The sequence below is a fragment of the Podarcis cretensis genome (genome assembly GCF_951804945.1).
Source record: "Podarcis cretensis genome assembly, chromosome: 7".
In the NCBI taxonomy this organism is placed as follows: Eukaryota; Metazoa; Chordata; class Lepidosauria; order Squamata; family Lacertidae; genus Podarcis; species Podarcis cretensis.
The window spans coordinates 69,298,062-69,433,043 of record NC_137176.1 but is presented as its reverse complement, the minus strand read 5'-3'; the positions used below and the strand labels follow the sequence as shown (position 1 = coordinate 69,433,043).

The following is a 134,982-nucleotide window of genomic DNA, read 5'->3' as shown; positions in this document are numbered from 1 at the left end:
ATAAACATGACTAACTTAGGTCCATTAATTTCAATGGGTCTGCTTGGAGCAAAACATAGCTGGCTATAACCCACGCTTAGTGCTCTGAATAAAGCATGCAACAGGAATCCAAGAACCTGCTTGTATTCCTCTGCCTACGGTGCACATGTGCATAAAAGAGGGGGGAAACTGCATGTGCAGCTCACACTAGATGAAGAGCATCACTCAGAAAGCCCAGCCCACATGGCTCTTGCAACTGATCCCAGGGCTGCATTCACACAGTCCTAGCAGAAAATCGGCAATAGCACCAAGCAGCTGCTTAGGAATGAGAGCAGGTGGGTGAGGTTTGGTCCCTGGTCCTAAGAAATATTTTTTTCAGAACATCAAAGGCACTTTTGTTAGTCTTTAAGGTGCCACAGGACTCTTTGCTGTTTTTAATGTAATGCGTCCAGGATTACATTGCAAATCATTTGAATTAGCAGAACGGCAATATCATGACTAAAATGCTTACTTTGACCGAATTCCCAGCAGACTTTTTCTCCGCTGTCCAGCTTCGCATGTGTTCCTTGAGAAGCCTACAGCGATTTGCTCTGCGATTGGGATGACTCATTTGCTAATAGCTATTTTGCGACCAAAACCTCTTCCAGTGAACCAGGGTTACTGCTCTTTTCCACACATAACATGAAAAATATCCTTCCACCAAGCAGAGTGAGCTCTAGCACATCTGCTGGAACTTGGCTCTCGTTCACTTAAGCATTACACATGCCCTTTGGTAAAGCAAACCACCTGTTGCCTGCGCACAATTTAGCCCCAAGCGCTCTAAATGTTTCTCTGAGGAGGAAATCCATCCAAACCACTGATGGGGAGTGACAACCTTGGCATTCTTTTCTACTCCATTTGCTGGTGTGCCATTTATTGTACTCTCCAAAGAGCCCTGCGGTCTTTAGCCTAGTTTTTGCCCCTGTAACGAAAACAAAATGGGTTCACACAATGCCAAAAGCAAACAGATTCTGCATTTCCCATTTATTAAGTCCTCTCATTTCCCAAGTGGGAGCAAAATTCCCTCTTTCCCCCCATGTCACCATTCCAGAGCCTAAGAACGTACGTGGTAAATAAGGTTGGGGGGAGGGAGGGTTAACATCCTACACTTTGCAACGTGATATGGTTAAATAAGCTGCTATGCTAATCTAGCCTGTATTTTGTTTCTGGTGCGAGGCCAAAAATTTACTCGTACTTAAATATTTTATTTTTAGAAACATAAGCTAATCAGTAAGAGTGTGCCAGAAGTCCGTTTCAGGCCAGATCGTTTGAGGAATAAAGTTACTAGAATGTATTTTTGCTGACATTTTGTGAGGTTGCTGGTGTTTCCTTTCACTTAGACCCCTGTGTGGTGAGAGATCTGAAGATGACCATGTCGAAGCATAACTGCGAGACAGGTTGAGCTTCTACTGGCTGTGGTAAATCATTGTTCTCAGCACAAGGAAGGGGGATGCTGGAGAAATGTTTGCCAGATGAAAGTGAAGGTCGCCTTTTCTGTTGAACTTCCGTCGAAAACAAACATTTAGAATCCACGCTTGGATTCCTTGAAAGCTGTGTGTATCCCAAAATCAGGCCCATGCACTCACTAAAGTTGACAAGAGTTTTTTGAGACAGGGGAATATGAGTAACTGCTTCCCTCAACCACCTAAAGAACATTGAGCATGATGCCCATGACCACCCAAGCACACTGTTTGTCCAATTCTCCTGGGGCTCTTGAGAGTATGTACCTGAAGCAATTTCAGCACTGTGGGAAAATCTTATGGCAGTTGTGTGCACTTGAAGAAGAAGAAGAAGAAGAAGAAGAAGAAGAAGAAGAAGAGAAGAGTTTGGATTTGATATCCTGCTTTATCACTACCCGAAGGAGTCTCAAAGCGGCTAACATTCTCCTTTCCCTTCCTCCCCCACAACAAATATTCTGTGAGGTGAGTGGGGCTGAGAGACTTCAAAGAAGTGTGACTAGCCCAAGGTCTCTCAACAGCTGCTTGTGGAGACGCGAACCCCATTCACCAGATTATGAGTCTACTGCTCTTAACCACTACACCACACTGGCAAATCTTGTCAAGCTCAAGTGCCATGTTTAGGAACTGGCTTTAAGAATAGTGTCATGTGAGTTTCCACGGACTTGTAGGGACTCCAGCAATGTTTGCATCCAGGCTGCTGAAAATCCCAAACGAAGAACTCCAAGCATGTGTAGGACTCTCCACCATCCTTAGAACAGGGAACAGGGGACAGCTGGTAGAATACGTATAACCTTCACTGCTTATAAAAGCTCTTAGCTGCATTTCATTGCCTCATTTCCAAAACAGATCTATCTACATATGCTAAAATTGCCCTCCTCCAGAGTCCTGAGGCACAACTGGGACAAGCAAGTATTTTAATGCTCTTGCTTTAAAATTTATGGCTGAGGCTACAGCGCAGCTTTTTTCCCTGGCTGCTCCAGCTAATAAAAGTGGCTCTGATGTGATCTGTTTGTCTGTTTGCTCCATCTACAATATTATTCCAACAATGTCACCACAGGCAGTAATGATACATTCTGTTAGTAATAATAAAAAAGGAACCAAATGGAGATATTTTTACAAGATAAAATATAGCACACAATTAAAATTCCCCTTCGAAATAAAAAAAACAACAACAAACATCTGTTTTCCTAATAGCAAGGTTGTATCAAATCTATCTTGTAAAAAGAAGGCATTCCTGACCTTTGGGAATTTAAAAATCCACACATTTTTAAAGCCTTCTGCAGCCATAAATAAGTAATTTGCATATTCCCCAGCAGACATAGACAAACCATCTGCACTGGGAAGCAACAGCCTCCAAAACTTGTAGATTCCTCAATGGATGCCAAGATGCGAGAATCTGCATGTAGACGTCTTTGAGCAATGGGTTTCCATGGGTGACTTCTAAGTAAGAGGGGCCCACGTCTTGGCAAAGGAATATGTGGCTCACTTTCTTTCTGCTTTGGATCTCACTATGCAATTGGGGGGACGGGCATGGTTATGTTCAGTGCCATTTTTCTAGAAAAAGAGGTGCCAGAACTCACCACGAACACCTCCCATGTTGTGTTATCATGGCAATGGCGCCCACCTAGTGGCATAGTGGTGGTTGCCACTAGGGTGAGTGCATGTCAGGCAGGGTGTGCCAGCCCAGCCCTTGCTGCCACTGTCAGAGAGACCCCACTCCCACTGGAGCAGGGGGGGGGAGCCTGGCCGGCTGACATGGCCCCTGGCAGGTGGGTAGGGCCACATTGGGGCCACCTGTGTGGGCGTGCCTGGTTCACCCCCCCTTAAAAACTGTGCACCTGGAGCAATGCCTCTCCCCCAGCACCCCCTATGTTGTGCCCCTGTGCCCACCTGAGAGGTGCCGAAACAGTTCTGGTGAGTTCCAGCTGGGGGGAAAAACCCTTGTTATGTTAATTCGGTTCACTCATTTATCCGACTTTTGTAAAGCCCTGTTCTGCATGTGGGATGGCTTTGCCCAGTGGCCCATGGCCTGGAAAGAGGTGGAGAGGCAGAGTTCTTTTTTTAAAAGAAGAAGATGGTAAGATAAGAAGAGCCCTGCTTGTTCAGACCACTCTGAGCCTTTGAGTTCACATCCAATGCTATGAACGAGAAATATCTATTATAATTATTTATATCCCGCCCCTTAAGGAGACAAATCCTTCCAATGTGAGTTGCAAGCAAAATCAAATTACCTTGATAGAATCACAACGAAGCATTATCAAAGCATCTGCAGATGTTAGTCTGTGGGCAGAAAACTGCAGCGAACAGGAAGCCACGAGCTCTTATGCTTCCTGTCCCCACACCCCCGTGCCCCATTATGCCCCCAAATCACTATGAACACATATAATTTATAAAGAAAATTCAGCTCTACAGACTCTGCATTCATTTGACAATTGATCTTAACTCCCACTGGATGACGGGCAAACAGGAACTCAAGACACATGGCACTTAAAGGTTGCTTAGTTACAATCAACATGCTTTCTGTGGGATTAAAAGTAGATTTTTGAAAATCTGATTACAGAGCGTATTTAAGTCCTTCCCTGCACTCGTCCTGATGTTCCTATGCATCTCTTCATCTGCTTTCCTTTGGAAAGATCTGGTTATAGTTCTTAGCTAATTTGATACATTTTTGTGATATAATTTGGAGTCCCTTGATATATTTGCCAACTAACTTACAAGAACTATTGCACCGCGAAAGTATTCGGGAAGCCTGGATGCAATTAATATGCTGACAAAATGGCTTGCAGAAAGCAGTTCTGGTTTCGTTAACTCTTTAAACTTGGCAACAGACTAAAACACCTCAACCAAAGTGTCCGCATTACCGCAGCAAGTTGGTCACGTCTTTCGAAAGCCACATTGCATTGGGGAATACTAATCTAGGGGGAGTCTCTAGGTGTGTGGACCACATGTGCTGTTTTGCATATGACAGTCTGCTGTGTGGGCCTGGTCTTATGTGCGAGGCAGCGCTGCCAAGCATAGCAATAATCAGCCCAGATCAGACAAACTACTGGTGGTCATTTCTAGTAGACTTCTTTATTAAGCATTTGTCCTGATTTGTTTGCACAAAGCTTGTGGGGAGGTTATACGATGTTGGCTGCTTATGGAACATCCGTGCCAATTTGTTTGTGGGGAGGCTGCACAATCCTATGCCAAGCAATTGTTATCCCACGATTTTCAGTTTGCTTTCCTTCCCACAAAAAGTCCAGCTTCTGGATTTTGGAAGCAGTGTCATTGGGCAATTGTACAACCTGATCTTGCCCCTATTTGACAGAATCACACCTGCACAATAGTGACATTTTGGAAACATCCTTGGTCAAGTTGGGACCAAATCTAACAAAACTATGCAACTTGAGAGGAGGGGAAACACCTGATGTAACACTGAGCCCTTGTGTGTAGCTGTTGACACTTAGCACAGAGGTCTCAGCTCAGCATTAAGATCCTGTCCTGGCACCATTGCTTTTTTCACTGTTATGGGCCATAGGCAACCATAAAGAAGTCACGGAGATAAATCTTCCAGTTTTTAAAAATGGCTCTTTCAAGTCTCAGACATCAACTGTGTCACTAGTGGAAAACAAGTTAGGAATCAAGGGGCTTATTATGACCGCAGCATAATTAGGGGTATTTTATTAAACTCCGTATAGACAAAGGAAGCTGCCTTCTACCAGACTATTTGTCTGTATAACCAAACAGTGTCTACTCTGAACCTGCAAAGTCACTGACAGACAGGCAAGATCTCTTAAATTACCTTAATCCTTTTAACTGAAGACGCCAGAGCCCTAACTCACCAGCAGAACACATGCAGAAGGATCCAAAGCCCACTTCTCAGCACCTCAGGTGGAAAGATCATTGTCTGAAGCCTTAGGGAACTGACACTCATTATCTACGTGTGCTTCACATGTTTTTATTATTTATTTAATTTATATACCACCGTATACCCAGAGGTCTCAATTCCCATCAGAACCAGATAGCAAGGCCTGATGGGAGTTGTAGTCAAACAACAACTACTAATTATTGTTATCAATAATCAATAACCATTCATTGTTATCAATAATAACTCATTTAAAACAACCTACAATCACCAAAATATGGTGAGCACTTTACTCAAAAGATTCATCTCAGGCAATTGCCTCTCTCCATAAATACTATCGCTATTTAAACATTCAGAAATGGTTTTTTCGGTCACCTGTTTCTAAATTCACACTTTTTGCTAAAATATCAACACAGAAAAAATACAGGTGTGAAGGAATCCTCATATTCCATGTAATTCTACCCAAATAGCCATTAAGTGTTTGTTTAAAAAGAAAAGAAAAAAACACCAACCACTCACAGAAAGCTACATTTTCAACATTGCCTCAGGCAACAAGAATCCACTGAAGAGGCCTACTACCTCAAGCAATTCAGAGCTAGAAAAATACCCTAAAAGTGGGCAGCAGTGAATCTGTGGTCAGAAGGGGTGAATTGTCCAAGACCTTATTTAAAACTTTTATACAGACACAACAGGCAGTGACTCAGATGAGTCGTGGGTCTTTTTCAAGAGTGAGTTTCCAGATGAGACAGGCATTTGGTACTTATCAGTAAAAAAGACAACAGGTAGGATTTGAAATTCTATGTCAAAGAAAGAGTGCCGGGAAAAATGGTTCACCAAATATTGTAAAGTTCTTTGTTGATCCCTGGCACTTATCTGAGAGTTATGAGGCAAGATAGTCTCCATTTAGCAGTCATGAAGCTCTTTGGGCTTTGACATTCATTCTAGGAAAAGGGACCCCTTTGCCATCTCAGGTACTGAGCAACTCTTTGTATGGATGCTAATATTGTAAGAAGGGATGGGGGAAGCTGTGACCCTCCAGCTGTTCTTAGACTACAATTCCCATCACCCCATGACCATTGCATGCTGGTAGGAACTAATGGGACCTGGAGCCCAACAATTTCTGGGTGGCCACAAATTCCCCCATCCCTTATCTTTGCAGTAGCTTTGGCAAAGATTCCCCTTGCATCCTTTGCTGTGGTCAAGCTGACTTTGCACCAGACCAATTAACCTCAGATATGACACTCTTCTTGATCATCCATGTTCACTACAACAGAAAAAACTTACCTTTTAGTGTCCCTCACCAGAGGGGGAGGGGGGGGGAGAAGGCCGTTGATGGATTTCCCTGGGAAGGCTGACTGTGAAACCGCTCTGGAAATTGTAGCTCTGAGAGGGGAAAAGGGGTCTCCCGACAACTCTTTAAGAAATTACACTGATTCCCATGATTCTTTGGGGGAAACCATGGCTGCTTAAAGAGGTATGATACTGCTTTAAATGTATAGTGCAGGTGGTAAAGGGCCATAAATGGCAACTCTTTAACAATGGGAAACAGCAATGCGTAAGCAGAAATGCTTGTGATATATATTCAGAGTGGGATATATATCACATAGCATTTCAGCTTATTCTGGCAACCAGATGGAGAGGACAACTCAGCGCAGTCTTCTGATTGTTCTAGAGTGGACTCAATTTCTTGTCAAAAACCACCCCCATATAAAAATATTTTTGCTCGGCTTTAGATTTATAGGCTGAAATGCCCTTCCTGCTCCATGTCAACGTGGCTGTGCAGTGTCAAATACCTAAATAAGGATTTCATCAATACTCCTAACTCGAAGTCACCAAGTTAGCACGTACACCCCATGTTCAAAATAATAACTGGGAAACTGGCCAGCAAAGGGAATCAAATATGTAAGTGGATTTAAAAGAAATCAGGATATATTAGCAAAGTTTGCAAAACCGAAGCTTGTATTTCCCCCAAGAGCCAAAGTGTTAATTGTGGAGAATGCTTCCTCCTTACCAAACTATTTGACCCCAAGGCCTGCACCATCTCTATGGCATCTAAATAACTGGTTAAATGTATTTCCTGGGTTTCTAAGTACAGGTTGAGCAGCTCCCTGAGATGAAATGGGGTGGGGGGAGTCATGCAACATACAGAGTGTGAAAAAATATGGTAAATTAACATATCAAAATCCACACCAGATTACTGTATAAAATTAACTTGGATCCAAATGACAATGGTTTGCTGGAAACCTAGATGCACTCTTGATACACCAGAATGCAAGCACTGCAAAATTTAAGACTGAAACAGTCATCTTATTCTAGGCTTCCTATACCACATTTAAATCTAGATAACAATGTTATTTGTTGTTGTTTAGTCATTTAGTCGTGTCCGACTCTTCGTGACCCCATGGACCAGAGCACGCCAGGCACTTCTGTCTTCCACTACCTCCCAGAGTTTGGTCAAACTCATGCTGGTAGCTTTGAGAACACTGTCCAACCATCTTGTCCTCCGTCTCCTTGTGCCCTCAATCTTTCCCAACATCAGGGTCTTTTCCAGGGAGTCTTCTCTTCTCATGAGGTGGCCAAAGTATTAGAGCCACAGCTTCAGGATCTGTCCTTCCAGTGAGCACTCAGGGCTGATTTCCTTAAGAATGGATAGGTTTGAGCTTCTTGCAGTCCATGGGACTCTCAAGAGTCTCCTCCAGCACCATAATTCAAAAGCATCAATTCTTCGGTGATCAGCTTTCTTTATGGTCCAGCTCTCACATCTCAAGCTCTCACTTCCATACATCACTACTGGGAAAACCATAGCTTTAACTATACGGACCTTTGTTGGCACGGTGATGTCTCACAATGTTATAATGACTAGCAAATCTGGACTGTCAACCAAAGAACAGTGGAAAACAGACTATCAGGACTTCCTCAATTGCCAAATCAATGAAGTGCTAGAAGCAATCAGTTGCTGGAAACCACAGATTGGGAGAGTGCTCTTGAGGTTGAGGCATCTGGTTGGCCACTGTGAGAAGATGGACTAAATGGGCCATTGGCCTGATGCAGCAGGCTCTTCTTATGTTCACTCCAGGCTTTACTTATTGCAATTAGTCAAAAGTGCAGCTAGAGAAACAAATGCTACATATGGACAGGACAGGCAGAAGTCAAGGAAGCGTGGTCCCAGCTCTGCAACTCCCATCATCCCCGACCACTGGCCATGCTGGCTGTGGCTGATGGGAGCTGGAGGTCAACAATATTTGGCAGCCACTAAGTTGTGCAGTGCTGCCCATCATGAGCCAAATATAGGAGGCTATGTGCTAAGGCAGGGCTGGGGAACCTGTGGGCCTACAAACGTCATTCCCTATCGCCCTTGACCGCTGGGGCTGATGGGAGATGGAGTCCAACAGCATTCAGGGGGGCACAGGTTCCCATCCCTGGCTTAAGGGATAGACAGGGCAACAGGAAATCCTTCCGTTCTTTTTTAGGGAATCAAGAAGCAAGGTGTAATTAGCTTCACCACTGGCAATTGTTAATGACTTATCTCACTGTGTTCTGTAGACCAAAGCCCATGCTAGTAAGCCAATAAAAACTGTTGGCTTTAAAAAGGAAGAATGAAAAAGAGGTAGTTCAAAACAAACATGATAAAGAGCTTTGGAACTGTCTTTGAATGGGAAACAATTCAAAAGGTTGACTGAAATCCATCATTGCTGACCTGAGAAAAACACGCTCAGCCTATTTAAAGGTTTTTATTATTTGCACATGGTTATAGGACACGTTAGATTCAAAACCAGCCATTGTTTTTCCTATGGGGACATCTTGTGGCCATTTTCAATGTTGACAGCACTGTTACTTGAAACAAGACTATTGCTGTGGCTTCTGGAAATAAGAAAAACCCAAGAACCAGACACCACCACAAAATAACCAGTTGTAAGCTCCTTAAGCTGCCGCAACCTGCTTCCTGTCTAGCAAGCAGGTGCACCGTGTCAGGCTTAGCACAGGAATGACAAATGTCCCTTAATGGGCTACATGGAAGCGCCAGTGACCCAGCACACAACAAAGAGTCTTTTCTGCAAAGCAGCTAATTAGGAGGACATCTAGCTGGAACTAAGGAGTCTACAAAGCATGGCAAATGCAGCCTTTGAGAAACCCCACCAGCAACTAATCCATCCAGAGCACATCAGTATCTGAATTATTTAACTCCAAGACAAATAGCATTAACCCATGTTTCTCCTCTGTCCACAGCAGCCACTTAGAGAACTTAAGCACCTTAAAGCCGTTGAAAACATGCCAAAGCAAAACCTTCAGTTTCTACAGTTAAAAGCTTTTTGATGTTAAGCAAGCCTGAAATACAAGCTGCCCTGGACTTCTTTTGGAGGAAGTCAGTTAGATCAAGCCCTTCCTTTTATTATTATGCTAAAAGGTTGTGTATTTTATATACTGGATTTTTGAATGGTGTTTATTGTGTCAACCTAAGCCAAACCTTAGCTTAGTGCAAGTTCAGATGCTCACAGCTGCAATCCTTTTTGTTACTGTACAATGCTAAGATAAGCCAAGACTTGGTTTAGACTTGAGCATCATCTCAACCACGGCTTGCAGTTAAGCTTGTATTACAGTGGTACCTTGGGTTACATACGCTTCAGGTTACAGACGCTTCAGGTTACAGACTCCACTAACCCAGAAATAGTACCTCGGGTTAAGAACTTTGCTTCAGGATGAGAACAGAAATCATGCTCCGGCGGCGCGGCAGCAGGAGGCCCCATTAGCTAAAGTGGTGCTTCAGGTTAAGTACAGTTTCAGGTTAAGAACGGACCTCCGGAACGAATTAAGTACTTAACCCGAGGTACGACTGTATTAGGTATTTTGTGTTCTCATTATGTATTTTTGTGTTATGAACTGTCCTGTGATCGTCAGATGAATGGCAATATGTGAATTAAATAATTAAATAAACAAATTCTCACCATGGTTTGGCTTAATGTGGTGTGGAAACTGTGTCTCTGTGCTGAGTTGCCAGAAGCCATTATTCCTTATTTTGTCCAGGCAAAGCCCAACTCAGTCATGAAACTCATTGGTTGACCTTGAGCCAATCACAATTTCTCAAGCACAACCTATCTCAAAGGCTTGGGGGGGGGGGGAGAGAATCATGTATCGTAAGCTAACCTGAGCTCCTTGGAGGAAGAAAATGATGGTGATGATGTCAGTTAAAAGCACGCCGCACATATAGTTTAAACTAGTCACATTATCTTATACTCCAATATGGAAGATGCCGTTACTCAACACTGGTCCTCTTTGACACTGTTGCTCCAGCAGCGCCATCAGTAAAAAGGGGATATATGAAGACTGAAATCAACCCAGGCTGGAAAATATACAATATTTAGGATAGTTCCACACTTGGAATAACAGTTGACTTTCAATACAGTGGTACCTCAGGTTAAGAACTTAATTCATTTTGGAGGTCCGTTCTTAACCTGAAAATGTTCTTAACCTGAGGTACCACTTTAGCTAATGGGGCCTCCTGCTGCCACCGCGTGATTTCTGTTCTCATTCTGAAGCAAAGTTCTTAACAAGAGGTATTATTTCTGGGTTTGCGGAGTCTGTAACCTGAAGCGTCTGTAACCCGAGGTACCACTGTATTCATATAGTGATACCTTGGTTCTCAAACAGCTTAGTTGTCGATCAAATTGGCTCCTGAATGCCGCAAACCTGGAAGTGTTCTGGTTTGCAAATGTTTTTCGGAAGTCGAACATCCGATGCAGTTTCTGCTTGAGTGCAGGAAGCTCCTGCAGCCAATCGGAAGCCGTGCCTTGGTTTTTTAACGGTTTCGAGAGTAGAACGGAGTCCCAGAATGGACTAAGTTCGAGAACCAAGGTACCACTGTGTGGTGGGATAATGAGCTGCTTGTGCGTTGAAGCTGGATCCCTCAGAGCTCACTCAGTGTAGTGAAGCCCTGCCTTGAGCGGAGCCCTTCAGCATGGCTCCGTCAGTCGCTGGTAGAATCTGACAGTGGGCGTTTGCGGAAACGTTTCCAACATAAAAGCTGTTTCACGGACATGCGCCTCCTGGATTCCCTGCGTGACAGTTTCCGGCGGGGGGTGGGGGTCCTTAAAGGCTGTCCTGATACCTCCTCACTGTTCTCACTGGAAGTATCCCAGAGCCTCCCCTCCGACTCCCTTTCCTTTGGAGCTCCCGCACTCCCCCTACTGGTTCCCTCTTCTGCTGAAGAAGTGTCTCTCCTATTCTCCTGAAGCCTTCTCACCACCTGTCCTTCCGATGGCAGTTCCCTGACATCCACCTCCCCCCCAGGGCCCCCTTCACCCCCTCCCGCCTCTTCTCTTACTGGCGGCGAGGACGGAAATCCCTGGAAGGAACTCCCCTCATCCTCCGAGGATTCAAACACTTCTAACCACGGCCTTCCGTCTCTTTCCCCCTCTTCCTCTCCTTCGTCGGAATCTGTTTCCACCTCCACTCCCGACTCTGGGAACCCTTCAAACTCCCCTTCCTCATCTGTAGTCCCGAAGTGTTCCCTCCTAAATCTTGCCACTGGTTGTGGTTTCCTTGGGAAACGCCGATGAAACGTTTCTATTAAAATCTCGTCTTTGACTTCCTCTGCCGGTACCCATGTGTTTTCTGACTCTTCCTCCCCCTCCCATTCTACCAAGTATTCCACCTGATTCCCCTTCCACCTGGAATCAATGATCCCTGCCACATCCATGTTGCGTTCTCTCTCTTCTATGACGGGTGTCCGGGTGACCTCCCTCTCATGTTCCCCCCACTCACATCCCTCTCTGTATGGCGACAGTAATGACCTGTGAAATACTGGGTGCAATTTCATGTGACTGGGCAATCGGAGTTTGAATGCTACTGGGTTGACCTGCTGTATGACCTCAAAGGGTCCCAACCGTTTGGGTCTCAATTTCTTACACCCTCCCTTGAACGGCAGTCCTTGGGTGGATAGCCACACCCGGTTACCCACCCTTATGGTTTCGCCTTCCCTCCTATTTCTGTCTGCTTGCTTCTTATATTCTTCTTTGGCTTTCTCTAAGTTGAGTTGGAGCTGACGGTGGATCGCTTCCATCTCTTCAACAAAATTTTCCGCTGCAGGTACACTCCACCTTCCCCCGCCCTCTCCTGGAAACGCCCGAGGATGACACCCATAATTGGCTAGAAAGGGACTCATCCCTGTGGACACGTTCTCCGCGTTGTTGTAGGCAAATTCTGCCAGAGGTAACCAGTCTACCCAATCAGTTTCTCTGTCCTTTACATAACACCTCAGATATTGTTGCAAAACCCCGTTTGCCCTTTCTGCTTGCCCATTTGTTTCTGGGTCCCTGGCGGTGGAAAAACTTACCTCCACATGCAACATGCTCATTAGTTTCCTCCAGAACCTAGAAGTAAATTGTTTTCCTCTGTCGCTCAAAACCCTCAAGGGGGCGCCATGCAACCTAAAAATGTGCTCCACAAACAACCTTGCGGTTTCTTCCGCTGTCACTGCATGTGAACAAGCTATAAAGTGGCCCATCTTAGTTAGTAGATCTACCACCACCATGACCGCGGTTTTCCCTTTGGATCTCGGTAGATCGGTCATGAAGTCTATGGATACCATCTCCCATGGCCTTTCTGGGGTGGGTAAGGGTTCTAATAACCCTGCTGGCGCCAACCTCTCTCCCTTTGCTCTTTGGCACCTGTCGCATCCCCTGACATACTCCCGCACGTCTTCCCGCACCTTGGGCCACCAAAACTCCCTGGTAACCAACCACATGGTCTTGTGCTGCCCGAAGTGCCCCGCCGTGGGGCTGTCATGCAACTGTTTAAGCACCCGCCCTCTTAGCTCCCCACCTGGTATGTAGAGCGCCCCTTTGTAATATAGTTTTCCTTTCTTTTCCTCAAACCCCCCTGCGTTCTCACCTGTCTCCCTGAGTTCCCTAAGTTTTTCTTGGGCATATTCATCGTTTTCAATACCCTCTACCAGTTCTCTTTGCCCCACCAATGCCGCCCCACAAACCCAGTGGTCCTCTGAGATGATATGTCTTTCTTCCGCCCCTCCTTCCCCCTCCAAGTACTCAGGTTTTCTGGAGAGAGCGTCCGCCCTGACATTCTCAGCCCCTGGCACGTAGCGAATTTCAAAATTGAACTTGGAGAACTCTTGCGCCCATCTTACTTGTCTCTGGTTCAATACTCGGGCTGTTCTCCAGTATTCTAGATTTTTGTGGTCTGTCCGCACTTGAACCTTGTGTTGCGCCCCAATCAACAGGTGTCTCCATCTCTTGAACGCTTCGTGGACGGCGAGTAATTCTCTGTCGTACACTGTATAATTCCTCTCAGACTTGTTCAATTTCCTCGGGAAGAAGGCACACGGTCTCCATTCCGACGTATTCGCTCCTGGCTGCAGGAGCACGGCGCCCACCGCTCTGTCAGACGTGTCGGTTTCCACCCTCATCGGCTGCTGCAGATCCACGTGTAAGAGTTGTTCTTCCGAAGCAAACGCCCTCTTTAAACTTTCGAAAGCTCGCTGCGCTTCTTCCGTCCAGACAAATTTCTTCTTACTGCTGAGACAATCCGTGATGGGGGCTGTTAAATGGGCGAAGTTCTTGATGAACTTCCGATAGAAGTTTCCGAACCCCAAAAACCTCTGCACATCTTTCTTAGTTTTCGGTGGCCTCCATTCCAGCACCGCTTGCACCTTGCTAGGATCCATGGCCAGCCCCTTGTCCGACAACCGGTACCCAAGGAATTCCACCTCCCTGGTGTGAAACTGACACTTCTCCAGTTTCACCCACAGCTGGTTTTCTTGCAGTTTGCTCAGTACCTCTCGTACATCTCGCACATGCTGCTCTTCATCCTCTGAGTACACCAGTACATCGTCCAAGAACGCAGCGCAGTTCTTGTACAGCAATGGTCCTAGTACGTGATTCATGAATGATTGAAATACTGCTGATCCCGCCTGGAGGCCGAAAGGCATAACGCAGTACTCAAATGCCCCCAAGGGGGTGAACATAGTGGTTTTCCACTCATCTCCCTTTCTCATACGTATCAGGTTATACGCCCCCCTCAGGTCCAGCTTGGTAAAAATCTTCCCTTTTCTCACCCGGGTCAGAATGTCATCGATTCTGGGCATAGGGAAAGTCACGGGTTCGGACACTGCGTTTAGGGCCCTGAAATCCACAATTAATCTCGGTTTGTCCGAGTTTTTTTTGTCCACAAAGAACACTGGGCTACCCCCCACCGCTCGTGACTCCCTGATGAACCCACGCTTGAGGTTTTTGTCAATAAACTCCCTTAGCTCCTGCATCTCCCTGTCAGACATTGCATACACCTTGCCCACTGGCAATTGCGCTCCTGGGAGTAAGTTGATTTGGCAGTCAAAGGGTCTGTGCGGGGGTAGTTTATCTGCTTCCCTTTCGCTGAAGACGTCGGCAAAATCTGCATATTGTCGTGGTACCCTACCTTGATCCATTGCTTCTATCTTTGCTAACGTGGCCTGAGTGCCTACTTGGCCCCCTTTTTCTGTGCAGTGTCCCATACAATGTGCTGACCCAAAGGAAACCACTCTCTGATGCCATCCCACAAGCGGATCATGCAGCGCTAGCCAGCTCATCCCCAAAATGATGGGCGCTCCTCCCAACGTGGCTATATTAAACGCTATCCGTTCCGTGTGTCTTGCCACCCTCATTGTCATGGGGACAGTCTGCTGGTCTACTTCTCCCCCCAACAGCGCCCTCCCATCAATCGTGGTCACCTGCAGGGGATTTTTTAAAGGAATGGTCTGTATCTGATGTGCGGCTGCAAACTCCTTACTCATAAAGTTGCAGGAGCTGCCTGAGTCTAATAGCGCCTTCACTTTTAGTGGGTGTCCGTTTGCCAGCTCCAGCAATACCTCTATTACAAGAGCTGGTCTTGGGGGTTCTGGCGTGGGCACATTTACTGTTCCTTGGCCTGGCTGCTGTGCCCCGTCGGTGGCAGCCAGGCGTTGGCTTTTACTTGCTCTTTAGCTCCTTCTCCCTCCTCCCCAACAGCTCCCGCCATTCCTTGCCATTCCTTTCTTTGCGGACAAACTCTGGCAAAATGACCTGGCTGTTGGCAGAGAAAACATTTCTTGGCGCCTTTTCCCTCCTTCTTCCGCCCTTCACTGGGGTTTGAAATTGCGCGCGCGCGCGCGCTGTTCCGATTTCCATCGGCTCTGCTGGCAGAGAAGGCTGCTCTGGCATCTCTGGAATGCGGAAATCCCTCCAACGCTCCCCTTTCCCTTCCCGCTTCTCCAAGGCTCTGGCCTCCTGGCGTGATCCTATGGCCAGCGCTGATTTAGTCAGATGGTCCATAGACTCCGCCCTGGGCCCCCGGGAAAGTTCGTCTTTCACTGCCGAAGATAGTCCTTCTTCGAACAGCATTTGTATCGGTTCCGCTGACAAATCCCAACCTAATTTATGGATCAACATGGTGAACTCAGTCCAGTACTCACGGACAGATCGGTTCCCTTGTTTACACGCCATTAACTGCCTGCGCGCCACTCCCTGCTCAATCTCGCTGGAAAACATCAGATCCATGGCGCGAAAAAACTTCCTTGTGTCCCTTAGGGCTTCATTATTGGCTGCCATTAGTGGCCTCACCCAATCTTTTGCCCCGCCTTCGAGATGCCCAATCACATAAGCAACCCTCGAATCCTCATCAGGAAAATCATCAAACTGCAGATTGAGGGCATATTGCATCTCTGTCCTGAAGGCTTGATAATTCCTGGGATCACCCCCAAACTTCTGCACCAGTCCAGGCACTTTCCTCGAGAGCTGGGCGGCTTTCCCCTTTTCTGCATCATGAGCCCTCCTCTCCTCCAGCCTCGCCGTTTGCAGAGCTAACTGTACCTCCAACATCCTGTACCTTTCTTCCAGGCTAGGACCGGCTGCAGCTGCTCCCCCATCTCCGGCTCCAGCTGGGTTGCTCATGATGCCTCTCTTTGCACAAGCTGCTTTCAGGGTCTGTCAGATTGCTGTGGTGGGATAATGAGCTGCTTGTGCGTTGAAGCTGGATCCCTCAGAGCTCACTCAGTGTAGTGAAGCCCTGCCTTGAGCGGAGCCCTTCAGCATGGCTCCGTCAGTCGCTGGTAGAATCTGACAGTGGGCGTTTGCGGGAACGTTTCCAACATAAAAGCTGTTTCACGGACATGCGCCTCCTGGATTCCCTGCGTGACAGTTTCCGGCGGGGGGTGGGGGTCCTTAAAGGCTGTCCTGATACCTCCTCACTGTTCTCACTGGAAGTATCCCAGAGCCTCCCCTCCGACTCCCTTTCCTTTGGAGCTCCCGCACTCCCCCTACTGGTTCCCTCTTCTGCTGAAGAAGTGTCTCTCCTATTCTCCTGAAGCCTTCTCACCACCTGTCCTTCCGATGGCAGTTCCCTGACACACTGCATTCATTTTGATGAACTGAACTTATCTGTCTCTGCTGTTGCATTTTTGTCAATGAATTATGACCCCACCACAATTTTATAACAAAGAAAGGTTAGCAGACAGGTTACACAACAGATGAAACTGTGCTTTCTCTCTCTCTCTCTCTCTCTTTTTTTTTAAAAAAATATATATATTTCTGATTTGAATTTTGCTTAGTTGTCTCAAGCAGGAATTCTTTGTTGAAATGACATCCCTTTGGCGTTGAAAGTAGTATTTTAAAGTTTGCATTCACCGGATGGTAAAGCAAACTAAAAATTTGGCAACAGGTGCAACAATTATCTACTGGTTTGGAGAATATTAAGTATGTATCCAAAACAAGACACACCATTAGGTTACTATTTAAGGCAGGGGTGGCTAAGATGGGAGCCTTCAGATACAGGTGGGGGCCACAACTTCCATCTGCCCCAACCAGAATGGTCAATACCAAAACTATAGGAAGCTGCTATACACAGTCAGATCTGTCCACACTAACTATCCACACTAACTGGAAGCTGTTCTCCATGATTTCCAACAGGGGGCTCCCAACCTTATCTATCTTTACAGGAGATCAAAACACTACGACAAATATTTTTTATATTGTGAGCAAGTTTATTGCCTTCTATGTGTTTCAGTATACTTACTGATTACAGAATATCACCTCTCGCAGTAAATTCATATTTAAAATGAAGGTAACATGATTCTTCTACTTGATCATAAAAGGCAGTGTGGCTTACAGGGCAAATGAAGCCATCGTCTCTCCGGAATAGTGAAGGACTTTTGTCCAAAGCGGAACACTTGCACAGTGTAATTTGTTCAGAAAAGCTGAGGGAGCCAACCCGTCATGTAATTTCCATGGCTTTATTAACATTATTTCAATTCAACATGGGTAGGGGGGCAGATTTGGGGGGAATTCTTCCAGTATTAACTGAACATGAGGGAATACCGTGGTTCCAGAAAAAGTACCATCTTAAATACCCTAAAATCTTATATGCTAAATGCATGGGCCCCAAAAACCACTGTAAGCCTGAAATGTGCTGCCAAAACCACTATGTTACAAGGGGGGACGGGGGCAGAATTCCTTAGTTGAGGCAAATCTGTATGTAAAGGGGGGTGGGGATAGTATACAACAATGTGGGGAATTGCCCCCCCCCCCCCGTATTGCTGAACTACAACTCCCATCAACCCCATCAAGCATGACTAATTATGGGAGTTATAGAGCAGCAACATTCAGAGAGCCAAAGGTTCCCCATGCTTGGTTTAAACATAAAAAAGCAATTAGCATTTGTTGTTAAGTACAGATGTTCAGTGTGTGTGCCTCTAAGCAATGGAAGAGATATTTGGTACTGAACACAATACAGAATAGTTTTAAAGTCTATTTCATGTCACATATGCATAAAGGTAAGGTATATTTTTGGAAGCTCCGACTCAAAATTAAGATGCCTGTACATGTTCAAGAGAAAAATGTCTTTGGTACTTTTGAATGCCAATGAGTTCAAACCCAAGTTAGACTTCAACCGTAAGCCTAGCAAATCTGTATTGTAGGGATGCTGGGTTTCTTAACACCACAAGCCCTTTCTTGTCCACTGGCTGACCCACCAACATTCGCAGCAACCCTGTCAGACTAACAAACCCTAATGCCTCACCACAGCCAGAGGCCAAGGAGAAGTCCCCTTGAGTGACAAATCCCAAGAGCACTCTGGAACAGTGTGCTGCAAGATCTGGCAAAGGGTTCGGCCATAAGCCCAGAACCAGATCTTCATGTTCCATCGGTGCGGCCTTCGTAGTATTCAAGGCACCGCTTTCTGTGGCCTTCCCGACGTCTTGCCTCTTCTTCCTTCCCTTTCGTTTCGACAACTTGCTCTTAAATCTGTCGCTGTGCTTAGGTTCCCGAGGACCACAGTAGTCTTGGTCTTTGCTGAGCTGCAATAAATCTCCTTTTGTTGGAATGCAAATCATTGCGTGTAACTCGGGGCTACCTTTTTTGAGAAGGGACAAGCTGACCCACACCAGTGACCTGGGATAACGTTGAAGGATAGGCAGGAGGGCATCTTCAGTCAGATCCTTCTGATCTGGCCTGGCGACAAGGCGCTGTAGCCTCCGATTTCTCCCAGGTGTTGGCTGGCACCAGACTGATACCTGCCTTAATAATTTTCTGCTCCTATTGAAAAAGATACAACAAGAAGTTATGTTTTCATGCAGTTCAGTACAGAACAAGTGGGCCCTGCAACATAATGTTGCAGTATGGAATGCTCCCATACAGAATTCCCACCCTTTACCAGGGAACAACGTTCCCCTTCCCCTTCCTTGTTTTCCTGTAGTTAGTCAATTGTATGTGGTCACTGAGGTTGCTCAAGTCTCAATAGGCTGTTTATATAGTTTATTTTTATTATTATACGTCTGCCTTCCATTTGGTGCATGGATCCAGACCACATAAGGATCCATACCTGCAGAATGAACTCACTTTAAGTATACAGGATGTTTTGCTATGAAAAAGTACAGTATCTGTAAAGATGTGATTTCTCTCTCTCTCTCTCTCTCTCTCTCTCTCTCTCTCTCTCTCTCTCTTTCTCTCTCTCTGTGGAAGATGAAGAGCTTACTGAGACTGCACAACTTTGTTCAGAGTTTAAATACTGCATTTATTACCTGTTTATCATCTTCTTCAAGGAGCATAGGGGTGGCATACAATGTGCTCCAGTCCACCTTTTAGCTTAACTTTCACCCTGCAAAGTAGGCTAAGAGATAATGACCCAAGGTCACCCAGTACGTTTTGGAGCAGAGTTGGATTTTGAATATAGGGCTCTTGCACTCCTACGCAACTCAGAAAATATAAGCATGGGCATCTGCAGGGCAAGAGACTCCTCTTTAAGAGCTAATTGCTACAGTTCTGGCTTCAGCCTGCTGAAATAACCAGGTGCTAACTGACCACACTCACTTGAAACAAGCCTTTAAAAGCTCCAAAGCGCAGAGGACATTTGTGTACACAGGTAATAAGCAGTTCACAAGTTTGTTAAGACAGCTCATAAGCAGAACAGCTTCTAAAGCTTGTCACATCTGACCAGGGTAAGCCTCAGAAGTTGAAGTACTCAAGGATCTAACTCTTGTTCCAAGGCAACAGCTTGCACACTCAAAATCCCTATGCATGGATTCAGATGAGTCGCAAGTTGATTTCCCACTATGGTCAATGGGGGAATTGATTTGGTGTGCATACCTTAGAACACAGAAGGTCCAACCTGATTCAGCTTCATCTCTCTTACATAGACCCATCATTTTTCTCTCTTCTTCCACCTGCATGTTTGGGGAGCTCATCTCCATTTGCTGTTCTGAATTGACAGCCACAGGTGATTCAGCCGCATGTGTTCCAGAGCTGGGGCCACAAGAAGCCTGTTCCTCAGTTGCACAAGACTCCTGGTCTGATGTGGGTACATGTTTTGCAAAAGCTCTGCTTCTGGCCTCCCAATCTCTGTTCAGCTTATCCCAGGGACAGAGGAATGGTGCCAAGGTCCCATGCTTAACATAATTGGCTCTTTTCGCTGGAGGACGCCTATGATAAAGAAAAAAACCATCTCATTTAGAAGCAGGAAAACATACAGGGAAATACAAAATTATTATTATTAATATATTTATATACCGCCTAATTGCCAAGAATTACATTGGTAAAAAGGATAATTTTTTTAAAAAAACCTTGGCTAGATTAAAAGAAATCCTAAATTATTGGCTGGCGGGAAGTGCTTTCACGTCTTTTGCCATATTGAGTTGTGACCTAAAATGTCACATTCCCATTGCCTTCGGAAAGGTAATTTTTCTGAAGATTTAATCTGAATATATACCACATGTACTGGCTGAGGTAAGGGGGGAAGCTCCCAGGTGCATCTTAGATACCTACCTCTTAAACTTTTCAAGAAGATTTCTCTCCAATGTTTTGGCAAACTGCATGGCAGCAGGAGAGTCTGGGTAATCGTGCGGGATATGCGGTGTTCTCTTATACAGAGAATGTTTCAGAGCCTCCTGCAATCCCCCAACACGTGCACCTCGATATAGCTACAAAACAAATGTGTAAGATTGACTTTTATTTATTTATCAGTTACGAATTGCCTTTTAGGTAAGCCTCAAGGAGATTTAGAGACAGGCCATAAAAGCAGTTAAAAAGTACAAACAACAACTGAAGGTAGACTTAGAAACAAAACAAAATGAACACCTAAGGAAGGACCTTTCCATCGAGGTGGGAAAGTTTGCTGGAACAAAAACTTCTTCATTGTTTTTCAGAAGATACAGATATCAGGCGCCTATTGTATCTCAGTGCAGGCTTGGAAGCTTCAAATTGTAAGAAAAGCTAATATTGACAAGGTTCTTAGAAACTGCCCAGCTCAGTCCAAATAATCTACTTTCGGTTTCATTATGAAGAGGATCTTTTTTTAATAATCCACAGCAGTTGCAACTTTTGGTTTGCATTTTGTAGCCTTAGGATCTAGGCATAGGGACGGCAGTGCGATATAAAAACTCCTTCTGCAACTATTTATAGCATTGACAGTTAAGAGAATGCAAGAACAAGAGGAAAGGTCCGTAAACTAAAGTTACCGCTGCTTTTCTGGATTGCATGAAAACATGGCTACAGATTTGCCTGCAATGAATCCTCCTTTTGAACACCTAAGGCTGGTGTTTAGGAAAAGTGAATCTCGTGTGGATGCTCAGCTTGCATTGTCTTTGGGGCTCTGTTTCTCCAATAGAATGGAAGGAACATTCTAAGTGGTATCAATATAAAAGCATAAAACCACCATGGGATACTTCGTAGAAAACATGGAGTTAATTTCATCATGAGCTGTCAGGGTGCGTGCATTTTTAAAAAGGTTTTACTCATCCTGAATAGCAAAGGTATGTTAGTCAGCAATTATAGTTCATTGCCCACGGTTTTACAATCTGAAATGTAACTTACAAAAGGTAGCCAAAAAGCCATGCCCCAACCTTTGGGCAAGCAAATATCCCAGCCACTTCCCCATCCTGGTCGATCTTCTCCAGCCATTTTTCCAGGCTGCTGAACCAGGAGAATAGGAATCTTGGATTCTCGGGGGCCTAAGTCAAGATGTGACCCAGGCACCAAGAGTTTACTTCTCAGATGATTCAAGTCCTGGGATGAGAGGGGACAAAGCACACAAAGGTTTGCTTAAAAAAGAAAAAAGAGATACCAGAAGAAGAAGAAAATATTATTATTATTCTGCATTGTAAGCACTTAAGCTTATCTTTACCTTAAAATAATTTAATAAGCCATAAGTAAATGCTTCACTGAAAGCTATTCCTGGAACACAACAATTTTTCTTTAATGCAGTATGTTTCCTGTGTGTTAGTAGAGGAATATGGCAGCTTACAGGCCTGATCTGAATTTCTTTCTGTCAATGGCTCTGTAGTTTAGTAACTCTTTATAAATCACTGTTGAAAGGAGAGATAGAGACTGACATGTCCCCCATCTATATCAAACAAAACTGTGTCTGCTATGGTGCCATTTCCATGTTTACAGATTTCGGGACACAGGATCCAGCCACCTTGCTGAAACCAAGCATGTCTAGGTCTGGTCTGCATCCTGATGGGAGATCACCTAGGAACCTCACATATACTTTTTGAGAGCCTGATGGAAGAAAGGCAGGATATAAAATGTACTCAGCAGATTGTCTGTGGGCAGTATCCAACTAAACACTTCTGCAAGAACAAAGACTTCTGGCTGTGCAACGAAACTTCCCCTCCCTCTCCTCTCCCCATGTGCCCCCTAAGTCTGTGGTGGGGGTTCCCCCCTCCAACACTCCAGAGCAGACACAGAGGGAGAGGGGAAGGAGGGGAAGGTCCATTTCGTCAGCTGTAAGTCCTTACACCAGCAGAATGGTTTAGCTGGATATTGCCCTATGTAAGTGCAAATTATGTAACTAGAGATGCAAAGTAAATGAGGAGGTAACATTTTCAAATTAGAAAACCAAGCCTACTCTGGTACACTTCGCCAGCTGGAAAGAAATGGGCAGGATTTTGAAACAGACATTTCAAGTCTCAAAGTAATTGGGCTGAACAGAAATGCACTGAGCGGCTGACATATCCAACTGCTTCATTGTTATTTCTGATGTAAAGGTTACCTGTTCTGGTATTTTATTTTCTGTGACGTTCTTGCGGACGTTCTGGTCCCAAAGAAAGCTCTGTGCACACTCTGCTGGAACCCCTGCCAAGATCAGCTGCTTGACTTTTTCATCCTCTACAGCAAAGGAAAAAAGAGGGACCTGTTGTCACTAAAAGGTTAAGAGCATACAAAGGGGAATGCAGAACAGCAAGTTTTGGAAAGATCATTAAAGCTTCTAACCTTACTAATTTCAGTTCATATTCCAAGAGAAACTAGCTGAATGTTTTATCTTAGGAGAATAGCAACCCTTGCTACTTCATTTAAAGGGGTATTTTGTACAAAGAGCAAACACACATTTAACAGCACAGAGAGAAATGAACCTTGAGTTCTACTCTAACAGAAGTCAAAGCCTTCTAGGAGTTTGTGGAGCTGTAGGTAATAGTCCTAATTTTACTGAGGTCTAAAGTGAGGGAGCAACATTTTATAACGGTCTCACTTTAAAACAGCCTTTCTCAGCCTGTGGGTCCCCAGATGTTGTTGAACTACAACTCCCATCACTCCTAGCTAGCAAGGCCAGAGCTCAAGGATGATGGGAGTTGTAGTCCAACAACATCTGGGGACCCACAGGTTGAGAACCACTGTTTTAAAAGCATGGGTGGGGAACTTGTGGTCCTCCAGATATTGATGGATTCCAGCTACCATCATCCCTAACCCCTGGCCAAGTTAGCTTGGACTGATGGGAGCAGCAACAACATCTGGAGGGCCACAGGCTCCCCATCCCTGCTTTAAAGGCTGATGTGAAGGTGGTGATTTCGGAGTTCCCCTTGAACTTTACTTTCTGGAACTGCTCTCCTTTTCCTGCCTGAGCATATTGAGATCCAAGAATGATGCACTATTTTCTCACTGCAGAGTCAAGCACCACTCTCTAAGAGAATATTTAAACATCCCTTCACTCCTATCGACAGATCTTCAGGAACTGTGTGCACTCATATGCCATGCAGATAGTTGGCATTAGGTTTTGGGTGAAGGGTGGGGAAATTGTGGTGCCAAAGAATGAATGTGTTTAAGAGAATGGTTCTATTGAAAGGTTGATATGCCTGTGGCCCATTGTCACCCTTCTTATTTTTAGTACAGTGGAACCTCGGTTGTCAAACTCAATCTGTTCCGGAAGACCGTTGGACTTCTGAAATGTTCGACAATCGAGGAGCAATTGCCAGTTGGCAAAATCCATTGAAAAAAATGAAGAAATGTGTATTTGTAAATGGAAACATTTGTAAATGGAAACATTCACTTCCAGGTTGCTGGCGTTCAAAAGTCAAAGTGTTTAACTTCCGAAGCATTCGGCAACCGAGGTTCCACTGTATTAGCTATTCCAGCAAAAGAAAACTTTAGATTGTGACGACATGCTTAGCAAATCAGTATACCCTGCCTAAAGTACCCAACTTCACGTGTGATATTTGGAACACTTTACCCCAAACACACGGTGTAATGAATCTTCAAATGACTACACCTGAAGAAATCCCACTCCACCACGTATTTTAAGGGAGATTACAGAACCTTAATGAATAGAAGAATGCCACCCTAAGAATGTGAAAAGCATGCATGCCAAGTAAGAGAATGAACTACTAAATAACTATAGTGAATAAGGAAGATACAGAAAACCAAATCAATGTTTCCTCCATGACTATGGGTTGTATCCAATGCCAGTCGTACTCAAGAGGAGACCAATTGAAATTAAGGCACATGGCTAACTCATCCCTCTAATTTCAATGGTCCTCCTCTGAGTAACAATTTAAGAGCCCTGCTGGATCAGGACCAGCATCCTGTTGCCAGTGGACAACCATATGCCTATGGAAACCTGAAAACAGGACCTGAGCAGAACAGCGTTCTCCCCAGCTGTGCTTCCCAGCAACAGAAAGAGAACATAATCTGAGTGCTCAATAGCCACTGATAGCCTTTTCCTCCATGAATCCTCTAATCCTCTTTTTAGGTCATCCAAGTTGTTGGCCAACATTACTTTTTTGTGGGCTCTCATTTTCAGCAGGACACAACCCTAAGCTAATGCAGGGGAAGAGCTGTGGAGCACTATCCAAAAGAAGCACCAGCTTTCCTTAAGATTTCTTTCTTAGGTGGCATCTTCCACTCTGCCTGTTTGCAAACACAAGTCTTCAGCCATCCAGGCTCCCATTGCTGGTTCCCCACATACATCCATTTAAGATCTTCTCTTGCTACCCTTTGTTCTTCAGCCATCAGGCTTAGCTTGCATGCACTGCTTATGGGCATGCACTGCCTGCAGAATGCCTCAAAACAGAAAGGGTTATTAAATTCACAAACATATATAGTGAAAGGCTATGGTAGACAGCAGAGTTGCACAGGCTTGGAAGGGCTGGCGTATCCCTCGCTGCCTTGCACAACCCAAAGTTTCTCACAGGGCTATATATATATATATATATGTATGTGCAGAAGATCTAGACGCATTCATGAATCTACACCGAAGCAATCGGGAGTATCAAACCACGGCTACCTGAGTGCATATTTAAGTCTGAAAAGCACTTTATTAGGAAACACCAAACAATGTTGCCCGGGCAAGTGGAGAAGGACCTTATAATGTAGAAGAAAAGAACCAAAGTTTTAAGATTTTCTTATGGTTTGGTCCAGGAGCAGAAGCCACAGCTCAAGATCATGGCACATCATTTGCAAATAGAAAAAATCCAAGCATTAATCCCTGGCATCTTCGGTTGAAGGATCCCAGGACTAAGAGATACACCTTGCATAACAAAATGGAGAGTGGCTTCAAGTCAGAATATACTGTTTGGTTTGATGGGCAAGTTGTCTGTAGCGGTTAAATCCATACCAAAAGAGAGATGTAGATAAGCCTAAGTGAAGCAGATGCCAAATGTAGACAGGTAAAAGAAATGTGTGTTTAGGAGGATTCTCTTTGCCCCAAACCTGCCCCATTATTGAAAAATAATTGTTTGTGTACTAAGAAATGGTGAAAAGTGAAATAATGAATCCAGTGCCGTGGAATTAATTGCCAAACAAGTACAGTGGGACTGAATTGTGGAACTTCTGATTCTTACTCTCACTACAGAAAAATATTTCTAAGGCTAAATTAGCGTGGTAAGCCAAACATTCTGTTGTGATATGTGGAGAACTCTTTAACACTTTTTCAGAAGTATGTTTGTAGGCAATCCGAGCATGTAGAAATGAAGTGTTGCATCTTGAGTTATAGCACCTGTTGGCCTCGCCAGGATTCGAACCTGGATCATCTGTACCATTTAACAGAGGCTTCCATTGAGCACAAGACCAGTTTGGTGCCAAGTCCCTTCCTCACAACTGCCATTATTCTCTACATGGCATTAATATAGGATGTGTGCATCTATTTGGTATGTTTAATGGAACCCTAAAAAGCCATGAGATAAGAGCAACGCTCCCTGGAATATACTGTATGTTTTAGGAAATGGTTTGCCTGTTTGTTCTCTATAGGTTTGGCTACCTCTTGAGATTTCACTGACAAACTCACTACAAAAGTTCCCAAGGTGGGGGAAGTGGCCTTTATCAATGTTTGGGTGTCAGCCATTTTGAATCAAGATGGTGGACTAAAATGTGACTTTGGCATGACTCCGCCCAATTGTTAGCATCATGGGTCCAAACTCACTACACTATCCATTTAAAAATCACAGTAAGTTTTGGTTTCGAAAAATTCCCAGGCAGCCCTAGGCACTCTCTGCTAATGCTTAATAAAGACACATTAACTTAACCTGACATAAAAGTAGATTGATGTACTCTTTACAGTCACATATTAGATGAGATACTTTACCTTGATATCTTTCAGGATTTGGCTTGGCTTTCACTCTCTTTTTAGGCAAATTCACTCGAGGATCCCCCACAGTCAAACCCAGTACAGTACCTGATGGAACGTCTGATGAACTTAACCCTTTAAACACATAAAATGGATGCACCTTTAAACATAAACATTTTACCAACAAGTATTACATTTTGATATTTCAAGATCAAATGTACACCAGCAAGTATATAAAGCATGTAAACAGAAGGCACTACTAGAATGCTACCTTGCAACAATTCAAAGATGGCTTCTTGACGGCGATGAAGAGACACCAGATCAGGATCTCTGCAATTATCTATCCACCAGCTGTTGATTTCGGAATCTGTAGGCTCCACTTCCTAGATAACCAATCACAACACGTAAGGTAAGAGGGGGAAATATATAATTCGCTGCTACAAAGCTCAGTTCCTCCCGTTTTACCTCAAGGGCTGCCAATGGACATATGTGTAACTGTCTCCTAGAGAATCAACTTCTACATGAAAGCTGGTTCTGGTACCACTGCCAAGACCTCCAAGAAGTGGTCAAAGGCTTGGTGACCAAAGTATGGTAATGTATAACTCAAATATATCCAAAACACTCTGGCGTAACCAAGTCAGTTGGTCTTCCTGCTCATACCAAAGAGAGCCACAAACTTCAGCTTCTTTTACCACCATGCACACAAGATTGCCACAGAATTTCTTTTGCAGTTGGAACACAGGAAGCAGCCTGACACTCAGCCAGACCCCTGGTTCACCTAGCTCAGTACTGTCTACACCAGAGCATCCAAAATGGGGCCCTCCAGATGCTGTTAACTACAACTCCCATCATCCCTGACCACTGGCCATGCTGGCTGGGCTGATGGGAGATGAAGTCCACCATGCTGGTTACCACCAGTCTATGCTAATGGCAAGGGCTACCCAAAAGTTTTTCCCAGGAGATGCCAGGAATGGAACCTGGGATCTTTTGCAAGCAAGTGATCTACTACAGTTTTAAAAGGAGGGCTTACTATACAGCTCTATCCATTATACAGCTCAAGGCGTTATCCTGTATTATTTTATAATATGGCGGTTCAGGACACTAAGTCAGTGGTATGACTAACACAAGATGTCCCAAACTTTTCTAGATGAGTTGGGAATCCTATGCTAATGTAGTACAAACATGTGCAGTACCACAATACTAGATTCTAGCAGTTGACTACACAGCAATGCAATAACAGCAATGTGATCTTGAGCACATGACAAAAGCAAGCATGAAAATTGCTGATTAGCTTACAGTATGGACGCAAGCAGCTTTGAGTGCCTCTGTAAGGACGCAGTTTGAGAGGGGACCAATTAACCGATATCTGAGAATCTCCATTGTTAGGTCGCTGGAAGAGACAAAAGCTACATGTCAAAACATGAAGTCAGGAGTGATGAATTAATCCACTTCCAGTTTGTGCCCACTTCCCATGTGTTGATTCATAAATCCGTTCTATCACATTTTGCATTCATCTGTTGTTTTTTAATAATCTGAAACATTATTATTTCAGTGCCTAATTAAAACTGTATAATCTCATGGCTTTCCCACAAAGAATCCTGGGAACTGTAGTTTGTCAAGGGTGCTGAGAATTGTTAGGAGACTCCCATTTCCCTCACAGAGCTACAATTCCTAGAGTTCTTTGGAAGAGGGATTGGCTGTTAAGCTACACTAAATTGTAGCTCTTTGAGGGGAATAGGGGTTTTTATAACAATTCACAGTACCTTTAAAAAACTACAGTTCCCAAGATTCTTTCTGTTTAAAGAGGCTGTTTAAAGTGGTATGACACTGTTTTGAAAATGGGGCCCTAGTTCAGGTGATTAGGCCAATTTGTTTACCAAAGTTCTTCTTCATCCCTTTGTATAATGAGGCAACTTGACTAGACTATAAATGAGAAATGTGTTAAGAGTACCCAAACAAGTACCTTATCACAACTCCAGTAGTTTGTGATGTCCAGCGATAGGACTGGTGGAGATCTCTGGTCCCATCGCCAATAATTTTTTTCACTGGGACAGCCATTTCGCCTCCATTGTCTTTCCTCTTCCTTTTCTGGCCAACTTCCTCAGCAACAACCGACTGGCTTTCTTTGTGAGGCAATATTGCAGCTGGTTCAGGGTTACAGACTTCCATGGGCTCAGAACACCGGAAGGCTGCTTTTAACTCAGCCAAGATCTCCTAATGGAAAGCAGGGAAAAGGGCTCATCAAATGTGAAGGCCACCATCTTTTATGCAGGTTTCAGGCGAGAGATTAACAGCGGTGTCCTTGGAAATAAGCAGCTGAAAGAGAGGGCCGGAAGGTGGACTATTTAGCTCCACATTCTCAGGTTGCCAGCCCTCTAGATGGAGCTTAAGTCTACTCAGTAGCATATCCTGCTGTCAAAAGAATAAAGGGGCTTTTTATACAGTGGTACCTCGGGTTAAGTACTTAATTCGTTCCAGAGGTCCATACTTAACCTGAAACTGTTCTTAACCTGAAGCACCACTTTAGCTAATGGGGCCTCCTGCTGCCGCCGCACCGCCAGAACACAATTTCTGTTCTCATCCTGAAGCAAAGTTCTTAACCTGAAGCACTATTTCTGGGTTAGCGGAGTCTGTAACCTGAAGCGTATGTAACCTGAAGCATATGTAACCCGAGGTACCACTGTATTTTAAAAGATCTCAATGACCCTACAAACGATTTATGTAAGACTCTTTTTTAGAAAGCACTTTATACAAATCAAGACTCTACCTAATGGTCAGGGGTTCCTTTACCTTTTTAACCATGTGAAAGACTTCCACTTCAAGCCTACTTCCCCTTCACAAGAGGTTAGCTTTTTAATAACAGGTATTTTTTTTACTACACTAATTATAAATGTTAAAAAAAGAAATGAAATGGCTTGTACCTGCTTAAAGACAGGGTGGGTCCATATCCACAGCTGTCTGTTTTCGGAAGTACTGCCAGTCCCAGCTCTGGGTTTCCAAAGGAAGGTAACCGGACCAAGTGCACCTGCAGGGTATCGGTCTGCCTGGTACATGGTGAGAGCACCCTGGCGCTTCCCAGATAGACAAGGAATAGCTGCAAATGTTGGCCCTGAGAAGAGACAGGCTAAAAATGCTCAAGAAAATAGTGCCCACTTAGCAAGATATTATAACCTTTTTAACTGGACGACCACATCTAGAAATAGCATTCCGATTTTAAAATTGGTCAGCCGTAATGAATTGATGTAGCAACTACTGCAGTTTTTTCCTTTGTTATTGCTGAATTCTAAATAAAGTATTATTCTTTAAAAAAATAAAAAATAGAAGTAGCATTCCGAAGTCTAAACTGCAGAGTTAAGAGATGGAACATGGGGATGGTGGGGGAAGAATAGCTCCTACAGTAGTTCTTGCTTTAAAGACCTCAGAGCTGGTCACACACCAGGTCCACAATGAAACTTCTTAAGATCATTTCATCCTGCTAAAGTTGTATTGGGAATGGAAAGGAAATGACGGCTTAGTGTTTTTTCTAAGCAAACTTTATGACTAGTCCTGATTAGCTATGACAATAATTTCTTCTAGCTGATCAACTATAGACTTGTTTTGTTTTCCCCCTCACAGACCAACATAACATAAAATGATTAACAGGCTATCTTGAGAATCTTGAACAAGCCATGTATGCATGTGCTTGCTTATACTTCACCCCCTTCTTGATTTAATTCCTTATTTTGCCTTTTGTTCTAAGCAGAGTTTACTGCAACACACAAACTAGCAAACTATGGTTTGAACCATTCCTCCAAACATGTATGGGAGCCATGGTTTGGAGGATTACTTCAGTATGGGAGAACAGCTTTGGAAGACTTATCTGGAAGGCTGCTCTAAACACAACATGGCCGTCACAAGTGACCGCTGCTGCAAAAGTCACAGTATGATTTATTTTACAAACTTACAACGTGCCACACTAATCACAGGCATCTATGCCATAGTGGACCTAAACTATATTCAACAGCAAAATAGATAATTGACTTTCTTGGCATCAGCAAATTAGGTGGGAGGAGTAGGAACAAATAATGGAGTGCAAAGAACTATTAAATATACACCTAGCCCTTCATTATGCTCTTTCCCCTTGCATAATACGCGGTTGTATTTTGCAAAAATACTAGATGAGCATACTTAGTACCACCCAGCCCTAGACAGCAGGCACCCAAGCCCAACCCAACAGTTAGCATTCACAATGTATGCATTTTAAAATAAGGAAATATTACCTGCATCTATGCTACACATTCGAGCAAGTGCTGTAAGCAGCTCTTCCTCTTTTCCAGTCAACTCCAAGCAACAATAATAAGATAAATCCTAATGTAAAAGAAAAGCTATTGAATTTTAAGCTGGGAAAGAGAAACCTGGCATGCTTGAGAGGTCAGAGGAAAATGATGGATTTTGTTTATAAAAAACTGAGTCATTCTTCTAGACTAATTCACATATCAGGAGACTGAGTTTGCAGAAGCGTGGCAAGCATTTAGACAATGTGAATAGAAGCACTACTCAAAATCTATCTCATGTGTTCATGTGTTAATAAGCAACATTCTCCGACTATCTTACGAGGTGCATGAAGACCAAAAGCTATCTCTAGATATGCAGATTATAATATGTTAACAAGGACTCAACAGCCAGTATACTGAAGACACAAGGACAGGGTGGTACACAGAAACAGCCAGATACTGATAAGAAAACTTCATTTTCTTTCTCCACTCAACAGGTGCTTTAGAACAGGAAGGAAAAAGACAGTCTATGGGATTGACTTTCCCAAGAGGACATGCTCTGGTTTTTTAAAAAGCTGAAGTGTTTCTCCTGCCAAGTATGAAGGCATAAAAAGCCACAGTACCTGAAGGAGGCAGTGGCTAGTCATGGCCCGGTAGCAGGCCCTATAGCTCTTGGTTGTGGGCCTGTCTCCTAGGCAGTACCCCCACTTCTTCACCATGTGAAACCGCTTTGCATGCCAGATGTGCGTTTCCAGCCACACATTCTTCTTTTGCCTGCGGTTGAACTCCACCACCAAGTTCGTATGGCGCCGCCTGGCCTTACGGCACTTGCTCTTGGACAGTTCCTTCTTCTGATGTTCAAATTTCTCTGTCTGCGTAGGTAGAACAAGGGAACAATGTTTTCCCCCCGTGAATCTGTTTCCCAAAGGGAAGGCAACCCAATTCAATTCACCCATATGACTTTTAGAAGACATCTGAAGGCGGCGCTGTACAGGGATTTTTTATTTTTTATATGTTTTATTGTGTTTTTAATATTTTGTTGGGAGCTGCCCAGAGTGACTGGGCAACCCAGTCAGATAATTAAATTATTATTATTATTATCTAGGGTGGAGGGCACAGGGACTTGTGGGGTTTATATTGGAGACACCACAAGATAAATAGAAAATTCTTGGAAATAATAAATAGGCTTAGGGGTAGAATAAGAATATGTTAGAGTAAATATTAAGGATTAAAATACTATTAAAGGAGAAGAGGTTAGTAAATGAAAGGATTCAATATTATTAGAAATATGAATTTGGAGAACTGTTATATAGGCGACATAATGAAATTCAGTTAGAGGGGATTTGAGGAAGTCAGTTATCAATGTAATGAGAATTAGGTATTTGAAGAAACAATTTTTTGTGTTTATTGTAGTGTGATGTGTTTTTCCTTGTTGTGTGTTTTATTATGTTATTTTTGTAATAAATGTGGAAAATCAATAATTTTTTTTGAAAAAAAATATATATTGGAGACAGCACAGTGACCTATCACTACCCTCCAAGCCCTCCTGCCAAAGAATACGGAGAAACCGTCTGGCGTGGGGGAAGTCCCACAGAAGCCTGCCATGCGTTGCTGCATTAACACCATCCTACGTGCAACAGCAATTACATTCCCCCACCCTACCCCCCACAAAAGGAAAGGTTATGTACAAGGATGAACTATTACACGGAAGCACCAGCAAGCTAACTGGGAAAACATGCTAAAGACACACCTCTATTCTGGCAAGCTCACGAAGTCGCCTGGGCAGGCGTTTGATATTGTGGCTCATAGCTCGCCTCCTCATGTGTCTCGGTAGAGACTGAAACACTAAGGTGTTGGAAGACTTCTGGGTAACAGCTTTCAGCATAGCTTTTATTTCTGCAGCACGAGCCTGAACAAAAGGAGACACTGAAATAAAAAGAGAATTTGTTTAGCACCTGAAAGAACTAAATGAGGGCAGTTTCCCACTTGGCAGAAATGAGGTTCATAAATTTTATTAAATCTCTTAAACCTATGGGTATGTAACTTAAGGTTCAACATGGAGAATGCTGAAACATTACTGGAAGAAGAACTGTGATTATTAAAAGTCTGGGGTTAATTGAAATTATAAATTAAAATCTCTGAACTCCTCCTCCTTGGCTCTGCAGATGAGTCTCTGTGGCCAGGCTCTGCAGATGAGTCTCTGTGTCCAGGGCAGCTGTTTACCAGCTCCATCTGGTACGTAGGCTGAGACCCTATCTGCCTGCGGACTGTCTCGCCAGAGTGGTGCATGCTCTGGTTATCTCCCGCTTGGACTACTGCAATGCCTACTCTACGTGGGGCTACCTTTGAAGGTGACTCGGAAACTAATCCAGAATGCGGCAGCTAGACTGGTGACTGGGGGCGGCCGCCGAGACCATATAACACCGGTCTTGAAAGACCTACATTGACTCCCAGTACGTTTCCGAGCACAATTCAAAGTGTTGGTGCTGACCTTTAAAACCCTAAACGGCCTCGGTCCAGTATACCTGAAGGAGTGTCTCCACCCCCATCATTCTGCCCGGATGCTGAGGTCCAGCGCCGAGGGCCTTCTGGCGGTTCCCTCATTGCGAGAAGCAAAGCTACAGGGAACCAGGCAGAGGGCCTTCTCGGTAGTGGCGCCCGCCCTATGGAACGCCCTTCCAGCAGATGTCAAAGTGATAAACAACTACCTGACATTCAGAAGACATCTTAAGGCAGCCCTGTTCAGGGAAGTTTTTAACGTATAATATTTTACTTTATTTTTGGTTTCTATGGAAGCCGCCCAGAGTGGCTGGGGAGGCCCAGCCAGATGGGCGGGGTATAAATAATAAATTATTATTATTATTATTATTATTATTATTATTATTATTATTATCTGACTCTCTTGGCTTGTTCTTATTGCATTAAGAAATAGGTTTGTTTGACATCTTAACACAGACATGTTGGGTGATATTCATTGTTCATGTATGCTTACCTGTGACATATTTGGGCATTTCACAGGAAACTTTTTGTTGCAAAAAGCCCTGTTGTGAGGTTTCAGAACGCAGATCTGTTGGCAAGTCAAAGAAGAATTACCGTGTAAATTGACTGAAATCACAAACTAAGAGCATGCTACAGCCTATAGCGATAGCCCTGAAAGAAAATTGATTCTAGAATTTGGCAACAACTCTCCTATCACTTAATTTGATCTGTATAAAAGTTAAATCCTTCCTTTATCTAAACAGCATTTTAAACAAGATTTTTTACACTGAACCACGTGAACATATTGTAAAGAAATTTAGATGAAACTACACTTAGAGATAGTTAACATTTTACAGCAGTGAGCAGTTCTGGAGTTAAGCTGCAGCCTCTTCATAAACACCTAAACACCACACCAAGTGACAATGAAATACATCAGCTGAAGCTTATTGAAGCTTCAGGGTGGTGCATGGTATTCCACTCACAGGGTTTTTTTTGTAGTAACTGTAATACACAATCCTGTAAGATTTTTAATTACATTTCTATAGGCATGCTGCAGACCATTGGTGGTCTGTGGACTGCAGTTTGGGATTCTGTCCTTTATTCCTACGATCACTGTTGGACACTCCAACAATGCCGCTTTTCAAGCAAGGAATGAAACACAACCTCTTCTTTTCCAACTGAAGGTATCTGCTGGCCACCTAAGCTACTACACGCATACAAACTTGGGGACCAATCAGTTCTGCCTCCTTATGTTTGACAAGTGGACCAACTAGCCCAAAAGCAGCACACAAGGGAGCTACTTCTCAACCAATCAGCCAGTCCCCTTCCCACCACAAATTTCTCCAGACAAATCTCCCTTCCTCCCTTTTTCAAACTTATATGACCACACATAGCCCTCCTTTGGACCAGGACAAGGGCTGTGTCATATTTAGCCTTGTTTTTAAAAGACCCCTTCTCTAAGGTTTCATTCTTATCTCCAGATTACCTTTATTTTTTTTAGAGTCAAAGTTTCATGGATAATTCGTACCAAATCAGATGTCTGTACCAGTAAAATGGGGATGGGGAACCTCCAGACGTTTTGGGATTGAATTAATTCCCATCCTCTTTGCCCATTGGCCATACTGGCTGAGGCAGATGGGAGCTGGAAGTTCAACAACATCTGGAGGACCATAGATTCCCTAGACTTGTACTAAGCCACAACAGCTACCTTGTTTCTTGCATTCAGAGGCTCCATCACCGCCATTTTGAAAGTGTATTTCACTGTGGCTTGGCCCACCATCAAAGGTAAAGGTCACATTGGTAGGCTGGTTTTTCATCTTCTTGGCTCTTTTCTTCTCTTTTGCATTTGACATTCCTGTGGTAGCAAAACGGAAGCAACTAAAGATGCAATTCCACCATTACAACCTAGCATTGGAATACAGTAAGCCTGCAAATCATGTGGGAATAATGTTTCAGGGATCATGCCTAAAGCCAAAATCACGTACAGTCAATGCCCTTCAGGTTCAAGGGCAAGTGGAAGTGACAAAGTTATTTTTCCTGGAGGCCTACCTTTCAAGTTTTTTTGTTTTTGTTTTTTTGGCCACTTGCATAAAGCTGAATGTGCACAGATTACATGTGCCTAAGTTCTAGCTCCCGTTGCTTGGTCCCTGCTCCTGCCCACCTAGCAGTTCGAAATCACATCAAAGTGCAAGTAGATAAATAGGTACTGCTATGACGGGAAGAAAACGGCATTTCCGTGCGCTGCTCTGGTTCGCCAGAAGCAGCTGAGTCATGCTGGCCACATGACCCAGAAGCTCCCTCGGCCAGTAAAGCGAGATGAGCGCCGCAATCCCAGAGTCATCCGCGACTGGACCTAATGGTCAGGGGTCCCTTTACCTTTAAAGTTGTGGGGTTAATAGCATAATGGATATATGCAGCGCTTCAGAGCTGACCAAGACCTGCAGCTCTTCAAAAGATTCATTACAAAGAAAACATCCCCCCCCCCCAAAAAAAAGATGGTTGCAGAACTATGATTAACAGTATTGTAAACAAAATCTGCCCTTTTCCCTAATGGGGTATCCAAGTCCTTACGGAGGTTCCCTATTGGTAGGAGAAAATAACAGAGGCCAACCAGAGAATATTGAGAAGCAAAGCAGCTAGTAAGCCTGATCTTTATTGGTCTGTTGCAACAGGGTGCTCCCCTCACAGACAGGAAAGGAGGAGAAACCCAGAACAATGGCGCCAAGGCCTTATATAGACATTTTTAATTCCCTGTCCTGCAGTTCAAGGCCAACCCCCATACATCATACATACCTCAACAGAAAAGGCGGTCTAACACAGAAATTTGAATGTTGTTTTTCTCTTGTTGTTGTTTATCTCGTTTGGCAGGTTACTTGATTGGATACCCTGCTTACTTGATTGGATTGCCTGGGGAGCCTGGCCAGTCTTTTGTAATGATAAATACTTTATTCCAGGGCAAGGTCACAGGCTAATACCCTATTCGTATCTTAAATGTGCCCTTAAGACAGGATTTGTCATGGAAAGGACAATGGGGAGGCTTTTCCACTTTCATTTGACCTTGCAGAGAAAACATTTGCTCAGTTTGGGAATCAAAATGGTTTCAGGTAGGTCTTCCTGTGCTGATCTATGTACGTGCTTGGTTGGGACACTTATGAACATTCAACATATATCTAAGAACTCAAGATTCCTATCAGAACAGCAACATCCCACCAGAAACTGATTTCCACCTGTTTTAGTACACCAACACATATATAATCACGTTTACTTCTGCAATTTATGAAAAAAATATGAATAAAAATGCTATGAAATGAACAATATCAAAGGTATTGTACCAGCAAGTAGTGGACAATGTTGCATTAAGCTTTCCCCTCCCACTTGCCTGCATTTTTGCAGAGTCATCCCATCACTTTCACAGGCAGTGCCCAATACTGAGTCAGCATCTTTCCCTTATCACGGCTGCACTTACATCAGCAGCGTATAATACTGTTTACTCCAGTGCAGAATTACTTTAGGAGCAGTAAATCGAGGGAAACCAGCAGCAATGTGGATAATTAGAAGCGTTCTGGTTAACCACTGCCAATCAGGGCAAAAGAGGTTGGGGAATGAGTCATGGCATCATTTCCACTACCATTTTAATTTGTGCAATGCCACAGCAAACATTTGCACTTATTTTATTTTATAAATACAGCCTGCTATATAATCTTGAGCAACCTAGAACAAAAATGCACGGGCAAGGGAATTGTTTTCATGCGTTTTTCCTCCCGCTGCAAAGCAACTGCAGGCTTCCCAGGGCCTCAAAGTGGCTAGACTAGACAGCCCTAAGTCTGATCTAGCGGGGCTCTAAATGCATTTTTAAGAACATGCGCCGAAAATTAAGCCCCTGGTTTCTCCCCATTCCCAAAGCATGCCCCCTCCCCCTGTCCCCAGGGGGACAAGCCAATGAACAGGCAAGGAGACACCCTCCCCATGCAGCCACAAATGCATTAGGGTGGGACGTCCAGTTGAAGTAGAGAGCAGGATATGTCAGAAACTGCCTTCTTACAAGTCACTTCTGCACCATGAGCACCAGTTCAGCCGGGGGAGCGAGCCTCCTTCCCCGTCCCACGCCCTTTCCCCACAACCCGCTACCTGAAACTGGTCTGGGCTGGGCTGATGAAGAAGGCCTTTAAGGAAAAAGGAGTCAGCCAGGCTCTTCTCCCGGGGATCCGGCGCGCTGCACTTCGCCCAGGCGACCACGTTGCGTCCACTTCCGCCTCGCGGCACTTTCTTTATTCTCCTATCTGCCCCCCTTAACCCTCAAGACTACATGTCCCATAATCCTTCGCGGCAGGAGGCTGTACGGTGGGCGGCGAGGGACCTAAAATACCGTATTTAAAAAAACCCGCGTGGTTTTTAGAGCTGGGGGCGGGGCCTTAAGTTGTTGAGTGGGAGGCGGGGCCGCCGTTGGCTTTGGGGGGGAGGGGGCGGGGCGGAGTGGGAGTCGGTTTAAGTTCAAGCGCAAAGAGCCGCCGGCTTCGTTCATCCAGCGGTCCGTTGAGCGAGGAGCTGCTGCTTGTTGCTGCCATGGCCGCCTTAGTGAAGAAGATCATCAGCACCGCTAAAGCTCCGGCTGCCATGGGCCCTTACAGGTAAGGGCAGCGTCCCTCCTCTGTACGTGGACTGCAGTTCACCTGCGGGACTCGCTGCCACAAGATGGGCAGATGCCAGCGGCTTTAGAAAAGGAAGCGGGGGGGGGGCGGGGGAGGTTTTCAAGGAAATCGCTGGAGGAATCAAGAATGGCCACTAGTCACTATGGCTAATTATTCCAGGAGCAGAGAGAGGCATCATATGTCTCTGAATACAGTGGTTACTTGCTGGGGGGGGGGGTTGCTAGGCTCTGCAAGCGTGTGAAAAATTCAGGAAGTAACGCAAAGAGCTTCAAATCGCCCCAAATCTGGAAAGGGCTGCTGTATGTTGGGAAGAAAGCACTTCTTCACCCAGCTCCTGGTAAAACTATGGAACTCCTTCCTGCAGAGAGGCAGTGATGCCCACCAACTTGGATGAGATAGATTAATGGATAAGGCTTGCCAGTGGCTACTGGCCATGATGGCTATGCTCTGCCTTAATGGCCGAGGGCAGGGTACCAGTTGCTAGAAGGGTCCTGCTTGGATGGTGAATCAGAGGGGCCTTTGATGGTGGAACACTTGCATTGTATGAAGAAGGACCCAGGCTTAATCTCTGCTGCAGATATCAGGTGATGGGAATGACCCGTAGCCGGAAACCCAGAGAGCCACTGTCACTTGGAGTAGTCAGAGAAATAGTCTGTCTTGGTGTTTGGCAATTTCCAGTGTTCTTAAGTGCATTGTTAACTTGCTGTGCCCCAAAATGTGAGGGGAGATGTACTTATTATTGTTGTTGTTAACAACATAATATCTGCATGTGTACAGCCAGATCAATTGCTTGTGTAAAGGAGTAATACTTTAAAAAAACCTCAGTTCAGCCAAAAAAGGAATTGGCTGAAAGTATTATATTCACATATGTGAATACCCCAGATGGGTGGGGTATAAATAATAAATTATTATTATTATTCACTGAGTTCAATACTTCAGTTGTAGTCCTGTGTAGAGTGCCGTCTTTAACTAAAAATATTACTTCCTTTTATCATCCTGTAAAAATGCATGATGATAGCTTTTTCTGGCCTCTGGAAAATTTCCCTCAGGGTGACACCTCAGTTTGGCATTCTTTTCTTTTTTTTAACCACCTCCCTGTTGAGGGATGAGGGAGCTACTAATCCTTTCAACTTTTAATAAGGATGTGAAGAACTTTAATACATTTCAAATTTATTCATAAGGCAACCAGAGGCAGGTTGTCATCAAAACCTGAATATATGTAAAGTTTATTGAACTCCTCAAATGGAAAATGCTGTCCTACGCTAAGCTGTCGTAGTAATCTGTCCATTGAGTAAGAGCTGGTTTGCCATTACTGCACTTTTTAATCATTAACGAAGAAGCTAGCTAGACTAAAAGTTTAATTAGTGTAAAATGAAAAAGGCCAAGGAGTCTCTCTTCAAGGCAAAGTCTGGAGAAAGCTGATATACCTGAAGAAGGCATGTTAATAATCTTTAATGAGACTTCAATATTGCAAAAGATATTTCCTTCCCCAATAATAAGAGCTGCGGTCAGCTTTGGTTTCTTAGTTTGTAGTTTCTGTTCTTCACACACTTCAGCATCTGCAAGTAAAGCTATTCTCTTGCATCAAGCAAGACACCAGTTGTAGAATGTGTCATGTTCATAATGTACATACTCTGAGGTGGTCCTGTTCCTAGGTTGTGGTGTTGTTTAGTTGTTTAGTCGTGTCCGACTCTTCGTGACCCCATGGACAAGAGCACGCCAGGCACTCCTGTCTTCCACTGCCTTCTCCAGTTTGGTCAAACTCATGCTGGTAGCTTCGAGAACACTGTCCAACCATCTCGTCCTCTGTCGTCCCCTTCTCCTTTTGCCCTCCATCTTTCCCAACATCAAGGTCTTTTCCAGGGAGTCTTCTCTTCTCATGAGGTGGCCAAAGTATTGGAGCCTCCGCTTCAGGATCTGTCCTTCCAGTGAGCACTCAGGGCTGATTTCCTTAAGAATGGATAGGTTTGATCTTCTTGCAGTCCATAGGACTCTCAAGAATCTCCTCCAACACCATAATTCAAAAGCATCAATTCTTCGGCGACCAGCCTTCTTTATGGTCCAGCTCTCACTTCCATATATCACTACTGGGAAACCATGGATTTAACTATATGGACCTTTGTTGGCAAGGTGATGTCTCTGCTTTTTAAGATGTTCCTAGGTTGTAGTCTGCCATTAATAATAGTTTTGGGTCCATATCTGAATCCAGACCCAGATGAAGGCCTCCTTCCCCTGTAACACACAGTGGCAATGAGTTTGCATCCGATCTTAAAAATGGAAAGTGTAATGCTGGTGGTTAACAAAAGAGGTTTAAAGACTGTCTCAAGGAAAATCTTTAAAAATGTAGTATAAACTCTGACCACTGGGAAACACTGGCTTGCGAGCACTCTAATTGGAGAACAGCCTTTACCAAAGGGTCATGGGCTTTGAAGACGCTCAAACTCAGGACGCAAGGGAGAAACGTGCTAAGAAGGCGGCACTTTTGGCAAACCCTCATCATGATCAACTCCTGCCTGGAAACCTATGTCCCCACTGTGGAAGGACGTGTGGATCCAGAACTGGCCTCCACGGTCACTTACGGACTCACCGTTAAAACCGTGTTCATGGAAGACAATCTTACTCGGCTACGAGTGATCGTCAAAGAAGGAGGTTGCAAGTGGGTGGGGGGTGCATGTCATGGTCTGGTTGTGGCCTGGATATGGTCAGTGAGCATGGAATGCTGACCTACTGGGGGAAAGCTGTTTGTTGGGAGGGGTGTGGAGAGAAATTGAATGCTCCTTGGAAAATGCTGCAGAACCCTGAATAGGAGCGCTCTACATTTAATGGCGGGGACGCAGGTGGCGCTGTGGGTTAAAGCCTCAGCGCCTAGGACTTGCCGATCGAAAGGTCGGCGGTTCGAATCCCTGCGGCGGGGTGCGCTCCCGCTGCTCGGTCCCAGCGCCTGCCAACCTAGCAGTTCGAAAGCACCTCCGGGTGCAAGTAGATAAATAGGGACCGCTTACCAGCGAGAAGGTAAACGGCGTTTCCGTGTGTGGCTCTGGCTCTGGCTCTGGCTCTGGCCAGAGCAGCGATGTCACGCTGGCCACGTGACCCGGAAGTGTCTCCGGACAGCGCTGGCCCCTGGCCTCTTAAGTGAGATGGGCGCACAACCCCAGAGTCTGTCAAGACTGGCCCGTACGGGCAGGGGTACCTTTACCTTTTTTTACATTTAATGGCTGGTTTCATCTACATATGCTGAACAATGCTGAGCAGCGGTAATGGGTAGAAAGTAGAAGAATAAGGCATAAGGAGGGTGTGACTTCTAAAGTTCTTAGGAAAAAAAGCTCAACCCCATGTACTCATCAACGGAAGGGATTTTTGTGTCATGCACTTGGCTTTGTTTACCAACTTGTAACCATTACAGTAGTCTAATTTTTAATGTTCTGCCCCGAACAGCAGAAAGGTTGGTCCCAGGCTAAGCTTGCATCATTTTAGCTTGTTTGAAGGTGTTCCCATTTATAATTGAGTGTTGCAATCTGCTGTTCCAAATTAGGTGGCTAGCGCACCATGTATTTAGGAGAGGCCAATGTTCACTGAGTTGCATGTTAAGGGAACGTGAAGGGCGGTGTCCTTGAGCATTAAATTTGTGCTGAAACAATACAGTTAAGCGCTTTTTAAAATTTCTTGGGTGTCCATCGTATACTGAAACTTGCAGATAATGTGGTGGTGGTTCATGGATTTCTGTCACTCTGACTGAAAAAGTATGGTGATATGGTTCTCTCAGCCTGAGTGTTCTTAGAATTGGTGTAGGAATTGGAGTGAACAGCAGAGCATTAGATTAGAATATTTGCAACTGCACTGGTTCCACCAAATAAGAAATTTTTAAGCCTTAGAAGGGGAAAAGAAAACTTGAAATCACATTTATAATCTGTGGCAGATTGCTGCTTTCTGCTTGGTTGTTTTCCAGGTAGCAGTGATTATTGGCACCAACTGAACAGGCATGTAACTGCCATAAAGCTGTGTGACCCAGCATACTATAGCAAAACCTACCTTGATGAATCTGTTTATATCTTGTCCAGCATACAATATCTGTACCAATAACAACAGCATTTCATAAAACACAATTGGTCTCGTAAAATACCAATAATGACAGTATGCAATGCAACCTTGAGTAAACTGCAACAATGCTAATGTCCAAAGGCCTGAGTGAACAGCCTTTGTGTTTTAATCTGGCGGCTGACTGTCTGCAGTGTAAGTGCCTGCTGAATCATTATGATTATTAATTAAATATCTTTGTTACTTACCATTAGTTTTTTTGGCTTCCATCCAATACTGTAAGTCTCACTGAATTCAATGGGACTTACTTCTGAGTAAGGTGTGCCTAAGACTGCATCATGAGTTGATTTGGAAAGAGAGCTTTATGGCTGCTTAGTTGTAACCTGCAAGTTTCTAGTACTTCATGTGGATGAAAACTACACGTTATGTGCAGTTGTCTGTAACTGTAGCCTGATTTTTTTAGATTAAATGGGAAGCATTCACAGGGCGCTGTAATCTTGAGCAGAGCATTGGGGGAAGATCCATCTTTCCTCAAACCATTCTCCCACTCAAAATCCCCCTCCCCTTGCTTTTTCTCCCTTTCGATCAGGATTTCTTAGCAGCTGGAAAAAGTTATATTGTATTACATGAGAATTTAGAATACTGTAGCTAACTTCAGGACAGAACGAAGAACAAGATCTTTCTACCACCCAGAAGACCTAGATGTACTGATGCTTAAGTTGAGGATTAAGTCAAGCTAGACTTGTTGGAGACGTCAGGCAAACTAACTAACTAACTAACTAACTAACTAACTAACTAACTAACTAACTAAATAGCAAGCAAGCTAGCTCTTGCCTAAGTTATGAATGGGAAATCTTTGGGAAACCAAAATAAAATACTTTAAGATAGCAAAAAAGTAAATCTCTTTCTTTTTCTTGTTTTCTCTCTTCTCTACTGCTGAACCTTAGCCAAGCAGTGTTGGTAGACAGGACCATGTATATCGCAGGGCAACTAGGCCTGGATCCCTCAAATGGACAATTTGTACCTGGAGGAACAAAGGAACAAGCCAAACAGGTGAAACACCGTTATTATTCTGACAATGAGTTTGATGTCATTATTAATGTAAAGGTAAAGGTAAAGGTACCCCTGCCCGTACGGGCCAGTCTTGACAGACTCTGGGGTTGTGCGCCCATCTCACTTAAGAGGCCAGGGGCCAGCGCTGTCCGGAGACACTTCCGGGTCACGTGGCCAGCGTGACATCGCTGCTCTGGCGAGCCAGAGCCGCACACGGAAACGCCGTTTACCTTCCCGCTGGTAAGCGGTCCCTATTTATCTACTTGCACCCGGAGGTGCTTTCGAACTGCTAGGTTGGCAGGCGCTGGGACCGAGCAGCGGGAGCTCACCCCGCCGCAGGGATTCGAACCGCCGACCTTTCGATTGGCAAGTCCTAGGCGCTGAGGCTTTAACCCACAGCGCCACCTGCGTCCCTCATTATTCATGTAGCATAAATTAAATCTTAAGGGCATGTCTGCAAGGCTCAAAACAGAAGATCAGATGTACTGTTTCAACGTGTCCAGTCCTGGGGGGCTGGGTCCCACTTAACCACATAGCTGCCAGGGACCATTGAAGATTTTGGTGCCCTGCATCGAGGGATACTGGATGAAAGAGTGCCCACGCTTTTCAGGACCCTTTTGGGTTACAGGGCTGAGTAGAAGCACACATTCTGGGCCCCTATTTTGGGAATGGGGAAGGCATTGGAGCCCCTATTTTGGGAATGGGGAAGACTCTCAGTGGTAGAGCATCTGTAAAACATCCTAGAACAATCCCCAGCATCTCTCCGCAGGGCTGGGAGAGGCCCGTCTGATATCCCAGAGAACCACTGCCAGTCAGTGTAGACAGATGGTCTGACATCGGCCCTGTGTGACAACCAGCTGCCAAAAACATTTCTATGTGATTTGCATTATTTTTTTAAAACAGTTGCATTTTATTTATATTGGTGGTTTTGCTATTTTATTATTCTGTCTATTTAACTCGCATGCTGCCTGGAGGCTGATCGCAACAGGTAGTATATATTTATTTATTTGTATAAATAAATAACTGACTAAAATCCCAAGGTTCTTGTGCACATAGTTGCCACTGCAGAGAAAGCTAGTTTTCCTTACATTTCATTGAAATTCATGGAACGTAGGCTGGTTGTGACTTCACTTGTAAGCACATCTCTTTCTGGATGAGGGCCCTGGTGATTTAATACTTTGCTGAATTTTGTTTGTCATTATAAATTGCTGGTTCCCACCCTGTGTTTCATGACGTTTTAAAATGGTGCATATGTTGTAACCGGCTGTGACTCCTAGGGGTGAGGTGTGCAAATCCAAATAAATGACTCAAACCCATTTTGTGTGTTTAGGCCCTTCACAATATTGGAGAAATTCTGAAAGCTGCTGGCTGTGACTATGACAATGGTGAGTAGAAGCTATGCTAAATGAGTTACTTCTGAATTATCTTACCTTGAATCAGAGAGGAAATGGAAGTATCTCTACCTTGTGAGAGACAATGACAGAGGTGGGGCTGCTGTGAATATCTGCAGGATTGGAATCAAGAACATTCCCTCTTCTCATATTTACATGACCTGCCATGTCCCTTTACAAAAAATAATAATTCTGGTTGATACAAACATCTTACTGAGCCCCCATTTTGGTGGGTTTTTGGATTTTGAAAGTTCTTACTATGTCACCTTTATTCTTCATGTGAAATTCTGAATTAACAGGTACCAGCGATCTCAACTATCTCCTGGTTACTATTTAACATTAAGTTGCTATCTGAGCTGCATAGGAAAGAATAGGATTATTGCACCTGGGAAACTAGGTTTTTTTTTTTTTTTTTAAGTATAAAAGGAGAATTCCCAGGTTCCAAGATCCAAGTTTGGGGCAAGTACTCTTTGGTGAAAAAATCCTAGCAGAAATTTAAAATCACAAAATATGCAGCAACAAAGTAAAGCATAGAAATATAGGCTGGAAACATAGACCTTTAAAATCTGCCCTTCCAAAGTTTCCTTCTTCCCCACTTCCAAACTCTTCAAAGGTCAGATTCATGGGCTTTTCAGAAAAAGTTGCACAGGCAGTAAAACTTGGCTTAGTTACAAAGTGGTGAATGTTCCTAAATTATTGGTATAGGAATTCAAGAATGGCTGATAAGAGCCATGTGGTTGAGCTGGAGCAACCAGCTCAAACCATAACACACGCTGAAACATTGTTATTATAGTTTTTTAAAGCTTGATAATTGGGAATGGAGTTTAAAATACCATTTTCTCATGTATAGTGGTGAAGACTACTGTGCTGATGGCTGACATGAAGGACTTTGATGATGTGAATGAAATCTACAAGCAATGTAAATACTGCTACAACTCTAACACTTGTGTACCGCCAGCTGTACAAGCAACAATGTTTTGCCCTGTACAAAACATGAAGTGATGTGGTCTCTACCAAGATGACTTCGGCTGACAAGAGCGACACAGAATGGAATGAGAAAATCAAGATGGGGGGCAGGATTGGAAAGAGAATTATTCTGTTTTGAATGCTCATGCTCTTGTGAGCCCTTTTGTTAAAACAGTCTGTGAGCTGCTTTTTTTGTAATTGGTTATACCCAGTGCTAGGCCCATGGACATAACTTAGTTCCATTAGTTTCTATGTGTCTACTTTGAGTAGGACTTAGTTGGATTCCAGCCAGGCACTATCACTAGAGGACAGCAAAGAGCGGGCCTGGTGAGGAATTATGGCCTAGTGAAAATGTTTATGGGCCTGGAGGCCTGAATTTGACCCCTGGCCTTGACATACCATGACATACAAACAAAGCCTCTCTCAAGGGCAGCTGGATTATACAACCTGTATAAATTATGCAAAATATTTTTATTTTGCTTTAGTTAAGTCAAATGAAGAGCTTTATGGGATTTCAGTGCTCTGCTCCTTGATTACTGAAAATTCCTCTTTCTTGTAAGGCATCACTTGGCATTTCCCACATATCTGTAAGCTTTTTCTTGCCTTAAAGCTTAAAAACTTAATACTGATTCTACTTCCTGTGGTTGCATAGTACAAGAATACAGATAGCCTGCTGTATCATTGGTGAATCTATTTACCTAACTCAGCAAGCTGCTGCAAATGTAAGCAAAACTCTGTATTTCATGTTGTCAATATAATCATGGCAATGTCTTTTCTATTCTACTCAGTCTTCAAGTGCAACTTTCCAGCCCGAGCCGCTTACCAAGTTGCTGCTCTGCCAAAAGTAAGTGCTGTTCTATTTCTACAAAACAGCTTCTATACGATTTCTTGCAGATAGAACTGCTAAAATTATTTAGACACAAGGACTTTAAAAACTTAACTTACCAGTAATTTTGAGAATTTACAGAAAGGAGCAGGATATGACTGAGAAGCAAGCCCCATTGAGTTGAGTGGGTTTACTCCCAAGTAAGGGCATATAGGATTTCAGTTTAAGAGTCTTTTGGCACCTTAAAGACCAATAGACTTATTGCAACATTAGCTTTCATAGACTAGAGCACATGTTTAGAAGACATGAAGTGTAATCCTAAATGGATTGTTTAGAGCCAAACAAGCATGAAACTTAAGAGACTGTGTGTGACAATTCCATGTAAAGCTTAACGTATTCAAGATATGCTTTGTGACCATTTATAATAGCACTATCAGGTGTCGTTGTGAATGGCTGCAGTGCTTGTATACATTTAAGCTTTGCATAGAATTCTCATAGACAACAGCACCTCTCACATTTTTACAGCTTTTACATGGCATGAAGGGCTGCAAATTTTATACATGCCCCCTCCAGCAAGTGGAAGTGCTTTCTATTACACAGAAGCCACCATTGGCATATAGACCCTTGGAGTCTAAGGAGGATTAAATTGGAATGGACACAAAGCTGTGGGGTGCAGAAGACGCCTGCACCGATTTTATAATGCAGTTGTTTGACATCGGCCCAGGACCCACATACCTACGGGACCGTCTCTCCTGGTATGCCCTGCGGAGGACCTTAAGGTCCACAAATGACAACACTTTGGAGGTCCCAAGTAGCAAGGTGGTTAGATTGGTCTCAACTAGGGCCAGGGCCTTTTCAGTACTGGCCCCGACTTGGTGGAACACTCTGTAACAAGAGACTAGGGCCCTGTGGGACTTGACATCTTTCTGCAGGGCCTGCAAGACAGAGCTGTTCTGCCTGGCCTTTGGTTTGGACTCAGTCTGACCCTTATTTCCCTCCCCTAACGATTTTGATCTATGGGCTACATTTAAAATGAGGCTGCATTTTAAATTGCATTTTAACCTGTATTTTAAATTGGTGGGGTTTTTTCTATTATGTTTTTATTGTAATTTTACTGGTGTTAGCCGTCCTGAGCCTGGATCTGCCCGGGGAGGGCGGGGTATAAATAAAATTTATTATTATCTTCCCTACAGGGTGCTCGTGTGGAGATTGAAGCTATTGCCATCACTGGACCTCTGCAAGATGCCCCACCACGACTATAAATTTAGTTGTTCTTGGTATTTCCTTTCCACAGGATCAGGAATGATTTGTGTAGGGAGTTCAGTTCTGACACTGGCTTCATATAATGTAGTCAAATTCAGGACTGGGATCCTACATGAATTCTTCTGGTAAAGATCCTCCTTCCACATCCCCTTTCTACTGTGCCATAAATGCTCTGAGCCCTTGCAGGATTTGGTACACATGAAGCTCATTAAAGATCTGAATACTTGGGTACATCTTGGCCCTTGAGGTAGTATTTTGAGGGAGACTGTGAAATAGTTTATAGAAAAAATTAATGTAGATTCATTCCGTAGTGATTAGAAGCCAAGATAGCATTCTTGCTATGCACTACATTAAGCAACCCTACCCATAAAAATGTTTGACGGAAAGACTATGATGGATTCTTTCAGAATACTGTATTGGAGGTGGATGTTAACTTAAGATTTAGCCACTTTGAAAAACATAGTCTTGGACTTCTGTCCTGACTCCATCTGACTTACTAAACAACCTAATGTTGATGCCAATTTTATACTGAGAGGATCTTTTGAGGTGTTTTGTATTTTTATATAACATTACCTTCAAAAATAGCTAATTTTAATTAACTTTGTGGTTGTGGGGGTGTTACATAATAAACCAGTTGCATAAAGTATCAGATTTAGACTTGTTTCTTCATTCATAAATAAAAGTGTTTGGGTGTTTAAATTGGACCTTCTATTCCTAAAAAATACCACACAGAAATAGGCAGCAGTGAAGGCCAAGTAGGTACCGCTGCATCGCAATTTGGTCATTCACAGTGACAATTCCAAGCCAAATTATATATTTATAGCCTTAAGAATTACGGTACCTCTGTAGGAACCAGTTACACAAACCAAGCATGGAATACAGGTGTGAGAAGAATTTAAGGAGCTTTTTTGAGCACTCCATATTACCTGCACTTAGTATGGGACATGTGCTCTTAATTTGTACATGTGCTGAGGCAAATGCATTAAAAATGGCAATAAACTATTTTCTTCCTGTAATTAACTCTGAAGACTAAATGGGCAGATAGTCCCTTCCATCACAAACATGCAATCCAGCTTTGAAGACTACTTCACCAGACTGAACCCATTTGGAGAGAGGAAAATAATTATGTACCGGTGGCAACAGAAGAGAGTCTTGGTGCTGCCATTATGAAAGTTGTAGGCAAAATATTTTAGTATGTATGTGCCTAGAAGTGTGAGTGGCCTGAATACCCCACACTAAAGTTTTAAAAAGAAGTATTGCCTGAGTAATAAGGATGCGGGTGGTGCTGTGGGTTAAACCACAGAGCCTTGGACTCTCCGATCAGAAGGTCAGCTGATTGAATCCCCGCAATGGGGTGAGCTCCCGTTGCTCGATCCCTGCTCCTGCCAACCTAGCAGTTCGAAAGCACGTCAAAGTGCAAGTAGATAAATAGGTACCGCTCCGGCGGGAAGGTAAATGCCGTTTCCATGCACTGCTCTGGTTCTCCAGAAGCGGCTTAGTCATGCTGGCCACATAACCCGGAAGCTGTACGCCGGCTCCCTCAGCCAATAAAGCGAGATGAGCGCCGCAACCCGAGTTGGCCACGCCCGGACCTAATGGTCAGGGGTCCCTTTACCTTTTTATTGCCTGAGTAGAAGGATAGAATTATCTGTCACAGCACTACACTGTTCAGCATTTTCAAAAGCTAATGGTATGTTACAAAAATCTATCTAAAAAGCCCCTTAACAGGCCTCCCAGGACTGGGTGAGCTTGCTTTGCCTCTGAAGTGTGGTTTATAAATGACTCCTCTGTAGGAATCCTTTCCTTCTATCTCACCTGAAGCAAATAGGCAGCCCAATTAATGGATACCTTCAAATTCTTATATGCACCTATTCCTTCCTTCCAGGAGATATGATAAATACCCACCTAGATTAAAGGAGTAAAGCTTGTCAATTGCTATTCCATGGTGCATAACAAGTACACAGAGCAGACTACTTCCCAAACCAATAAAAGTGATACTGATTGCAAACTCCAGCAGAGTTTCAGGAGCATCCTAGTATAGGAACAGCAGGACTTAGCATGCTAACACCTCTCAAAAATAAGTTATCCATCAAGTCATGGACACTGATAGCATGTAAGTTACATGGTCCTTACAAAAGGAAATGTATTGCAAGTGGTTTTCGTTTCCAAAGGTAAAGATGTGAAACACACAATACATAAGCCTATCGATATTAGAATAGAGAATTAGTTTTCATGCAGACATTCCATAAATGCTTTATTTCAGTGTTAAAATTACCATTTTATAGACTACATGAGGCACAAATCCCAACCATTATCAAGTATACCCCGGCATAAAACAAAGGTTTCCTGGTTCAGACATAAGGTGGGTGAAGATCAGCTCTGCTCAAGTTTACCCAACTTCTCAAAAATATGCAACCAATAGATTCACACTAAACGTCTGCAAAGTTCTTGCTTTTTATGTGAAATTATTTTCTCTCAGCTATAAGATTTGCACTTCAACGTTTCTCTTTGAAAAAGACTGAAGGGTTCACTTTTCATAATTACTATCAAATAACAGGTTTATAAAGGCAAATAGAATTCATATACACTTTGGGGGCAAATCTATAAAGTGTTCTAGAAGTACACATAATTACACACTAGAGGCAGCAATTCATTTGGTTTATACTTTTACTTTAGTGTGTGTTTTCAGGAATTGATTAGAATTTTACAGATTTAAAATTTAACATTTTCATTTTAACAGAAGTGCTACCACCACAATACAGTAACAGTGTATGTTGCTGTTGTGCTTATCAGTAATTTCTTACTAGAGTGTACAGAATTGCTTGTTTTGTCAACAGGTGACAACAGTTATCCTGTGCTTTCAAAGTGCTTTCAAAGTGCCATAATTACATGCTAGCTCTCATCCCCTGAGTGCTGGATTGCAGTGACTACCTTCATTCGTTTAAAAAAACAAGGCATGAATTGATGCATCTTTCCAGATTGAACCAAAGCAGCAATATTACGCTCCAATATCCATACTTGTTTTATGTAACAAAATTCATTTAAGAGTTGTACTGGTAGAGTTAAAAAAAAACCTCATGGCTGCACCATTATTACTAGAACCTAACCATGCTCAGACACTTTCATATCTAGCGCTTGGAGAATCTCCATGCACCCAGTTCTACAATTTATGGGTGTCAATACAGTTTGCCCTAGGAATTTATTTATTTTAACTGAAATACAGTAGATGAAGTTCTTGATTTGCAACACATGATTTCACTTAAATGGAAGTTTACAGAAGGCACTCTATGGCAAACATGAAAGGTTAACACATTGCAATTCCTCAGTGTCTTGGCAACTTGACTTCCCAAAATAAAATCATTAAAATGGTTTCTCCCCTAGTGCTCAGAAGTGACAAGTCCATACAAGCTTCTATAAAAAACCAGATTATACCAAAAATCACAGTGCTAATATCAATTGAGCTGCCAAAGATGAAGTCCAGGCAGAAGCCACGAGTCACTCTTCATTATTTGTAGCCTCTGCAATATAAAACAAAAACAAAACCTAAAATTTTAAAAGTGGCAATGACTTTTAGACAAATATATTCTAGGAACAGTTCTTTGAAAGGAAGTCATCTGTATGAATCATATGAAGAAGCTTCTGCTGCTAATATTTAGCATGTCAGAACAATGCAAGTAAGGCAGTAAAGCTTAAAGTGGATTATTGGGAAGAATCAGATCTGATGAAAATGGTGATCCTTTCTTTACTGGAAATAATTGGATATTAAATTTATAAAGGTCGGAGAACCTTTTTCAGCCTGATGGCTGCATTCCCTTCTGGGCAACTAGGGGCAGGGGGCACATGCCAAGCCAGGACAGAAGCAGAAGTAGTCAGAGCAAGCAACATAAATTTTACCTTTGTACAGTAGGCTACTTCCTGCACATGCTTGTATACTCCTTTCTATCCTCAATCCAGGCTAGCAAGTAGTTTTTATTACAGTTGAAGGACACGTTCCAGCAAGGCAAAAAATACTTGAGGGTGGTACAAAACATGGCTGGAGAGAGGTGTGGCCTGGGAACATCTCCCAGGCCTGAGGTTCCTCACCCTGGTCCATAAATACATACTCTATTGACTCCCAGCATCACACAGCAGCTAAACAAAAGCCAAATGGGAGCGCTTAGCAACTGGAGGGTTGAAAGGAGCATGTACAGAAAGGTCCGTAAAACAAGACAAAGCCGTCTGAGCCTCTGTTGACCAGTAGTAGGGCTACCTGATGCAAAGTGTTGCCATATGATAAAACATTTAAAGTTCACACTTGTTGAGTCATCTTGTGCTTCAAATTGATTTGAGAAAGCAGATTCAATTAAAGAAAAGAAATCTTGACACTGGTAATTTGAGTTTGCAAATAGTGAGCAATGTGGGAGAGGGGAGGGTTCCAACTATTTCTTATTTGTAATTCTGCACGACTCAAAACAGCAAGTTACTAAATACATATACGTGTATGAGAGAGAGCTAGGAAGACAAAACACAGCTATCTCTTCATGGGCATATTTATGCACAGGCACTTCCTCTTCCCACTATAAGAAATTCCAGTAATTATATCAAGCATTTCTCCTGGGTGCTATGATGAGCTTTTAATTGCAGACCCTGGTTTCCAAAGCAGTAGGGGGCCTTCAGTTTCACAGAAAGGAAATCTCCACCATCAATTAAGATTGAGGGAAATTAAAGTGCTGTAATGTTAGATCTGGCCTGAGCGATGAACCCTTTTGCCTGCCTTTTCATTTGTTCTTTTGTCTCTAGTCAAAACCTGTACTTTGTTTTGTCCAGTGAGTGAGCTTCTGAACCCTACCCATTCCTCACCTATTATAACAGAAATCCGAGAATGGGAAATCCCAGAGCCATGGTAGCAATCTGATCATCATTAGAATGTGTTTGGCAAATAGTAACTATGGAATTAAATGTGTATAATTAAGCTTCTCATTTCTCACATGTGCATCTTTTCCAAGTCTATTTTTAACTAGCTTATCTGCTTCATATGGCTTGGGGCCAAAGTAGACGAAAGCAGGTAGTGGTAGTCCAATTTTTACAGCAAAAGGGTTCACACAAGTGCTACAATAGCCACTGTGCCCTGCTGCTAGCTTCCCTACAGTCTGACCCCTCCTCAAAGGACTTTTCTCTACAGCTGTGCAATTATGACAGAAGTGAACCCAGCTGAAGTGAGGGCTTTCCAAGAGGGTTGTAGAGTTAAGTGGCAGACAGACAGGCTCTACTTTCCCCAACCTGCTGCCCTCCAGATGCTCTGGACTGCAGCTCCCATCATCGATGACCACTGGTCATGCTGGCAGGAACTCATTTGGAGAAGGCATCATCCCATGTCCCTACTGCCATTTTTAAACAAAAGCTGACAACCTCTAGATGAGGTTAGAGCAATCCTAGACACACAGACCAGGGATGAGGAACCAGGTTTTCTCCAGATACAGTGGTACCTCGGGTTACAGACGCTTCAGGTTACAGACTCTGCTAACCTAGAAATACTACCTCTGGTTAAGAACTTTGTTTCAGGACGAGAACAGAAATCGTGTGGCGGCAGTGGGAGGCCTCATTAGCTAAAGTGGTACCTCAGGTTAAGAACAGTTTCAGGTTAAGAACAGGCCTCCAGAACAAATTAAGTTCTTAACCCGAGGTACTACTGTATTGCGAGGCTACAGTTCCCATAATCTTTGGCCACTGCTTGGATTGGCTAGCGGCAGAAGTAAGTCAAAGTTCAACATTTGGAGGACTACAGATTCCCCATCTCAGAGTTAATCCTACACAACCTAGGCAGATTTAAAAACAAGCAGTTACCTGCAGGACACCTTTTACATACCTCTATTTAAATAATGCAGGCAGCATCCAGGACGTGCCAATGAAAGGTTATGAATACGAATACAGCATTTTAAACTTCTAATATATTAGCCCTTTGCTCCTCTGTCAACATACCTATCTCTGTTGCTGCCGTAGCTTCTCCCATTTCTTCTTCTTTTGTTTCAGAGCCCTCACTTACTGCATCACGGTGCATCTCAGTTTCCTTCTTTTCTCCTGTCTCACCTGGAACAGTAACCATAGAGATCAAGCCAGGGAACACTGAAAGAGTATTGAGTGCCCTAGCAGGTTCTGCACTGGTGGCTGGCACCCTTTGGAACTGGTAGAATGGAAGACAAGAGAGGCCAAAAGTAGGTGGAGCCAATGACAGGCAAAACCAATTAATTCCAGCTTTGTCCCCATCCTCTTCCTTCTTGCAGAGTTCTATAAAGGGCAAACTTAAGACTGAGAAGCTACCCCTGGGGCTGATGGTAAGGAGGCAGGCAGGTGGTACCTGCCTGAAGCTGGTGGGGCAATGCTCCATTTGTGCTAATGAAACAGCCCCCACTGATGCTACGGGTGTTCTTTATAACATCAAAGAAGAAATAGTTGAAAGCACAGGAGACATGCAGCACTTGCCAGCTGATATAAATGTATCTGCCACATCAAAGTGTACCTACCATTGTCCTCTGTGTACTTTTAGAAAAGTTGTTGGTGAAATAAGTAACTTAAGTCGTATTACTAAACTTCATTCAAAAGATTACATGGTTTTCATCTGTCAGCATTCCACGTGTCAAGACATGTACGTCCATGTAAACAGAATTTCCATTCACCCATGCATTAAGCGATTTTGATGTTTTTCAAACCATTCAGTAAATGAATACTACCTTGTTTCCTACAGCCTGCATTTTGCAGAAATCCCGCTGCATGAACCATAAAAGTGGTACAGAAAAGATTTGTCATGGGAAATGGCTATCATAGCTAATAGCCACTCAGCACTAGGTATAACTCTTTATATGTTCAGATGCAGAATACCTACAGCTACCAAAGGCCACAGCCAAACAGCATCTCAAAGGGGAATTTTCCTGGTGTGATGGGAGACTGATAATGGACAAGAAAAACACTTGATGTAATGCAGCAAAGCAATTCTAAATAAATACTATTACCTCACAAGCAGACTGAAACCAATAATAGTGTTGTATTTTTGGTTAACTATTATACACATCGCAATAATTTTGACTGGACTGATTTGGAATTTAGCAAAAAATTGTAAACCGCCCTGTGATCTCTGGATGAAGGGCGGTATACAAATCTAATAAATAAAATAAAAGAGAAACAAGTTACTTTGATGTCAGAATGTTCAGATCCATTACCAAATCAAAGTACAGTCGCCTTTGTGCCATTTGTCTTCTGGCAATATGCACCAAAGAAGGGCTTTCCCACCCACTCTCTTGTTAGCATCTCACCTAGCATAAATAATTGCTGGGGGCGGAGGAGGAAACTAAGTATATGAAATGGGAGCACAGGGAAACAAAACAAGGCAGCAATTGGTGGCACTGACCTCAGTTATTCAGAGGGGCCCCTTTTAGTCTAATTATTTGTCAAAGCTACACACAACTCCCCACAGGGCAAGATTTTTGCCCTCATGTACCTGCATGTAAAAAAATTCATTACAATCGGTGGAATCTGCATACAGGTCAGAACCTGGCCTTCTCAGTCTGAAATAGCACAACTTATTACCCTCAGTCTGTTGTTGTTCTTCATCCACTTGCAGCTCCTTCACAATTTCCGTTACAAGACTCCTAACAATTTCCTCAGTTGCAGGCTCAGCTGTGCCTGTCTCTGCTGATTCAACAGGATCGGGCTGACTGTCCTGTACAGTTTCTGGAGGCAAAGTGTTGGCAGTTTCTGTGGCAGCTTGAGGCTCACCAACCTCTTCGGCTGGTATCGCAGGTCGAGGCTCACCAGCTTCTAAAAGGGCGACAGGCAAACTTTTGCTGAACTTCTCTTCCGGCGCCACTGGTTGAGGCTCTGTGCCTTCGGGGTCGACTCTTTGACAGGTAGAAAGGGCACAGTTGGTCATTCCAGGGATCAAAACATCAGCTTCCTCTTCAGCAACACCCTTGCTTAGTTTTGCTCCATCCGAGCCCAGCTCCACTTCTTCCATTACCCCAAGTTTGGTCTGATCAGAAACGGTTTCATTTTCGACTGCGATGGGCAAGTTGTCCTCTAATTTGGGAATGTCAATGAAGCAAATAGAAAAGAAGAACACAAATTATTACTGAGAGCAAATCTATAGGTTATATATATATATATATATATATATATATATATATCCCGTTTATCCATACAATCAACTGTTCTTCTGTAAACTTGAAGCCACCCATATCAAAGCACACCTGAAAGAGTAATTTCTAGGAGTGGCAACTACACCACCAGAAGCAACTCTAGGGCTACTTTTTCTTTTTTGATAGTGTGGTTATCAGTATGCATGTTAGCTATAACGTCTAATGAAACATGTAGAATGCACTATAAGAAATTCAAAACAGACAGTGGCTCAATTGTCCCATTCAGTTCTAAATTCGGACAAAACAGAGGGGTGCATAAAACCTGCCCCAGTATTAAAGTCAGTAGGAGTAAGCCCACTCCAAACCAAGTACTTTTACTGGTCTCCTTCCATATGTGAATAATTGTCGTTTATTGCACAAAAACTACTGTTCTTTTACTGCAGCCAATACAAGTGGACCAGGCCTTCAACAATATAGACATAAAGCAATGCATAACCTCCTTCCTCCACAGGTATCTTGCATCTCATGATAGCAGCTATTTCACAAATTATTGAATGAACACGTCAAGTCATTTAGTTCTGATGCTTAGAAGCAAAAAGGCAGAGTGTTCATGTTGTAGCCTGAAAGCAGAGGTATGTATAGATGTTTCTGTCCCTTACCCACCCCAACAAGTATGAATGGTAATGATGAGCACAGTGTCCCACCCAAATTAATTTTGACAAGTTAACTTATTAAACCATCCTACAAAAACTGTTTTGAGTGACGAAGCCTTAAGGGAACTCAGGAAAAAGCTTATAACTGCAGAATGACATGTTTGTTTCCTGGTAAAATGATCTCACCAAGAGTACAGCAGAATTAGTTACATGCCTTTATATATTCAGTGGCCTCCTTACCTTCCACTACGTAGATGTGTAAATCCTTTAAAAAGAAGATGAAGGCCTCATTAAGATTTTGCCATATGTGCAACTAATTGCTAAAGCCCTTATTTGTCCAAAATGCCCAAGGGAAATAATTTCAACTTTAACCATGGGGTTATTTCCCCCAGGATTGTTTTTTTTTTTTTTGCTCTTTTTGAAGTTAGATTTTTAATTTTATACTATAGCTTTGCCTTTGTCAATTTGTCGTTTATTCACACATTGAATGTAGTCCACAAACTGGAGAATAGTGGATTTCTCACAAAATCAGCATAATATGTCCCTGACTTGCAGCCCCCAAACCACAAACAAAGTCACCCCATTCTGGACCAGTCACAGTTTGCACCACCTTCAAGGCCAGCATATAATGGCTGTAAAGCTCAGAAGTTAACCACAGTAAATTTTTAGACCAGTTGTAAGGAACTGCATTGTTTAATAGAGTTTGTGTCACATTTCAGTCTCCTGTGGCATCATTTTATAATGCAATGGAATCAGACAAGCCACTTCATGCAGGAGAGATCAGAGCATCCAATTTAGAAACGAAGCAAATACTTTTATGATAAACGTTTATACTACACACAAAATCTGGACTCAAACAGAAATATGAAAAGCTGTTTATTCCTAGGTCTGTTTTAACAATGCCAAGGCTGTATTGTGTTACTGGACATTAAAACAAAAATTTAAACATAACTTTTTCATGTGGCATTATATCAAGGAGTATCAGATAACTAAAAGGTCTGATTAAGAAATATACACTTTTAAAAAGCTTTATTGAGAAGACTGGCATGTATCAGCATTTGCACATAATACACTATCTACAAACTATGAAAGCCTGAGAACCTTTTTGCAAGTGTAACCAAGTATGTTTACTTAAAAGTAGGTCCTACCATGTTAACTGAGGTTTGCTCACAGGGAAGTATACACAGAATAATAACCCAAACAATATACATCCTCAGTGTGTCTTGGGTGTAAACGCTATTTGTTTATATGCAAATTTATACACAACTTCTTCTCAGGCAAGTTATGCGGAGTTTCAGCACAGCTTTTTTTTGAAGCCTGGTTATAATTTATACTGGAGAGTTAATACCTCTTAACTCTTAGCAGTCCAGTTTAACACAGGCCGGTAGACTAGGTTATTAAAACAAAATATCTGCCAAACTTACATAACAATGACACAGCCATATGCAGTTTATCGGTAGTTACAAAATAGGCCCACAGCCATAGGGCTGCTTATTTAGAAGTAAAATTAAATGCACTAGCTCCTGTGGATCAGGATGAATATTGCCAGAATGGCAATTTTAGTACTAGAACAAGCCAAGATAAACTAAGGTGGGAAGTGGAGGCATGGGGTAGGCAAGAAAAGAGGGAGCAAATTTAGGGTTCTATTCAACTGTTTCCTCAGAATAAACCCATTGAAATTAATGGACCTGAAATTAATTAGCCATGTTCATTATTTTCCACGAGTCCTCTCTAAGTAGGACTAGTAGGGAATACTACCTTACAGATTGATGGACTAGAGGTTAAAAGTATCTTCCCGTCTGAAGATAGCAAAGAATGCAGAAAGGATAATCAAAGGAGGACTGTACCTGCCTCTCTTCTGGGTGTAGAGAAGGAAACAGAACTTGAGCAATGCACCTTGTTATATAGGCTCGAGAAAAGCAGAATTCCCAACCCAAAAGAACAAGCGGGGCGACCCTAACAAAAATACTCCAAACGGTTTTGAATCCTCCTTCCCTCCCCGCACCAGATTCAACTCTATTATAAACTGAGCGCCTCTTGCTACGAAAAGAATATTGCGACACCTTAAAAACACACACAAAAAAAACCCGTAACACGCCGTATACAGTATTTCAAGCTACTGGAGCCTGGGAACTGCGGGTGTTGGGAAATGTAGCTCCGTGAGGGGAAAACCACATTTCTGCCCCTTCCTTACTAACGTATTAGGGCTGGAGAGGCTTCCTTTGATGCAACACGCGCAAACCCTCGACTGAGCGGAACATATAATAAAAGTTTCACTGGCACCTAACTCCCAATATTACAAAGGGAGCGAATATCAAGCGGGAATTAAATTAGGTGCTGCTTTTACCATTAATTACCACAGGGGTTTTAAACGCTCCCCCCCCCCCCCAGGTGTGCTGAGCCCGCGTCCCCTGCCTGCTCCGCTTTCCAGAGCAGCAATTTTGTAAGGGCAGGAGAGAAACTTTTTTTTTGAAAGAGAAATAATAAATGGGCAGCCTGGAGCCTAAGGGGCGCTCACCGCATTTCTGCAGCCCGTTGGCGTCCGGAGACTTGGGAGCCGGCCGGCTGCAGTCCTTGACCTGGGTCTGAGCGCTGCTGGAGCACCCCATTTGCGCGGCGGGACCCCACTCCCCACACCGAGCCGAGGCAAAGAAGCGGGTCTCCAAGCCAACCTGCCGCTCCGCTGCCGCCGAAGGGAATGCGCGCAGGTGTCTCCGCTCCCAGGCGCTAAAAAGGGGGGGAAGCGGCGGCCGCCGCCCCCCTGCTGAGCTGCGCGCGCCGAGGAACTTCCCTCTCATAGGCTCCGGCGGGAGTGTTTATCGCTCGAGCTCGGTTGCCATGAGAACGGCGCGCGGCCAGGGGTAGCCGAACACGGGGCGCTCCAAACTTTGGGCATTCTTCTTCGCACGGCGCAGGCGCGGCGGGAGCGGGACGGGCGCCTCGTGGAGGCTCGGCGGGGCAGAGCCCGGGAGGTCCAGCGAGGTGATGGTGACATAACGGGGACGGGGCACACCGCTGGGGTCGCTTTTTAAAATCGCAATTGAACGCGGCAGTAGGGCCTAGTGGGCGGCTGCCCCCTCTGTTTGTTTTGGGCTTGCATCCCCTGCGACCAATATACAGTAGATATTAAACAAGAGCAGGGAGATAAATCGGTGCTGGGGGCTGATGTCTCCCCTGAGAAGACGTGGTGGGCAGCCTTTGACCCTTCGGGTGTTGCCAGGCCATATGGGCCACTTGGCCCAGGCTTCCCATTCCAAAGGGGGCCTCGGTCAGCATATTTATCTATATTTTCATTTTGTCTTTATATGCAGATATGGTTCAAGCCTTGAAATAAAATTATTTGTCAGCATAACTTTTGTGAAAATTATTTATAAGACTTCAGTTATCCCTAGGGTAAAAAGGGGGAGGGCACATTATCTACCTGGCCGGGGCCTCTGCCTGGCTCTGCAAGGCCCTGGGTGTTGCTGAACTAAGACTCCCAGGCAAGCCTTGTTTGCTGGGGCTGGTAGGAGTTGTAGTTCAAGGACAGCAGTAGAGCCAAAGGGCCCCCACAGCTGAGCTATACAACGAGATCCCCCCATGCCCTGTAAATCCTGAGTTTCAAATTACCAATTGCACCCCTGCCTCTCAAAATGTGTGTGAAGCAGCTATAAGGCTCCCATGGTGGGTTTTGTTGTGGATTATATTCTGCAGTGCTGGAAAATAGCCGTTAGGAGTGACATGTTTATCCCACCCTTTTGCCAAGGAAATCTGGATGAGGTACATCAAGGGTGGTGTCCCCAGGCAGGAGTGTACCTGCCAGTACCTCCTATAAGGTCCACAAATAGTCTATTGAAAATGCCCAGTGCACCAGAGATTGATTGTACTTAGTTCCTGTTTGCACGACTCATCCTCTTCTGCAATGAACTCATGGGCATAGCTGAAGGGGGGGCAGGGGGTACCTGCTCCCCTAAAATAAATAAATAAAAATAGTTAAGTAACTGACCAATCACAGATAGCTTGGTTATGCCCCCCCCAACATAAATCCTGCCCCCCAACATAAATCCTGGCTATGCCCATGATTGAACCTCCCCACTTTAAATATTTCCATATTTCATTGTATGCCAGAATTCAACACCCATTCTCCCATCCCTTCTGAACAGAGAAGAGGTACAAAGAGCTGCTTTCTGTATGTACCTTTTCCCACTTACGGAGCAGTCAATGCAGAGGTAGCATATGTTGCACCATTTTGTGGTCCTCCCTCTTTTTTATGGGGTAGGCATTTGGTGTTATGCTACCATTTTGTGACTGTTGCCAAGGGATCTTTCTAAAAATTCCAAATGTGCCAACTGGCCCATAGAGGTTGGCAACTCTTAATGGTAGGTGGTCCCTTCAGTCTCAATCCCCTCCTCCCAATTTCATCCGTACCACAACCCTTACATTTTAACCCTGTGAGGAAGAGATAATTGACTACCCCAACGTCACCCAGTAAGAATCCTAAGTGGGGTCAAGGAGAAGGGGGTGGCAGACCCATTGGGACATCCCAAGATGGGAACGGGTCAGTGGTTTTGTCTAATTTTGCTACACCAGATCAGGCTCCTCAGGAGATCTGTGGGGCTTCAGATCCAGCAGATTCAAATTCGCTGGTGCCCTGTCCCTTTTGGACGCTTTCTGTGTGAATGAAGGTAGGGCCTCCACAACAGTACTGGCAGAGAAATAGCTATATGTCATCCAAACTCTGTCCCCACCTAAACACCAGGCAGTGAGGAAAGACCTGTTTCTTAGCCAGGATTCGACCTGGTGGTCGTAGTCACTGTATGTATGTACAGTATTTCAAATATTTATATCCTACTTTTCCTTGTACAATCCAATGTGACTAATATGAGAAACATGAAATACACTAAAAATTGACAAAGGAACAAATAAGAACAGCCACACAACAAAATATATTGCATGTTTCCATTGTTTTAAATGGCTTCAGTATACAAGTCCTAATAGGCCTTGCTTAAATTCATGTATTTATTTAACAAGATTGTATGCCACCTAACCAAAACAACTCTAAGCAGTTTACATAAAGTTATGTAAAACATTCATAGGAGAATACCAATAAAATAACAGACTTTATAAACAAGTAATTATGGCCTTTTTATGCATTATACAACCAGTACTCATACTTGGTTGCTGTGAGGTTGCTGCTGCTTCCTGCGCATTCCTGGTGGCTTCCTTGAGATTGGCATATTTTCCATGCCAGTCCACAAGGTATGCTGCTCTCATGAGCCCCTGCAACCAAGAAAGCATTTCTTGGCAGCCTCTTCATAGCGACTGTAATTATGAAACTATGGTGGATGTTTTCATATGACAAACCACGTAAACTGTGGCTCAACAAATAAATCAAACGGGGGTGTTTTCAGTGTAAAAGCAAAGTGTTTTGAGGGGAGAATGTTATAAATTGTCTTATTAGTTTGGTAAAATACATTTACAATAGATAAATGTATTTTGGGGGGATGATGTTCTTTGAGTCAAAGTCTTAAGCTGCCCATGAAATCTCTCATGTAGGTGCTGGCTGGACCCCACCATTTTAGTTTCAGCAAGATGATGGCCCTACGTGCCTTCAAACCATAATCTTGATTGCACTTCTGTGGAATTAAATAAGAAGTTTCCACACAAAACAATGCGAAAAAGAACTGACAATGAACAAATAAGTTTTGAAACCTAGGGGGCTTTTTGGGGAGGGGTGTTACTTTACGAATTAAAGTTTAGTTAAATGAGGTTGCTCTCCTATAGACCTTTACCTGTAAGCCCCACTGAAAGCAGTGAGGCGTATTTCTGAGTTGAATTGTACAGGATTGCACTGCAAACATTTCCTTCTGTGACTATCTCAAGGAATTGTTATATCAGGTCAAAGAGCACGTGATGCTGGTCACTGTTTAACACCAAATGATGCAATAGTGGTGGCATTTGCAACATACCAGTGGATAGATATGAATTACTAAGGACACTGGTTAAATGAAACAACTGTCACGCTGCAGGGCATGTCCTTGGGGGGCTATGGTCTTGAGCCAAAGTCTAGCACAGAGAATCAGGCTAGGTCCAAAATGTGATCCAAAACTACACCCAAGTTCAACATCACAGTGAATTCAGCAAGGTGAGGGAACTGGAAGCAGGACTAAGGATCCCACAAACAAGAAGAGATATCTGTGTTGTTTCCTACAACTAGAAGGCTAATGTATGAGACTCATACATAACACCCTAACCCCAGCTGCTGGTAGTAAAGGAGTTCCAAAAATTGCTTACCATGTACGTCTGGGTCTGTAGACCCATGCTGTGTCATTGCTCTTCAGTCTGTGCCCAGGCCAATTGGTGCCAGAGTTATTCAGGACTGAGGGCTGGCTCAGTCTCTTCCTCTGATAGTTCAAAGGGTTCTTCAGACAGTTTCTCACCAGACAGCCTGTCAAGGGGATCCTCAGCACTCATTCCAGGCAATCCAGCATGGACCTCAAAGTCCTCCACCTTTGGGGTGTTGGTTTCTCCCCTTTCAAGTACTTAGTACCAGTTCAGGGCTAGGCACCAGTTTGTGTAAAGCTGTAAGACACAACAGCCGTTTATGTTCTGCCAGAAACCTTTTACATGCAATGCAAACATAAGTGAACACAAAGTGCACAACTCTTTCACGTTTACTGTAGAAATTTAAAACCTTACTTACATTAGCGAAAACAGTGCAAGCCCTCAAATGTCTTAAAATTCAACCACCATCAAAGGTTATCAAAACGCATTATGTCAAAGTATTCTTACTGAAACCACAGACCTAATCATGATCACATTTCTGTTGCCAAACAGACTTCAAGAATCTGTGCCGTAGACACCCATTAACTTCTGCAAATGAGAGGCTGTGTATCTAATTTTTCTAATTATTGCAATATTTGCAATAAAGAGACTTCTAGAATGGTTTTTTTTTTAAAAAAAAATGTCAAGCACATGTGATTCCTATACTGATTGCAGCTTGTTCACAGAGCAGACCAGGGCAGGTATACAATCTAAAAACTGGGTGGGGAATCTCAGGCCTGGGGCAAAACACCGCCTACAAGACAGGAATGGGGAACTTGCTGACCTCTGCACACCTCCCCTGGTCTGCTCTGTGAACAAGCTCTTATCATTCCTAAACACTGGCCATGCTGGCTTAGACTGATGGGAGTTGAAGGGCCATAGGTTCCCCACCCCTATTATAAAGGAATCTCCTACGACTGGCCTTGAATTATATGATGGAATAAGAGGATATATTCATAATAATCTAAGCTGTGCACACACTATAACTTTAAAGCACATTCGAAACACATTCTTTCTCTCAAAAAATTCTGGGCACTGTAGTTTACCTCTCACACAGCTAACATCACCAGCAACCTTAACAAACTACAATGCCCAGAATTTCATGGCTTTTTACAAGACTGTATTTCTTAGAAATGTAACAGCAGGGATCATTCAGTTAGCAACTGAAGGGTTAATTGTTTAGTTAGCCAACCTAGAGCGGGATGGTGTTGTTGCCTAGCAACCAGTGAGATTGGCACAATCCTTGCTTGGTAACTCAAGCTCTGATTGGCTGGTTAGGTCCAAAGGTGTTTCCTCCTGTGTGTAATTGTATGCCTCCCTATGTACTAGATCTGAATTAAGAAACTTCTCTGTATATTTCTGTATAGTTCAGTTTCCCCTTGTAAAGTATTACCAATTTCTTTTCTCTCTGGACTCCATTTGTGTTATTCAAGTGACTCTTCTAACAGTATTACTCATGTTTAAACTGGGCATTGAATGTTTTTGGATATGCTCAAATTGACAATAAGCATCAGGCTTTTCTCTGCCCTCCAGCGGACTTCATTCCTTTATCCATTTTTGTTCTGGAACTGTTTTTTGATTGGATGGCTGAGTGACAAGAAATGTCAATGCTGATTCAGCAAATGCCAACCTTGTTAGTATCCCAAATTCCAGATTTGCTCGCTTTGGAACAATGAGGCATAGTTGTTTTCCTGACAATAAATGAATAGGACAGTGCATGAACCAGGGAAAATTGAATGACCATGTTTACACTTGCTTTAAATATGATCATTATCATAAAGCTCAGTCTGCCACTTTTAATACCCATAGAAAGAAGAGTAATTAGTGTGGGTGCCAGAATGGAATTCTAATAAAGCTTTCTCATTTGTCTGAGGGTGCAAATGTACAAAAGCAATAAGTTTAATATCTGCCTGTTTATAGGGCATGTCAAAACAGCTCTGGCAGCTTTTAGAGTATGACAAAGATTAGGATGTCCACACTGATAAAACACAGCTGGACTATAAGTCTAAAAGAAGCCAAATCAAATCCATGTGAGAGAAATTTGCATTCTGTGTGGCATAAATTATCCTCAGGTTTGCCATCTTTGATAGCAATAGATTATAAAGAAAACAAGAGTGAGTCTTGTGGCACCTTAAAGACTAACAAATGCATTAAGATTTTATGGGCTACAGTCCACGCCATCAAATATATGAAGTGTTTTTCTGAGTGGCAGCTATATATACACATAGCGAAGGGAGTAGGGAATTGTAAACAGAGAGGTCAGATGGAAAGGAAATGCAGAAAGTTGCACTATTTTGCAGTGTCCAGAAACTGAATTGCTTGCAAAGACTGGCTTAGTCTTAGGTTGTTGGCACAGTGGAATTAATTGAAGCCTTATAGAAACTGCATTAAGTACCTCCTGTTCAGGTGATAAACATGGAACCCATGTATCTTGGGTAGAAGTGAGACTTTTTGGAGACAGCAGCTAAGTGTTGTTCTAACCAGTCATGAAAATGCTGGCATACTGTGGAGTCATGTGAGAGCCCATGACAGGGCCATTGATTTGAATATACAGTGTTACCTTGGTTCTCAAACTTAATTCGACTTCCAAAACATTCGAAAACCAAGGCGCACTTTCCTACAGAAAATAATGCAAAAAGGATTAATCTGTTCCAGACTTTTAAAAACAACCCCTAAAACAGAAATTTAACATGAATTTTATTATCTAATGAGACCATTGATCCATAAAATGAAAGCAATAAACAATGTGCTGAACTGTAAAATAAAACAGTATTGTAGATAAAAATGAAAATGCAATTTTTTCCCTTACCTTAACGTATGATAGTCATTGTTTGGATGGAGGGTCAGGGTCCTCTTCCGGAATCACAATCGGTGATTCCTCTCCTGCAATTCCTTCCCTTGTTTTTCTTACACCACTGACACCTGGTTCAGACCCGCTGATTCTTTTCCTCACTAAATTTTTTTCAGTTGAGATTTGCTTTTGCTGATGTTTTAAAATTTGTCTAAAGTGAGACATAGCATTATCATTGAAAGTGTTGGCGGCGTGACTTACAGCGGCTTTATCAGGGTGATATTTTTCAACAAAACTTTGCACTTCAGTCCATTTTGCACACATTTCTTTGATCAGTGCAGTAGATACAATTTCTCTGCTCTCCTCCTCTGAAGGTATTTCCTCAGTTGCCGCCTGTTGCTGCTCCGTCAGAATGTTCTGTTCTTCCTCTGTGGCGAGCTCAGTCTTGTGGTCCTCCACATCATCACTATTCACTTGCAATGATTTCTCCTCCTTTGTTATGTAGGTCCTCTTTGGCATTTTCTTCCGAAAGAGGCCTGTCTCATCACAGTTGAAAACTTGTTGGGGAATGAAACCCTGTGACTCAACATAATCTTTAAAATCCAAAACAAATCGGTCAGCATCCAATTTGTTGGCACTGGCAGCTTCACCATGTCTCACCACACTGTGTATGCCACTTCTCCTCTTAAAATTATCAAACCAACCTCTACTTGCCTTGAAAACCTCACCCTCAGCACTTGCTCCAGGAGTGTTTCTGATGAGTTCAGCATGCAAATGTAAAGCTTTTTCACAAATCATGCTCTCAGAAATGCTGTCACCGGCCAACTGTTTTTCTTTTATCCATATTAAAAGCAGTTTTTCCACTTCTTCAATTGTCTGTGTTCGCTGCCTTGTGAGTGTTTTAACACCTTTTGCAACATTGGCTCCTTTAATGGCTTCCTTATTTTTTAAGATGGTGCAAATTGTAGATTTGGCCATACCAAACTGCGTTGCCAGATCACTTACACGGACACCACTTTCATGCTTGGAAATAATTTGCTTCTTCACCTCTATTGTTGCTCTGTTAATGGTTCTCTTGCCTTTGCAACTTTTATCCATTTTTGCAGTGTCACACAATCAAATTGCAAGAGGGCTCCTGAAAATACAGTAGCTGAACTGGGTTCCACAGAGTCACAAAAACAAATTAACCAAAATACTCGCGGAAACAAAATTGCCAAATAAGTTGCAGAAACAAAATCGCCAAGTAAGTCACTAAAACAAAATCGCCAAATAAGTCGCAAAAAAAAAATTGTCAAATATAAGCTCCAAATATCGCCAGCGTGTTGCACGGGTCCTCAGCGGAAGCACTCAGAATGGAAGCATTCAGCTTCCGAAAAAAGTTCACAAATCGGAACTTTTCCAGGTTTGCAGCATTCAGGTTCCGATTTGTTCGTCAACTAAGCCGTTCGAGAACCAAGGTTCCACTGTACACGTTCTCACCAAAGCTGAAATCATTCTAGGTAAGTACAAAGCAGCAAAGTTCAGTGGCCTGGTGTACTTGTTGCCCCATCTACACTGAAAATAGAATTTCAAGATTAAGTGCTAGTGAGCCCTGCTTTGCTTTGAATTAAGTCGTTTGTTTACTCCAGAGTAAAATGTTTTACATTTTTTTTTAAAATTTAAGCAGCCATGTCTTTCTTCACAATACATTCTTTGACCATAGATCATATTAAGACTCCCCCCCACCCAACACCTGAATTATATGCCTTTTTATTTGAGCATATCCTTTCAAGCACAACTGCAGCCTAAGTTAAGAGGCCATGCCCCGAGGATGGCTCGATTCCCTCTCATTTACTGAGCTTGCTCTCTGCGGAGAGAAGCAAAGAGAAGAGGCTGCTCAGGCCAAGTGCGGCATAGAGATAGGAAAACGTAAAGACGTCGCCGTTCGTCTCCCAAAGCCTGAATGGAGGGAGCCGCCTCAAACTCCTTTCAGAATGGCCGTTACAGTTCTTCTCGGTCAGCCTTCTCCAGACCAACCTTGGGTCTCCAAACGCTGCTGGACTACAACAGAGGATCAAGTATGATGGGGAGCGTAGTCCCAACACGGTTTGAGGCACCAAGGTTGAGAAAGCTTGTCATAAGCTTTTTTCTATCTCTATGGTACCATCTCGAGGCTTGTGCGCATGCTCCACGCAACGTACTTCCCGCTTGGCCACGGGGAGTGGGCGGAAATTTCCCCCTCTCGCCAGCGCCTATGGTACCATCTCGAGACTTGTGCGCATGCTCCACGCAACGCACTTCCCGTTTGGGAAATTGGCCACGGGGAGTGGGCGGAAATTTCCTCCTCTCGCGAGCTTAGCCGTTCGCGGCGGCCGGGGGCCGCGTGGTTTTGCGCGTTGCATTGCGGGAGCTCCTTCCTTTCCTCGCGGCCCGGCCATCTTGGAGGTGCCTCTCTGGTAAGCGGGTCTCCGCGGGGTTGGGTGAGGGGAGCCGGGTGAGCGGGGAAAGCCGAGTTCACGCGGGGCGGGGGGCGCAGCAGGTGGGACTGGATACGGTGGGACGTTAATTCTCTCTCTGCCCCCCTTTCCCGTTTTCTTTGGCGCAGGTAACGGCAGAGCCGACAGGATGGTGGCCGCCAAGAAGACGGTGAGAGGAAGAGCCGGGCATGGGGGGCAGCAGGAGGGCGGAAGGGGCCTCATGTGGGGAAAGGCAGAAACGGGAGGAGAGGAGGGTGATCGTGGGGGCGAGGAGCCGGTGAAACTTGGGGCCAAACCTGGTTGTAGAGTCATTAATTTTTATTTAATCGTCGGATTTTAATTTATAGATCGCGTTTTTTAAAAAATATTGTCTTGCATGAAAGCACAGCCTAATGTGATTTATTTGCTTATTTGGTGGAGCGGTATGCATTTCATAAAGCGTATGTTCTTGGTTCCTTGCAGCTCATAGGCCTTTGCCAATCCAGTACTTCAGTGTTAGTTTCCTAGGCTTTTGCTAGTAGACGTGTGTGCAAGGAGTACTGCTGTGTTTTTCTTCTTCTATACATAAGGAGCTGCCTGTGGCCTATTTGCACAATGGTGGCTTTATATGAATTTATCTCTCCGTGTGATGAGTTGAATATAAGGTTGCAGGAGAGTGGTGTTGCATGTGGCCTCAACATTTCTGCTTAATCAAATGGCAGTGAAGTTGAATTGTTTTCGAGAACGACAGGTGTATAAATTTGGGGTGAGGCATGCATTTTCTGTCAGCATAAGGCTGCAGATTTCCCGTACTTTGTAAGAACCCAGGCCCACTGAGATTACCATGTTTTTAAAGTAATTTTTTAAAAACTTGGGTATAAAAGAGATAGAATTCAGGGGTTTTAGTTTTAGAAAGCAGAGACAATAGTGTGAGGGCAGGAATATGTTCAAAATTGTCAGTAACTTACAGTTTAAGAGATATATCCTGTTAGCATGGCTATGTAAGTTGTATGTTATAAGAAACAAGCTGTAACTATTAAATACTATTTTTCATTGGGGATGTTTTTCCATTTTCTTCCTAAGACCCTGGTTTAAGAGCTAAAACACATAGCTATGTACAAATAACTCCTGTCTTGATTATTTTTAAGAGTAAAAATTAAAAAACAAAAAATCTAATAATTTTTAACATTCAAGTTCATCATCATTATGCATTATTTGACGTGTTTTGTGTGATACATATTCTTAGATGAGTGCAGTGTAATAAGCCCAGACATGTGGAATATAGAACTTCATTATTCATAAACGCTGGAATCATTTTGAAGTTGCCATACCTCAACATTTTCTTTCAGAAAAAGTCCCTCGAGTCCATAAACTCTAGACTTCAGCTGGTTATGAAAAGTGGTAAATATGTACTGGGATACAAGCAGACTCTGAAAATGATCCGACAGGGCAAAGCCAAGTTGGTCATCCTAGCCAACAACTGCCCAGCTCTAAGGTAAGTTTCTATCTACAGCAGTTACTCAACCTTTTCCTGACTTCTATTTTCTTCACTTCTCACTTCCCTCTGTAGCCCTGGTCTCGTGCTGTGGTCCCCAATTTATTTTCACCTGTGGCCTCCTGTTAGGCAAACAATGATGGCCCCTAGTTGGGTAACAGTGATCTATAGTACTGAAAATTTGAGATTTTGTAAACAAATTGAGCATGTTGTTTAGATGGCTAGGGTTTAATAATAATAATAATAATAACCAAAAATTGTTTTAAGTGGGACTCCTGTGCACACTTGCCTGGGGGCAAGCCCCATTGAACTAAGTTAGAATTACTTTTTGACAAGCATGCATAGTATTGTGCTGTTAATCTTAGGTGTAATCTCTCACTAAAATAATTTTATAAAATAAGTTGCTCCAAGTAATGATGAAGGTAGGTATGTAGACTTGGCCACATTTTCACCTTCATATTTTTGCTCTTGGTAAATGGAAGATAAATAAACTTTGATGCCATGACCCAAAATGTACTGAAAATATTGATTTAGCACTTAAACATGACTATTTTTGCTATGGCATAGTAATGTTCTATAATCCCTTATAAAACAAAGATATCTTTATAGCTGCTAGACTCCCTATCTAGATAGTAGAAGGTTGCAGGGATAAATCATGAAGCCTTTCATGAGGAATAATGTTTAGTGCTCATGTGAAATTTCCAGCCTGTATTGTAGATTAAAACCCATAAATTTAAACTGGTTTTGCTTCCGTGTGTGTTTAATTCTTAGGAAATCAGAAACTGAATACTATGCTATGTTGGCCAAAACTGGTGTGCACCACTACAGCGGTAACAATATTGAATTGGGTACAGCTTGTGGAAAGTACTACAGAGTGTGTACACTTGCCATCATTGACCCAGGTATGTGTTTATTTGGTACCACAATACCCTTGGATATGCTGAAGAGTCTTAAGGTGATCTACTTCTATCGAAGTCCATTCATTACACTCTTTGGAAATTGTCCTGATTCTAAACCCCCTGCTCTTCATATATTTATTAGAGAGCACAGTCCCTTTAGAGCTAAATCATAGTGAACTTCACCGAGCTTGCATTATATTGTAGTCTGAATCAGTTAATTCTGGAGATACATAGAATCCAACCCACTCCAACGTCTTCAAAATATCTAGTCGGTTTAAGTAATATCATACTGTATAAAAGCCATTACTCTCAATCTACTCCTTAAGGTATTGCATTTTGAACTTTTAAAGCACTGCGAATATTCTCGCTGTCCTGATATTTCAGTGATCAGGGCAGGCTAGACATTCGCTATATTATAACTATGTAGTGTGTCCCCAGAGCTAGATTTGCCTCCCTAGTTCTGGTTTTTAACTGCAAGTAACATATTTAGAGTGTACTTCCCCATATAATTAAAAGTTTTGAATTTATGCTGGAAAATGTTCATCTAAAAGGAAAAATGGGTTGTTGGCATCTTGATACGAAGAATTAATTGTGCAGCACTATTTGCTATAGTGTTTTTTAAAATATGTTTTTTCTCCCTCTCAACAGGTGATTCTGACATCATTAGAAGCATGCCAGAGCAAACCAGTGAGAAGTAGATATTGCTGAACTTTACATTTTGTGTAATAAAACTGGTTACAAATCTACCATTGGCAGGAGCTTTCTTGAGTTGCATATATTCATAGTTGCAAAACACGAAGACCACAAGATTGGGGAAGCCAGGTCTAGGGTATGCTACCACAAACTTTGGAGCGCTGATGTGCTTTTGACTGCATCTTTAGTAGAAGTTGTACTACCTTATTCTCCACCCTCTAGAATGTAGTGCCTTGCAGCTGTGAAAGCAGAATGTTTTATCATACTTGGCTCAAAACTAGTTCAGGCAACAAAAATGTCAATAGTCACTTAGTGAGAAAGGGAGGCAATTGCTTAACAGAATTTATATTAATGTGAGTTTTGTGAATTTGGGTTGTCTACCATAATACCCTGCCCATTTCATCTGGTAACATTACTGGCTTTGCCATGCAAACCTGCGGCAAATAAGGTATGAATTTGCAAACAAGGGTGCTATCAATTGAAAATGATATAAGATGGTTACTATTTGCTACCTTCCCTTCACTCTAAGGTGAAGTTTCAAAAATTAAATAGAATTTAAAATGGGGCTTCTGGGTTCTGTATTCAAATAGGTAAGTGGCCTGGTTGCTGCTCTAAAATTCAAAAATAATGGAGATAATAATTATTATCAGCCTTTGGTCTGATAATCATAAGTGAAAATCAAATGTTTTCAGAAATATTCAGAGGTGGCTTCCAAGGGCTCTAGAAGAAGCTTTATTTTATCGTCGCGGCTCAACCAAAAGTATTTATATAAATTCTCAAATGATCAGAACTTTGATTTCAGGGGCACTTCTGTTTCTTACAATGCTGGGATAAAAATGTCTTTTTAAGCTCCAGAAGCCAAAAGGTCTTGGAATCAGTAACGTTCTTTCTTGGCAGCAGAAAGGCGTCTGGGATAGTAGCTTGAGATAAAGCCACTAAAAAAACTAGATACTGGGAAGGAAACAAGACTGTTGGGATTTTGGCTTCGCTTTTTACGTAATTCAGAGTTGGAGCTGCCTGTATTTCTTAGACTATTAATGCTGAATTGTGCAGTTGTAACAATAACCCAAATGTGCATTCTGGCATAAAAGCCATTTTCTCAATGTACTAAGCGATCATCCCCTCTTTTGCCCTATTGGCTGATATTTTTAGAGTGTACTTGCATCTAGTACCATGTTCTTTAGGATAGCAAAGCTGAGATTCAGCTTTGGGGTAGTACTGCATGTTACAATACCACAAGTATCCAAAACTTGAGTTTACTGGTTAACATGAGTGGGGTTTTTGTCAGGGGGAGGTGCATGTGTGTGCTTAAACTTGCTAGCCAAGGTCCTCCCACCAGTGCCTCGGACTATTTTTCCCTTGAGGGTTAAAGCATCTTTCCCCATATTGGTATTTTAGGACAAGCTTGGGAAGCTGCTTGGTAACATGTACATGTTTCCACTGTCTCAATTAGACCAAAGACTACATAATAGGGCCTTGAATGTCTCTAAACAATTTAAACTGTTCTTTTAAAAGCACCATTTTATTATTTCATAGCTTATCTCAATTGATAAAAATATTACAATTGTATAAAAAATTAAATCTTGCCATTTTTTTTCTGCAGTCAATACAAAAATGCAGTCTTGAAGTACTGGAACCATAAATTCTTTCTTCCAGCAGGAGACTGGCTCTTTTACATATCTTAGATTTGCTCTCTTCATATGTATAAATATCCAACTCAGCACATACTTTTGAGAACGCCATCAGTATCTTAATCGATTTTCCAGGGCTTCCATTCTTTTTGACATTTCTTCTAGTAATCTTAAATTAAGGAAACACCTCTTCACTCTTATTTTATAATATTACAAAGTATAGACTACAGCAGCACTGTATTAATGGTTAGAAATTTTCAACCAACTTGTACATAATGAGGATCCCATATAAGGCTGTTCAGTAGAAGTAACTTGTCCTGATTCTGGTCTTCCCAGAGGCATGAAGATCAGCACAGTGTATAACAGTATATTGGCTTAGGTAGGCCTTTGGCAAGGGTAAGAGCAATAGGCTTACTCCTGCTGTAATAGAGAGTACCGCTATGCTGTTGCAAATACACTTCTAGATATACTGATGAGAGATGAGTTAGCCTGTTTCCCACACTTCTTACCTGCGTGTTCTTGGCTGGATTGGGCTGCATTTGTACTCCTCAAAGATCATCCAAGAATTTATCACTACATGAAATAACTGCGTCACCCATTTGTAAAGTGCACATGTAAGCCCTACGCAGGTGATGCACCTTTGTGGATTGAAGTAGCCTATGAGGCACAGGCCTAACTACCTATTTGATGTTGTAAAGCTCGCTATATTCTTTATTTTTCTGAATTGAAACTGCATTATATATTGGGCACAGTTCTGATTTTTGGTGTGGCCACTAGAGGGAGCCTGTGTTCCACATTTATCACCACTAACATTCTTTCAGAAAGCCGCTAGGTAAGCTAAAATTGCCCAGCTGCTACTGCTTGTGCCTCTGATCTCAGCCTCCCGGACACAGTTCAACAGGCTAAGGGGGTTCAGAGGAAAAGTCCTTACATCATTAATAAAAAGCAGAGGTTCTAGTGGAATAGGAAAAGCTATGGATGCCCTTTCTCTCCCACCCCACTTCCCAAAATACTGTGGATGCTGGCTGTTGAGCTATTTAGAGTAGATGGGATTGCAACCAACAGGATTTGCATCCTATTAAAGACTAAATGTGATTTAACTATAACTCTGCGTGTCAATTGAGGATTTGCTGTATTACTTTTTCAGAAGCTGAGAATTTATGAAATAGGTATATAAAAAAGGATATGTTGTCGTGTTAGTTTTTTAACTTCAGCATTTGCAAAATTCTGGAACGTCATAAAGTTTTCACATTTACATGGGTCTTTCTTGTCTTCTAAAGGATTTCCTGAAAAACAGATGGGAGAGGTTTAGAAAACCATACTGTAACACATTAACTAAATAAATACAGATCACTCACTTGCATCTGTCCTATTTAACATAATGAAGGTCACCAACAAGAAACAATGAAGTACACAGGAAACTTATGAAGCTGGTTGAGAAAAACTTTTTGCCTGTCCATTTTTTATTAGATTTATTCATGTTTGCTCTATGACTGAAAGTAATGCATTGATACTAAAAGGGCAGTCCATGACAGATAAATCTTAGATCTGCCATAAGATTTGCTCCAGTTGGGGCAGAGGAAATACTTCCACCTTCAATGAGTTTGAGGACTTTAATCCAAGGAACCCTTAATCTCTTCCAAGAGACAAGGATACAAGCACCAATTTGTTCAGCAAGGAAGCTTGAGAAGCTGCCCCATAGTAGGATGGATTTATTCACCTATTTACATAATTTTTACTCTACATTCAGTGTTATTCAAGTACACTGACTATTGGCAGTTCTCCATGGTTGCAAGTATCTGCTATCTAATGCTCTTTAATGGAGATGACAAGATTTAAACATGAATCAGAATTGTAGTCATCTAGTCCAACCCCTCGCAATGCAGGAATCTCAACTAAAACATCTGTGTCTCAGCTAAAGCATCTGTAGCCTATGCTTAAAAACCTCCAAGAAAGAAGTGCCCACAACCTCCGGAGGGAGGTTTCCATGCCAAAGCATGTGCTCTACAATTGAGATTATAGCCACTTTCATAGCAGTGCAACATGCAAAACCCAGGATCAAAACAAATTTTTGTATGATCCATGTAACCCTTCTGAGAGTTGGCAATCATGCAGGACAAGAAGTGCATAGCCTGCTGGAAAAAAAACATATCAGGATTGGGATTATTTGAAGTAGACATCATTTTTGCACTGACAGCATTGATAAAATTGAATACTTAATGCTTTCCCAATTCAGCACAAATCCAAGCTGATCCAGCAGAGCCCTCCTCTCCATTCAGATTCACACTTGGCTGTGATGAATTAACAGTAAATAGCCAATAAATAGGGTAAACTGAAGTGGTACGTGTGTGTCTGGAATGGACTACTTCAGTTGTAGGTGGGGATTGCAACTGAGGAGGGGTCCTCCTGTGTCGGAGGATAAATATCCATGCTAAAGTGCAGAATGAAAGTAGATTACCTGAAGCTACTTTTGATCGCAGCTGTTTTTCTTCAAAGAGATACTTGTGATGCACTGCAAAATTGGAACAGGCAAGAACGTCTTTGATTGCTAGGGTAGCTGCTTCAGGTTCTGTAAGAAGCCATAAAGAACAGAACTGGATTTAATATAGTAAGCCACGTCGTATCTTACATATTTTCTTGTTCCTTATTGCCATCTAGCTTTTTACTTTACAAGTTTTGTGTATTTGTGTGTTTATTTTAGTGAAAGAAGACTGAACACACTGTGCTAAAAAGATAATTCCTCAGTTTGCTTTTTATGTGAAGCTTTTAGATTAACCCAGATCTACAGAGATAATATATAACATGCATAGTATGTTTTCAAAACTAAAGAACGGATTTAGTTGAGATGTTCTAATTTTAAAAATACTTGCCTGTGTGTCTGAACTTCTACATAAGGTTATGAAAACTGTATCAAGAGCATATGTTGCCTATGGATTTGCGCTCATTTTATATTGATACAGATATTTAAAAATGAGCTCAGCAACAGCATTACAATGAAAGTGGCCTAATACTACTTTTTCAAGAAATGATTGAGAATGACAAATGCTTAGTGGAGAACTAGGTGAGCTGGAAATGGAAGATACACAGACTTAGAATCTCAAACCTTGAGAATGTGAATCTTCTGAATAAAGGACATTTGCTGGCAAATCCTGATGGCCTTTCAGACCTGGAAGAAATATTGTCAACATGAAATAAAGCAGCATTTATTGCAGAAATCTGTAACATACTAATGATCTAGAATAAACCGGGAAGACTAATGATATTTCAGGGTGATTTAGATGGCTAGAATTGTTTTTGGAGAACAGAAAGCATTCAACAGAATCATTTCAGTTGTTACTGCTTGTTCTTTTCTAAGTCGTCATTGAATATATACCGTATTTTTCTCTCTACAAGACGCACCAGACCACAAGACGCACCTAGTTTTTGGAGGAGGAAAACAAGAAAAAAAATATTCTGAATCTCAGAAGCTAGAGCAACAAGAGGGATCGCTGCGCAGTGAAAGCAGCAATCCCTTTGGCTGTTCTGGCTTCTGTGATAGCTGCGCAGCCTGCATTCGCTCCATAAGACGCACACACATTTCCCCTTATTTTTTAGGAGTGAAAAAGTGAGTCTTATAGAGCAAAAAAATATGACATTTTCATACATGATACTAAAAAGCACAACAGATTCTTTTGAGCGTTTGTGTCATGTATGAATGCAAGTAATGAACGTGGGACAGAATATGGAAGATAAATTGAATGCATCTCCTAGCCAGTGCAGGGTTTATATTCATGTTAGCAGCAGACCTGAGAGAATAGCGGCTGCCAGGAAGAAATTAAAATAAGCAATAGAAAGCCAGATCCATGGCTCAAAGAACTGGAATAAAATACTTCAAGCCTGGAGTCGTTCATTTCTGATTTTGTCTACTCATTTTTATTCTAAAAATTACTATGCCAAAGAATATGTTTTTACTGTGACTTCATCCTTGTTGCCACTCAGTGCTGTCTGTGTCCTTCCCCTGTATTCCATCATATTCCCTCAGATGTGACTAATGCTGACCAACAGGCCATCTTAACAGAAAACTATAAATTACCAAATATCCCCAAAGGAATGGATCGTGCATGGTGTAGTTGTTTTTTAGAACTACTGATGATCTTTCTGCAGTATATAGGAAGGGGAGGGCGTCGCCAGTTCTCCTGGGTTTCTTGAGTCGTACATTTCATACATGACTTGTTAAGCTGGCAGAAGTAGTACAAATGATTGTATATGTCCCTGGCGTTAGAATAAAGTCAAATATTCCCCGAGTGATAAACAGCTGAAATATTACTCTTCCCAGTGGCTCATTGGTCACTGTGTTTTACACGTATCCCTGTGATTTCTGCAGATGTTCAAGACAAATGGTTAGATCCCTTCTGCCAGGCCACAAACTTCTGTCTGCATTAATTGTTCATACAAGAAAACTGAATCTGGGACAATTATTACCTTCACAGATTCTGTTTTGCAGCTTTTCACTAATCTCTTCCATGGCACTGAAATCCTCTGCATAGAAAAGATGCTTGTCTGGAGGGTCGGAAGCGATTTCTCGTAATTCTTCCTCAATTGCTTTCCCTATTCCGATGGCATACATTGTGATTCCTAAAAAAACCAAATTGTTTATGGTCAAACGATACTATGTTAAGGCACAGCATGGTCAATGGAAAGGAAAATGCTTCAGTGTTATTACATGACCCCTTACACCAATGCAAGATAATTCTGCAGGAATGGAGATCAGTGCTGATATTTAGGAAGGGTGTCCATGGGGACAGGACTTGCATTCAGAAACTTTTATTAAAAAAACAACAACCCAGCAGCAATGATACATGCACTAGCTTAAGAGCCAAGTTGGCTATATCTGGCCAGTCTTGTTTAAAATCTCTATTTATTCATTGCCCATTCAGATTCTCAACCAAATCTCAGAATCTCAGTGAAAGGATTTCAGTATAACTGAACTAAAAATTAAATATTTTAAACATCTTAAAACAATTATATAACCTCACAGCTAATTTCAAGGTTGCCACGAAGAATATCTTTCAGACACCAAACATTTGGGTCAACAGGCATGTTTTTAAATTCCCCGTGAATATTAATAATGAGGGATATAAGCGCACCCCACCAGTGAGGGTATTCCACTGTTGCAGGTCAACACCAACCAGAGAGAAGCTCTTCCATTTGTGGAAGGCTAAAATTTTGGCCATTCCTATGGCATCAATCTGGGGCTTGAGTAACCCAGAAACATCACGGATAGCATACGTTATTTTTTTAAAAAAAGGAACAATTATTACTTGTCCAGATTGCTCTGCATTTGAAAAATCCTCTCAGGCACATCTGACTTATCAATAATGTTGGTGTTGGTTTTTTTTTAATAGATAATCAAGTAATTCCTTGTATTTAATTAATTTAATTGTGGATTGCATAGCATATTCTTGAACAGAAGTAGATCCATGGTCATTCTTTAAATCAGGGATGGCTAACCTGTGACCCTCTAAGGGTTTGCTGGACTATAACTCCCATCATCCCTGAATTTCCTGCAAGGCAGGGGGTTGGACTAGATTACCATTGGGGTCCCTTGCAGCTCTACCATTCTACTGGCCATGCTGGCTGGGGCTAGTGGGAGCTGGAGTCCAACATCTGGAGGACCATCCATTAGCTACCTCACTTTAAAGGCTATCCTTGTTACTGAAGAAGTCTTCAGATATCAGAAAAGATTGCTGCACTTGTCAGTTCTTATATTTCTGTGGAAGCATCCAGCAACAACTTGCATGTCTACTACATTTTGTCATTGCTTCTGTTCCAGAGCAAAAAAAAACCAATGCAAGCCCTCTCCATTTTGAATTCCTGCACCAATATCCCCTTAAATAGCCTTTCATCAGCCAGGAGAAAAAAATATCATTCCAAATTCTTGCTTTATTTTCATGAATGAACTATCCATGCTGGACTCTGTTCTTTAAAAGGTGGGATATCAACAATGAAACATTCCAGACCAAACTTCATGCTGAGCACAACTCTTATTGGCTGCTTTGGGGTTGCACTGACTCATAGGGCTCATTTCTGGCAGAATCTTGGCGTGTTTGTCAATGGGGAAAGCAGCAGCATGTGCCATTTTTGATGAATGACTTCACTGTATGTCTTTGGAAGTAAATCTAGGCCTGGATCATAAATGTCTCCTCTGCCTCAGAAGATAACTCACCACAGGCCAATTCCTAGCAATGTATCAAATGTTTTGAGTCCCACAACTTGTGCAGCTCATCAATCTCAGGTTAGGTTCCCGGGCTGAATGCCAGAACAACAGGCATATACCTTTAAATCTGCTAATGAGGCAGGAGACAAGTCCAGATGTTGCTTTCCCCCAGCCTCCTTAGCTCATCTCTCTTCTCCAACTTGCTGTAAGTTATCAGAACTCCAGGCATGCCAGGAATGGGATGTACAGCAGGGCTGAGAAAGGTGTGGGGAGTAGAACCTGTGGCTTGTCTCCTGTCATGTTGTGATACTAAACTATAGCTTAGTATTACAGAAGCAAGCAATGATGAGCTTTGGCCTCATGTGATCCCCCTCCCTTCTCTCACATAGCCAAGAAGAGATCAGGTTTTTTCATCTGCCTTTAAATTAACTCAAGTTCCCCTTTACAACTGACAACTAGGAGCTTTGGTTAATTTAAGCCAGGCATAGGCAAACTCAGCCCTCCAGATGTTTTGGGACTACAACTCCCATGATCCCTAGCTAACAGGACCAGTGGTTAGGGATGATGGGAGTTGTAGTCCCAAAACATCTGGAGGGCCGAGTTTACCTATGCTTGGTTTAAGCTATGGACAAACCATAGTTTGAATGAACCAGATTACCCAAAGTTTGCCTGCAATGAGGAATTGTGATTTAGTGCTATGTGCCACTGAAAAATGGAAAAGCATATGCATATACGCTGGCTTTCAATCTGGAAACTCTAGTCCAGGCATCCCCAACCTTCGGCCCTTCAGATATTTTGGACCACAATTCCCTTCATCCCTGACCACTGATCCTGTTAGCTAGGGATCATGGGAGTTGTAGGCCAAAACATCTGGAGGGTCGCAGGTTGGGGACGCCTGCTCTAGTCTGAAGAACTCTGGTGTACAAAAAAAATATATCCATGGGTGCTTCCACGTTTTCATTGCTTAAAGAAGCTTTTTTCAACCTTGAGTCCCTAGATGTTGTTGGACTACAACTCCCATCATCCCTAGTTAGCAAGACCAGTGGTCAGAGATGACCCTAAGACTTGGGTGGAAGGTTTCATCCATTTCAGTTCTCTCTCTTTCATTTTTCCTAATGATAAATAGTTATGAAAGTTCTCCTGCATACTGGTGCACATTTCTCCTAATAATTTTTTTTGCATGTGTGCATTTTTGCAAGCAATTTCCCCACATTTTTAATGTTATTTTTACCAATAACACTATAATGCACACATGCAATTTTGTAAACCTTTGTTTGGTTGAAACCCTGCATCACAAAATTCAGATAAGTACAAATTTTGAATGATACCTGTGTTTCAGTTCTCATATTGTTTTGGAAAATGTGAATTTGGTAGATTGGCCTTTAAACTGTAAACTGAATCGAACTGCTCCCCAGCCCCTACCTCAGACACTCTGCAGGATCACCTCTTTGGTGCAAGCACACATTAAACTGTATATACAGGCAACAACCATTTTAGGTGCATTTAGGGCTCACAAATGCTCTGCCGGTGTGCACAGGGCTCAGGAATGCAACTCCCGGGCAAAGTGGTCATTGCCTGTATAGTTACGGTGCAAATATACAAGGGTAACTAGCACTTTTGCAGACTTCCTGCTTATAATTGTAAGTATACTCTCATCATACCCTTTTGCTTTGCTTTAGCAGCCCATTCAGAAACTTCATCTTGGGCCCGTCCATCTGTAAACACAATAGACACTCGGGGAACTTTTGCTGACAGGCGTCTGGCGCCCTCTGCTTCTGTGAAGCTTCTCTCAACCATCTGCTTCAGGGCAAGTCCAGTCATGGAGCCTTTCCCCATATATTTAATTTGAGACACTGCTTTCTTCATGTCTTTGGCGGTACTGAATTGTTTCAGTGTGAATTCGGTGCGAACCTGAGTAGAATATTGTATCAAACCAACTTGTGAAGCTTTGGGAGATATGGTGAGAGTGTCCAAGATTCCCAAAACAAACTCTTTGACAATTTCAAAATTATTCTCTCCCAGACTTTTTGATCCATCTATCACAAACACGAGATCAACTGGGCCTTCAGTGCATCCTTTGGAAATAAAATGGGAATGGAAGAATTAATAAATAAAAGAGAAACCAGGGTTTTTTTTGAAACACAATGAACGAACATAAAACAGCAACATAAAAACAACAGCACAGTGAAATAAACTCAGTGTATCACCCAAGGGTGAATAAAGACCTTTTATTCCATTCTGAAAATCCCATACTGACAGCAAATAAATTAAAAAGGAGAAATCAGCCCAGCTTTCCGTTATATTTCAGATATAACTGAGAATGTTGTAAAAAGCAAGGCTATTTGCAATTGAACACAGACAAGTTAAAATACAGGCAGCACAGTGTTCACGTGGGCACACTACTAGGATTTATTTCTTGTAACCAATAAAGTTGGTTGCCATCTCCTCCAGAATCTGACATACATACATTCTATAAGAAGAAGAGAAGAGTTTGGATTTGATATCCCGCCTTTCACTCCCCTTCAGGAGTCTCAAAGCGGCTAACATTCTCCTTTCCCTTCCTCCCCCACAACAAACACTCTGTGAGGTGAGTGGGGCTGAGAGACTTCAAAGAAGTGTGACTGGCCCAAGGTCACCCAGCAGTTGCATGTGGAGGAGCGGAGACACGAACCCGGTTCACCAGATTACGAGACTACCGCTCTTAACCACTACACCACACTGGCTATCTAGAATAAAGAAGAGGATGGTAAAAGCAACTATCCAAATCTGGTGCCTGAAATGTGCACATATATACTCCAGTTCACACAACACACATTGTGTTCCATATGAACACAGACTATCCTGCCGTCTTTAATGTTAGGGAACCCTCAATTTGTAATTGTGACTGATGTACTTGAGTCATATCTCTGGATATCCTTCAGCCAAACAAGGCTGGGCGAAGTGTCAGCCAGTCAAGATAGAACCTGTCAGTTTTAAAAGTCAGACAGGCCTTGACTAAGAGATTAGCTGGATGGTTAGGGATTCGCCAGGCAAGGTAAACCAGACTGGTTCCCTCAGCTCCTGTAGTATGAGAATATTTCTGTTCCAAAAGCAGAAGAAAAAGAATCTTGTCCCACAAGTAGGTTAGGCAGAATGGTCCATAATCATCTAGTGAGGTTCAAGCTGAGTTGGAATTTGAACCAGGGTGTCTTCAGTCCTAATCCAATAGCCTCTCCACTTTGCAACCCTATCAGCCTAACAAGGCACAACCCTGAATACGCAGGGGTCCGGGGGTCATCACCTTTGTGCAGCATTAAGAGGACTGTCACTTTTCATACTGCAAAATATCTGAGTTGGAACAGTCCCAATCCCAGTGCTGGAAAAGAATTGTAGATGTTTATTGATTCCGAAGGAAGGCCACTTATTGTTTCCTCTTGCTGGCTCCTACTGTTGTTTCCTAGAATACTCTGTATTTTCTTAAACACATTTTCCAGCTTTCATGACCTCAGATTATATAGCACTTTTACAGTGCTGGATTCCTTCCTTTAAGAATCAAAGGACATCTGAAGAACGAAACAAAGACTAAAGATCTGGTGACTTACTTCTGCAGGTCTTCCCATTCTCTTCCAGTACGAATCCCTCATGGCATTTGCAGGAGTATGAATTGTTATTATTCATGCAAACGTGTTCACAGCCATGGTCGATGGTCTTGCAAAAGTCTTTGCCTGAAAACAAATTAGAATATTTAGTTGTTTATCAAAATATTATTGGTAAGTACAAAGATTGTAGAATAGTCAGGTCAGGTGCTTCACATATTTTAATCTTTGCAGCCTAGGGCCTAAAAGAAACAGGGAGATGAGCCTGGCTGGATGGACTCATCTTCCTAACTCTATTTGACCTCCCAACCAGCATATACCAGAGAGGCAGACTGACAACATTCTTCCTGGTTTAAACTGCATTGTTTAAAGTGAATTGTTAATGTCTGAACCATGATTGCATCATTTAAACTATCCTTTACTGGAACAAGCCAGAATCAGAAACCATATTTTAATATTGGCTTGTTTTAATACACCATAGCTTAAACTAAAGACAGTTTGACCTCATCAGACATCACAGGGTCTTCTCTGTGGTGGGTATCCCTTTTGTGGAATGCCCTCCCTCATTATTAACATTCAAAGGGAAATTAAAAACATTTCTGTTCACCTAGCCATTTGAAACTGAAATCCTGGCAATCTTGAAATTATTGGTCGTGAAGGCATGTTTTTAAATGTTTTTAGGTGTTCTTAATGCTTTTAAATGTTTTTTTTTTTTATTTAAATGTATTGTTTTAACTGCTTGATGGTTTGCGCTCTGGGCTCATTTGGGAAGAAGAGCAGGACAGAAAAAAAATGTCAAACTATGGTTAGTATAAAGGTAAAGGTCCATTAGGTCCAGTTGTGACCGACTCTGGGGTTGCGGCGCTCATCTCGCTTTATTGGCCGAGGGAGCTGGCGTACAGCTTCCGGGTCATGTGGCCAGCATGACTAAGCCGCTTTTGGCAAACCAGAGCAGCGCAAGAAAACGCCGTTTACCTTCCCGCCGGAGCAGTACCTATTTATCTACTTGCATTTTGATATGCTTTCGAACTGCTAGGTTGGCAGGAGCAGGGACCAAACAACGGGAGCTCACCCCGTCGCGGGGATTCGAACCACCGACCTTCTGATCGGCAAGTCCTAGGCTCTGTGGTTTAACCCACAGTGCCACCTACGTCGCTATGGTTAGTATAGCCCAGAAGCAAATGCCTCCAATCTCTTCTTGTGTGTGCTGGAGTAGCAGCAGGGTTGCATGTGAACTGGGCCCGTGTTTCTACAAGTAAAACAACAACTTTAACAAACAGCAATTCATTTGATAGGAGGAATAATCAAATTACTTACTTCCACACATTTTCCCATCTTGCTTTAGTAGAAATCCCTCATGGCACTTGCAGGTATATGAATCCCCATTACTAACACAGACATGCTCGCATCCGTGGTCAACAGATTTGCAGACATCTTGATCTGAGTATAGTTAAGAGTTTGCTGATTAAAACAGATGGAACAGATTTACAATAACTATCATTTGATCAAGACTGAGCTGCTTACTTCTGCATGTCTTCCCATCATCTCTTAATAGAAATCCATCGTGGCACTTGCAGACATAGGAGTATCCACTGTTGACACACAGGTGCTCACAGCCATGATCAACCAATTTACAGAAGTCTTTACCTAATGATAATTTTCATAATTAATAAGTTTTCCAGATGAAATAAATGCAAAGGTAGAATGACCAATATTGCAGAGATGAAATAAAACTCAGATCACGTCCTGCTTTCGCACAATTGTCAAAATGAATTCACATGACAATTATGAGCCCACTTTTCCATGTGTAATTGGTTCAGGTTTTCACATCCTCCTTTAGTATGCATGCTTCCTAGTACTGCAGATATAAGTGATGCTGTATTTATTAGCACAAACACAGGAATAGCCAATTGATTTGAGGACATATTCCTCAATGGAGACTTTAGATTAGAAACGGTGAACTGGTAGACCATCATCTAGCAGAATCCTGCCTACAAGCTTCCAAGTGAGCTCTCCACGACCTCCCCAGCTCTATGAGGGGGCTGCAAGCCTGCTTCAGAAGTAGCATGCAACTAGCCATGTGCTAGTCAGAGATCAGACACAATCTCAAATTTGCTGAGGACTTCATTGCACGTTACAAGAAATTTGGGGAAATAATATGTGCAAGTGTTCTCACATTTCCACTTTCTTCAGCCTCTTATAAAATACAAAAAGGAAACCCGTGCATTTCCCCCATGGAAAGATGTGCAAGCTCCAGCAAGACAGTAGAAGCATGAGACCACTCTCATCATGCCTAAGGAGGCCTAGAGATCAGGGCTATATGCCCTTGGATGCCCATGGATTCAACATGAGATAGCAGCAGGAACTATCTCTACAGCCCTCACTGGTCCTCCACCTGCAGCACCCAGTTAGTTCAGTAGACAAAGATGAGCTATAGCATAGCACACACCTGAGCTGCAGGGAGGGAAGCGCTGAAACAGCACTCCCAGCCTCTGAAACCAGAGCCTTCAGAATGAATAGCCCATTAAGGAGTGCTTGCTTACTTCTGCAGGTCTTCCCATCTTCGCTCAGTATGAATTCCTCGTGGCACTTGCAGGCATAGGAAATGCCATCACTGACACAAAGATGCTCACATCCATGGTCGACAGATCTACAGACATCTCTACCTGAAAACAGACAATTTGTTTCTTTTGTAAAGCCATATGATCACCCCATGAGTCAACATGAAGACTATAAAACCTTTGGCTCTGCTTCCCCAAGCTGCCTCTCATAATCACTAATTTGAACTTTGGTTCGAGCTCAATAATCATCATACTACACAATACTGCTTAAATCTACAGTGGTACCTCGGGTTAAGAATTTAATTTGTTCTGGAGATCCGTTCTTAACCTGAAACTATTTTTAACCTGAGGTACCACTTTAGCTAATGGGGCCTCCGGCTACCGCCGCACCGCAATTTCTGTTCTCATCCTGAAGCAAAGTTCTTAACCCGAGGCACTATTTCTGGGTTAGTGGAGTCTGTAACCTGAAGCGTCTGTAACCTGAAGCATCTGTAACCCAAGGTACCACTGTACCGTATTTTTCCATGCATAAGTCTAGTTTCCCCCCCTAAAAAATAAGGTCCAAAATTTGGGGGTGTCTTATACATGGGTAGATCTTCCCCCATTTTCTTAAATTGATGTCCCCCAAAATAGGGGACGTCTTATACATGGGGGCGTCTTATAGATGGAAAAATACGGTACATGCTGGTTCAGTACATTACTACCATTCAGACTTTACTTCCTTCCTGCTTCTTCTCTATGGTCTTTGGCAGAGGTAGTTTACACTAGTTGCATCTGGAGGCGCTGAGGATCAAACCCATAGTCCTGCGACCCTCTGCATGAAAATATAGGTACAGTACTAGTGAAGTCCAAAAACATCCCCCCATGGGTAATTCTGTAACTATGTTAACCACAGTAATAACAATTGGCAATTTTTATTTAAGAAATATTTATATATGAAAATAAGTGAACTAGGTTGGGGAAAACAAACTTACGTTTGCAAGTTTTCCCATCCCCACGCAGCACATATCCTTCAAAGCACTGGCAGGCATAAGATCTTTCACTATTTACACACAAATGTTCACAGTTGTGGTCATTCAGCAAACAATAGTCCACTCCTGGGAATAAAAAAGTTGCAATTATTATTATGTATTTGCAAAGAAGAGTCCTGACACCCAGGGAACTTGAAAACAGGCAAAGGAAACAACAGAGGAAGTGGAGGGAAATGAAGGCAGGGCAAACAAGGTAATAACCGAGGAAGTTTCTAAAGAGTTGATAGATTTAGTCTGTGCACAAAATGAAAGTAAACACCCTTTGCCCAATCTTTTTTTTTTTTTTTTTTGGGTGCCGGGGGCGGGGGGAAAGGACATATGCACTTTCACTTGGCGCCACACCACTAAGAGCAGACCAATGGACCCTATGACTCTAGCTTGTGTACTCCAATGTGTATCTGGAGTTCCTGTGCATTTAAAGCAGGCAGAATTGACAATGTGGAGTCGTCCAGAGGATACTGGATCACAGCTCCCTTCAGCCAGCATGGCCATTCTTCAGGAAGTTGCAGTCCAACAATATCTGGTGGGCACTACATTGGCTCCCTGTGATTGAAAGTACCACTTGGTAATTAGTCCAATCAATCATTTTAATTCCATGGCACTTTTCCAAAGTTAAAGCCACGCTGAAGGTGGCTTACAACCTATTGAAAAAAGATACATAAGTAAAAACATAACAGAAATTTGTTGGCATCCATCTCTCTTGGGAGACAATGGTGGGTCACAAAAAGGCTAATTTGCCCCCGAGGTTGCATAATTATTTGCTTGCACAAGGGGTTATAGAGACTTATTTCTCAAGTGCTTTGTATTAGAACTAGAATGAGTGTGCTGGGCTTTTTCCTCTGCTGTTGATTTAAGCAACTATTAATCTTCAGGTCAATTGAGTAATATAACCCATGAGATTTCCTAGCAGCACAAAAGAAGTATTGCCTATTTCTAAATAATAAGCGAGGCAAATTGGGAAGTAAGAATCTCCAGAAGGAAAAGCCATAAAATGAGAGCTTTACACACAGGAGTTGAGTAGCGAATATAAAATTTTAGAGCTTTTGATGGAAATCCCAAGTGCTGCTCGGAGGAAAATAAAACTCCATAAAGGATAAACATTTCTCTTGTTACCCAGGAAAGAACTCTTTCCATTGGTAGGTTGATAAAACTATTTCAGCAAGCCTGTTGCTTTTTGGCTACTCTGAATTCAAACAGACACCTAGGGCTGGGTTAGAATAGCTAGTACTAAAGTGTTATTCCCCTTAATTTTCAGTTTTTCCTTTCAAGCCACAGCATCCAAGTTTCTGTTTTAACCCTGCTCAACCACAGGGTGTTGTCATATGATTACATACATACCAGGTAGTTATCTTAAAATTACATATTTCTGCTAACCCTCATCAAGTACCATAATCATGAATGGCTACTTAACACTGTTGTCATGCCAATCGTCACATTCCTTGATTTTACTTTTATGTAGGAGAAAGACTGGATGATATTAAACTGTTCTACTCAGAGAGAGTAGACCCATCAAAGCTAATGAACATAACTAAGGATTTAGCCACACTTCCTGTTGTCTTGCTGCTTTCCCACCTGGGGAAAACTGCTCTTTGGTGCTCAATCAGAGCAAATAGCAATCAGGTTTTCCATGTCTTGCTGTTTGTTCTGATTTAGAGCTAAAGAGCAGGTTTTCCCTGGGAAAGGAGTGGGCCAAGGGGAAAACGACTCAGCCCCATGCTTTCTAGGCACAGCTCAAGCGGAAGTGTGGGCAAGCCCTTAGTTAGGCCCATTAATTTCAATGGGTCTAAGTAAAACATAGTTGAATACAGTGGTGCCTCGCAAGACGAAATTAATCCGTTCCGTGAGGCTCTTCGTATAGCGGTTTTTTCGTCTTGCGAAGCAAGCCCATTGACAGCTTAGCGGATTAGCGCTATTAGCGGTTTAGCGGCTTTTAGCGACCAGCTGTTAAGCGGCTTATCAGTGGATCAGCTGATAAGCGGCTTAACAGCTTAGGAAAAGGGGGGAAAAGGGGGGGGAACCCGCAGGAACTCGCAAGACATTTTCGTCCTGCGAAGCAAGCCCATAGGGAAATACGTTTTGCGAAGCGCCTCCAAAACGGAAAACCCTTTCGTCTAGTGGGTTTTCCGTCTTGCGAGGCGTTCGTCTTGTGGGGCACCACTGTACCACCCAAAGATTCTCAAAATTAGCTGAGCGGGGAAAGGGAAGTTATTATCACTCATTACTAGTGATATGGGGAATTGTTAAGGAATGGTCCAATGAGCCCTCCCCCCTTTTAAAATTTAGGCTGTGTACACACCAAAGTGTTAATGCACATATAAGTTGCACATATTTGTTTTTTCCTTGTGCAAGTTCATCTACACATGAGGACTTTCAATTGAATTCTGTCTCATTTTCCCCTATCCACACAGGTAGGGTTTGCTTGATGGGGTGTATTCACACTGTGTGCTGTTTCCCCTTCCCCTCAATTAGTACTAACCCACCCACCCTGAGTTTCACAAACCTGGGATCCATTGTGGACATACAGGCAGGTGTTGTTTACCTTTGCATGCATGCTTTTTTTTTTTTAAAGATACAAGTCTTCCAATACATCGGACTCGGATAAAACAGTGGGTTGAAACAAAAACAAAAAGGTGTATTATGCCTGGCCTCACTAGCAGCCCACTGAGGAATGCCTAACTAACAGAAGTAAAGGGTGGTGTGATATGGCACACATGAAAATAACAGGGAATGTCACTATCAATTTTAAAGGGCCAGCTTGGAATATGGGACTATGAAGCTTTGTTTCTGTTTACTGGCTCAAGATTCCAATCTGTCTGCTTTAATTATGGATTCCCAAAAAACCTGAGTGCATGCTATAATCTCGAGCTTTCCTCAAAATTGCCTTTCAGAACAGAATTAAAAAATTCAGCACATTAACTCACCTTGTTTTTCTCTAATTATAAGCAATAACCAAATCAAGAGACTTACGTGAACAGGTCTTTAGATCCTCATTAATGATGAAACCTTCGGAACACTGGCAAATGTAAGAGTCCTTGGTGTTCAGGCACAGATGCTCACAGCCATGGTTTGACTCTGCACAGTGGTCTTTTCCTGGATTGTTACGTATCAGCAATGGCAAAGAATGCATTGGAATGTTAAAGCATTTTTAAAGCCCAGAAGTGAAAAATATGCAAGGAACAACCATCAGCAAAGCCCACCATTGTAAACTGTGACTTTGTTAAAACTTTGCACAGAATGGACACAGAATGTACTTTCTGCATTTCACTGTCATGTGATCCCATTGTTTTACACCTGCACCCATATATATACAGTCGTACCTTGGAAGTCGAATGGAATCCGTTCCAGAAGTCTATTTGACTTCCAAAATGTTTGGGAACCAAAGCACGGGCTTCTGATTGGCTGCAGGAAGCTCCTGCAACCAATTGGAACCTGCATCAGACGTTCGACCTCCAAAAAAAGTTTGAAAACTGGAACACTCACTTCACGTTTTTGATCGTTCGGGAGCCTAAACGTTTTTGGCAACTAAGCCATTTGAGATCCAAGGTACAACTGTATACCTGAAAACTGAGGGAACATCTGATCAAGTGTACTCTATTATATGAACAAAGCAATCCAAAGCAATCCACTCCCTTACACTGGGTGGATGGTGGACTGGACTACTGTTTACATTTTTTGAGCAGAAGTCATACTTGGTAAAGTCACCACAACATGACATTCACAGTGAAATCTTCAGGATTAACTGTGTAGCAGAATTATAATTTAATCATATGAAATGAGGAAACCTAACATCACCATTTTGCAAATTAGCATGACTGCTCAGCTGTTGCAGGGGAACTTCCTAACAGAGGAGAGAGAATGCCAGATATAGATGCAACAGAGGATTTGTTAAGGTTTAAAGCATGGACTGTTTGTTTCTCATGCGAAGGAACAACTGGGAGGTGCAGCTGATACGTGCTTTTATGAATGTACATTTCTCTCTATGCTGGCTCTGGCAGTACAGAGCAAAACGCTTTTTTTTTCCTGGGGGGAAAATAGATCCAAGAGTCAGAGCAAGAGAGAGAGCGAGAGCGAAGGGGGAAGAAATCCCCTTTTCAAACAAACTCCTCTGTTAACTTTCTGCTAGCAGACATTCTTTGCTATTTTTATAGCTCACTCTTAGAACCATTTCAAATAGGCAAACAGTCTGCACAATTCCTCCAGACTGTGCCTAAGTACAGGAATGGGATGGAAAAGTGCATTATATGAGCTCACGCTACATGCAAGGGAACACCCTCTTTGATTTCTATGACTAGAATAGAGGCTATTCACTTGCATGACCTGACTTTTCAGGGCTAAACCCGAAAGAACACCAGGGGATCTGTGATCAGATTTCCTGCGTTTTTTATTGGTAAATAATGCCACAAGAAGGAGATTGTGGTTTGACGTGTAGTGTTGAGGAGAGGTGATTTTAAAAAACCAAAACCTGTTTCTGTGTACCATTTTCTCAATATGTATTGCCTCCCTGAAGCTTCAGTTGGTTCAGGGTGGAAACTCGTGGTACCATGGAGGAACCTATAGGCTTTCTCTTGCAGAGCAAATAGCAGTCTGGGGGCAGATTTTGCATCAGGAAAATGTTACAGGGAGAAAGGATTAAAAATCTCATCCTTAGTGCCATAGTCCTCATCCTAATCCTACCCCTCCTGTACAGTGGTGCCCCGCAAGACGAATGCCTCGCAAGACGAAAAACCTGCTAGACGAAAGGGTTTTCCGTTTTGGAGGCGCTTCACAAAACGAATTTCCCTATGGGCTTGCTTCGCAAGACAAAATGTCTTGCGAGTTTTTCCGACTTTTTTTTCCTCCCCCCTTTTTTCTAAGCCGCTAAGCCGCTTATCTGCTTATCCGCTAAGCTGATAAGCCGCTAAAAGCCGCTAAAAGCCGCTAAGCCGCTAATAGCGCTAATCCGCTAAGACGTCAATGGGCTTGCTTCGCAAGACGAAAAAACTGCTAGACGAAGAGAATCGCGGAACGGATTCTTTTCGTCTTGCGAGGCACCACTGTAGCTGCATTTACCTTTTTTTTTTTTAAAAAAAGGAGACTTTGGGACTGATGATAGATATCCTGATTTCAGAGGCACTGGGTTTCGCGTGACATGAGGGGGGGAGGGGCTCGTCGCATGAGTGACATCACACATGCGACACAGACGTATGACATCACACTGCTGGATCAGACCAAGGCCCATCTAGTTCAGCATCCTGTTCTCATACTGGCCAATCAGATGTCCAGTGGAAGCTCAAAAGCAGAACCTGATTGCAACAGAGCACTCCCCACTTGTGATTCTTAGCAACTTGGCAGTCCAAATCATATTGCCACTTACAGCAGAGACAGAATACAGCCTTCATGGCGAACAGCAACTGATAATCTTATTCTCCGTGAATTTGTCTAATTCCCTTTTAAAGCTATGCAAGCTGGTAGCCATCATTACTTCTAGAGGGAGTGAATTCCATAGTTTAAGTGCCATGTGGACAACTACTTAATATGTGGAGTTGCAAAAATAAATCAGTAAGTCATTTTTTTGCGTAAGAGATGCCTAAAGCAAGGAAACAGAGAGGCCAAGAACCAGTAACAAAACACACACACTGCGTGCTCTCTTATTATCTGCACTTTCTAAGATAAGGACCTAAAATACATCCAGCAGTAAGGCATTCCTCTTTCTAGAACTTTGCAGCAAGTTTGTTTGTTAAAGAAATATATTTAAATCACATGCTGGCATTATCTCAGCTTATGCTGAATCTTGCTAGCTTTACAAAAGCCCATATTTATAAAAGCCTGAGGAGATCTGTAGCATAAGTTTGCTTCAGAACTCTGTCCAGTATACAGATTAACTCCACCAGAATGTCTGACATACTCACTTCTGCATGTTTTGCGGTCACGGTTCAGAGTGTATCCAGCTCGACATCTGCAAGTATACCCGTCTTCTGTGTTAACACATTCATGTTCACAGCCATGTTTTCCCAAAGCACAGACATTTATTCCTGTGGTAAGGAAAGGAAAACATGTAATGGAACAATGCTGGAACATAATTGTTTAAAAATAATACTTAAGAACCATCGTGTAAAACTATTAAAAACACCTCACCTTCCAGTTTGGTGCTAGACACCAAAAGCAAAATTAAGAGTTCACTAGGACTGTTTGCATATGCAAGAGACAGTATCAGGAGGACAAGAGCTTTCAAAATATTTGGCTATTGCAGAGAATATCTGTGTGTATTGCACTTGATACGGTTTGTTTATGTAGAGTTCTTGGCTGATTTTAGCAGGTCCAGCATCACTGCTTAGCACACCCAGTAGAATACCTGCTGAAACCCAATGATGCCATTAGTGATGACATTGCCTACTGGGGCCTCCACTGCACCTGCCATCTTATTTTTCCCAAAATGCAATGCTCCACAAAATTTCATTTTTGATGTGGTGCATTGTGGGGGGAAGGTGACAAACCATGGTTTGCAAAACAACAACAACAACAACAACAACATGGGGACTGCTATGCTTGTTTGTTCTACTCATAAAGTGCAGGACTGATTTGAATTGCATTTCATTTTGGGAAAACTAAGACAGGGTCGGCAACTTTAACTGTTGGCAGTAGTGGATGGTGTGATGGGGCTACAGTGCTCATCTGACCTCCCATCTGTCGTACTGCTGCTGCTTACAGGCAAGGCGGCAACAAGGAAGGCATGGTAAAGGTAAAGGTAAAGGTAAAGGTAAAGGTAAAGGTAAAGGTAAAGGTAAAGGTAAAGGTAAAGGTAAAGGTACCCCTGACCATTAGGTCGAGTCGTGGCCGACTCTGGGGTTGCGGTGCTCATCTCGCTTTATTGGCCAAGGGAGCTTCCGGATCATGTGGCCAGCATGACTAAGCCGCTTCTGGCGAACCAGAGCAGTGCACGGAAACGCCGTTTACCTTCCTGCCGGAGCGGTACCTATTTATCTACTTGCACTTTGTCGTGCTTTCGAACTGCTAGGTGGGCAGGAGCAGGTTTCAAACTGCTAGGTTGGCAGGACCGAGCAACGGGAGCTCACCTCATCGCGGGGATTCGAACCGCCAACCTTCTGATCGGCAAGTCCTAGGCTCAGTGGTTTAGACCACAGCACCACCCGTGCCTCTCTAGGAAGGCATGGTAAAGGTAAAAGGTAAAGGTACCCCTGCCCGTACGGGCCAGTCTTGACAGACTCTGGGGTTGTGCGCCCATCTCACTTAAGAGGCCAGGGGCCAGCACTGTCCGGAGACACTTCCGGGTCACGTGGCCAGCGTGACATCGCTGCTCTGGCGAGCCAGAGCCGCACACGGAAACGCCGTTTACCTTCCCGCTGGTAAGCGGTCCCTATTTATCTACTTGCACCTGGAGGTGCTTTCGAACTGCTAGGTTGGCAGGCGCTGGGACCGAGCAGCGGGAGCGCACCCCGCCGCAGGGATTCAAACCGCCGACCTTTCGATCGGCAAGTCCTAGGCGCTGAGGCTTTAACCCACAGCGCCACCTGCGTCCCTACGGAAGGCATGGTACAAACACACAAATGGGAGTGCCAGATAGGCTCCACCACACCAACCTCTCCCTTCCACCTCTACCTCTCAGTAAGCAGCAGTAGCAATGTTGCTGACTGGAGGTCAGGTGAGTGCTGCCTTCTCTCCATGATGTATGCTGCTGGCTCTTGGAGTTCCATTTGGCTGCCCCCTACCAAGAGCCTGTTAGAATGCCCCTTCCGACCTTCAGGAGGAGGGGGGGTTGTGGGATCACGACCCCGCCCACACTCACTCTGCGAGGCTGGCGTCAGCCTCGCAGGAGACAGGGATTCACCCAATTAGCATACCCTGTGGTGCCAGCCAATTGGCTGGCGGCAGGGGCGGGCCTTCCTAGGGCCACGTAAGGTCAGGGCAGCCCCTGGCTCGCCCCCTTTCTTCCCTGGAGACGACGCAGTTTCCTCCTTTCCTCCTTTTTTTCCTCAGTTCCTCCTTTTTCCTCAGTTTCCTCCTTTTTTTCCTCAGTTTCCTCAGTTCCTCCTTTTGCTTCTCCCCCTCTCTCCCCATGGTTTGAATGCTCTTTAATCAGCTGATTTTACACGGTCTCCGTTCTGCCCCCCTTGTTTCTCCCCTCTCCCCGGCTAATTTAAACAGTCTCCATTCTGCCCCTTCGTTTCTCCCCTCTCCCCGGCCAGCCCTCACGTTTCCCGCATATCAGCTGTTCCTGCTTGTGGGAGATCTTATCTGCCTTGCCTGGAGCGTTCCTGCCTTGCTTCTTTGTTGCCTTTGTTCTTGAGCTGCAGGGCACCTCGTGGAATATGCTGTAGCTTCACAGAAAAAGCTCCCTTTCTTTTACAGGGAATTTTCAGCATTCGCTGCTGGTGTTGCTTGATTTCTAAACTGCTTGATTTTCAGGAGTTGTTATCTCTATTTTTGTGGGGCTTTTCTCCTTCTGGGGGTTTCCCCCTTTGCGCTCCATTCCAGCTGCTGCAGTTTAACACCGGAGCTGTAATTGAGCTAAAATCACTGTGTGTGTGTGTTTGTGTGCTTTCCTTCCAGCATCTCTTTCACGTCTGTAGTTTTACAGGAAGCTCTGTGTGTTTTTGGTGCAAGTTCCCTGCCCTCAGGAGCTTGCCTTGCCTGCTGCTGCATGCCCCCTTCAGAAGAATTTATTCAGCTTTGTGGAGCTTTTTATGGTGATCCGTTGCCTGCCCTCGGCTGCTGACTGCCTGTCCTGCAAGGAGCTCAAGGAAGAACGGCCGTTCGGAGGACGCAGCGCACCCATCCAATCAGGTTTTGCTGTTGGGGCTTCATGCTTTAGCTAGGGGTTTGTGCAGGGGAGCGTGGTGCAATTAGGTGGATGGCAGCTGCGGGAGGAGAGCGGGCTGCGTTTGGTGCCGGTTGTGTTTCATTTTCCTGCTGGGGTGAGGGGGCAGAATTTCTTGTCAAATAATAATTTCAACAGCATTCTTGAGGGGGTGAGTTTCTACAGGCTGTTTTATTTTCGCGCGGAAGTTTAGACTTGGAAAGCATCGGAAGCAGCTGTGCCGTTGCCGGGCAACCACCGTGCCCCTGCCGCCATTTCATCCGCCCACATGGCCTTCCGGGCGGTGGCCATTTTACTATAGGCACTCCACCTGGGAAGTAATTTTAAAAACCCTACCTTTTAAGCCTAACCGGCGGAAAAACCAGGGAAATAATTAATGTTCATAAGGGGTACGTGGGGAATGCCTGCAGGTTTTGCTCTTGCGGTTGTGGAATTTTTTCAGTGTTAAAGGGCTAGCGTTAAGTGTTTCCGCACATGTTCCTTGTCACTAGGCAGTGGGAACGCATTACGGCCGCCATTTTGATTGCCCACGTGGCCTTGCAGCGGCGGCCATTTTAGGAGAGGCAAAACCACGTGGGATCTACTTTTTGAGTGCCCCTCACTTTCTATTTGGTTTTAAATTCAAAAGCAATATAAACAATATAAACAAAGGAAATAAACATAAGCAATATAAACAAAGGATGATAGCGCAACTATTAATAGAGCCTAGCTTATATATGAGCATGCAAGGGGCTGCAGGGAGCCCCTCCTCTTGGTGCATAAGCTTGTATAGAGCTGGCTACAGCGTCTCTGGCTAGGCTAATCTTAGAATTAATATCCTCTAATTAATTTGACTGCTTTTGTTTATACTTACACTCTCGAGAATTTCATTCTGGGAATTTATGAAACACATTTAAATCAAATTGAAGCATTAGTGCATAGTATATTGGAATTCAAATTATTTCATTCAGCTTGCGGTGCTCTGTGGAGCTGTGTCATTTACTCTCTGCCTAGGCTTTAAGTTTTATAATTTGGTATAGTTAATTCATAGTTATAAGGAAAAGAGATCCAGGTTTTACGTCATTTGATTTATTAAAGGGTTTCTTCGCCTGCAATCTCTTGCGAGCTTTGCATACAGGTTATAGGGAATCTAAAGCAAATAGCTCATGCCTCTTTTACGTTCATCTCTTTCTGGTATTTCATCAGTTAGTTTATAAGTATATATTTAATCTGGCAATTTTAAATCATTTGGTTGATTTTGATAATAGTGCTTAAGGGCTTTTGGGAGCTTTGCTTTGCTTATAGGTTTGTTGCATAAGTCAACTTATCATTTTTCACTGCTGTATTGCTGGGTTACAATGTATAATTCTACCTCTAGCTTGCTGCATAGCTGCTGACATTAGTATTCCTCTAAATACATGGCTTGAGGTGTGGGCTGGTATTTTGGTCTGCTATCCAGTGCAGATAATAATGAGCTACGGTGATATTGTTTGCAGCTAAATACAATTTGTTGGAGATTAGTTAGGCATCTTTGATTCCTTTAAACTCACCAGTGCAGACAATACTGAACTACCGTGATATTGCTCGCAGCTCACGCATATAATCCAAGCTAGTTGGCGTTGATTTTACTGAACCAGGCTAATTAAGGGTATCAAACTATGTCTGCTCAAAATGCCGCTATATCTGGGGTGGCACAAGGGAACCAGGAGGGGTCCCAGGCTTTGTAATGCCTGCTGTATCTGGGGGGGGGGGCATAAGGGAACCAAGAGGGGCCTCAGGCCTTCGTAGTGCCTAGTAACCCACATACTTTGGCACAGTTTTTCAATGCTTTTTAGACATTTTATAGGCAATATAGGCCCGCAGGCCAGGTGGCAGCGGCACCTCTTGCGCTCACCCAAGAATGCATCCCGGATACGCCACCTAACGTTGTGGACCGCCCTGGCACCTCCGCGGCCACCGCAGCAGTGCTGAGAGCAGCCAATGATTCAACAGTGGGTCCTGTGTCCAAGATGGGTCAGGGTAGCCTCCTGTGCCCTGCAACCCACAGGCCTAGTCAGTGTTTCCTCTGCTTTGGAAACCTTTTACCAACAATTCAGGCCCATGGTCACTACGGCCTCTTCCGAAATAGTGAGGAGCTCCTTTGCACTTTGGCCTCCTTATTTAGGGTTCCACATTCGGGTAGCAATCCATTTATGCATCCTCACACATAATTACGGTCTACGTGTCCCTGGGTTTCCAATGACAGATCCTCGGGAGGTAGGGCTCATGCTTACAATTATAACCTTTCTGCCTCTCAGTATACCCCAGACTTTCCCAGTATTCCACAGGGAATGCTGTGGAAGGGAGAAAGAAGTCTAAGTAAGAAGAAGCATTCGGCCGAGAAGAGCAAAAGAAGTAAGCCTTCTGATGCCGAGGACGATTCAGAAAAGCTTCCTGCTGCCCACCACCTGCTGCGTTCCGAGCGACCAGAATTACTGGATGGAGCATATGGGTCCCTATGTGGGAAAAGGAAAGTCGGAAAATTTGAAGCCAAGCGAGTCCCTCACCATGAGGTTTGCGGGGAGTACAACACGGGTGTGTGCCAAGGGCCAAATTGTAAGTATGTGCATGAATGTGAGAAGTGCCTAGGTAACCACCCAGCGTCTTCGTGTTTTAAAGGTAAACAGCCTTTTCCGGGCAGCCAGGGGGCATTTCCATCAGGGGTCTTGAAAAGCTCACAGACCCGCCAAAAAGAACAGCCAGAAACTGGTATCAATTTGGCCCTTGACTGGGATGTTCTCTTCTGTTGAGCTCTCACCTCTTAGAACCCTTCTCGATAGATACCCTAAAATAGAGGCAGCAAAGAGTTTCTCTTATGGCCTCAGGATCCTCATTTCATTACCCCCTAACTCGGGGAACCCCCCCCCCAAACCAAAGAATCAGTTCGGGAAGTGTCCCGTCTAAACAATTATCGCACTCCTAGAGTGGCAAACCTGTCCCGGACCTTTGACCTTTAGTGCTTAGAAATAAACATCTACTTCTCTAACAAATTTACCCCTGGGGTTAACAAGGGCATCACGGATGCACAGGTGCAGCGAATTGCCACAGCCATTCCGGGAGCACCTTTGGAGCCTTGGGAACATGATGTCCTGAAGGGAGTATTAGCTTCAGGAGCCCCGCCCACGCTTAGATCTTTTAAAAGGGCTTGGGTGGACTTTATGGAGTTTCAAGGCAAACTTATAAAATAATAATTATAAATATGATAATGATAATAATAATAATGACAATAATAATAATAGTAAAAAAAAAAAAAAAAAAAAAAAAAAAACCTACGCTTGACACACCTCAAGGTAAATTAAAAAATCCTAAGCTTCACACGCCTCCTACCAAGGCTGAAGCTCTGCAATACTTGGTACATTGGAGAGTGCTGGGTCGTGCAGCAAAGACTCTTAAACATCCAGTAGGCGGCAATCTCCTTTTTCTGTAAGGTTGTTTAATCCAGAGACCCTGGTGTGGCCTTCTTAGTGTAAAGGGCACTGTGGGGCTGGCGCAGGCCGCAGCCTCCTAAAAGTGATGGTAGAAGGCCCTTAACTTATGACATTCTATGCTAATTCATAAATAAATAAATAAATGTAAAATAATAATAATAATAATAATAAACCATAAAAAAAAAACAAGAAGAAAGAAAATTAAGAAGTATCTGTTGGTCCGAGGACAAGGCCCAGTTATTTACAGCTGCATACTCCATTGCCTTTGGCGTTATGCGCAGTGGCGAAGTGGTTTGTAAGGGCCAACCAGATTCCATTGCCCGAGGAAGTTTGAGAGACCTGACCTTGTTCAGATCCAATTTAGTCCTGCATGTCCAATGTTCCAAAACCGATCAGCAGTAAAGGACACTAAACAATTCATGTACATGGGACCAACCGTCTCAGGTCCATCCCTCGAACATTGGGATGGCTCCGGCCTTGCACGGCATCAGTCCATGCACGTTATGCGAAGGGCGATTGCTGCCTGAGGTTTACCCTCAGCTAAATTCACGGTTAACTCCTTTCGGATTGGGGCCGCCACCACAGCAGTGCATTTGGGACTCTCATCTGAAAGGATGAAGGACTTGGGGGCAGTGGAAGTCTGATGCATTAAGGGAAGTCTGATGCATATAAAGGATATATTCATAAGACCTTGTGATTGTTCACAGTATACCTGACCTGGCTTTGTTACCTTCTTTTGCTTTCAGGTGACGTTGTGATGCATATTTGGAGTATAGGCCCTGCACCGTCCACTGGGATATAAACCATGCCGCTAATGGGGACCTAGGGTGCAGGAGCTACGAGGGCGCGCATCTGGATAATCGGGCACAGCATGGTGCATTGGGCCAGGGTCCGCGCCATCAATTCCGGTCTCGGGCCGCACCTTAGCTACATAAATATATCTTGGATCTCTTGAAGGAGAATGCGCTGGGCCAAAAATGTTGCCCGCTATTAGGGCCAGAGCGGCGGCGGAGGGGCCCCCAGATGCTTTAGTTAACCAATTAGGCGAAAAGTGTTAGCTTACAGAAAGGCAGTCGACTTGATGTGGCATATCTTTAGTGACTTGGAGGAACTTAAGGCCTCTTACCCAAAGTCACTACTATTTTATTTGGGCCTCGTGGATGGAGAGGCGGGTCTTGAGAGATTGCAGGTGCCCGATAGCCATAAACAGGGCTAGGAAAGCCTGGCATTGGGCGGTGGTGCGTAGAGTGGCAGCCCTGGGTGGGAGTGGCATTGAGGGCCCACCCAGTGCCTGGTCATCCAGCTGAGCGAGAACGACTTGGCGTATAGGAAAGGGGTGGACTTGATATGGAACATTATCAATGACTTGGAATTGTTGAGGGCATCCCATGAAAACATTACAATAATCTGGTCATCTTTGCTGGAAAGGCGATGTTGGCGGGATGCAGAAAAACCCGTGGCTGTGAACAAAGCTAGGAGGATTGTGGAGCGCATGGTGGCTCGTAGAGTGGCCGCATGGGGCGGTCGGGTCATTCAGCACCCATGCATACGGTTTGACAAGGAAATGCTTTATCGCTGGGATGGCGTGCATTTATCGCTGGGATGGCGTGCATCTATCTGATGCTGGCAATGTTATTTGGTTGGCAGATAATTTTCAAGGCCTTAGGGATTGGTTACAGGTCTGAGGGTATTGGCGGCGAGCCGGCTTGCGGCTCGGTGGCGGTAGGCATTGGCCGGGGTATTATCATGCAGATGAGGTTGGGGGGGAGGAACGCCATCACCTCCCCCAATGCTTGAAGGGTAGTTCGTTAAAGGACTCCGAGGGGCGACGCCTCGTCCGAAACCTACGGAGGCTAGGGCCTAAAGCGCGCCCCCGAGCGGTAACCCATCGGGGAGCGCCTAGGGATATGCATCTCGGGTGGCTCCCCCTGTTGGTGTTTAACCCTTCCCGGTCAGACCGGATAGTCGGTTAGGGCCAATGCCTAAAGCCAATACCCTTCTTTCCTGTAATCAATAAAGTTGTGGCCATTTTCGCCCATTAACCTAAAACTCTGTGTCCGTTGTCTTCATTTATTCCACCTGTGGGGGGGGAGGGAATAGCCACACAATGCCCCTTCCGACCTTCAGGAGGAGGGGGGGTTGTGGGATCACGACCCCGCCCACACTCACTCTGCGAGGCTGGCGTCAGCCTCGCAGGAGACAGGGATTCACCCAATTAGCATACCCTGTGGTGCCAGCCAATTGGCTGGCGGCAGGGGCGGGCCTTCCTAGGGCCACGTAAGGTCAGGGCAGCCCCTGGCTCGCCCCCTTTCTTCCCTGGAGACGACGCAGTTTCCCACCCACCCGCCCTTTAGGTTTTGCCACTGACCTTGCTATGGGCTTCGGCTGGTCGCCGCAAGGGGCCTGGTAGGAGTTTTTCCATTTGGCTAATTGGCTGGTTTTGTGAGCCACTTGGTTTTTTCGCCTACCTCGTAGCAAATCGTCACAACTCCCTCGGTTTTGGCGGTAGGCATTGGCCGGGGTATTATCATGCAGATGAGGTTGGGGGGGAGGAACGCCATCACCTCCCCCAATGCTTGAAGGGTAGTTCGTTAAAGGACTCCGAGGGGCGACGCCTCGTCCGAAACCTACGGAGGCTAGGGCCTAAAGCGCGCCCCCGAGCGGTAACCCATCGGGGAGCGCCTAGGGATATGCATCTCGGGTGGCTCCCCCTGTTGGTGTTTAACCCTTCCCGGTCAGACCGGATAGTCGGTTAGGGCCAATGCCTAAAGCCAATACCCTTCTTTCCTGTAATCAATAAAGTTGTGGCCATTTTCGCCCATTAACCTAAAACTCTGTGTCCGTTGTCTTCATTTATTCCACCTGTGGGGGGGGAGGGAATAGCCACACAATTCCTGTTCCATGACTGCAGTCATGGGATTGTTGTCTGTCACATTATGGTATATGTTTTGACTCCACAGAGTGGGAAGTGACAGAGACAGGATGTTTATGTTACTGTGTTCCATGAAGTGAGACTACTGTCCTTTGTTCATTCTCTTTGCTGTCTGATGCTAGAGAGAGAGGGAGCCATGTTGCAGTGCTCCGTGTGTGTTTATATGTAAATAAAGTAGATTAGCCAACGTGCTGAGTTGCTTAGGTCTGTCACGCAAGCTGCGAACACTCTGTGGATCCCTAAGTGTGCCGATGTCTGTTGGCATCAGTCGCTGTGATGTTCGGGCTGAAGAAAGCTTTTGAAGCTCCCAAACGATTGACCAGGAGGGAGAGAACATGCCAGTCAGGCATGTGTCTCTACCAGGGTCCTACTCGAGTGTAGGACAAGCTCCTGACAGAGCCTACCATTCAACCCTAGATGCAATTCTGCCTCTTAGGGTGGTTTCCTCAGTTTCTTTGTGTTAGTGTTGTTCTCCAAAATGCATGGCTCTGGTTGTTTCTGGGAATATAGTCAAATAAACTTTGCACTATTGTATTATATAAAGTTTAAAATGTAACATGCAAAATCCTCCATGCAAACCAGCCACCAAAAGTCAGTGCAACTTCTAAGTTTCATACTGGCTTTTAAAGAGGCTTAGGGATGGTGTTTTGGCAGAACATCATGGGACCGCTTCTTAATGCACATGTGCTGCTTTAAGTCGACACAGAGATATTTCTATGTGGGGGGGAGGGTTGTTGGTTGATTTTAGGAATTATAATGAAGACATAAGGAGTAGGCGGTTTTTAAAGGCATGTTCAAAAGTTATGCCTCAAAATGGCAAAAAGGAACTAAAAAAAAGCTGTGATGGTGATGTTGAGAAGTAAAAACAGATGAACTTACTATACACTTTAGGACAACATACTTTTGCACGTTCTCTTATCTGGATTGAGAGTAAAGCCTTGCTGGCATCGGCAGTGATAGGATTCATCTGTATTGACACACTCCTGCTGGCAGCCGTGATTTTGCATTGCACAGTAGTCTGGTCCTGAAGATTGGGAGGGAGGGGGGAATTATTATTATTTAAGTAACAGGAGTAGTACACAAAGTGAGCAGACTGTAATCAACATTATAAAGGCTTTAGCCAGAGATGTGACTATAAGAAGAGCATTAGTTTTTCACAGAAAATTGAAGAAAATCTTTATAAATCTGGGGACAGAAGCAAACCGCAGGCCAGTCTGACACTCCCAAAGCTATATCTACACCATGTTGAGGTCAGTGCTGCTTTGCTTTGTCCTGCCCTCTCAATAACTGGCAGCAACCTGAGGGGTTAGGAGGTCCAGAAAATGATACAGCCCCAGCCATGCAACCCTGCCAGCCACTAATGGGAACAGAATACATCTAATTGGTCTTGTTGGACCCATAACCCCAACATTCCGCAGATGCAAATAGGGACCTTCTAGTCTACAGAAGGGGCTTTTTTTGTTTTTTTGCACATTAATATTTTTATTAAAGTTTTCCATGATACAGACAACCCCTCCCTGAAGCCCAGCTAGCTCTAATGCCCACCTATGACTCCCATAATCTTCTTGCCCCTGCTACCTCTTAAACTCCAGCCCCCCAGAGGCCGGCCTGCACCCCACCAGCTGGTCCCCAGATGTTTTTGGACTACAACTCCCATCATTCCTAGCCAGCATGATCAGTGGTCAGGGATGATGGGAGTTGTAGTCCAACATCATCTGGGGACCCACAGGTTTCAGAACCGCTGAGCTACACCCTTTCCCACAACCTTCAGGGCCTGCTGCTGCCCAGGGTCTCCTCCAGCCGCTGTCTTCTCTTCAGGCCTGACCTAGCTCACTTTCTCCTTGTTTTTATTTGACATGGCCAGCTGGATGGGTGGCTAGGGGTCTGCCAGCCTGGAGAGTCGCAACCTCCCATGGCAAGGATGGCAGTGGCCCTGTTGCCTCCTTCCCCCTTCCTCCTCTTCCTGATGCTGCTGCTACTCCACCGGCCGTCCAGCTGGTCAGCCTGGCTTCCTTCCTTGGACCCAGCACAAGACTCTTCTCCCTTCCTTTCACCCTGCTTTCTTTTGACTGCCAGGAACGGTGGCAAAGGAGGAGGCTCAGTTGGCAACACTCTCTTTCCCCTACTTCCCCCAACATGAAGCCATGCTTTCTGCCACCTGTATCATATAGGCACATGTACTAAAGCGTGTTGAATCATAGAGTTGGAAGTTGGAAGAGACCACAAGGGCCATCAAGTGTGTTGTTAATTGTACATTACAGAAGTACTTCATCTAGGCCAGTTCACCTACTAGGAATGGCCCTTCTAGAATATCTGCAACCTGAGATCCTTTTCATTGGAGATACCATGGCCTGTAGCCAGGACCTCCTGCATGCAAAACAGATGGTGGAACTGTGGCACTTCCCCTTACAACAGACTGTATGCACCTGAGTGCTACTATCTGAAAGAACTGAGCATAGATGTGGAAAACTTACGCCTGCAGGTTTTTTTATCCGGATTGAGAATGAACCCTTTGCGGCATTGACAGTAGTAGGAGTCTTCAGTATTAATGCATTCATGTTGACAGCCTTGGTTATTCAAAGCACAGTAATTTACAACTGAAAAACAAACAAGAACAACAAGTTCACTCGGGGACAGAACTTGACAAATTAACGTTTGCAACGTTGGTGGTGGGCAGATGGAAAACTCTGATCCTAAACCTCTGTAGCCTTGCGGGATATCTTCTGGAGAAGAAAACCCTACATAAATCTGGAGTGGAGTCCCTAAGATTACTGGATGGTGCCTTGTACACTTCCTGCCGGCAACTAAGCTAAGCTGCTAACAAAGGTATAACTCTGTTTTGCTTTGGACCACATCAACAAGGCCAAAGGGTGTGCGTGTGTTGTCATCTGGGCAGCCCAGGCTACACACTGCCCAGCCTTGCGCCCTGAGGAAGTCACTTTAGTGTTGCTAACGCAGCAGCTTGACTTCATCCCTGGAGGCTCACTCCATTGTCTCTCAAGACAGACGGATGCCAACATAACAACAACTTACCAACTAAGGCCCTTAGTCAGGTGCTGCTGAAAGAAGTGGACAATGTGTATGTGGTTTTCGATCTAGATTCAATTTGAACTGCAGTGACACAAAGAGCATAGCACATATTTAAACTGACCTTCCCATTGCATTGTTGCTATAATCCTGTTGGAGCAGCTGACATGAACTTCATTCTAAGGCATGATCTTCCATACCTTGTGTTCATGGGAAAGGGAAGCGAGATGTCCTGGGGAAAGGGAAGAATTCCATCATCCCCTGAAGATGTTGGAAGCCAACTGTGTGAACTACACAGTGGACAATTTTCCTGTGCAAGTCAGCTGTGGGTTGGTAAGGGGCCAGTGATAACTTAAACCACGGGTAAGGAACATGTTGGAGGGACGCGGGTGGCGCTGTGGTCTAAACCACTGAGCCTAGGGCTTGCCGATCGGAAGGTCGTGGTTCGAATCCCCACGACGGGGTGAGCTCCTGTTGTTCAGTCCCAGCTCCTACCAACCTAGCAGTTCAAAAGCACATCAAAGTGTGAGTAGATAAATAGGTACTGCTCCGGCGGGAAGGTAAATGGCATTTCTGTGCAGTGCTCTGGTTTCACCAGAAGCAGCTTAGTCATGCTGGCCACATGACCCGGAAAAAATGTCTGCGGACAAACATCGGCTCCCTCAGCCAGTAAAGCGAGACGAGCGCTGCAACCTGAGAGTCATCTGCGACTGGTCTTAACTGTCAGGGGTCCTTTACCTTTACCTTTTTAAGGAACATGTTTAGCCTGAGGGCCACATTCCAATCTGAGTAACCTTCAGGGGGCCACATGTCTGTGGAGGGCAGGGTCAGAGGCAAAGGGGTGTGTGTGGAAATAACAAATGTGAATTTCACCTTTCTACAGTAGGCTACTTTCTACACACAAACACACACCCTCCCTACCCCCCTTCCCTTCTCATTTTTTCATTTCACTTTTAATTTGTATACTGCCTTTCTATATGACTATACACAAGGTGGTTTACAAGCTGAAGAAACAACAAAACAGACGGCAAAGATCACACACCTCATAACAATCTGATCCAATACCAGAAAAAGCCACAATAACTTTAAAATAAACAACTTATATCAAATAAAGCAATATTCAACAATGCATTAGAATATAATAGTAAACAGTAAAATTAAATAGCAAATAATAATTATACAGTTCACACATCAATTACAATTAAAAAAATTTTTTACTAAACTATAATCAGTAAAAATAACAGCAAGTCACAATGCATTAAATACCACAAAACTATGTAAAAGGATCAAATTGAGAAACAAGGACACACAACTTATAAAATTTGTGTGTGTGTGTGTGTGTGTGTGTGTGTGTGTGTGTGTGTATATATATATATATATATATATATATATATATATATCCTCTTCTCTCTTCCCAGCTGCTTTTGCAGTTCTCAAAGACATGGTCTGGGGAAGACTCCTAAGGTTGGGGCAAGGCAGGTGGAAAAAGCCACTGCCTGATGAACAGGAGCAGACAAGCCAGAGGCATGATCAGAGTCCAAGGACACATTGCAGCCAGGCAAAGACATTCAGGTGGGATAGCAGAGCCAGTGAGGGGTATGGTTTAGGGAGAGGGTAGATGGCCTGCAGAGAGTTCTGAGGGCCAGATGGGGAGACCTGGAAGGTTGCATTTGGCCCTCTGATCTGAGATTCCCTATTTGGTTTAAGCACGCCATACATCTGGACTGCAGAGTTTGGAGGAATGGAAGTAACGTTCACAATCCTTGAAATTAAAGTTGCCTTCATGGACTCTCAGGTGAGACAAAGCACGTGGGTGTAGAAATGGTGCTGTACTCAGTCTGACACATACCAAACTCTGTGCTAGTTGTTTGAGCGCTGTTCTCTTTCTTGACTATCACAGTGCAGCCAAAATAAACTTGACTCTGACTGCTCAAGGTTAAACACAAAAGTTTCCTTTGTCATCGCCTAGAAAAATTTACAGTTTAGAAGAAACCTAGGGTGTTACTTAAAATGTGGTGAGTACGGAACAATATTCAGGAACTGGATCCTTTGGGAAGCAGTGATTTGGTTAGAACTAGTCTCTCTCTTCCACTGCTATTTTTCCAGAAGAAGAAAAAGGTGCTGGAACTCACCATGAACACCTCACTCGTTCTTTAGAATGATAATGAAGCCCACCTGAGAGGTGCTAGAACGGAGTTCCAGGCTGAGAAAAGCCCCACTCTCTCCATACAACACTGAAGGAAGAACTTCACATTAGCAGGTTATCAATGAAACAAACAAATTGACCCAGGGATGCCATTTTTGGTAGACGCTCCGTGTTGTACCCCACACGGAGCGTCTACCAAAAATGGCATCCTTAGGTCAATTTGTTTGTTTCATTGATATACTCCCTTTCCTCCAAGGAGCGAAAAGCATGAGAGACTGTGATTAGCCCAGGGTCCCCCACTGAGTTTCATAGCTGAGCAGGGATTTGAACCCAGGTCTTCCATGTTCCAGTCTATACTATACACTGTACCATACTGACTCTCCTTCTCCCCTGCAGAACCAGTTTATTGTGTTGTGATATCAATTCATTGTGAATTTTCCAATTCTCACCGGGGGCAGCTAATTATGTGGATAAATGGTAAAGAAATATGATGTCACACCTTTAAACCCTCTGAGAAAGGGTGTAGCCTCTACGCTTCACACCTTGTTTCAACCTTGATTCCCCTCACCTGTTCTCCCCATCAAGAGGACCTTATTTGAGCACCACCATAGCAAATGGTGGAGGACATAAGTGGGCATGGTTGAACACAGCAGCATCCTTCGCTCTCCCTTAAAAGAGCATTTAAAGGAATGAGCAATTTGTGGATCTGGCAACTGTCCAATGAAGCCACTTACTGTTCTGCAAACTACAGTGGTACCTCGGGTTACATACACTTCAGGTTACAGATGCTTCAGGTTACAGACTCCGCTAACCCAGGAATAGTACCTCTGGTTAAGAACTTTGCTTCAGGATGAGAACAGAAATCGCGCAGCTGGGGCGCGGCGGCAGCAGGAGGCCCCATTAGCTAAAGTGGTACCTCAGGTTAAGAACAGTTTCAGGTTAAGAACGGACCTCCGGAATGAATTAAGTTCTTAACCTGAGGTATCACTGTAGTTTTGTCCCTCTGTGTTACCAAGCTTATAATGTAAACCCCGGCCTCATAGTTCACCATGACTTGTTTACTTACATTATTATCCCATTCTTCCTCCAAGAAGCTGAAAGATGCATGCATGCTATTCTCCGTCCCCTATCCCCCCCTTACAACAACCTTATAAATTAGGCAACTTAGCCTCAGGGCCTCCCATTGAGCTTCACAGCTATTTGAACTTGGGCCTTCCCAGCCAGCCCTCTAGCCATTACACCATACTGGGCTTGTATTGCTCTTTGACAGCAAGAAGCATTGTTGTAGTCATTTTGGTAATTTATATTCACTAAATATAAACAGGACGTAATATTTATCTACAAAGCACTAGGCAAGATGCCAAAACTAAACTAATTTGTGAAAGTGGTTGTGAAATGGTGTAAGCTATACCCTGAAAATATCAAACATTGTATATCTGTCATTGTGCCAACTCCCATTACCCAAAATTTCTGCTTATTAAAATATATTTGTGCCCTTATCAAATATCTTCTATTTGCCTAAATGTAAACCTGTTAATCAAACCCTCTTTCAGAACATTCTAAATTGTTTGGAATGCTCTGCAGATTTTGGAAAGATGAAGCTGAACTGTATTTATCTCTGTGGAGCTTGTGTCAGTTTTTAAAGAATTATTCTAAACAAAGGATAAACATAATCAAATCACAAAGTGGTTTCTTAGATCATTCGGACTAATAAAAAGAACAAAGTTTCCATTTTTTGCCCTTGAAATAATGTCATGTTTCATATAAATTTTACCAAGTACGGCATTCCTAACAGTGCCAACTAAGCCATTATGAACTAGCTGCTAGATCCTGTTATATTTCTTTTTTACGTTCCAAAATCATATTACTTAAAAAAAAATAAAAAAATGTCCATTTGTTTGGATTAATGCATTCTCCCCAAATCCCACAACTATAACTCTGCCATAATTTAGGCAACTTTGGGAAAACAGAACAAAAAGCAGCTGATAATATTCTTTCACATTATGGGAGTTTCTGCTTTGCTGACTTAAAGAAATTGGGCAGAGTCCAAACAATTTAGACTTTCCGTCATGTAGGATGTGTAACCACTTTCCTGGCAAACACCTTCCTTGTTCCAGGCCGAAGACAGTCATATGGAACATTTCTTGAAAATTAAAGCAATAATCAGCTTTCCCTTAAAAATCTCAATCGCAATTTTTCAGCAGCCTCGTGAGACAAAATTATAGTAACAGCAATCTACAATAACCACAGTACATTTCAGGATATAATTTACTTATTTATACTAATGAAGTCCCAATCAATGGGAAAACATATATTACAAAGTTATTTTGAAACTACAAAAGTAGTCAGCGACTAGCACCTTTGTTGAATAGATGAGTAATAGGGTTGGATCCCTTACTCAGAGTAGACCCATTGAAATTCATGGATATTAGTTGTGTCCGTTTCTTTCTATCCACTTTCTCGACATCATGCATGATGTTATAAATCTCTATCATGTCCCCTCTTGCTTGCCCTTTTTCTAAACTGAAAAGTCCCAATTATTACACACATCATCATCATCATCATCATCATCATCATCATTATTATCTTGTACCCTGCCCATCTGATTAGGTTGCCCCAGCCACTCTGGGCAGCTTCCAGCATATACAAAAACATAATAAATCTTTTACAGCTCTACAATATCCACTTTGAAATGAGGCAATATGAATTGTAAACATACTAAACTTATAGGACAGCATATAGACCAACTATTTATAACATTTATCTGAATAGCATTTATAGGAATATCTAGCAATGAAGAGCATTTAAGATGATATTTTATTAGACCAACTTCTATCAGTGTAAAGTAGGCAAAACTTTCCATTAGACCTAAATAAATAAATAAATAAATAAATAAATAAATGGCAGTTTGGTTCTTCTTATACTTTACATGTGAATTTGCTTTATAGATAATTCCCAGCAAGGTAGTTGACAGACGTATATCTTAAAGTCACTTCAGCTAGTCTGCTGTATTGCAGGAGAGAGAATATATGCATAGATGGTTGTTGTTACTAGGGATATTGGCCATTGGCATGGAAAAAAACTGACTACAATTCTCCCATCTGTTTTTTGTTGTTGTTCCTTTCCCCTGAAAACATGTTTATCTGCTTCTGATTACTACTTTTGTTAAATATTTCACATTGTTTGAAAGCCAGAAGGGTGTGGAGGGTACTGAACATATTCCCTTCTATGATCTGGTCCCAATCATATATACACTGCAATGGATTCCAACGAAGAGTTGCAAGAAAGAAATTGTAGTATCCTGATGAGGGTCAGTCATCTCTAATATTAAGTGTGAAGGGCACACAATTTTATCTGGTGAGGGATAATGTACACACACAAAACACCACATATGCAACATCTTTTGTGTGTTTTCACATACACATATGTGCTGTGTTGCAGTATTACTTCAGTTCTGTCAAAACATCGGTTCTTGATGTTTAAACTGTTTAGTTTTTTTCTGTCCTATAGATTCAATTATTAAGCGCCACACAGAATTCAGAATGGCTGGGCTCTGATTCGACTGTAATTTACTCTTTATTCCTGGGGTAAAGTTGAGATGTTCAGACAACATGACTATTCTAGGTTTTTGAAACTAATAGTATCTGGCACATATCATCTACTCTTGAGAAAAGTAGTAGTATTTCATTTGGCACATATAATCCACTCTTGAGAAAGAAAGCGCTTTTGTCTTCTGCAAAACTTGGGGTTCCCCTGAACCTGGCTGACACCTCTCCCTTGTCTTCAGGTGGTAAAGTTTTAGCTACTTAAGCAACAACACATGCCTGACCACTGGAAACGTAAGGGAACAGTATTCCCGTGAGCCACTGCAAATTGTATCTTAAAAGTTCAAGGTGTAGAAAAAACTAAAATGGAGTGTACAACAGGACCACAAGCTTAAGCACTGTTAGATGGATATACGGTAGGCCCACTGAAATCAATGATAATTAAATCTAAGTAAATATGGCTAGGGTAAGGGCATTCATTAAAAAAAAATATATGATTTTTCAGCACACAATTGGAAGTAAGTCCCACTGTGCTCATTTAGATTTACTGATTTGGAAGGTACATAGGACTTCAGCCTAAGCTGCCTAAAGATGCACATACTGTATTATGGAGTTCCTCCAAGCTAAATGTAGAGAAGCCACACCTCTGTAGAATTAGGTCAAGAGGAAGGGAAAATACATAACATGAATATGAGAATAGACATGTTTTGAGAATGAGAAGAAGACTCATAATTCCATAAGCCACTAATAAGATCCTGCTAAATTATCCAATGAGCCTGGAATATAATTAAGTCTGAGCAGAGAAGCTTATACTATGGTTGAAATTGCATGGAAATGCTTTTTTAAAATCCTTGTGTCCCTGAAGTGCCAGGAGCTGCCAGGGCTAGAACTGGGTTCCATTCTCTGTGTAGCTGCCATTTGGAACAAGTTCCTCCTAGTGAAATGTTCTCAGGCTCTGGATTAGTCCCTCCCCTCCCCCCAAGTTGGCCATTGGGCCCTTCTGGATAGAAAAGGCTGTAAAAGTCTTCCTATCAGTCTCTTTAGTCTGTTTCAGCTTCTGGCTCATCTGAGAGCTACCTATAGCTCAGCCCTAGCATGAAGAAAAAGGAAAGTATCATGGCACTTAAGCTAGACATTTGGGCTATGAGAACTCTCTAGGGGAAAGGAATTGCACAGTTACAAAAAAGCTAGTGTTTCTATGTGCCCCTGGAGAAATTAACAAATACTATACAAAAGAAGATGGCTTTGATTTTTAGGGATCTCAGTAGGACATAGGACAGGAGGTATTCAAACAAATGAAAATACTTAAATAAACAAAAAGAGAACATAGTGCATGTAAATGGAAATGCATCCGATTTATATATAATAAGTTTAAGTATTCAGCACTCAGAAAGTAAAGTATTCATTAGAACAAAGAACAACCCATTCCTCATGCAAAGTAGTAACATAAAACAGCTGTTATTTGAAAAGCAATAAGTTTTATGAGTTTCAGAGTGAAGTTTGCTAGAGAGAATGTACAGCTGTGGGAAGCTGTTTTGCTTACAAAGTATTGGGGTGTGACTGTGTTTATGGGCCTAAGAAAACTTGAACATATGATGGAATCAGTATGCTTTCACGTATTTTTTTAGCAAGCTTTTAAAAACTGGAGCCTGAGAAAGACAGTTGTTTAGCATCAAGGAACACTCTTTAATGAAATGTGGAGGTGTGGAGCCCTTCCAGCTCCAAAAACGGGAAGTCCACAATGTGGGAAACAGCAGCTCAATCATAACATTAGGAACAACTCACATAGCTACCACAAAGAGCTTATTAGTTTGTTGCTGTGTCTGATAATTTTCTTGCCATTGCTGGAGTTCTCCTGCTTAGAGAAATTTCTACAGTGGCACCACATGAATTCTTCCTTCCCTTCATCCCATTCCCACATTAGTTCTGCAAGATGTTATTTTACGGCTTTGCAGCCAGCAGAACCTTCCATTCCCCACAAGCAATGGAACGTGTGAGCTGACAGTTTATGGGTCTCAGCCACCCTGTCATCCCTGATACTCCAAACTGAATATAGGAGACTAGAGATATCCAAGACAGTTATCGCAATAAAAGCAGCCTCTTTTTCCTTGCTTTCTTTTTTTAAGTATAAGAACAATAGGAAGCGGATACATACTGAAGCATTTCTTTCCATCTTCCTCAAGTTCATAACCATCATAACACTGGCAAACATAGGATCCGGGTGTATTCACGCATATCTGTTCGCAATCATGCTTTTCGACTTCGCATAGGTCCTGGGCTGCAAAATATAAAAAGTACACCACAATCTTAAAAAGAACTGGGATTGCAGCCTGTGCTATCTTCAGTTCTACCTTTTCTTTTTGTCTTAGGTCCTGAAATCTTTCATATCATATAGTATCTGCATGCAGAGAGGACAGTAATATTGGAGATGTTTGTGAACATATAGATTTGCTTTGTTACCTTACCCAAAATTATCTGTTGGATGCAGAACTAATCTGCAGGAACAGCAAATGTTACAATCAGATCATCAACTGGGTTAAAACCAAGCTCTTTGGCTGAAATTGTGTCAGAACCTTCCATTACCACATGGACAGAAATGGGAGAACATCTGGAAGATTTGCTTGAAATGAGATTGAATAGCACTGAATTGCAAACCTATGCAGATTTCCTGATACAGTAATTAGTCCACAACATATGGAGGGCTCCACAATGGCTACCACCAGTTTATGCCATAATAAATGCTGTGTTGCAAGACTCTGCTGTTGCTTTTGTTGCAGAAGACTAACACAGCTACCTCTCTCAGTTTGTGCAGAATGAAACTGGGGTCAACAAAGTGTGACCTGTGGGATGGTTTTTAATAGGTAAGAGAAGATATACTAATTGCAATTCATTTCTCTAGGCTCCCACATGTGTGGGTTGAACAGAGTTTCAAAATCCCAACCTCGGCAGCAAAATCAGAAGCATAGGAATTAGGCTGCAAAGCCTCCTTTTGAGCAAATCCAGCTAACAAAGTAAGTTGGCTTTCCCCTTCTTACCCTGCTTAACAAAGAATCAGGCAACAGCTTGTAAAGTAAGTAAAAATATATATAATTTACTTACTTATAATATTGCACTGGTTCACATATATATATGTTTGTTTATTCGGCTTTACGCCCATCATAAACCACAATACAATACAACAAAACAAATCAAATAAAACAGCGAACTCGTACAAACCACAAATAGTATAACACAGTTCGCAACTCATAAGGACAGATATTAGCCATTCATAAGAAAAGTTTAAAATTAGGATTAAAATTAGGATTTAAAATTTTTTTGGCACTACACTACACTAAAATCGATATCTGATGTCATTATAGAAAATTCTTATAGCTATCAGTAATCAGCTAACATTCCATTCTGTCTCTTGTACGAGAGGACGGCTGTTAGGAATTTAGCAACCTGTAGGGTGATATAGGGATCCACATCTTGAAGAACCCAGGCAAGCTGTAGGTCTACTGGTTTGTCAGCCGTAGACTGGATTATGGAGTTTAGTATACTAGCACGGACTGAACTGTACAAAGGGCAGATAAACATAACATGATGTAGAGATTCCGATGTATTCATATCACAAGCACACATTGAAGAGACTTGGCCCTTAGTGAATCTATGTCTCAGCACGTTTGTTGGAAAGACATTGAACCTAGCTCTAATGAAGGCATATCGGTGAGACGCGGCCATAAGCGATGTAAAGTAGGACGGAGCGCAGTAGATAGGGGTTATGCCGAAATTTAACGGCGAGCAGGCTCCACCACCAGCTATGAAATTTTGGTATAGCTCCACATCATCCAGCCTTTGATTTATACACCTTTTTGCCACATTTAGATCCAGTTTGAGCAATTCAGTGGGCGAGATCTCATAGGACAGCAATTTGGCATGGATTTTTCCTGACCACAAATTTGTGAAGTCATCTCGTCACATGCATTGAATGAGATAGTGGTTCGGGAGTTTATGCCATAGAGATATCCAATAAATCAAAACTCTCCTCCATATAACTAACTCCACTGAGGGGATCTTCATTTCTAAGCGAATAGCCGCATTACTTACGCATGTTGGTAATTTTAAAAGTCGGCGTAAGAATTGGCTTTGAAGTGTCTCTAAAGGTGAGAGATTTGCAAAGGCAGCCCATAATGGTGCGGCATAGGCCATTGTGGCCATCACTTTAATGCTATACACTTTCAAGGCCGCAGGGATGAATAAGGCCCCCTCAGAGTAGAAAAAACGGAGGAGGGAGTGTGATAGGGCTTTTGTCTTGTTTTGAAGATATTCAACGTGCGCTTTCCACCCTAAATTATATTGAAAATAAATTCCTAAGTATTTAAATTTGTGTACTTGTTCGATTTTCGTGCCCTCCAGTTTCCATGAATAAAGTTTTTGACTCCTTGAAAATATCAGAACTTTGGACTTGGTGTGGTTGATAGACAGATGATTAGAATGGCAATATGTCGCAAAAATCTTTAGTGCCCTCCTTAAACCCACTCTGGAGTAAGAGAGTAGTACCGCATCATCTGCGTAGAGAAGTAAAGGACAGCGGTAATCTGCTATACGAGGGGAGTGGATAAATTTTTGTGAGACGGCTAAAGGGTTCCTCATATCACTGATAAATAAGTTAAAAAGAAACGGCGCTAAAATACAACCCTGGCGTACACCCTTATTTATTGGCACTGGGTTAGTCAGGTCTCCAGCAGGAGATAATCTCACCCTGGCCACGGACCCGGCATGAAGTTAGGAGATTAGCCACAGGAGCCTTCTATCTATTCCCCATCTGGCAAGTTTATCCCATAGTAATTCCCTCGGGATACTATCAAACGCAGCTTTCAAATCTATGAAAGCTGCGCAAAGTTGGCCTCGTCGAGGTGTTGAGTATTTCTGGGCTAAGTGATAAAGAATAATTGCCTGATCTGTTGTGGATCGGTTTAATCTAAATCCAGCTTGCTCATGTCCAATCAGGTCCGCCTCAGCTGACCACTTCATCAACCTTACCAGCAAGAAACGGGCATATATTTTCCCAATGGACGATAGCAGACTGATATTCCGATAATTCCCTGGGTCACCGGGAGGGCCTTTTTTATAGATAGGAATTATAATGGCCTCCTTCCACATTCCTGGAATTAAGCCCGTGGCATTAATTGCGTCGAACGTTTTAGCTAAAATCCCTGCCCACCATGCAGAATGAAGCTTTATAGCCTCAACAGGGACCAAATCTGGCCCAGGGGCCTTACCAGTTTTCAGCTCAGCTATCAATTCTAGGATTTCAGCAGGGTCGGTATTGGGCCAGACGGGAAGGGGATTAGAGGGTATCCAATGAGTGGCCGGAGCTTCTGCCACTGAGAAATATTTTCTCAGGAACTGCTCCCATGTAGGGGCCGGGATCACCGTTAAGGGATATTTCGTGTTTCTTCCCTTTATTAAGGACCAAAATTTCCGGGAGTTATGGGATTTTGAGGCAGAAATTATAGTCTGCCAACGATTTAAATGCCATTCTCGTTTGGCCGATTTCTGGGCCTGTTTGTATGCTTTTTTAGCCAGGGAATAAGATGGAGGTAAGGCCGCAGCGCCGGAAAGTTTATAGTCATTATATATTGTATGTAGATGGAGTCTGGCTAGTTTGCAAGCAGAGTTGAACCAAGGGGCGCCAAATTTAAAATAATTGTTTTTAACTCCATAAGTTGGAGAAGCAAAAAAAGCAAGTTAAAACTTCTATCAGGCAAGTAAAAAAATTCATACAAGTAATAGGATCACGCGGGACTATTCCTAAGTCCGGCTGATCACCAGGAAACTTTTCTCGGATAAAATCCGTATATCTATGAGCAAGGGCAGGGGACCATCTAGTCCCCTTTATTTTGGTGGACGACTCCACAATCACCGGGATTGGGTGGGAGCGGTCGAGCAACTGCCAGTCAACACATAACTTGGTTGTCAGGGGTAGATGGTCACTAAATTGAGCATTATCAATTTTAAAGGAGGCGACATTCAAAAATAGATCCCGGGAAACCAATACATAGTCGAGAACACTGTTTGATTTTAACCCCAGGTGGGTGAACTCTCCTGGTATGTCTGGAGGACACCTGCCATTTAATATGATTAAATTAAGGCGTAGAGTGATCTGATAAAGCATCACTCCCGCCTTATTGACTTTTACATCCTTTGATATTCTAGTAGGGGTGTATGCTAGATCATAAGTTTGAACTCCGGGGTCAACCCACCACTTAGACTTTTTAAGAGCCTCCCAATTTGAGGCTATCCGAGCGTTAAAATCACCTCCAGTAATGGAGGGGACATTGGGATATTTAAGATAACAAGAAAGTAAAAAGTCCTCTAAGGATTCCCATCTAGAAGTAAGATCAGCTGCTAACCCACCCGGAGGGAAATAAACATTTGTAACCAATAAAGAGAAGTTTCCACCAGAGATCAGTCCGGTAATAGCATAAGGAGGAAATGCGTGCACTAGTGAGAGTTTAGCCCGAAGTTTAAGGGAGATACCGATTGTAAGGCCACCTTTAGGGCGGCCACCATTCGTTGACGGGCTAGCAGGCAGACATATAAACTCATAGCCATTTAACTCTATTTCCTCCTCCACCCAAGTTTCTTGTAATAGTATGATAAGGAAGGAATTAATATATTTTTGGAATTCTGGGTCTGATTTTTTACTTCTCCATCCAGCAATGTTCCAACTTAATATTGAAGGCTGGGGTTTCCCCGTTCCTCCAATTGACTGTCATTTGGAAAATTGGCTCAACTTTAACACGGGGAGAGTGGAGCCAATGAAGAAATCAGTTATCTTCCTCTGGTGAAAAACCTCTCGCAAAGGCTGAGTGGGATTTACATGGTCATCTGACTGATGAGCTTGGCCACTCGATCTACTAGGAGTAGGACCTTGAACAGGGGCGGACCCCTTTTCCAAAAGAGTTTGGTGGGCTACCCGGGGAGGACCGGCTATCTCGTCAGAAGTTTGGTCTCTCTGTAGTCTGCTACTGGTCTTTTGGGCTACCTGGTTTATGTGGCCTGTTGGGTCTTCAATCAGTTCCGTCACTGGTCTTGCTGTTGAATCCATAATACTCCGCAAAGAGGGATAAGGCTGGGCGAGAGGGCTATTTGAGAAGGTTGGCAAAGGCATCTCTTCTCTTGATTGGTCAGTGCTATAAGAAGGTTCCAGGTCTGGCATCGATGAATGTGTAGAAGGGGATTTTCCCTGTTGTGTGCTGCCTTCTTCAGGTATGTTTTCCAATGGACGGTCATGTAAATCTATTAAGAGCACAGAGGATTGTTCTACTTGGAGGGAAGGACTGGTAGTTGCTTCTTTAGGTTGTATCTTATCCTCCATTGCCGACATACAATTAGCATTAGATATTGAGAGATCCATATGATCTGGATCTTCTAAGGAGTCATGTTCGCTGTACTTGAGTATTCTGGTACTGAGCTTCCTAATAAGTTGGGTTTTAAGCGATTCCAGTCTATTAATAATTTCTTTTTGTTCCACCACTGGTAAATCTGCAAAGGAGGCAATGAGTTCGATCTCTTCTGGTGGTGTCAGGCCACTTTCCGGGTGGACATTGTTCTTTGCTGGGGGAGTGGAGGCCCCATAACTCTTCTCCTGGGGTGGAGCACCCACTCCGGTGTCCACTGGTGGGTCAGGTTTAGCAGATTTTGAGCCCTCTTTGGTTATTACTTCCAACAGTAGAGGTTTAGGTTAGGGTCTATAAAGGCTCTCGTTGGTACTATCCCACAGCGAAACAAAAATGCTTTCTTTCGTAATATGATAGTGGGAATTTTTGAAGATTGGAACGCCAGCAGGACTCTCTGGAATTTATGATGATGGACAAGTGGGAGGACTGCACAGAGGTCAATTTGTGTTGCCTCCATATTTAAAAGCACCTTTAGGAGATCCTTGGCACCCCCCAGAGTTCTCCATCTTGGGTCCCCATTTTGTATAGTTAGGCTCACTTTCCTTGGTGTTAAGATTAAGGATTGATGTCCTAATTGAAGGTTGAGGTTGTATTTAAATTTGTCAGTATGTTTGTTATTTAAGGACAAACTCCTCGTCCCCTTCCTCTCTTCAAGGGACTTAACATCGGCTGACGCTGGGGAAGTGGTAACTAACTTTTGTTGGAGGCTGTGCAGCTGGGACGAAAGATCATCTAGTCTTTTGAATATACAGTGCAAGGTTTTGATTATTAAATGGGACTGTTCAAATGTCATATAATTTGTCGTGCCAAGGGCCAGTTCCTCCTTCTGAGGAGAGACTACACTCTTGCTGTTGGCCACATCACTTGTTGATTGTGGAATTATTCGCTCTTCATCTTTAAGTGCTGACGCGCAATCAATCACACTGGTTCACAGAAGTGGCAGCAGTAAAAACTATGCAGGCAAAACACTTATATTTACAACATAACCAGCTTCAGCCATGTGCCTAAAAGCTGCAGCAAGCGGAGGCATATCAGCCCCCAGCACTAGTCAAAGGAACGGGGAGAGGAACAGGAAGTCCTATATGCTCCTTCCTCTCTAGGAGAGGACGGAAATGACGTCACACACAGCCCTCTCTACCAATTGTATGGTCTGAGTATCTGCCTATCAGTAATACAGCTCTGTGGACTTAGCCCCGTCTCATGCTAACTAGCAAGAATATGCATTTGTTAGGTTTGGCTGGTAATCTCCTACATGAACTATACTCTGTGAGTTGAGTGGGTGCCTCAAAACATGTCTCAGTATCTTCTGCAATGCAGAGGGGTCCCATCCCAAAGCCAATATATAGCCAACCGGCAGATTTGGTAGCAGTATAAATATACTTTTAGTTTAAAATTCTGAAAGATCTTTTAAGCTAGAATTATCTCCCTCAAGAAATAGGATTCAAGCAATTAAAAAAGAAAATACTTTGCAGTATTGCTTTTTAAAAACCAGTATCAGGTCACTAATTGCCCAACAGCCTAGAAACTAAATACCCACAATCAGTACTACTTAAGTGATTTAAAGTCACCCTTCCTTATTCAGATTGTTTTTCCTACCTCAAGAATTTATGACCAGGGAGATTTGGATGTATTTAAAGATAAATGTGAGAAAGAGATTAAAATAAGCAAGTCATGTTTAACACAAGCCCATGATGTATAAACAACTTCATAAAAAAATAAAACATTCTAAAACAAAGTGTCAAAACTGATATGTGATACTGATACTTTAAAAACCTGGACATAATTCTGAAAATATAGATTAAATATTTGGTAAAAGAAGCAACTGTTTACTTATACAATCTGTGCTCATTGTGACAAATAACATGCATGCTTTCCCAGAGAATGGCATGCTTACTTTTTCCCCAGCCAAGACTTACTCTCGGTTTGTTTTCTGCACGAACAAACTGGATACGCTATATCTAGTCTCTTCAAAGTTCCCTCTATGCCTGACACATTTTGTTTCCTTTCAAAAAGGAAATCTTAATTGCCCAAATGTGAGAATAAACAAAACATTATTTAAATGGTGCAACTATTTAGAAACCAACAACACAAACAAAAGAATGGTAGTATAACTAAGGATAGCCATGTTAGTCTGTTGCAGAAAAAAACCCCAATGGGGCTGGTGGGGCTGCATCACTGCTGCTTACCAGGATGGGGGGTGGGTGAGTGGGGGCACACAAACACACCAGCAGACCCAATCTGATGCCTTCCCTAGTGTGCCTGAGCCAGTCCAACTTCACTGCCATCCTTTTTCAGCCGCTGTCCTTGTAAGCAGCAAAAAAACCCAATGCCAAGAGGCTGGTTTCCATGGCAGTGACCCCACTGACTGCTCCTGATCTTGAGACTAAAAATAAAATGAACTCTCATCTGTTTGATGAACCAATTCTGTTTAGCGAGCAGAATGGTTTTAATCGATTTTAAGAAGGCTTCCAAAATCCCCCGCCCTTCAAATTCTCTTTAAAAATAGGAAGGGATAAGTTGTTGCAGGCTGCTCTGTGCGGGGAATTCCAATATTTGTGATATCAATACTTTAAAGTACCTTTGATTCAGTCTCTAATACATGTACACTTCGGGTTTTTCCTGCTACACTCAACATCTGGATGTTGGGTGTAGGGAAGCCATCTAACACAGGGGCACATTTCCTGTACACCTAAGTCAATGTTGATTAAATTACCTAATGGGTCACATATATGTATAAACTGGTTGTGGAACTGCAGCCAGCCAGTGAAATTCACAAACCTGAACTACTGGTGAGAGCCTTGCCATTTACTTTAATGAGATGTGAATTATAGCCCTTGACTTTGAGAGATTAGAAAGGGTAAGTGATTTTGAGGATGTTAAATTTAGTGTGGGAGTTAACTGAAAGCCGATGCTAGCGTTTAGTGAAATACATCTGGTTAATGTTGACCATGTATTGCCTGAAAATGTAAACAAGGCTTATTTATATCTGCAGAGATTAGAGACCATGTGAGGAATGTGCTTTTGGCTTTATATGCTTCTGGACATTCTACAACACATGCAAATAAAAAAATATAAAAAATACAATGAGTGGAAATCAACATCACACTCTTCCCAACATTCAATCTATGTAATCATTCCAGCTTGCCAAACAGAATGATACTCCTTTCTTCCTCCTGCACACTGTTCTGGGGTGGTTCAGAGCCAATTTTATGTGGTGCAGTGGGAGAAAGAGGAGGAAAACCCTGGCCAGAAAGCTTCTGCTGATAGGGCTGGTTAGATGAATGCACTCAATATTTTTGGATCACACTGTAGTAGTGGGCTTTTTAAAATTGCTTTTATTTGATGCAAACTGTCATTCTGAAAGGTGGCATATTAATATGTAAAACAAATAATTAAAATAAGGCAATAAATAAACCACACTAGAGCTGCATCAGCTTGAATAACAAAACTGTTCTAGCATCTACCTTTCTTAATATTCTACAATAGGTGTGACAGGGCCATCAGCAGCGCATACATCCACAGCTGCCACACATGCTTCCTTGGCCATAGTTACCAGGGAAAAAATATCTTCGGGAATCTATACTTAGCTTAGGCCACAATATAACTATGCCATTTTTTAAAAAGCGAGAAAAATCTTTAGAAAGGTATATAAATGGACCGTCATCACTCTTGCTCCCTCCATGACTCTCTTTCTCTCTGCACTTGATTGCAGTGAAGACACTTATATGCTGTGTCAGGAAAGGCGATTCTACTGGTGAATTAATGCGTATTCCTACTGCACCAATTTCTGGCAATTTTCACCCATTAGGCACCACTCATCATAATGTTCCTTGCAGCCAATTTTCTGCACTACTGTCCTAAATCAATTACAAGTAGGTAGCTGTGTTGGTCTTCTGTAGTCGAAACAAAACAAAATAATTCCTTCCAGTAGCACCTTAGAGACCAACTAAGTTTGTTATTGGCATGAGCTTTTGTGTGCATGCACACTTCTTCAGATACACCTGAAGAAGATATATGAAGAAGTGTGAAGCTATTTGAAGAAGTGTGCATGCACAAGGAAGCTCATAACAATAACAAACTTAATTGGTCTCTAAGGTGCTACTGGAAGGAATTATTTTATTTTGTTTGTCCTAAATCAGTACTTTATAAGAGACGGCAATAAGCTGTAGGTCATAAAGTGGTGGTATAGGGGCACCTTCTATTTAATTATGCCCATGCTATTTGTAATTTTTATCACTTTGCTGTACATAACTTGAACCAAGTTATCATAGGAAGGAAGGCTACTTAGAATCCAAAAAAAGCCATGTGCTACTATATAATGTTTATTTTGAGACACAAGTGGAGGAAAAACATAATGATTTGCCTCTGAGGGAAATCTTCACTATAAACACTGTGAAGAAGTGTATAAAGCATTTGGTGCCACAATGCCACGTTGATCTTCTGGACAAGACTATTGCAGCTAATTATTTTTTCAACATGTTACAGGGTGACATAAACAGGAGACAAGTCCTAGTCTAAGACTCCAGATCTTAGATAAAACATTTTGTATTTTAAATGTATTCCACACTATAGCAAGCAATAACCATGACAAGATCTGAGACTAGATATCACGCACTGTTTTAGCAAGGAAAGTGAAGAAATCTTTGGCACAGAGGAAAAATAAAATGTGAGACAAAATGGAAATACAAAGTATTTTTAAAAAGTTTTCCTACTATTAAAATGATGGGAGAATTGAAAGGGGAAAGATGTAGGCAAGAGGTACAGGTACTACCAACTATACAGCAATGTTGGTGTTCCTGTGGGCAGAACCACAAAAAAATGGATCTGTTGCTGAAAATGTTAGCAATTCCCCCCTCAAAGATGTTTCCCCATCATGCATCGTGCATAATATCCTGGGTGTTGTTATGCTGAGAATTGTCCAGTTCCCACCAGAAGCAGCCAATGATACGCAGCAAAGGAAAATACAGCTTTACATTTACATCAGAAACTGCACTATGTTGTACTAGAAAAACTTAACATGTAGCTTTCTCAGAATATGTTTATACACACACCAAAAAACCATTCCACCATTTTACCTTATAAACCAAAGTTATCAGGAGTGGATATATTGATTTTCCAAGGAAGTAGTGTCAAATGTTTTCAGGCTGTTGAGACCACAACAGCTTTGCAATTTTACACCAAAGACTGTATCTATGAGTTGATAAGATGTAAGAGAGATACAATAGAAAACTCACTATTGCAAGTCCTCTGGTCTGAGTTCAGAATATACCCTTGTTTGCATTTACATACATAAGATCCAGGAGTGTTAATGCAGAAATGATCACAGCCATGTTCAGTCACACTGCACATGTGTTGGACTGAAAAACAGAAAAGTAATTAAACAAAACTACTTCTGCTAAAGACTTAATATACAAAAAGACTAGGTAAGAGGTATAAAAACCTAGATAAGAGGTTTTTCTTTCAACGGACAAAGAGAACATGCATATTAAAGGAATGAAACAAGCACCAAAATAGTCTTTCCTGCTCAAAAATCTTTTTTATATGGACATCTTTGTATTAAAATCCCACACTAAAGCAATCCCTTCACAAACCCAGCCATGTGTGCATCAGTACTCCTATCCTTTCCTTCCTGTTACTTCCAGCCACAGCATCATATTTCATTATGACTGAGCAGAGTGGTACCCAGGTCTTCTGGTTCAAGTTCACCATTCTATCCAACACACCACACTGCCCCTTTTGTTATCCAAAGTGATCAGATGGGCTTGCTAGATGAATTAAGTGAACGTATCTAATACCCACAGTCCCCATACCCACTGGTGTTTAGCAAATCTGTATTGCGGATGAGGATAAAAAGAGGGTTTGGAGGAATGTGCTGTCCACACAATTTAAGATTTGATGTCAGCGTGGTGGTTTCTTTGTGCAGATGGTATCTTGATTTTCAGGATTTTTTTGGGCAGTTTCAAGCTCCAGGCAAGCATGCCCTACAGGTCAATTCACAAATTTATGTTCAAAGCTCAGTAACTAAACACAGAGAGAGCTTTCATGTGAGTCAGAATGTGATAAGATTATGGAGAGATGTATATGCAAATGAGAGTAAATCCCGAATAATTTCTGTGGACCGTCCATGTTCTTCTAATACTTACCACAGTGAGAACTATGACATGCTAGGTGTTTATAACCCCCCTTAAAAAAATTTATTTGGACGAAATGCATTTCTTAAATTTAGATTCTAGATTTTGCAGTCCATGTTCAAACTATCACAATTTCTGATTTTCCTGTTAACATGTGGATGTCATGTCTATCTTCAGGAACATACCACAGATTTCTAAAGACACAAATCCTATGCCAACTGTACCCTGAGAATAACAGAAACGTAAGGATGTACTCACATGTGCAGAAATTGCACATGGTAAACCAGACTGAAGATCAGGAACAGCACAGCTGATTGGTACTCAATGTAAAATAGAAATAAATCTATCATGTCATAGAGAAGACTTTAATCCTAGTATGACTGTGAATTTCATACAGGATATTAAATTTATATTAAGATTTAGACATAATGACAAATCATCTTTTGTTGCCACATATACGAGCCACAATGAGTTTTGTGCTTGAAGGGACATTGACAGCTTTCATACAAGGTTTGTAACCATCCACAGTTTCCCATTCTGTCTGAACATGGGAAATTCTTTGTACAAATCATATTAATTAACAAACCAGGATATTAAACTATTGTTTGATTCTGGCATGTACAGGTGAACGACCTATGGCAGCTTACCATATTCAGAGAAAGCAGGAAGATGCAGTTCATTACTGACTGCAATCAGAAGTTTTACATTTCCTCCCTTCGCATGCGAAGGAAGAAAGGGAAAGGGAAAGTGTGTGAGTTCAAGGTTCACTGCAGCTCATGCACATAATGGAAAACTGTTTTTTGTTGTTGCATCTGAACGCAGCCTTAAATAATTATTTGTGGTGCTTCTCAAAAATCCTGTCTATTCATCAAACACACTGCAATTTGTCTTTCATGATAAGGAGCCCATGGTTCTGGCATGCATCTGTTTCTTTTAAAATCAAGAGGGAGGGAGGGAGGCACCTTTAAAAGACTTTTCAACAAAACTTTCAAAATCTGCGTTTAAGAGCCTTACCACAAAGTTTAGTCTGGAACACAGAAGTCAGCGTTTCAATCTGGCTAAAATTTGCAACCAAAAACACATGGTCTTCATAAGGTTCACTCCCAATGGACTTGAGGGTATTCATATCTACTTTTCCCACGCCAATAGCAAAAATCAGAATTCCCGAATTCCTGGCTTTTGCGGCAACATCTGCAACAGGATCCTGAGGCCTCCCATCTGTCACTATCATGATCACTCTAGGCACATTCTGTCGGAGTGGCCGAGCCCCTTCGGATTCTGAAAATGCGATGTTCACTGCATACTGAATGGCTAATCCCGTCATGGTACCTGTGGCCAGGTACAACATTCTTTTCACTGCTCTCTCCACATCCTGTTTCCTCCTAAAGGTCTTCAGGGAAAATTCCTGTTTGACCGTGCTGGCATATTGAATGAGTCCCACTCTAGTGGCATCCGGGCCAATGTCCAAAAACTGCAAGATGGTTAAGATGAATTCTTTCACTTTCTCAAAGTCATAAGGGCGAACACTGCGAGAACTGTCGATGATAAACACAAGGTCCAGCCGTTTGTTATTGCAAAAGTTTTCTGAAAAAGGAGGGGGGAAAGCAGATATATAAAACAAACAATTCCCCAAAGTGAGTATGATGGGTTAGGTAGAGTGCTTATATTTTGAATTGAGAACTAGGAAGCAAATGAAATTTAATTTACAACCCATTGACGCTCAATCTACCAATATTTTTAGTGTTCTGGTTAGAGTGTTGGACTAGGACCTGGCTCTCGGGAGGGAGGGAAATCCCCACTCGGCCATGAAGCTTAGTGGATGACCTTGCTACAGTCACCATCTTTCAGCCTTGCCTACCTCACAGGGTTGTTGTAAGGCTGAAATGGGAGGGGCGAGTAACATATATACCAGTCTCACCTCTTTGGAGGAAAGGTGGAGTATAAACATGCTGCAGTCAAACCTCGGTAGTTGAATGTAATCCATTCAGGAAGCCCAATTGGCTTCCGAAATGTTCGACAACCGAGGCATAGCTTCCGATTGGTTGCAGGAGCTTCCTGCACCCAAGCGGAAGCTGCGTCGGACATTCGGCTTCCGAAAAACATTCGAAAACTGGAACATTTACTTCCGTGTTTTTTGGTGTTCGGGAGCCAAAACGTTCCAAAACGTTCATGATCCGAGGTTTGACTGTACTAATAATACTAAAAGAAGAATTGAGAATTAGCATAAAAAATATAGGCAACAACCAAATTTAGCTAGTGGTAAGCAACTAAAATTATGGGCTCCTATCCTGAGTCTGCATATTCTGTAGTCACTGAAGCAACATTCCATCTTGGGGAAATACAAAGTCAAAATTAGATTTTTTTTTTGTTTTTTGTACTGTTGTCTATTGTTGCGTACTTAAGCAAATGGTTCAAGGATAAATACTGAAAACATGTTTCTGCAATTTATTGAGGGAAATGGCCATATTTCCCTCTGGTTCATTTGGTCTTTTGTCAGCAACCAGGAACATTTGTGGGCACAGAACAACAATGTTATTTGTGGTCTATGAAGTAACTATGTTTTATTCATTTGGGGGCTCCAGTCAAGGTTTCTTCAGAGAGTCATAGAAAGGTTGCTAACGCTTTCAGAACCAGTTCATCCTCCAAAATGAGCAAAAATGGCATTCCAGTTCTAATGAGATGCAGAAATGCTGGCGTATTTATTAGTTTTCCATATTATTACCTCACTCCTGTATGCAGTTATTTCTCTTTTTTCTAGCGTAGAATAAAACACTAATAATTATGGTATAAGAATTGTACATGGATAACACGCGAGGGATATTTGCAGGAATGAAGTCAGAAAGAAAGAAATTAAAATAGAGTTGGGAGGGCTGAACTTAAGTTTGGTCACCACTGGAGACCAAACTAGGAAGTCTGGACCTCAATCTGAGGAGTTGGATCGAGTTCATTGTTTCTCTTCCAATTATGCCGTAAGCTGGAATTCTCTGTGTTGATTCAAATGTAGCTGAAAAACTTCAGGGGGGGGGGGAATTAACCCTCAAAAGATGCTTATCATTTCAAGTAAAAAAATTAGGTGAGCTATTTTTAGTGTAACTTTTCAGGCTCAAGTACATGAAGGAATGGAGCCAAAAAGCCAACAGTCTTCTCCATGGGCCCTGTCAGTTGTCACAAGGCTCTTAGAAGCCTTGAATGCCAGGTGTAGGTTCCTTCTTCCCAGGACATTGCTTTGGCATCAGTTTTAGAAGTAGTGTTGCAGCTTTGGAATACTAATAGTCAGAGGGCAAGTGTTAGTAACTAAAGCTGTGGATTTTGTATATGTTCCACAATTAACTAATCAGAAATAAGAAGAAATTGGGTCAAATGCAGCACTCTAGCCAAGGCAAATTTTGGAGTCTTTGCAAACATCACATGGAAATGAAAAGTTCTGGCTTTGTTTAACCATGCCCACAATTCTGGCTCTGATTTACAATCAATGTAGTCCAAAAAGGAAAGGACAGGATAGGGTATACCCCCTCATGGAACTTTCTGACGCAATTCTAACAAAGATAACAATACTAAGCAGCAAGGTTTAAAACAACAACTGTGAACATAGAACTTTAATTTTTGTGATTTTGATCCCTAACCTCTTATTTGGAATCCAGTGTTTATGACACATTCATAAGCAATGGAAATATAAAATGTGCATTAGGTCATCTAGTTGAGCTTCTAGCAAAATAGATTTACTGTACTAGTTTATTCCAGGCACTTCAAGCAAAAGGGCATAATTCATATAATTAATGCTATTAATACCAACAATTTCCCCAACATGTACGTGCCATTTTAAGTGTCAAACCAGACATTTATGAATGTAACCATCAACCCACCGTGCTTTTTTAAGCAGTAAAAGCTACTTCCAGAAATGAACAGGCACTAGGGAGGCCGTGAAGAGAAGGGAGTGCTTGACTATTTTCTTGCTCACTGTTTCTTGTTCCAAATCACTCTAAAGCAACTATCTCTCTGCCCCCCCCCCCCAAAAAAAACCATCGCTGTTTTGTAATCTTATAAAGGAAACAGAAGGCAAGGAAAAGGTTATGCAAGCCTCTCTCTGCCACTTCACCAGGTTCTTTGGTCCATCCAAAAGTCGTGTTGCCTGTTTAAAAAGACCACTCATCATAATGGTATATGCATCTTCCCAAACTTGTTATACTTGGCTGCTTCCCTATCCTATTTCTAGTGTTGTGGCTTCCACAATAATCATCCCCTCCGAAGGAGCAGAGCAGCATAGTCCCCATTGCTTACAATCTACAAGCGTTAGGAAGTCCTAAACTGTATGCAGGTATTGTTTGATATTGCCAACTTGCAACTCACCAAGTAAAGAAACATCATTTCTTTGACTTAAAAGTGTCCCTGGAAAGTGTCTCTCTCTGGCCAAGGCAGGGAAAAGTCCAACCAGCAAAAGGAAGCATGAGATCATTTTCTTCATTTTTCAGAAAGAACAAAGAATGGAGCAAGATGGATAATCAGGGCACTTCACTGTGACAAGAGGAAATGAGATTAAGTTTTATCGTCAGGCAATCACTGCCAGAAATATGTCATGCACCTTTCTTTTAATGCTGCTTCTTTCTGAATGTACACGCAGCAATATTGTTATTGTTGTTGTTATTGTTATTATATTTACTTATATCCCACCTTTTCCCCAATCCAGGACTCAAGGCAGCTTATACAGATAAAATAAAAAGGTAAAGGTAAAGGTACCCCTGACCATTAGGTCCAGTCGTGGACGACTCTGGAGTTGCATGCTCATCTCGCTCTATAGGCCGAGGGAGACGGCGTTTGTCCACAGATAGCTTCCGGGTCATGTGGCCAGCAAGACTAAGCCGCTTCTGGCAAACCAGAGCAGTGCACGGAAACGCCGTTTACCTTCCCGCCAGAGCAGTACCTATTTATCTACTTGCACTTTAATGTGCTACTGAACTGCTAGGTTGGCAGAAGCTGGGACCAAGTAACGGGAGCTCACCCCGTCGCGGGGATTTGAACTGCCGTCCTTCTAATTGGCAAGTCCTAGGCTCAGCGGTTTAGACCACAGCGCCACCCACGTCCCCCTATACAGATAAAATAGAAAAAGCTAAAAACATAGACAATGCCATCATTAACAATCTTATATAAAAAGACTAACAACATTTATAAAAGACTTTAGAAGGTGCTGTAAAACATTTTCCAGTGATTTGATTCATTTGTATTCTGCCCTTCTTCCAAGGATGTTCCCTCCTCAAAACAATCATGTGTGGAGCAGGTTACATAGAAGAGGTTGATTTGCATATTGCAACAGGAAACATACATAGAGCAATGATTTTGCACCTGGATCTCCTATGGTGAAGCCTAACAATTCACACCACAACAGGCGTTTCTGTGCCACACTAACTTGCTTACTTGCTGTGATTTGAGATTATGAATTTCGTGCATATATTTTCACTTATTTTTGTACTGTGGTGTGGGCAGTTTAAGGCTGCAATTCTGCGCAACACTTACTTGCAGTGGGGATAAAATGGGAAAGGGGGGGGAACTGTGTCTGCCATCTTGAGCTCGTAGAGGAAAGGTGGGTTAACAATGTAATAATAAATAAATAAATATGTAATCCATCGAATTCAATGGAGTTTAGTTCTGAGTAAACATTCCTAAGGCTTTAGCATTGGAGAAAGGCAAGATGTTAAGTTTTTAAACATATAAATGCAAATGTAAAACAAAGAAAAGGCCACATATTTACAAACACTCACAATATTATGCAGCCCAGTGGGTTATCATACAGTAGCGCTTATTTATTTACTCAGATTTAGTTTGGGTTAAGCGCACCCTTCCCCTCTGCTCCTTCCCTCCTTCAAAGCACCCCTTTCTTTTTCAAAGAAGATGCCATCTGGGCTCTCTTACACGAGGCCCGCAGTATCATTTGCTCCACAGAGGGTACAGTCCAAATGGACGACACCCAACTAAACCAGGCAACACCCATTTAAAAATACACATAAAGTATCCAAATTAAAATAGCATTAAATCAGCTGAAGCTCAACAGTACTTAAAAACCTTGGGCACATTCTACTTGGGGGGGGGGGAATTATGTGCAAGCCTTCATTACTGTGTTCCATTAAAAGACAAATGGATGCAAGAAAACTGTCATTGTCATTGTTGGCATCCGTCTGATTTAACAATGGAAGCGTCCGCCAATGGAAGAGTGCGCTATCAGGGCTAAAGTCAAACCACTGGAGAATTTCAGCGCCAGCTGTGGTTGAAGAGATCAAACAGGAGAGACATCTTCTATTGCAGTTGGGCCAGACGAAGGCATCCATTTCGCTGTTACAGATGCACCGTGGCGTTTCTTCCATCAGCACTTGTTTCTCCTCTGATCACTGCTGTGGATTTAAAGCATACTCAACTCCTCCCAAAGAATCCTGGGAACTGTAGTTTGTTGGGAGATGTAGGGGTAAACTGCAGTTCCCAATACCCTTTGACGGAAGTAACATGCTTCAAATGTGCTTCAGTTGTATGGTGTGTACACAGTGTCAGTCTCTAAGGACATAGAGCAATCCTAATTCCAGCTTGGGTGGAAGATGAAGGGGCAGGCAAAGACCTGTTCTCTGATACAGCAGCCTGGAGCTGGCAGTGAATCAGGTCCAAAGCCATCAAGTGATGGCAGTGGGCCAGCTCTGGAGCCAGTGGATCCCGGACTGGCTCACCCCTCCCTGTTACTGTTTTGAGTCTTTCTGTGGGTTGCTGCCAGTGGGAATCCCACTGGCTGTGTTTCCGACCACCTGCACTTTTGTCAGGCGCAATGGAGATCTCCATGCGAGAGGGAGGCCAATGAAGCTGTTTTGGACTGGGCAAGGAAGATCTCCAACCCATCCAAGACCCACCCACCTTCAGTGCAACAGTTGGGGGTTTGGATCTCTGTCTTATTTGCTTATTATATTTATATCCTAGCTTTATTTAATATAGAACTCAAGATGGCATACCTAGGGTTTCCGAGAAGACTCCAGTCTAGGCAATAACTAGGCCCAGACCTGCTTAGCTGCAGTAATTTTGCTGCATCACATGTCTTCACACTATGCTCCAGTGTCAAGGAACAAAATAAGAAAAAAGGGAGTTGTGTTACTGTTTACTTGGGATCTTTTGGATACTGTCCAATAGGTGCTCATGAGAACACATGCAGACATAGTCCACAAAGCACTTACAGTTATGCTACTGTAACGGGAATTTCAGTTCCTTAGAGAAACATTTGGAATATTGGTACAAAAAGGGTTGGGATACAATTGTGATTGAAACATTGACAAATAACATAAAATTGGCTCAGTCATCAAAAAAAGAGGAATGGTTTTGGATCACAGTGGTTTGATATTTGTAATGTATGTAAATAAGCAAGCAGTAATGTAATGCCACCGTCTTAGGATGATACTTTGTGGAACTTATTTTTATTTTTTTACTGTAGTAACATTAAGAATAATAGCAACATTTATTTGAAGAAAGATGTTTGGCTCCCCTACAGCAATCAAGTGATGGGATCTCTTTTTCTTCCTTAAAATACCTGGAAAAGTTCTCATTCACTGCTGCAACATTTCTTGTCAATCCATACTGAGAAAGCTAAAAGTTATGCTCTATTATCTTAAATTGCATACGGAGCCACTGGGATCTCTGCAGCTAACATTTTCTAGTTTAATAAAGGCAACTATGAAGAAGCATATAGGCATAAAGGCAACTATGAAGAAGCATATAGTGATATTTGAAACAGTAATCCCATGGTTTGGTCAGCTTTGCATAATTTCCACTGGATGTGGGGAAGCAAGATTTACTGAGGAAGATTTTTGTAATGACGTTGGTCTCCTAGTTGGCAAGTTATGTTCAACTGCTCTACAGACAGAGTATCTTTTCATCAAATTGATTCTTTGGGGACAGCTCATTTGATCTCTTTGAATTGAATCTGTCATATTTTCCACAAAATACTTAAGATTAATAGTATCATGGAGTTGGCAGAGTTAGGTTATGTGTTTTATGTGGTGGAACAGATTTGATTTCTTAAGATTCAGAACTTATGGGACTGAGATTCCAGTGTTGTATTGACCACAAGTCATCAGCACTGAAACTCATATAGATAAATTTTTCAAAGTGCTTCCAGGTGAAAATGTACACAGAGCATGTATTCTACCAGAAGACATATGTATGCACATCTTCTTTGATTTTTGTTTTGTACTGCTCGTGTTTAAAGATTTGAAATAGCTGCATGGATACCTAGTTCCCAATGCAACATTTCCACATTAAGAGGTCCAGCAGTGACTTTGGAAATGGCAAATCATATACAGTACATACAAGAAATTTAGCTTTCTTTGCTCTGGATCACTTTCATTTGTCCTTCCTCCATTCATGCCAATGGAGCCCTTGCACTAATTAAGCCATTATTTAGCCACTAGATATTGTGGGAAAAGGTTGACTGCCTGTTGTTGAGAAAAGGGGGGGGGGCAAGATGTATATAATTGCATTTAAAAGAGAGCAGGTGGGGAGGGGTGGGGGGTTAGAAAAGGAAAAATGCAATTTGCTGAAATAATAATAATAATAATTATTATTATTTATTTATACCCCACCCATAATTTATTATTTATACCCCACCCATCCCTTCCCCAGCCACTCTGGGCGGCTCCCGATCAAGTGTTAAAAACAATACAGCATTAAATATTAAAAACTTCCCTCAAAGGTCTACCATGTTGTTAGAGTGTTGGACAAGGACCTGGGAGAAGAGGGTTCGAATCCCCACTCAGCCCTTACCATCTCTTAAGCCCAACCTACCTCACAAGGTTGTTGTGAGGGTGAAAAGGGCAGGAAGAGAACCATGCGCACCACCTTGAGAGAAAAGTGATATATAAATCAAATAAATACATAAATAAGTGGGCGCTCCCTTAAAATACTTCCCGCTCCCCTCCCCATGGTCCCTTTGCTTTCAGACACAGATAAGTATTAGGATTCTGTGAAAGCCTTGCTCCCCTACTAATGCTAATTCTATTGCATTCTCCTAAAGGAGTTCCACACCCCCCGCCATTGACGCCTGAGGTCCGGCGCCAAAAGTAAAGGCAGCCCTCCTCAGGCGACGCCTCTTACCTGACTCCCTTCCCAGGCGCGGCGGCGGCGGCGGCGGCTCCAGCCCCGAAAGCCCGGAGAGCAGCAGACAGGCGGGCGAGGAGGCAGCAGGCGGCGCGCGTCCGGAGGAGGAGGAGGAGGAGAAGGGGGCCTCCTGGCAGCGCGGCTCCGGCTCGGCAGCCAAGGAGGACGGAAGGGGGAAGCCGGCGGTGCAGTCGCCTCCCCGTCCCATCCCGGAGAGGGCGCTGAGCGGGGAAGGGGAGGAGACGGCGGGAGAGTGGCGAAGGGAAGGCGGTGGGCGAGCGCTGGATGCTCCGGCTCTGGCGACTGGTGGTCCGGAAAGCGGAGGTCGTCGTCTCCCCTCTCTTTCTGTGGCGCCGGATTACCCCTTTGGACTCCTCCTCAGAGACTCCTAATTCTAATTTTCTCGATTATGCAACTGAAAAGGAGCAGGACCTTTGAAATCAGTAGTTTTGGTTGTGAACAGAAAGAAGTAAACATTGCTGTGCTGGCCCATTAAAAAAGCCAAAATCCACATACTATAAGGCAATATTATTATTTTTATATTTGTATAGCATCTTTCTGGCCAAAGAAGCCCAGTGTGGCGCACAACATCTTGAACATGCAACCGTTTATATACAGTAATTGAAGCAATGTTACAAAACTCAACACAATGGCATAGGATAACGGGCTCAACCAGGGCAGTCCTAGATCCCAGAGTAAATATATATCTGAAATGCCTGGGAAAACAGAAATGTACTGAAGTGACAACTAAAAATGGGAAGTGTGGAGGACAACTGCACTTCCCGGCGGGGTGTGTGTGTGTGTGTGTGTGTGTGTGCCACAATTGAAGGGCCACCACTGAGAAGGCCCCGTCTTGAGTTGCCTGTTGATGGGATGAAGAGCTGGGCATCCCCTTCTCACCTTGGAATACACATTGGAAGGCATGTAGGGCTTTGTACACCAGTACCAACACCTTGAATTGGGCTTGGTACTTTTATTAGGCAAATCAAAATATCACCAAATAGCATGCAAGCTTTTCAGTTCACCTGATATCTTCATCAGCCCTAAGTCTTAGGACCTTTTCCCAAGAGACACTGAACGTTGTTTCAACAAATCAGTGTTTGCTTTTCGTGCGTCGTTAATTCAGATGACAAATCTAAAATGGCTTGGATGATAAGTTGCTGCTCTGTTTACCTAAGGAGGGGCACCATTTCCATAAATGCCCCCTAGTAGTCCCCTTCACCAAACCCCACATCATTTCCAAGGGTCCTCAACCCTCAGGAGCATACCATCAGGGAGTGAAAAGTTGGTTTCCACAAATAATGGATCATTGGGTTTGGGGATATTCAGACAATCTTCATGTGTGAAAGATCTCTCAGTAAATGGTTTAGGGAGCACTCATATGCACATGAAACTGGCATAAAGCTGAAGTTAAGCCAGAGTAAATTACACCAGATCCAAATCCTGTTCAGCAGCACTGCTGCTCTGCCTAAGCTTGGCAAAGGGATAATAAGTGTTTAAAATGATACTCTATGCTGTACTTCCAGGTCAAGTAACCAAGCTGAATGGGTTTATGATCCAGTGTGGTCCCGCCACTGCCCCATCCCTAAATGTCCCTTTTTGGAGACTTTACACCAGTCTCAGCTCAGCCAGCTTCAACTGAGCCCTAGATGAAAGAAGTTACCCCGGGGTATCTTGGGCTGGCTGAGATGAGGTTGGAGATTTAACACCAGGCTGCTCCTAGATATTGTTGGGATTTCATTCCTTCGTTGCAGGATGTGTGATTGTTTTCATCACATGTCTGTGTTGACATTCCATACTGTTGGAGTCATGAGAACGGAAGTTCAGTTACACTGTTCCGTTATGTTGTCCTGTTGCTTTTAGTCCGCTCTCTCTCATAGAAGAAGAAGGAGAGAGGAGCCATGTTCCTTTGTTCTGTAACACTTGTATATAATAAAGTAGCTTAGATTCCACACCTCAAATGCCTAGCTTCTGCTTGGACTCTGCTATTGTATTGTGTGCATATATCTTCGGATATATGTTGCAGAAGAGCATCATCCTGAGGGTCGCTTGTGGGGGAGAAACCATCTGCCTAGTTTTTATCTTAAGTGACAGAAAAAGCCAACTTGGTTTGTATGTAAGGTAATTACATATATATATATATATATATATATATATATATATATATATTTCTGCTTTTCATTTTATCTGAAACTGAATTCTGCCAAAATACAACATGTTCCATTCCAACCAATAAAAGTCAATGCAATAAATGGTATCACCTTTCCTATTACTTTTTCTCTTACATTGTGTGGCCAGCTGCAATTGTAATCAAAGCTTATTGCAGTGGATGGAGATGCATAAACTTATTTTGAGTAAAAACAAAATAAAAAAAATTTCCTTCCAGTAGCACCTTAAAGACCAACTAAGTTAGTTCTTGGTATGAGCTTTCGTGTGCATGCACACTTCTTCAGATACACTGAAACAGAAGTCACCAGACCCTT

General features: G+C 42.9%; 6 protein-coding genes and 1 long non-coding RNA gene across 10 annotated transcripts; 3 read left to right on the top strand and 4 right to left on the bottom strand.

Annotated features, from left to right (window-relative positions):
• Positions 1-17,308: 17,308 nt before the first annotated feature.
• On the bottom strand, positions 17,309-37,694 carry POP1 (POP1 homolog, ribonuclease P/MRP subunit). 2 transcript variants are annotated; one of them, XM_079984714.1, is made up of 16 exons: positions 37,387-37,694; positions 35,053-35,199; positions 33,859-33,933; positions 32,617-32,792; positions 31,490-31,738; positions 30,873-30,960; positions 29,535-29,722; positions 28,577-28,827; positions 27,910-28,003; positions 26,885-26,996; positions 26,632-26,748; positions 22,831-22,946; positions 21,651-21,842; positions 20,604-20,758; positions 19,929-20,261; positions 17,309-18,878 (listed from the first exon to the last, which is right to left on the bottom strand). In XM_079984714.1, the coding sequence occupies exons 2-16, from the start codon at positions 35,195-35,197 to the stop codon at positions 18,224-18,226; spliced, it is 2,946 nt and encodes a 981-aa protein (XP_079840840.1). In that variant the 5' UTR covers positions 35,198-35,199; positions 37,387-37,694; the 3' UTR covers positions 17,309-18,223. The 2 variants fall into 2 exon arrangements, with proteins under 2 accessions (XP_079840840.1, XP_079840839.1); XM_079984713.1 differs by having other exon boundaries at positions 37,473-37,693.
• Positions 37,695-37,803: 109 nt separating this feature from the next.
• RIDA (reactive intermediate imine deaminase A) lies at positions 37,804-48,173 on the top strand. The gene is made up of 6 exons (XM_079984773.1): positions 37,804-37,972; positions 42,976-43,081; positions 44,412-44,466; positions 45,323-45,391; positions 46,227-46,282; positions 47,458-48,173. Exons 1-6 carry the CDS (start codon positions 37,908-37,910, stop codon positions 47,524-47,526), a joined length of 420 nt encoding a protein of 139 aa, XP_079840899.1. The 5' UTR covers positions 37,804-37,907; the 3' UTR covers positions 47,527-48,173.
• A 1,591-nt stretch (positions 48,174-49,764) lies between these two features.
• Positions 49,765-59,187, bottom strand: ERICH5 (glutamate rich 5). Its single transcript, XM_079984756.1, has 4 exons — positions 58,807-59,187; positions 55,088-55,576; positions 53,486-53,593; positions 49,765-51,045 (listed from the first exon to the last, which is right to left on the bottom strand). The coding sequence occupies exons 1-4, from the start codon at positions 59,084-59,086 to the stop codon at positions 51,023-51,025; spliced, it is 900 nt and encodes a 299-aa protein (XP_079840882.1). The 5' UTR covers positions 59,087-59,187; the 3' UTR covers positions 49,765-51,022.
• LOC307220740 lies at positions 53,600-54,520 on the top strand. The gene is made up of 2 exons (XR_013841070.1): positions 53,600-53,718; positions 54,249-54,520. It is a non-coding gene; the product is annotated as an uncharacterized lncRNA (long non-coding RNA).
• A 2,085-nt stretch (positions 59,188-61,272) lies between the features above and the next one.
• On the bottom strand, positions 61,273-67,547 carry LOC307220188 (tigger transposable element-derived protein 1-like). Of its 2 annotated transcripts, none has more exons than XM_079983862.1 (2): positions 65,401-67,546; positions 61,273-62,849 (listed from the first exon to the last, which is right to left on the bottom strand). In XM_079983862.1, the coding sequence occupies exon 1, from the start codon at positions 66,478-66,480 to the stop codon at positions 65,416-65,418; it is 1,065 nt and encodes a 354-aa protein (XP_079839988.1). In that variant the 5' UTR covers positions 66,481-67,546; the 3' UTR covers positions 61,273-62,849; positions 65,401-65,415. The 2 variants fall into 2 exon arrangements, with proteins under 2 accessions (XP_079839988.1, XP_079839989.1); XM_079983863.1 differs by lacking the exon at positions 61,273-62,849 and adding an exon at positions 62,869-64,282 and having other exon boundaries at positions 65,401-67,547.
• A 208-nt stretch (positions 67,548-67,755) lies between these two features.
• Positions 67,756-70,957, top strand: RPL30 (ribosomal protein L30). The gene is made up of 5 exons (XM_079984771.1): positions 67,756-67,817; positions 67,967-68,007; positions 69,167-69,312; positions 70,084-70,214; positions 70,860-70,957. Exons 2-5 carry the CDS (start codon positions 67,987-67,989, stop codon positions 70,907-70,909), a joined length of 348 nt encoding a protein of 115 aa, XP_079840897.1. The 5' UTR covers positions 67,756-67,817; positions 67,967-67,986; the 3' UTR covers positions 70,910-70,957.
• Positions 70,958-71,243: 286 nt separating this feature from the next.
• On the bottom strand, positions 71,244-132,686 carry MATN2 (matrilin 2). 2 transcript variants are annotated; one of them, XM_079984715.1, is made up of 20 exons: positions 132,497-132,665; positions 127,733-127,897; positions 124,400-124,969; positions 122,489-122,611; positions 111,965-112,087; positions 103,566-103,688; positions 101,993-102,115; positions 91,787-91,909; positions 88,866-88,988; positions 85,842-85,964; positions 84,850-84,972; positions 83,831-83,953; positions 83,624-83,746; positions 82,313-82,435; positions 80,393-80,806; positions 76,997-77,149; positions 75,639-75,701; positions 74,994-75,104; positions 73,725-73,821; positions 71,244-72,701 (listed from the first exon to the last, which is right to left on the bottom strand). In XM_079984715.1, exons 2-20 carry the CDS (start codon positions 127,845-127,847, stop codon positions 72,647-72,649), a joined length of 2,931 nt encoding a protein of 976 aa, XP_079840841.1. In that variant the 5' UTR covers positions 127,848-127,897; positions 132,497-132,665; the 3' UTR covers positions 71,244-72,646. The 2 variants fall into 2 exon arrangements, with proteins under 2 accessions (XP_079840841.1, XP_079840842.1); XM_079984716.1 differs by lacking the exons at positions 82,313-82,435; positions 83,624-83,746 and having other exon boundaries at positions 132,497-132,686.
• Between the last annotated feature and the right edge of the window lie 2,296 nt (positions 132,687-134,982).

Coding starts and splice junctions, on each gene's coding strand:
- POP1 (XM_079984714.1), bottom strand. CDS start 35,197: ATGTCAAATGCAAAAGAGAAGAAAAGAGCCAAGAAGATGAAAAACCAG. Junction 31,739..32,616: donor GTGAGCTTGCCAGAATAGAG/GTGTGTCTTTAG, acceptor CTACCTACGCAG/ACAGAGAAATTTGAACATCA. Junction 26,997..27,909: donor AAGCTGCTTGCGTCCATACT/GTAAGCTAATCA, acceptor TTGGTTATCTAG/GAAGTGGAGCCTACAGATTC.
- RIDA (XM_079984773.1), top strand. CDS start 37,908: ATGGCCGCCTTAGTGAAGAAGATCATCAGCACCGCTAAAGCTCCGGCT. Junction 37,973..42,975: donor GCTGCCATGGGCCCTTACAG/GTAAGGGCAGCG, acceptor GCTGAACCTTAG/CCAAGCAGTGTTGGTAGACA. Junction 46,283..47,457: donor AAGTTGCTGCTCTGCCAAAA/GTAAGTGCTGTT, acceptor TCTTCCCTACAG/GGTGCTCGTGTGGAGATTGA.
- ERICH5 (XM_079984756.1), bottom strand. CDS start 59,086: ATGAGAGGGAAGTTCCTCGGCGCGCGCAGCTCAGCAGGGGGGCGGCGG. Junction 55,577..58,806: donor CAACGGGCTGCAGAAATGCG/GTGAGCGCCCCT, acceptor TTCCCAAATTAG/AGGACAACTTGCCCATCGCA. Junction 53,594..55,087: donor AGAACAACAACAGACTGAGG/GTAATAAGTTGT, acceptor TTACTGTTCCAG/GTGAGACAGGAGAAAAGAAG.
- LOC307220188 (XM_079983863.1), bottom strand. CDS start 66,480: ATGGATAAAAGTTGCAAAGGCAAGAGAACCATTAACAGAGCAACAATA.
- RPL30 (XM_079984771.1), top strand. CDS start 67,987: ATGGTGGCCGCCAAGAAGACG. Junction 69,313..70,083: donor AACAACTGCCCAGCTCTAAG/GTAAGTTTCTAT, acceptor TTTAATTCTTAG/GAAATCAGAAACTGAATACT. Junction 70,215..70,859: donor ACTTGCCATCATTGACCCAG/GTATGTGTTTAT, acceptor CCCTCTCAACAG/GTGATTCTGACATCATTAGA.
- MATN2 (XM_079984715.1), bottom strand. CDS start 127,847: ATGAAGAAAATGATCTCATGCTTCCTTTTGCTGGTTGGACTTTTCCCT. Junction 77,150..80,392: donor TGCTAAAGCAAAGCAAAAGG/GTATGATGAGAG, acceptor TGGTTTTTTTAG/GAATCACAATGTATGCCATC. Junction 75,702..76,996: donor GCAAAACAGAATCTGTGAAG/GTAATAATTGTC, acceptor TATTTCTTCCAG/GTCTGAAAGGCCATCAGGAT.